The 144,179-nt window shown below is 42.0% G+C and overlaps 3 protein-coding genes across 4 annotated transcripts; 2 read left to right on the forward strand and 1 right to left on the reverse strand.

The window, feature by feature from the left end:
- Positions 1-2,339: 2,339 nt before the first annotated feature.
- LOC119786081 (plexin-B1-like) lies at positions 2,340-77,952 on the reverse strand. Of its 2 annotated transcripts, none has more exons than XM_038289168.1 (4): positions 77,699-77,952; positions 42,589-42,656; positions 4,223-4,310; positions 2,340-3,604 (listed from the first exon to the last, which is right to left on the reverse strand). In XM_038289168.1, the coding sequence occupies exon 4, from the start codon at positions 3,592-3,594 to the stop codon at positions 2,359-2,361; it is 1,236 nt and encodes a 411-aa protein (XP_038145096.1). In that variant the 5' UTR covers positions 3,595-3,604; positions 4,223-4,310; positions 42,589-42,656; positions 77,699-77,952; the 3' UTR covers positions 2,340-2,358. The 2 variants fall into 2 exon arrangements, with proteins under 2 accessions (XP_038145096.1, XP_038145097.1); XM_038289169.1 differs by lacking the exon at positions 77,699-77,952 and adding an exon at positions 58,378-58,475.
- Positions 77,953-94,650: 16,698 nt separating this feature from the next.
- Positions 94,651-101,209, forward strand: LOC119786084 (gastrula zinc finger protein XlCGF8.2DB-like). Its single transcript, XM_038289173.1, has 2 exons — positions 94,651-94,947; positions 99,802-101,209. Exons 1-2 carry the CDS (start codon positions 94,884-94,886, stop codon positions 100,749-100,751), a joined length of 1,014 nt encoding a protein of 337 aa, XP_038145101.1. The 5' UTR covers positions 94,651-94,883; the 3' UTR covers positions 100,752-101,209.
- A 27,824-nt stretch (positions 101,210-129,033) lies between these two features.
- LOC119786086 (ubiquitin-conjugating enzyme E2 variant 1-like) lies at positions 129,034-136,827 on the forward strand. The gene is made up of 4 exons (XM_038289175.1): positions 129,034-129,139; positions 133,067-133,215; positions 134,942-135,067; positions 136,645-136,827. The coding sequence occupies exons 1-4, from the start codon at positions 129,121-129,123 to the stop codon at positions 136,789-136,791; spliced, it is 441 nt and encodes a 146-aa protein (XP_038145103.1). The 5' UTR covers positions 129,034-129,120; the 3' UTR covers positions 136,792-136,827.
- Positions 136,828-144,179: the final 7,352 nt, after the last annotated feature.

The following is a 144,179-nucleotide window of genomic DNA, read 5'->3' on the forward strand; positions in this document are numbered from 1 at the left end:
TCCAGTATTAATGTGCCGTTTAAAGCCAGGCTTGATCTGCTGTTTAAATCCAGTATTAATGTGCCGTTTAAAGCCAGGCTTGATCTGCTGTTTAAATCCAGTATTAATGTGCCGTTTAAAGCCAGGCTTGATGCGCCGTTTAAAGCCAGGCTTGATGCACTGTTTAAATCCAGTATTAATGTGCCGTTTAAAGCCAGGCTTGATCTGCTGTTTAAATCCAGTATTAATGTGCCGTTTAAAGCCAGGCTTGATGCACTGTTTAAATCCAGTATTAATGTGCCGTTTAAAGCCAGGCTTGATGCGCCTTTTAAAGCCAGGCTTAAGGCAGCATTTGAACCTAGGCTCAGAAAAAATAAAAAAACATGTTAAAACAACATAAAGCATTAGATATAGAACGGTTTCTGGTTATTAGCAGATTTAAATTTAATTCAGATATCAGGTAAACGGATCGGTTCTGCTGAGAGTCTGCTTCCCTCAGCACCGTCTCACAGGCAGCTGTCAGGCAGTCAGAGCAAAGACAGCAGGGAGGAGACCTGCTCTGTTTTCCCTTAGCTAATGGAATACACATGCAGGATATAACTGGAAATATAATGGAAATAGTTTTTATTACGCTCCCTTTTTTTCCTCTAAAACTGTTAATGGAAATAATGACCCGATTACCACATGGCTTCAAGCATCCGGTGCCTGTGATTGGTCAAATTAGATGTTTGCAGGATGGAATAAAAAAAAATTATAAAACATTCTTCTTTCATAAAACAAAAAAAATGATAAAATCATCTACAACAATGAGACAGTTAGTGATTATAGTGTTGTTTCAGGTACCCCCACCCCCACCCCATGGTAAAGAGAAATAAAAACACTTGGTATGCCATCCCAGGATGACGCCATCCGTATCCTTCATGTCAAAACAAAACAAACACATTTTTAATGGAAGTTTGAAAAAATGAAATCCATCAAACTTTGAAAAGCTTCTGAATCAAACAGAGCTTTGAGAGTAACTTTGATGTTTTAATCAGATTTTATTTTTAGATTTATCTAATTAAAAATGCATTTTTAAATTTAATTTTTAAACTTATTTTTTCCAGATTGGGTTTTCTGAAGTTTATTATTTTCTATTTGTGTTTGCAGATCACTCTCTTCCCCTCTGGGGGGCAGGCTTTCCACTGAAAATCAGATCATTCTATTGGTCAACAGCCGCAAAGGAATGCAATTAGTAACACTCAGGTCAGGACCTTCAAGCCTTCACTGCTGACCTAAAATCAACCAGAAACACTAACCTACATTCATGATTTATTAATTTATTCCAAAATCCGTTCTCTTCATTTCGTGGCGTTTCTCTTTGCTGCGCTGCTTCCATTACATTTATCTGGTCTCTATATTTTCTGTCCAATCAGATTTCAGCCTTAGTGTGTTGCCATGTCAACCAAATCCTCCCAGGGTCTTCTGAATCAGCATCGCTGCTGATGTTACCTTAACAACATTATTAGGAATATTTTCTTCAACCAGTCAGATTTCAGATTCGGCCAGCTAGTGGGCCCGCCCCTACGTCTGCATTTTCTGTCCTCTGATTGGTCAGTTAGAGCGAATTGTTTACAGCCAAGTTAAGCTAACGACAATCTACATTTTAGATTCCCTAAAATCTGCATTTAGTGTTTCTGACCTCAATGGCTGATGCTAAATGGAGATACTAAGACTTCCTGCACAAAGACAGAAGGATCAATGTTGTTTATAAATAATCAGCATGTCTACTAGTTTGAAATATTTTATTTTCATCCTTTATGCGCGTTTTATCTGGTGATTAGATGCATATCTAATCTGATGATGTAAACATGGTGGAGCATTGGTTGTAGAGTAGAGAATTTCTGTCGTCTTAACGGGGCTATTTGCTAATTGGTCTCTGTATTCATCCTCACACTGAGCTTCCTCTGTTGTATCTGCGCCACACTATTGCTGGTTTATTTTATTAAAATGCAAAAGCGTCAATATTAACCCCTTGACGTCAAGGGTTTAAGCAGTAGATAAAGTTGAGGGGTGCCCACTAAAGGCCTAGGGGCCAAATGCACCGCTTGCCACTGGTAAAACCCAAACTGAAAAAGAGACGCCTGGAAAAATAAAATCTGTAAAAAAGAATTGAAAACAAAGAGTAAAAAAAAAAACTCTGAGAAAACAGCAGTTACTTCCAAAACCTCTCTTCTTTTCAAAGTTTAGTTTCTGGATTTTTTTTTTAAATTTCCATTTACAAAGCATGTTCTTTGTAATAACTGTAATAACTAAATAACTGTAATAACTGAACAAAATTCCCTCCTTACTTTACAAGAAGTCCACTGAATTAAGATTTAAGCAAAATGTCAAACTACGTCAGGCCAGTTGTGGGTTAAACTCAGCAGAGTTAACCATGAAACCAGAAACAACATGGCGGAGCGTTGGACTCACCTCTGGAAGGTTGGCACAGTTGGACTTGACTTCATATTCGATGTAGGCTGCCTCTGATCCTGCCTCTCTGCCCATCTGCGTGTAGCACAGGTCTCTGGTGGAGTTAATCCTGCGGTCTACATCTTGGAGGTTAAATATGCACAGAGCAGAGTCCTCGCTTGGCCGAGGTGAAGAGGTCAAATGAGTGGAAAAGACTCCAAGAAGGATCTCTGAGGCTTCGCTCCTAGCGCCGCTCTTGGAGAAGCCGAGCTTCACAGCCTGGAGGAGGTTGTAGTTCTTTCCTGCCCTAGAGCGACACGTCAGCGGCACTTCCACATATGAATAATAGGCCTGATCGTCCAAACATACACGTGACACATATGTGCGGTACTCCCTAGACTGCGATTTCAGGTCCCGCCTGTAGAAGAAGAAGTAGACGTGGTGGCGGTGGGCAAACGAAGCCACGAAGTGATGGTCGTACTCCGAGAGACGGCCAGCAACGGCCAATTTGGCGGTCTCCTCGTAAGAAAAGATGGGCTCCTGGGCCAGGTTCCTGGTGGAGATGGGTGGATGGCTGCTGGTGTAACCCCGTCCCACAAACAGCAGCGGTTGTCTGTCCGGGTGGGGGCGGACCACGAGACCAACGGTGCTGACATTGGGGTGGTTAGCTGCAACATACTGAGTATCCACTGGCCTCTCTGTGGAAAAAAGCACCTGGTTGATTGATGTCAGATTCCTTTTCTGACAGATTCCTTGGTTGACGCTCCCACAGGTGATGAGTTCTCTGGAGAAGGGGTCAACCAGCAGCAGTTTGTTGTGGTTGCTGGTCTCCCTGGCTTGAGGGCAGTTGCTCTCTGTCACAGGAGGTAAACACTCTGGGCTGTCTGTGACCGGGCCCGTGTCGTCCTGGACCCGGAGCTGCAGTAAGGGGTTCAGCTGGAACAGCCGATCCCGGGCCCCGATGTAGACCCATCCAACCTGGGGGTCAGGATGCAGGGCCAGGTGCTCAAACGCCGTGTTGTTCCCCATGAAAGTCGGATAAAGGTCCGAGTGGGAAGAGTCTGATCCTCCTGCAACACCTCTGAACGCCGGAAAGAGTGGCCAGCCAACGGTGACAAGCACCAGGCACCGCAGGGTTTGGACCGTCCATGCTGACAGACAACACACCGTCCCAGGAGGCATGGCGGCAGAGCTGAGGACAAGAAACCATTTCAGACATCAAGAAACATCCAGAATAACAGAACTTTCAAGGGTTCTGCCTTCATTTCCTGTTCAGGGGCCTTTGGGGATATTGGCAGGAAGCAAAGCTCAGGCATTAATGCAGACCAAACATCTGCTCTCTACCATATAACCAACACAAAGAGATGCATCAGAAGGGAACCGACATGATCTGATGGAGATCCTGAAGCTCCATAAACGGAGATCAAAGTGACTCGATCAGGACAGATCTAACTACATGTATTCTGATACAATCATTGCACCATCGCTGTAGATACGCTATATGAGCTAAACTACAGCTACTAAATTCTTCATTTAATTGTTAATCTAAGAGCAGTATGTAAAGACGGGAACACTGAACCCACAGGCCTATGGCTAGATCTTAAGGATTTAACTGAAACCTGGTTAGCAGAAGGTACCCCAAAGATATCCAACAACATCATCAACTGAGCTCGTCCATGGAGCTGGTTGACAGTTGCCTTTTGTATCTATGCTTCTTTTTCTATGTCTGCTTCTGTCTCCTTGAACCCCAGTCGGCCTCAGCCGATGGCCGCTCACACTGTTTCTTTCGTTTTCTAAATAAGAATCTTACCATTTGCTTCTAGTGGTGCCTTCCAGAGGTATGTGACCTCCTGACCTCCTAGCTGCTCCGGTCAGAAATGCATCCTTCTGGACGTCACCTGCGGCACAGTGAAAAGAAAACCGTAATAAGAGCAGGTGTGATTTACTCCCTAAACTAGAGATATGCGACCGTGTGTGGGTGTGTGGGGGTGCTGATCACTGGTAGAATTTTTCCACCTGTTCTGACAGGATTTTAGAGATGGAGGAGCAGCTCTGACCAAAAACACAATTTCCCATAATTCCTCTTCAGGTTTATCAGCACTCCAGTGACACACATCTTCCTTCCATGGGGAAACGATCCAGAGTTTCAGGTCTGTTTATGCCCCAAAACACAAAGCTGATACTTCCATACCAACAGCACACTGGGTGCACTGGGAGTACTGGCATCGCTTACACGCCCAGGCAGCTGTCCTCTAATGCAGCCACTTTTGAGTCTGCTGGTTTTATGGACTGGAAAGGATCAAACAAATACTACGACGATAACTGGGGGCCTCATCGGTTCACTCTATGATCCAGTCCCCTAAAGCCGGGCATACACTCTACGATTTTTTGTAGTAGTTCTTTCTTTCAAACTGACAGACCGTAGTAGCCTCGTAGCTCAGCCATGTCTTTATCCAAATATGTCATCGACTTTTCTTTTTAGGGCTTTCAGCACAAAATTGCCCAAATATCCAAGGCAGCGCGTTTCACTCTAGTGAGCTTTATATTCCTCTTCTACTAGGTTGGTTTCTGGATAGACGAGTCCGAGTAGCGCCATCTCACTGCGGAGCTGAGTCCCACCTGGTTTTTAGACGTACAGTTTGAGCTGTAGCTGCGAGCAACAATTGAAAAAAAAATTGTACAATGTTTGCCCGGCTTCAGCGCCAAGACACCAACCATTCCCTCATCTCCGACCAGAGGGGGCGCTGTGGTAAAACGGAGTAACTCAGCACACAGCCATTAACGACTGAACTGAACTCTTCTCTCAGGCCATGCAGAGAATCTAAATCCAATTAAAAAACTGCTTCTTGATCCAGAAGAGAGTAAAAAACAATCAGACCGTTAAACATCCCATACAGAAGAATCCCATTTGTTGATCATTGCACTGAAAAAAAGGCAGTGAAACCAAGATGGCTGACGCACAGGGAAAAATACCAAACACCTTGGATATTTTGGTCGCTACGAGGAGCAGAGAAAAAAACATTCCAACAGAATACCATATTACAACGGGAAAACTGCATTACAAGTATATCCGTAGCTATATCTATACTTTGTGGGTATATTGATTTTTTTTTTTACTGTATAAGATGCATTAAGTACTCTGGAGTGGACAGATACATTTTTCTTGACAGAATAAAGATTAGGACCAGGCAACAGATTTTTCTTTCTAAATATGAGAATATTATGAGAATAAAATTCGTAAAGTTGTATTTTATGTCAACTCTTCCAAGCAGCTCCGTCTTCCCTAAAATGAGGAATGTGGAGCATCATGTGAAGTTATTGTATCAGAACGACTCTGAGCTGGAAGCTTTCTTTCTGAAATGGTTTGCTTTATGATGACTTCTTTCTCGTCATTTTTTCAACTTTATTCTCGTATAAAAAAAAAAATAAATATAGCCTGGCTCTGACACACTGTCGTACCTAAGGATGTATAAAAACAGTAAAAAAAAATCTTGACTGAGTTAATCATAAATTAACACGTGAAAGGGTTAATATACTTCTGTAGTTTTTATTGATTAATTCCACTGTCTTAAAAATCTAGATCTATGCGAGCTTTGTGATGTCGTTTATCTACCGTCACAAACCCAGAGTCTGATTTGATTCTGATAAAAACATCTACAGTGGAGATTGGCCGATGCTGTTTTTAAAGCCGATCCAGTACAGATTATTCCGACATCCTGATCCCCGATATGTGATGCCAGGTTTTATTTTAAGCCTTTATTGTAGGGATGCACGATATTGGGATTTTGGCCGATATCCGATATGCCGATATTTTAAAACTCATGTAGCCGATAACCGATATCGATACCGATGTTAAAGCTGGACAAAAATAAGTAGTCATTGAAAATAGCAGTTTTGTTATCCATTTCTGACACTTTGAAAAATAATAAACTCAAATATATTTTCATACGCTGATATCAAATCGATTTTTAAAAACGCGGTATCGATCTATTTTACTTTCAAAATCTGGTGAAATTTCATCGTTCTGTTACAAACTCTCGTGATATTTTGCAAATTCTTGTGAGATTTTGTTAGTAAATTAGATCGATACCGCGTCAATATATCAACATATAAAAATATGGCAACATTTGGTGAATTTTCAGGGGATTTCGTAGCATAACGATGACATATAGCAATATTTCATTAGTAAAAGAGATTGATATGGTGTTTTTAAATGGCAATATATCAGCATATGAAGATATTGGGATATTTTAATGGATCAATATTTTTTCCTTCGTCTTTAGAAGTTTTTAAGTCTGTAAAAAAGAAGTTTTTGAGGAAGAAGAAGAAGTAGTATTTTAAATATTTTTTTTTTAGACTTTAGAAACTAAGAAGCTGATCAAATATCGGGTTAAATATCGTTGGGGTGGCCGATGTTCGATATTCAGTTTTAAGGCCGATACCGATAGGGGGCCGATTATATCGTGCATCCCTACTTTATTGCTTTAGATTAATGTAACAAATGTCACATTAATCTCAGCTAAAATGAAAAGAAATGTTTAAAAGCCTTCAGCTGATCCAAAATGCTGCAGCCAGAGTTCTGATGAAAATGAAAAAGAGAGATCATATCTCTCCTATCCTGGCTTCTCTTCATTGGCTTCCTGTTAAATCCAGAATAGAATTTAAAATCCTCCTTCTCACATATAAAGCCTTAAATGGCCAAGCTCCATCTGATATCAGAGATCTGATTGTTCCTTATGTTCCTAACAGAGCACTTCGCTCTCAATCTGCAGGTTTACTAGTGGTTCCTAGAATTTCTAAAAGTAGAATGGGAGGCAGATCTTTTAGTTCTCAGGCTCCTCTCCTGTGGAACCAACTACCAGTTTTAGGCCCCGTCCACACGAAGTCAAACCCTGGCCTAAACGCACTAATTTTTCACCAAACCAGCCTCTCATCCACACGAAGCCGGCGTTTCGGGGGTCTGTAAACAATCTTTTTTTTATTAAGCCTTCAGAGTGGGAAGATTTTGAAACGCCGTTTTCGCGTTTCCATCTTTAAGCTCTGACCGCATTTTTTTTTTTTTTACACGCATGCGTCATAGCGTCGCCTCTAAACACGCATGCGCGACACAGTATCACAACAACAATGGCGCCGTACTGTGTTGAATGGTTGCTGCTCATGCTACTCACCCTGCTGTCGGGCTTACAACAGAATCTTCTTCTTCTGGAATATCTCCAGGAAGAACAGAGCAATATCGACCACATAGTTCAGCACCTGAATTTGACTGAACCACCAAAATGGACCCGCAGGGCAACCATGTATAAATATTAGTGCGCATGCCCAACATTTCGTCGCCTATTTTTGCTTTGGCACCACAGCGCCACTTACAGGCCTGGCATACATTTTGCAGCTTTTTCATGCATTCGTGTGGACGATCACATTTATTTTACGTCTCCGTCTTTACGACAAACGTTCTGGAAAATATTAGCGTTTCGTGTTCGTTTTGACTTCGTGTGGACGGGGCCTTAGTCCGTGAGGCAGACACCCTGTCTACTTTTAACGCTAGGCTTAAAACTTTCCTTTTTGATAAAGCTTCTAGTTAGAGTGGCTCAGGTTATCCTGAGCTATCTCTATAGTTCTGCTGCTATAGGCTTAGACTGCTGGAGGACATAGGGACCCCTTTTTCATCATTCTGCTTCATTCTATCTCTATTCTCCCACTCTGCAGAATCTGTTAGTTCAATCTCTAACGTTCTGCTCTCTCTGCTTTTTCTCATAGTAGCTTCATCTGGTCTGTTCCTGTTTGACTGTGACTCCATCCTGGAGAGAAATATCATCTTCAATTTGACTGGATGACCTGTTTGAACTGTAAAGTACCTTTAGATGACGTGTGTTGTGAATTGGCGCTATATAAATACACTGAATTAAATTATCAAATCAAAGCAAACATTAACCATGGAGAGCAAACAAAGGGTGCGGCGCTGCACCTTATGCGACCTCAGGGCACGGCTGCTGAATGCTTCAATAAGCAGTGAACACCTGCAGAATAAAGATGCTAATAGCTTCCAGCCGATGTTTCGCTCCAGTTTATACAGAAGATTCTCAATAATATGGAAAAATGGCTGCATCACTGCTTCTCATCATCATCGTAATATTTGTAAAATACATTTATATGTATTTTACAAAGTAAAGGACAACTTCACCTCCAACACATCTGCAGTTTTCTCTGATTTGCGTTTTTTCCTGATACCTGCTTTATATATACTTTATAGACTTATAGTTTGCTGTGAATCTAGAAAAACGCCCAGCTGTTCCGCTTTGAAATGAAACTGTTATAGTTGTTGCAAAATGGTGGATTTTTTTAAGGCTTCTGCTTAAAACAGCTAAACAATCAGTCCCTCCACTGTTTGTTAGAAAAGCACATTACTGGATGGTTGTCTGATGCAGAGCAGATTAAAGTCCCACTGACGGCGCTTCAGGGGTCATCCCTGTCCTGACCTGGGGCCCTGTGCCTCCATGATTCTGCTGCCAGTCGTTACTTTGGGAAACACCATTTCCTCAGCCTTTCAGCATTCCTTCACTGCCAACATGGATCTCTAACAAGTTCGGGCAGATCTGCTGGAAGCCTGCAGGATGAGGAGTTGGACAAAAGCTGGGAAAGGCAAAAAAGTCTGAAAAGAGAGAGCGAGCATTCATGGCAGCAGTGGAGAGCTCCGTCTTTCACGCTCAGAGCTTCTTTCTCTGCTGCACAGGGCATTAGAAAGCCTGCTTTGTTAGGGCAAATCTTCTGGATGTGGGAATGAGGGTAACAGCTTGGCTCAAGGCCAACCCCCCCACCCCCCACTCCCAAAAAACTGAAATGTGTACGGGCCTCCATGCAATCTCTGCCTGCTGATAGGAGCCATTTTAAAATGATGCAGAAACGTGCTGTGGGGGGAACAAGCACAGAGAATCCTGCCTGGATCATCATTTACTATTAATCAGATTAATCAATTATTGAAAATAATAATCAACTAATTTATTAGTTGATTAATTGTTAACTGGAGTTTAGAGACTCTAAAACCTGCCTTTAGCTGAAAAGTTTTAGTTTAAACCTGGTTTAATTTCATAAAAAAATCTTCTTTAAGTAACCTTTGGCTGTTTAATTATTAATCCATTAATCAAATAAATAATAGACAGTTTAGCAAAATAATCTTTAGTTGCAGACCTAACTTGCTTTGATCAAACCTAAAGTAGTAGCTAGAGATGCACGATATTGGGATTTTGGCCGATATCTGATATGCCGATATTTTAAACCTCATGTAGCCGATAACCGATATCGATACCGATGTTAAAGCTGGACAAAAATAAGTAGTCATTGAAAATAGCAGTTTTGTTATCCATTTCTGACACTTTGAAAAATAATAAACTCAAATATATTTTCATATGCTGATATCAAATAGATTTTTAAAAACGTGGTATCGATCTATTTTACTTTCAAAATCTGGTGAAATTTCATCGTTCTGTTACAAACTCTCGTGATAATTTGCAAATTCTTGTGAGATTTTGTTAGTAAAATAGATCGATACCGCGTCAATATATCAACATATAAAAATATGGCAACATTTGGTGAATTTTCTGGGGATTTCGTAGCATAACGATGACATATAGCAATATTTCATTAGTAAAAGAGATTGATATGGTGTTTTTAAATGGCAATATATCAGCATATGAAGATATTGGGATATTTTAATGGATCAATATTTTTTCCCTCGTCTTTAGAAGTTTTTAAGTCTGTAAAAAAGAAGTTTTTGAGGAAGAAGTAGTAGTATTTTTTTTTTTTTTTTTAGACTTTAGAAACTCAGAAGCTGATCAAATATCGGGTTAAATATCGGTGGGGTGGCCGATGTCCGATATTCAGTTTTAAGGCCGATACCGATAGGGGGCCCATTATATCGTGCATCCCTAGTAGTAGCCATTCAAAATTCCCCCACTTACCTTGATGGGGCCTTGGCTGGCCCCCTAAGATCCCTTATTCAACATCAATCTTTGTACTAAAACACTCTGTCATGATTTGCGGACATTAAAGGGAAACACAGTTTTTTTTGTTTGTTTTTTTTTACATTGGCCCTTGATTTTACGTAATTCCATCATGTTCTACTCACCCATATGGGTTTTGTGTCACCCGGGGAGCAATGTGGGGTTAAGGGTCTTGCTCAGGGACCCAGAGTGGCAGTCCGTGGGAGTGGGGGATCGAACTCACAACCTCAGGATTATATATTGGATTTACAGTGGGGCAAAAAAGTATTTAGTCAGCCACCAATAGTGCAAGTTCTCCCACTTAAAAAGATGAGAGAGGCCGGTAATTTTCATCATAGATATACCTCAACTATGAGAGACAAAATGAGAAAAAAAAATCCAGAAAATCACATTGCCTGATTTTTAAAGAATTTATTTGCAAAATATGGTGGAAAATAAGTATTTGGTCAGTTACAAAAGTTCATCTCAATACTTTGTTATATACCCTTTGTTGGCAATGACAGAGATCAAACGTTTTCTGTAAGTCTTCACAAGGTTTTCACACACTGTTGCTGGTATTTTGGCCCATTCCTCCATGCAGATCTCCTCTAGAGCAGTGATGTTCTGGGGCTGTCGCTGGGCAACACGGACTTTCAACTCCCTCCAAAGATTTTCTACGGGGTTGAGATCTGGAGACTGGCTAGGCCACTCCAGGACCTTGAAATGCTTCTGACGAAGCCACTCCTTCGTTACTCGGGCGGTGTGTTTGGGATCATTGTCATGCTGAAAGACCCAGCCACGTTTCATCTTCAATGCCCTTGCTGATGGAAGGAGGTTTTCACTCAAAATTTGATGATACATGGCCCCATTCATTCTTTCCTTCACACGGATCAGTCATCCTGGTCCCTTAGCAGAAAAACAGCCCCAAAGCATGATGTTTCCACCCCCATGCTTCACTGTAGGTGTGGTGTTCTTTGGATGCAACTCAGCATTCTCTCTCCTCCAAACACGATGAGTGGAGTTTTTACCAAAAAGTTGTATTTTGGTTTCATCTGACCATATGATATTCTCCCAGTCATGGTCTGGATCATCCAAATGCTCTCTAGCAAACTTGAGACGGGCCTTGACATGTACAGTCCCTGGCGGCGTAGTGTGTTACTGATGGTAGCCTTTGTTACTTTGGTCCCAGCTCTCTGCAGGTCATTCACTAGGTCCCCCCGTGTGGTTCTGGGATTTTTACTCACCGTTCTTGTGATCATTTTGACCCCACGGGGGGAGATCTTGCGTGGAGCCCCAGATCGAGGAAGATTATCAGTGGTCTTGTATGTTTTCCATTTTCTAATAATTGATCCCACAGTTGATTTCTTCACACCAAGCTGTTTACCTATTGCAGATTCAGACTTCCCAGCCTGGTGCAGGTCTATCATTTTGTTTCGGGTGTCCTTTGACAGCTCTCTAGTTTTGGCCATGGTGGAGTTTAGAGTGTGACTGTTTGAGGTTGTGGACAGGTGTCTTTTATACTGATAACGGGTTCAAACAGGTGCCATTAATGAAGGTAACGAGTGGAGGACAGAGGAGCCTCTTACAGAAGAAGTTACAGGTCTGTGAGAGCCAGGAATCTAGCTTGTTTGTTATTGACCAAATACTTATTTTCCACCATATTTTGCAAATAAATTCTTTAAAAATCAGACAATGAGATTTTCTGGATTTTTTTTCCTCATTTTGTCTCTCATAGTTGAGGTATATCTATGATGAAAATTACCGGCCTCTCTCATCTTTTTAAGTGGGAGAACTTGCACTATTGGTGGCTGACTAAAGACTTTTTTGCCCCACTGTATATCCAGGTAACTTCATCATTTATTCTTTATGGTACGCCAGCATTCATAACATGTAGGAGAATCACTGTCCCCCAGACAACTGCGGTTATATTTTATATATATATATCTTTTAAAACAAAGCTGAGTGTGTATGACGTCATCCGCGCCGGACTGTAGTAGTGACAGGCAGCCCGGGCCACAGGCGGCTACGCTCTACCTCTTCTATTCATTCTTGCTAATCTGAATCGTTCATTTGGAGAGCGAGATCATCTGTGGTAGCAGCACTAGACATCTTCCAGGCATGTGAGGAAAACTAGCAGCAGTCCAGCGGACAGGATGAAGGAACGGTAGCGGCGCGCGTGGATGACATCATACACACTCGGCTCCAAATGACACTAAACTCATATGGGTGAGTAGAACATGATGTAATAATGTAAAATCAAGGGGCCAGTGTAAAAAAACGGCGTTCCCCTTTAAGATGTAAAGAGAAGCGCCATCTCCTGGTCAGATCCTGTAATTCAGTGAAAGTTAAAAAAGCACGCCCAGGAGAAGGCCAGAGGCTGGAAGTTGGAGGGGATTTTCCTGCCATTCGGCCATTTTGAATGGCTGCTACTCTACCGTCTGTCCGTTATGGGATGATGGACTAAATGAATTAATATCCATCTAACCGTTTCTCCACCCACTAGCATCTCCTCTTTATTTCACATTGAGATCTTATTCTCCTCAGACTTCAGACTTTCATTTCTGGAAGGGTTGAGAGTTTCTCCCAGATTACGTTTTTTTTCCAGGATTATTCCGTGTTGTTTTCTGGATGGAAGGAACTCAGTCCTGGTTTCTGTAAACGCTTCAGCCTTACCTAACTTTTATTGAATATATACAAAACGAACTTTCATTTTGTACAGCTGTCATGTCATTTCCATTCCTTAAAGTGCAGCAGTAATCAAATGTTAACAGTGTGGGAGAAAAAAAGATGTTCCAAAAAAACGCATTGATATGTTCAGTTTGATGCAGAGTCTGTGACATGATCAAGTGTTTTCTCAGCAGTCTGATGGCGGTGGGGGAGAAGCTGTTGCAGAACCTGCAGGTCTCTGCTGTTCTCACTGAGGACTGCAGAGACGATCTAAAGCTCCTCATTAACCTCTGTTCTGTTTCAAGCAGCTGCTGATTATTTTAATGACTGGACTAAAACTGTTACATGGGAAACCTCCATTGCCCTGCTAGAGGTCAGGGGTCAGATGATGGCGTTTCACATTCCTGCACTCGTCATACAGCGGCACTTTCCTCTGCGACATGAAACGTGTCGCAGCCTCAGAACGCTGGAAGCGGCGCTCTGTTAGCGCCATCGTGCTTCTTCCTTCATCAGATCAGTTCACGCCTGAATCTTTCAGAGGCCTGAAGCACGAAGTTATCCAGATATCTTCAGGTTTAACCCTGACTCTCCGGTAACCACCAAGCTGGATTTGTTTTCAGCGAGGTTGGTCACAATGGTAACGTACTCTGAACAGCTAAGCTGCTTCGGGGCAGCTTTCATAGAGCTTTTCCTAGAAAACGCTCCAGCCAGCAGCCAATCAGCGGCTAGGAAATGATGACGTCTTTGAATTGAAGATTAGATTTAATTCAGAGAAAACATCGGAATAAAAGAACTGAAACACCAAAATGCTGTTAGAACACTTTTCTTCCTTTTTCACAAACAAACTTCTAAGTATCCTGAATTTGTTTTCTCTTGTATAATGTCCTTAATATTTCAATCATTCCTTGATATAACAAACTAAATAAAAAAGTACATCTGAATAAAAATTTTAGAGCAAATTCTGAAAAGATCCTTTATATCATGAGGAAAATTACTTCTATAAGAGCCGCGCGACCAGCAGGCATTCCACCCTCCCTGCATCCCAGGTTGCATGTATGGTCATGGGAAATTAGTGGGAAATTAGGCAACCAGTCAGTGATGAGCTGATGAAGGAATTGGACTTCCTGCGGAGGATGAGGAGAGCCCACCTGCCCCCCCATCCTCCCCACCTTCTCCAGAAGCTCCATAGAGAGCGTTCTGAGCAGCTGTCTCACTGTGTGGTGTGGAGGCTGCAGCGCCTCAGACTGGAAGAAGGTGAGAACAGCAGAGAGGATCATGGGGGCTCCTCTTCCCTCCATTAAAGACATTTCATCCCAGCGCTGCGTGTCCCGAGCCTGTGACATCATCAATGACCCCTCACCCCCCCACCATGGACTGTTCTCCCTGCTGCCCTCTGGGAAGAGGCTTCCCAGCATTCAATGCAGGACCAGCAGGTTCTGCTACAGCTTCTCCCCCACCGCCATCACACTGATGAACTGTTGAGAAAACTCTAAATGATGTCACAGACTCTGCATCACGCCAAACCAAAACTCTACATATTTGCACCATTTATATTAATGCTCTGAACTTCCATATCAATGCATTTTTCTCCCACACTGTTTACATTCGATCACTTTAAGTTGAGTTAGAAAGTTGATAACCAGCTCGATGGTACCGCTGATCCTGATTACGGTTATTGTGGACTGGTTAAACTGGATAGACTGGGAGGAACCCAGTAGGTTGAGCTGGCTTCATGCCTCTGATGTCTGCCGTTAGTCCAGGTAAACTTCTGATTCAAAATAAGAACGATTTGATAAGAAGATGAAACCTTTGGGTCCAGCTCTCCTAAGGTGCTTTAGTAATCACCATGTGGAAGCTTATAGATCTGAAACCGGATCAGAGGAAATGAGATCTTCCAGCTGTAAACAGCCTCTAGCGAAGCTGATGGACGGAGCGGTAAAAAAACAGACACATTCAACACGGTCCACTTCCTCCACTCATTCTGCTCACTTCCGCTTTCCTTTCAGCCAAAGAACGAAGGAGAACCACATCAGAGAGCGAGACAGAGAACGTCTGAAGAACCCAGACTGTGCAGAAGGAGCAGCAGAGAACAGGAGGAGCCAGGAAAGCAGCAGGCCTCATTGGTCAGCCTGCTCTGATGGAATGTGACTACAGAGAGGAGCAGCCATTAATTATAACCGCTGCCTAAACTCAACACCCACGCCTCCTCAGAAGGGGGGGGGGGACGATTCTAATTAGCAACATTACTGGAAGGTAAACAATCTTTCAGAGGGTCCTAGAGCTTATTGTAGGGGAGACAGAAACACAGCGAGGGGACAAAGTAAACACAGACATTTCTAATCAGTCATTACCTTTCCATCAACAAACAGACTCCATGCTTCAGTAGCCGTTACAGCGCAGGGTGTACAATTACAGCAACACCAGCAATCAGCCTCCTGCTCAGGCTGATTGCTGCTGCTGCTGCAGATGGACCAGAACCAGGTTCCTGCTGCAGGGAGAAAAATCCAAAAGAAAATCCACATGTTCATTCATTAGCAGGCTGACAGCTTGGGGACAACACAGTTTTTTTTTCTGGAAACCTGACCTTCTTAGTTTGCAGCCAAACAAACTTTAAAAGTTGCAACCCGCCGTCGTCCTGGTGAAACCATTTTATGCTGAGGTGGGGGGAGTTCTAATAGCCCCATATTTAAAGAAAACATATTACATATAGTATATAGTATAGTATAGATTAGGGATGCACGATATTGGGATTTTGGCCGATATCCGATATGCCGATATTTTAAAACTCATGTAGCCGATAACCGATATCGATACCGATGTTAAAGCTGGACAAAAATAAGTAGTCATTGAAAATAGCAGTTTTGTTATCCATTTCTGACACTTTGAAAAATAATAAACTCAAATATATTTTCATACGCTGATATCAAATCGATTTTTAAAAACGCGGTATCGATCTATTTTACTTTCAAAATCTGGTGAAATTTCCTCGTTCTGTTACAAACTCGTGATATTTTGCAAATTCTTGTGAGATTTTGTTAGTAAAATAGATCGATACCGCGTCAATACATCAACATATAAAAATATGGCAACATTTGGTGAATTTTCGGGGGATTTCGTAGCATAACGATGACATATAGCAATATTTCATTAGTAAAAGAGATTGATATGGTGTTTTTAAATGGCAATATATCAGCATATGAAGATATTGGGATATTTTAATGTATTCCGTAAAAATTCAAAAAATATCCACTATGACCTGGATGACTGAGAACCTTCATCAGCATTTTAATGTATCAATATTTTTTCCCTCGTCTTTAGAAGTTTTTAAGTCTGTAAAAAAGAAGTTTTTGAGGAAGAAGTAGTATTTTTTATATTTTTTTAGACTTTAGAAACTCAGAAGCTGATCAAATATCGGGTTCAATATCGGTGGGGTGGCAGATGTCCGATATTCAGTTTTAAGGCCGATACCGATAGGGGGCCGATTATATCGTGCATCCCTAGTATAATTATATTTATATGGATAGTTACTCTAATCTCAAATATTATTATAACTATTTTCTAAAAAAATGATTTCTACCCCCCCCCTCTGTCCGGGGCCTGGGACCATGACCCGTTTGTCCCAACCACTCGGGACCAACCACCACCTCACACTGGAACAGACAAAGGCCGTTTCTCAATTCACGAGAACGCGAGTACGTACTCGCGTTCTCGTCAAGTCCGTTCTTGGCGAGAACGCAGGAAGATCGGACTTGACGAGAACGCGAGCACGCAAGCACGTATGTGTATTGGAGCAGAAGCGTACTCGTGACGTCATCACAGGCAACGTTGTTTAGCATTTCTTTAACAGTCAAAACTATTTATTCCCTACACAAAACATTTTGAAAACAATATTTTTAATTTCTAAAGCTTAAAAAACATTAAAAAAATTACCGAACCGCAAAAAAAACGCCATCAGAACGAGCGGTAGTTCACACATAACTAGACCGAGAGAAGTGCACTACAGACGGGGTAACATTAGCCCTGGCTGCGGTTACCCTCGGAGGTCTGCTTGTCACTCTGGTCCGCTCAATGTCGGACTTTTTTTTTTAAATTTCGCACTAACTCTGTAAACAGACCACACAGGGAGGCTTCAATGTATAATATCGCCTCAAACGATTTCAAAACGTACTTTTGAAGAACAACAGCAGCAGAAAAGGGAATGTTTAACTTACCACTGTGAGCGCTGTCTGGAATCAAGCTGCGGCCGCGGGGCATTCTGGGGAAGCGGTCAGTCTGAAGAACGCACAAGTCTGCTCTGATGCATGCTCGATAAAGAGGGCGGGGCGAGAACACCATCCGGGGATTTGATGCGTTCTCGATCTGGCGTTCTCGAGAATTGGAACGGTACTCGGACTGAGGCTGATGACGTGTCACGAGTACACGAGCACACGAGAACGCTCAAGAACGCATATTGAGAAACGCCCAAAGACTGATGTTTTCCTTCTGGTTAATGATTAATAACTCTGTTTGAATTATAAACAAAGTAATTGACGTTTACTGACTGAAGACATCTTGGATTTTAAACAGCCCATTCAAGACGTCCAGGTTAGCGGTTAATAACACTGGAAATAACAATTTTACTAAAATTAATTACCGTTGATTTAAATGACATAATATTTAACTACAACTTCCAGTTCTACTTAATATATTCATTATGTGCAGGTAGAATATCAACATAATTTTGGAGATAATTATGCTAAAGGAAACTCTTAATTTCAGATGTGTTTTCAGTTTATATTGCACAACCCCTTTAGTCATTTTCCCCTCCAGGGTTTCAGTTTTTCATGACTTTAAAAGCTTGCTTGTCCAGAGGTCACTGTTGAATTGACTGTAATCTGTTCTTTCTAAAGTTCGTACTCCTACCATCATGCAAGGACCTGCACCCAGCACTGGATCTGGCTCTTCTTATTGGTTTGGCAGGAAAGCAAATTTAAGCGTATGACTGAGAAATTTGGTTTCTTGTTAAGAAGACTACTAGCTCCACTGGGCTTTGAAAGGGCATGAAGATCATCGGTGGTCTGACATGGAGCAGTTTGGGGCCTCTGAGCGGGTAGGAAGTTCCCACGGTTGTTAAACTTTACGGTCCTGGTGTGACAGGCCGAGGCAGAGCAAACCGCCGGTTTATCTCTGGCTCTAACCTCAAGGACCAACGGAGAGCTTCCTCCTCATTAAGCACCTCCACCATGTGTCTTCTTCTTTGGTTAGCAGCTGTATGGTTCAGACCAGAACGGTTGTTAGCTTTGCTGTTATTGCTAGGAGCGACGGAGGACAGAGGGGCCACCTCACGCCGACATCTTTCTCTGAAAGGAAACTGAAATCTTTAACATTCTCTATGCTTCACAGTTAGAATTAAAATAGCTGAATACAGGAAGCTAGAAGTGGAAAAAGGAACACATAAGTCAAGCTTTTGAAGTCGGTGGCTCTGCTGATCCCCAGTAGGTGGGTCACTACTTATCCTGGGGCTAATTGGCTAAACACAACCTCCAACACTGCTTTGCCGTGTCCCACCGGCTCTGGTTCTGCCCAGATCTTAGAATAGCTCTGGCCACAGCTGCATGCTGCCAGCCTCGTCCGACTTAATGCCTTTCCAGACTGTCGTCCATCTTCTGCTCGTAGATCAAAAACAGAGGTGGGGGGGTTACCTGGCTATTGCTCTCAGGGGCAGTTCAGCCGTTTTCTGGAGGAAACTTAAAGCTACTCGATTCAAAACGGTTCAATTTAGAGGGTGTGAATTTATTCTTGGGATAAAAAAAACAAAACAAAACAAAGTCAAAACTCAGATACAGCAGAATGATTTCTAATTAAACTACCACGAACTTTACGGAGATGGGCTCCATGAAAGCACAGTGATTGGATGGACGAGGGAGAAGCAGTGGGAGCGTGTGTGAGTGTGTGTGCGCTCATACACACTAATGCTGATGCATATTTAGCCTTTCATGAGGCAATGTCCTCACAGGCAAATTACAGCCTGTGTTTCAACATGCTCATTACGGCCAGGAGAACTATGCACACATTATCAGAATAAAGTTGAGAAAGAGGAAGCCCTCTCCATCTGTGCAGCACGCCGCAGGATTACCTTACATCGGAAAAGTTCAAAACCGAAAAAGGCCTTTTAAGGTTGATCCCAGAAAGAGTTTAACTGGCACATGGGGACTGTGGGAAGGAAGAAAAATAAAAAAGGGGGGATATCCAAGAAAAGCCTGGGAATCGCGGAAAGTTGCCTGGTTCATGCTGGATGATGATGTCATTGTAGCTCTGATGGCCGTCCGTGTTCCTGTTTCATCAGCATGGTGGAGCAGGATAACTCAGGCCCCGTCCACACGAAGTCAAACCCTGGCCTAAACGCACAAATTTTTCACCAAACCAGCCTCTCATCCACACGAAGCCGACGTTTCGGGGTCTGTAAACGATCTTTTTTTATCAGGCCTTCAGAGTGGGAAGATTTTGAAACGCCGTTTTCGCGTTTCCATCTTTAAGCGCATTTTTTTTCTTACACGCATGCGTCATAGCGTCGCCTCTAAACACGCATGCGCGACACAGTATCACAACAACAATGGCGCCGTACTGTGTTGAATGGTTGCTGCTCATGCTACTCACCCTGCTGTCGGGCTTACAACAGAATCTTCTTCTTCTGGAATATCTCCAGGAAGAACAGAGCAATATGGACCACATAGTTCAGCACCTGAATTTGACTGAACCACCAAAATGGACCCGCAGGGCAACCATGTATAAATATTACTGCGCATGCCCAACATTTCGTCGCCTATTTTTGCTTTGGCACCACAGCACCACTTACAGGCCTGGCATACATTTTGCAGCGTTTTCATGCATTCGTGTGGACGATCACATTTATTTTACGTCTCCGTCTTTACGACAAACGTTCTGGAAAATATTAGCGTTTCGTGTTCGTTTTGACTTTGTGTGGACGGGGCCTAAAGATGAGAGACCGCTCCTGCTATAAACACCTGATCATTTATCCCAGAAGTATCGCCTAATCACTATGAGCAGAGAGGACAGGTGCTCTCAGAGGAAGCAGCCGTTTCTCCGTCCCCTGCTGCTGTGAGCCGGTACTCTGCCCTCAGATTCGGCTAAGAAATTCAACAGGAAAAAAGCTGCAGGGAGGATAAACTGCTGGAAAGACATTTAATGCGTCTCATTTCTTTGTGGAGCTCAGATACATCAGACACAACAATACGTTTGGTACCAGAAAGGTTATAAATGCATTGTTTTCTGTCATGAAGAAAGGACATATACCAACATTGGCCTCGTCTGGGTTTAGCTAAACCTCTTAGTTTTTATTGCACATTCCTGGCCTGATCCTGGATCCTTGTTTCCTAGAACAAAGCGGACCTCTGCTCTCCAGCCTGGACCCACAGAGAATGGTTTGATCCAATATGGACCAGAAAGACCTTTACCACAGCTCTACAAAAGTCATTAACCGACAACCTCTCCAGAACCGGCCGGTCTGCATCTGGACAGAAACACACGGAAAAAAGCCTCTGAGTGTGGGACTTTATACAAGCCTCCAATTAAAAAAACAAACTGGTGATCTCCAGTGGAGGGTTTAACACGGCGCCATCGCCACAAACTGGTTTTTATCAGTTATTAATCGAGGTGTTTTAAACGAGTCTGAAAACGTGTTCAATGTTTTTATGGAATGCACAAGACTAAAGACCATTTTTAGCCTTTTAATTAGTGTTTATAGTCTTTTTGGCCATTTTTTTACAAGTTCTCTATTTACAGGAGGACTTTGACCTGACTTTTAAATGTTCTGATCAGTGAAGCAAAGATGGCGGCTTATCGTCCCGCAGAGACAGACTGCAGGAAGGAGCTCACCTTGATGCCGTGGCTCTGTGGAGGTTAAAGCCACAATAAGGCTGGAGTTTCACTTCCAGAGACACACAGAACATGGAGGATTTTATTCAGCTGGGAAGTTTTAACAACATTTTATGCTCTGCGTCAGATGATGGAGAAGCTCTTCATTTAATGATTTTTAGCCGACGCATGTTTTACATAAATGTTTATGTCTTTAGCAGACGTTTTTATGCAAAGCGACTTACAAAGCAGGCATTAGCATGAAGGGTTTCACCTAAGGACGCGGACTGGCAGCTCATTCCGCCCCGGCAGGGATTCGAACCCAGGGCCTCCTGCGTGCAAAGACTTACAAATTCAGCTAGCCAACCGCTATATAATCAAATATTTGATTATATTCTTTGAATTTGTAAATAAATTGTTGTAAAACATCAAAAGTCACATTACAGTAGAGCAGCAGTTTCTATTTTTCTCTGCTTCCTTCTATCTCTATTCTCCCACTCTGCAGAATCTGTTAGTTCAATCCAGACATGGGCAATGTGCAGTCAATAAGTCATCTCCATGTCATGTATTTAATCTACCCAGCCAATTAACCAGGTGAGTTCAATCTGCACAGGTTAATTCACGGTGAAGATTGGACTCACCTGCTTCAGTGGCTGGGTAGAACAAATACATGACATGGAGATGACTTGTTGACTCCACATTGCCCATGTCTGGTTCAATCTCTAACGTTCTGCTCTCTCTGCTTTTTCTCATAGTAGCTTCATCTGGTCTGTTCCTGTTTGGCTGTGACTCCATCCTGGAGAGAAATATCAGCTGTGCTGCTGCCATCAACACCTTTGTTTCTAGATGTTGGAGCTTGGCCTGTTTTCCAGTGTAGTCCTGTTTCTCTGACTGTGACTAACTGGATGTGCTCTCTTCATCCTCTGACATGGGAGCTGGCTCGGAGCTCGTCTGCCTGGCTGTGTGTTTCCTGGACGGGGCCGCCTTTTACAGCTGCATTTTGTATCTATGCTTCTTTTTCTATGTCTGCTTCTGTCTCTTTGAACCCCAGTGGGCCTCAGCAGATGGCCGCTCACACCGAGCCTGGTTCTGCTGGAGGTTTCTTCCTGTTCAAAGGGAGTTTTTCCTCTCCACTGTCGCTACAAGCATGCTTAGTGTGAGGGATTGCTGAAGAGTCAATGAGTCGATGCAATCAGCTGGTTTTCCTTAGATAGAAAACTTTGAATCAATCTGACTGGATGATCTGGTTGATCTGGTTCTATAAAGTGTTGTGAATTGGAGCTATAGAAATAAACTGAAATGAATTGAAAACAAACGGCATTGGTCACAGTGAGCCAGATGGGACGCCACCAGGGTTAAGAAATGTTAATTTTTGAATGAGGTTATCTTTACTGGTTTAACATCACTCTATTTAAGAAAAAAGTTTGGATCCTATGGGGGGGGGGGGGGGGGGGGGGGGGGGGGGGTTCTTTTAAGGCCGTCAGGAACTTAAAGCCAAGCTTTCTATGCTTCACCTGCAAATATCCAGAGCTGTAATCCTCTTTTCTTCTGAGAAACATCAGCTGTGGCGACTCCAGCATAACACCAAGGCTGCTTTCTGCCCTTCACTTCTTGAAGAGGTGAATTTGAACAACAGGGATAGCATGCTCTCATGAGGGACACACACACACACACCGATGTAGAAACAAATAAAGGCTCCTTTCTGCGTCTGCCTGGGCAATAAGGGCAGCGAAGGGTAAATGTTAGCATGACTGCTGTGTTGTCTGCTCCTCTCTGAAGGCTGAGTGTAAAACACACCGGTGCACAAAGCCTCTCTTTGTGGTCCCCCTGGATATATGCTGCTTTTCCACAGCGTTGCCTTCATAAAACATCAGGGGTGTGTTGCTTATGGAAACAGGCTCATTTTTTTTTTTCTTATGCAGAGGAGAAATAAGCTGGAAAGTAGAAAACATCTCAGCTGGAGTTCATTTAATCAGGCAGCAAAGATAAATAAAATACAGTAAAAAAAAAAAAAAAACTAATGAGGTTCAAGAAAGAATACTGAATCTAACAAATAATTCGTTACATGAAACAGCAACTGGATCAAAATAATAGAAACATATTAGCTGGTAGCATAACGAGCAGAACGAAGCAGGACAGGGAGCATCCTCTTCATCAGATTGTCTTCAGTCAGAGGCTCAACCAGAGCAGCTGCAGGACAGGCAGCTACAGAGGACGATGGGGAGCCGTTTGTAAAGTTAGGTAGACAAAAATTAGGAGCAATATTTAAGGTTATTTAGTGAATTTTAAGAGAAAAATACGGAGGTCATTCATCCATTTTCTGACACACTTATCCCAAGCAGGGTGGCGAGGGGTGCTGCAGTCTATCTCCAGCTGTTCACCTAACTGTCATGTTTTTGGACTGTGGGAGGAAGCCGGAGTACCCGGAGAGAACCCATGCATGCTCAGGGAGAACATGCAGACTCCATGCAGAAAGACGCCGGGCCTGGAAATATTTAGGAAGTTAAACCGTAAATATTGCTCCTAATTTTTGACTGCTTAACTTTACAAACGGCTCCCAAAGAGGATCAACGGCGACAGCTGGTTAAAAACAACCAACCAGTTACAGCAGCATTACATTTCTCTTTGGGATTAACAAAGAATTCCTGAATTTTGGCTCCAGCTAAAGCTGCTGATCAGCATCTGGGAATTGCTCTTTTATTTGTGTTTTACAGCTTTAAAGGAATAGTACACCCAAAACATGATTAGCCTTCATTTTCTACTCACCCCCATGCTGAACAACACTCTGGAGTACTTTTTTGATATCTCAAATGCATCTGGAGATCTGGGAGGCTTCTTGCTGTCTGCTGACATTCAAATAATGGAGGTCTATGGCGCCCGAGGCAGAAAGGTCCATAAAAGTCCACAAAAAACGTGTCAATATTCCTCCATACTGCTCGTCCAATGTATTCCAAGTGTCCTGAGTGGGTAGCGTCCAGAATTTACTCGAAACGAAGTCATTTAGAATGTTTTTAGAGCATAAACAGTAGTGTATAGGATTTCCTGAAAGCACGTTCACGAGCCTACGGAAACCGCGGCAGACCAAACCAGATGAAAGTGCGCATTCAGCGTCTGCTCTGCCGATAATGCAAGCGTAGAAGAAGAAATGTGCTGTTTACCTGTGCAAAGAAAGAAACAACAAAAGAAAAATGTCTGAGGACTTCAGTGTTGAGGAAGAGCATGAGTTCTTTGCCGAGCTGAATGCGCACTTTCATCTGGTTTGGTCTGCCGCGGTTTCCGTAGACTCGTGAACGCGCTTTCAGGAAATCCTATACACTACTGTTTATGCTCTAAAAACATTCTAAATGACTTTGTTTCGAGTAAATTATGGACGCTACCCACTCAGGACGCTTGGAATACATTGGACGAGCAGTATGGAGGAATATTGACACGTTTTTTGTGGACTTTTATGGACCTTTCTGCCTCGGGCGCCATAGACCTCCATTATTTGAATGTCAGCAGACAGCAAGAAGCCTCCCAGATCTCCAGATGCATTTGAGATATCAAAAAAGTACTCCAGAGTGTTGTTCAGCATGGGGGTGAGTAGAAAATGAAGGCTAATCATGTTTTGGGTGTACTATTCCTTTAATGCTCTGTTTGTTAGTAACATCAGGTCTTTTTTAAATCCATGTGGCTGCAGGTACGATGCAGCACATCAGCCTTTCCTGAACTCCACCTTTCTGCAGCCACTAAAATGATGTTAAAAACAGCAGCATGCTGAGAACCAGACCCCCCCCCCATCAGAGCTTACATCATGCTGCCTTCTCCGTGTTCTCACTAACTTCTGTTTAAGGTCTGGATGTTTTCCAGCATCGCTGCTCTGGACCTGAAGACTCTGAATCTGTGCTGAGGTCTGGCAGACAAACACCCAGCGACGTCATGCAGATATTTGGCTTCTTAAACACCTCAGCGCTTCCACTTCAGAGCCATGAGGGATATTTCTGATTCTAATGGAAATACTTCTAATGCATCCGTTTATGTAAAGGGTTAAGGAAGGATAATATCTTCATACATAAACTTTCAGCACCATGGAGGCGTTAAAAAGAGGAGTTTCTTCTCTCAGGAAATCCCAGGAAGGGAAGTTCTACGGTTTGGTTTTTATGCCAAAATGATTCACATGATCCAGTGTAACAAAGAGGGAGAAATTACCTTCTCTCATTTTCATACAGCAAAGAACAGCCAAGATGCCCGAAGCTGTGAAAAACCACCAACAGAAAACCTGCGGCGCCACTGCAGGTTATTCATGGTCGTTTTCTCAGAACAAAGCCAGAGGAGTTTTGGATTGGTTTGTTTCACACCGTGTGTGATTCTCATCATTCTGACCATTTTTCAAGGCAAACATTCACACCGAGGCGCTAAACGACGGAAGCATTAGTGTGGTTAACAGCAGGCTTCCTGCTCCGCCTGCTGACACCAGCCCGTCTGATCCTGCATCGTCACGGAGCTGCCTGGATTTACCGGCTGTTTGGTTTCACATAAAAGAATGTCTCCAAAACACAAAGCTGGTCTTGAACTGTGATCTCTGTGTGCTGAACATGTGGAAAAAGACTGATGACACCACAGCAACTTCTACCAGACAAGTAAAACCATAAAAAATACCAAAACACACACTTCTGTCTAACTGGATCTGAAAGCAGGGAATAGAAACACATTTTAGCAGAGATCCAATAATATCATTGATTTAGTGGCCCTAGTTTCCCAATGGGAAAAAAAATCCTCCTCCATTTCTGCGTAAATGTAATAAAGTCAGATTCAGGAAGAGTAAAATGGATTAGAGATGCACGATATTGGGATTTTGGCCGATATCCGATATGTCGATATTTTAAAACTCATGTAGCCGATAACCGATATCGATACTGATGTTAAAGCTGGACAAAAATAAGTAGTCATTGAAAATAGCAGTTTTGTTATCCATTTCTGACACTTTGAAAAATAATATACTCAAATATATTTTCATATGCTGATATCAAATAGATTTTTAAAAACGCGGTATCGATCTATTTTACTTTCAAAATCTGGTGAAATTTCCTCGTTCTGTTACAAACTCTCGTGATATTTTGCAAATTCTTGTGAGATTTTGTTAGTAAAATAGATCGATACCGCGTCAATATATCAACATATAAAAATATGGCAACATTTGGTGAATTTTCGGGGGATTTCGTAGCATAACGATGACATATAGCAATATTTCATTAGTAAAAGAGATTGATATGGTGTTTTTAAATGGCAATATATCAGCATATGAAGATATTGGGATATTTTAATGGATCAATATTTTTTCCCTCGTCTTTAGAAGTTTTTAAGTCTGTAAAAAAGAGGTTTTTGAAGAAGAAGAACAAGTAGTATTTTTTTATTTTTTATTTTTTAGACTTTAGAAACTCAGAAGCTGATCAAATATCGGGTTAAATATCGGTGGGGTGGCCGATGTCCGATATTCAGTTTTAAGGCCGATACCGATAGGGGGCCCATTATATCGTGCATCCCTATAATGGATGTAATGTCGTAACTTTTGTTTCTTTTAAACCAAGGGCTTAGGTTTGATTCCAACTTTGGTATGCTCACTACTGTCATTGCTCTGATGTCCTTTTTGCAAAAATCTGAATGTTTAACGCTTGATGTGAGCATCAGGGCGCATTTCGTTGAAAGAGTAAAGCAGCATTTCGTGCTACATTTATACTAATGTTTCTAAGCACTACACACACTAGATGCTGTTTATCAATGTTTGAAGCTTCAGCGGCTCTGATCGATGGGGAATTAGGACTTTTTTCCACTTCCAAAAGTTTTGCATTTGAAAATTACTGACTAAAGGTCTGGTTATCCTCCTCAAAAGTGCGTCGCAGTGAGCTTGTCGCTGATATTTTTGATTTATGCCCAATATAGAAGCATGGTCTGCGCTATGTTATTTCAAGCCACAACGCAAGAGGAACAACAGGAACTAGCTGTGGGTCTAGATACGGCTGAGGCGGTGAAGAGGTGGGGGCAAGTTTGTGCGACAACGGAGGGACATGAGGGCAAAAGAGCGGGGATGCAGGTGGAAAAAGGGTCCCAGCATTCACACGGACCATACACTTCTACCTGGTCCATCTTCATGACTCGTTTTCCCTAATGGCGGTCAGACAAACAGAACAAGCCGGTAAGGAACCAAACAGGAAATACGCATAGAGTAAAGCGGATGTAGAATTGACCAATTAAAGGGCCTCCTGTCTGCAGTCACCTACATTGGAAGAGGTGCAACAGACTGTCTGCGTAGGGGGCGGGGCCTATCTGCATTAACTGCGACACACAAGCAGACGACCTGTTTTCTGAGCAGAAACCAGCCTTAAAGGAATAGTACACCCAAAACATGATTAGCCTTCATTTTCTACTCACCCCCATGCTGAACAACACTCTGGAGTACTTTTTTGATATCTCAAATGCATCTGGAGATCTGGGAGGCTTCTTGCTGTCCTAAAATCGCGCGCATGCGAGTTCACGCGTCTACGGAAACCGCGTCAGACCAAACCAGATGAAAGTGCGCATTCAGCGTCTGCTCTGCCGATAATGCAAGCGTAGAAGAAGAAATGTGCTGTTTACCTGTGCAAAGAAAGAAACAACAAAAGAAAAATGTCTGAGGACTTCAGTGTTGAGGAAGAACATGAGTTCTTTGCCGAGCTGAATGCGCACTTTCATCTGGTTTGGTCTGCCGCGGTTTCCGTAGACTCGTGAACGCGCTTTTAGGAAATCCTATACACTACTGTTTATGCTCTAAAAACATTCTAAATGACTTCGTTTCGAGTAAATTCTGGACGCTACCCACTCAGGACACTTGGAATACATTGGACGAGCAGTATGGAGGAATATTGACACGTTTTTTGTGGACTTTTATGGACCTTTCTGCCTCGGGCGCCATAGACCTCCATTATTTGAATGTCAGCAGACAGCAAGAAGCCTCCCAGATCTCCAGATGCATTTGAGATATCAAAAAAGTACTCCAGGGTGTTGTTCAGCATGGGGGTGAGTAGAAAATGAAGGCTGATCATGTTTTGGGTGTACTATTCCTTTAAGACAGAAGGTAAATACCTGCCAGTTTAACCAAATATAGTCTAAATATGTCTGTTATATGTTGATTTATCATGTATTTTCTTTTAAAGATATAGAATTGTGCAGAGGTAGACTGAGGTAAAACCCACTCTTATCTTTTAAATCCTCTCTTTGTTTCATGGAACTAAGCAAAACAATACATTCAAGAGACGGTTAATAGATGTATTGTATTTACATGAGCAGGGGAACTAGAAGAGGAACTGACACTGAGCATTTAAAATATTAACTTCAATACTCTGTGTGGCCCATTTCATGCATTTTATGTAGGACTGAAACAATTAATCATATTAATCTTGATTAATTGATTATTGAATAATGCGATTAATTGTTAACTGGAGCATAGAGACTGTGAAACATGCCTTTAGTTGACAGAGCGACCTGTTTAGAGCAGGAAATATATAGAAAAATATAAACATTTTGCAAACCTTTGTTCCCAGTAGGAAGGATGTTTTATAGTGGTCTGTGTTGCACCGGATCTGGAGAAACCTCTGACTGAAAACTCAGAAGTTCAACAGTTTTCTGAAGAAACTGTTCAGGTTTATAGCTGTTTGTTGCATAATGAAGAATTTGGTAAAATAGTCTACAGAGCTCTGCAAAAACCATCTAGAAATAAGTCAACATTTCTTAAATCACGTTTATTTACCCTTAATTTGAGCAGGTAAATAAGAGGATTTGCCAATATTTAAAAAAAAAGATAATTAGATAATACAGTATGCACTTGGAAGAGACTGTTTTGTTGTACAGGCAATGTGTTTCACCTCAATTCAAGAATAAATTAACTTATTTAAAGAAAAAAAAATAGATTCATGGTTTGTTCCTGTTTCAGATGATGTGTCTATTGTTTCTGCCCATCTTTGGCGATGAGCTCAATTCCTTCGGATTCTCCTTAGCATCTCCTGGATCTTTGCCTCTCTCTATAAATTCTTAATTCCGCTTAGGACTATTTTTGTGGGACTGGAATTTCTCACCACCCTTGCTGGGAATTTTAGTTTGTTCTCATGTTGGTTTGTCCATATTTCTCTGCAAATCGCCTGATGCCGTTTGGGAGAGTCTTGATGTATCCTGAGCTACACTATATTGCCAAAAGTATTTGCTCACCTGCCTTGACTCACATATGAGCTTAAGTGACATCCCGTTCCTAATCCATAGGGTTCAATATGACGTCGGTCCACCCTTTGCAGCTAGAACAGCTTCAACTCTTCTGGGAAGGCTGTCCACAAGGTTTAGGAGTGTGTTTATGGGAATTTTTGACCATTCTTCCAGAAGCGCATTTGTGAGGTCGCACACTGATGTTGGACGAGAAGGCCTGGCTCTCAGTCTCCGCTCTAATTCATCCCAAAGGTGTTCTATCGGGTTGAGGTCAGGACTCTGTGCAGGCCAGTCAAGTTCATCCACACCAGACTCTGTCATCCATGTCTTTATGGACCTTGCTTTGTGCACTGGTGCACAGTCATGTTGGAAGAGGAAGGGGCCAGCTCCAAACTGTTCCCACAAAGTTGGGAGCATGGAATTGTCCAAAATGTCTTGGTATGCTGAAGCATTCAGAGTTCCTTTCACTGGAACTAAGGGGCCAAGCCCAGCTCCTGAAAAACAACCTCACACCATAATCCCCCCTCCACCAAACTTTACACTTGGCACAATGCAGTCAGACAAGTACCGTTCTCCTGGCAACCGCCAAACCCAGACCCGTCCATCAGATTGCCAGATGGAGAAGCGCGATTCGTCACTCCAGAGAACGCGTCTCCACTGCTCTAGAGTCCAGTGGCGGCGTGCTTTACACCACCGCATCCGACGCTTTGCATTGCACTTGGTGATGTATGGCTTGGATGCAGCTGCTCGACCATGGAAACCCATTCCATGAAGCTCTCTGCGCACTGTTCTTGAGCTACATGAAGTTTGGAGGTCTGTAGTGATTGACTCTGCAGAAAGTTGGCGACCTCTTCGCACTATGCGCGTCAGCATCCGCTGACCCCGCTCCGTCAGTTTACGTGGCCTACCACTTCGTGGCTGAGTTGCTGTCGTTCCCAAACACTTCCATTTTCTTATAATACAGCTGACAGTTGACTGTGGAATATTTAGGAGCGAGGAAATTTCACGACTGGATTTGTTGCACAGGTGGCATCCTATCACAGTTCCACGCTGGAATTCACTGAGCTCCTGAGAGCGACCCATTCTTTCACAAATGTTTGTAAAAACAGTCTGCATGCCTAGGTGCTTGAATTTATACACCTGTGGCCATGGAAGTGATTGGAACACCTGATTCCAATAATTTGGATGGGTGAGCAAATACTTTTGGCAATATAGTGTATCTCTATAGTTCTGCTGCTATAGGCCTAGACTGCTGGAGGACATAGGGACCCCTTTTTAATCATTCTGCTTCATTCTATCTCTATTCTCCCACTCTGCAGAATCTGTTAGTTCAATCTCTAACGTTCTGCTCTCTCTGCTTTTTCTCATAGTAGCTTCATCTGGTCTGTTTCTGTTTGGCTGTGACTCCATCCTGGAGAGAAATATCAGCTGTGCTGCTGCCATCAACACCTTCACTGGAAAAACAATCTAGAAATAAGTAAGAACTTTCTTAAATTAAGTGTATTTACCCTTTATTTGAGTAGGTAAATGAGATAGTTTGCCAATGGAATTAGTATTTCTACTCTTAACATAAGATAATTGGATAATATAGACTTAAAATAAGACAAAGCAATTGTCTTTTCTTATTTTAAGTGTAAATTGTCTTGTTTCATTGGCAAAATGTCTCTTTTATCTCCTTAATCCAAGAATAAATGCACATATTTTAAGAAAAAATGACTTATCTAGATTTAGATTTTTTTTCCAGTGTTTGTTTCTAGATGTTGGAGCTTGGCCTGTTTTCCAGTGTAGTCCTGTTTCTCTCACTGTGACTAACTGGATGTGCTCTCTTCATCCTCTGACATGGGAGCTTGCTCGGAGCTCGTCTGCCTGGCTGTGTGTTTCCTGGACGGGGCCGCCTGTGGAGCTGGTTGACGGTTGCCTTTTGTATCTATGCTTCTTTTTCTATGTCTGCTTCTGTCTCCTTGAACCCCAGTGGGCCTCAGCAGATGGCCGCTCACACTGACCCTGGTTCTGCTGGAGGTTTCTTCCTGTTCAAAGGGAGTTTTTCCTCTCCACTGTCGCTACAAGCATGCTTAGTGTGAGGGATTGCTGAAGAGTCAATGAGTCGATGCAATCAGCTGGTTTTCCTTAGATAGAAAACTTTGAATCAATCTGACTGGATGATCTGATGAACTGGAAAGTGCCTTGAGATGACTTGCTTTAGAAATAAACTGAATTGAATGTGTTCCCCTTTTTTTCATGGTACCATTTCCTGTAAATAGGTTTCCTAGTCCGCAGGTAAAAAAAACAAAACATTCAGTTCCCAGCTGCCAAGCGGAGTCCTCCTCGATCTGCAGGGTTTGTTGTTGAGACGCTGCCAATAAAACATGAAGTGGATTTTTTTCTGGATGCGTCGTATCTGTGAGGGATTCCCACAGGGATCAATCTTATGGTGTGAAATGGAGAAGGTTCATGTTTGACACATAATGAGGAGCTCAAACCGGTCAGAGCTTAGACTTCCAGTCATTTTGGAGGAATTAAATGACATCATCTGTTTGAGAGTAAAACTCCTCCAGTGGCAGGAAACACCAGGCTGCAGTGGATGCTGACGCTGCTTTCAACTGCAAGCCCAGACTTTTCAGATTTAAAGGAAGATCAAGTACACGAGGGATCAGTGGAAACTCCAAGTTCTTGGTGGTTACAGTTAGAAATGAATCATATCATTAACAATATCCCACTTCTATGGAGAGTGAGCGTAGGTGTCTGTGATGTTTGGGTACTGCTCTGCCTTTGGCTGCAACCTGAGCTTCCTGACATTTCTAACATGTTTTTTTTTTTGTTTACCCAAGCAAATGAATGTTTAGACGTCGGGCGTTTAAGCACAGGTGCAACAACTACAAAGGTGACTGTTTGTCCCATTGCCTGCAGCAACATGTTAACCGTCAGCAAGCTCAGGCCCTGCTCCTGCTCAGGTCTCACGTATCCAGGGAAAGCACCAGAGACCCCGTCAACAGCAACAGGAAGAGATTCAACCCTCAACTTCAACAGGTTGATAAACTGGAGAAGCCAAGGTCAAGTTTTCCTTTTATAGTACAATTAAACCCAAGTTGTGTATTCTTTTAACTAATGCATAACTGCAGAACAGAAACAAATACTTATTACAGATTAATTTAGCCATATGAAAAAAAGTTTGTTTTTATTCAGGCTGAAATGCCTACTTTAAAACAAACAGTAGACAGTTTAGCTGTTGACCAACCCGTTCCATTTACATTTAAAGTAAACAACTTTAAGTAATGATGTCATTTTATAACGGCTCTTCCTTAGAAACAGTCTGTGTGTCAAAATGCAGCAGAATTCCTAGAAAGAGTTCTGAAAGGAATGCAATCAGTCCATCTCTATGTGATAAACATCTAAGCTTCAGTATTCATCCAAACCTTTCTGTACTTTTAACAGAAAACACCAAATAGATCAAACTAGAAGGCTTTGTATAGAAAGATAGGATGTCTGTGTGACAAATGTCTGTGTTAAAAACTGAACCTTTAAAGATCATTCAAATATTTAGAAAACCGATTCCAGATCAAAGCATAAGAATCAACATCTGTAAAATGAAAGCCCTATGTGGTATTGAAGTATTGTGCGGAGGCTCTTCAAACAGCTCATCATTGTCTAATGACCAGGCTTCAGTAACGTTGAATGGTTTTTGAAAAGACGAGCAGATAACAGGGAGGGAGGCACGCCGCTTGCTTTTCTTCTGGAAACCATTTCTGCTTTTTTCTCTACTAAGAAGTCAGGACACAGGTGTCTTTTAGCTTTCAAAGCATCCCCAAGCACATTTAGCAGATTACAACACAGTTAACTGATCAAAACTGGATTAGCTTAGAGTATTTTTATAATGTGATTCTCAGGGATTTGGATCCAGCACCACCTGCATGCTGAAACACAGCTACCGGCAGAGATGAATGGGCCACATTTTCATCACATTATAGCCATTAGATCATAGTAGCCTGAAGCAATGAAGAAATCTAAGCAGTAACTGTGCAAACTGCTAATAAATGTGTAGCCTGATCGATGTAAAGCATGGTGATGATATATTCATTCATCTACATTTAGAATCATCTGCAACATAAAAGGGAAAAAGTTAACGAATGAGGAGCTAAACTGAGACAAATTGAATCATTCCTGTAATGTAGAGCCTGTCCAGTTTGCACCAATCAGAGCAAACAGCAACGCGGAGCATCGACCACAGCAGCAAACAAACGGCGACACAGAGCATCTGCTAAAGCAGCTAACAAACGGCGACGCATAGCATCGACCACAGGAAAAAACAAGTGGCGACAGGGAGCATCAACCGCAGCAGCCAACAAACAGCGACACAGAGCATCGACCACAACAACAAACAAGCAGCGACGTGGAGCATCAACAACAGAAGCTAACAAACGGTGATGCAGAGCATCAACCACAGCAACAGACAAGCAGTGACTTGGAGCATCAACCACAGCAGCTAATAAATGGCGACATGGAGGATCGACCTCAGCAGATAACAAACAGTGAAGCGAAGCATAAACAACAGCAGCTAACAAACGGCGACGCAGAGCATCAACCACAGCAACAGACAAATGGCGACGCGGAGCATCAACCACAGCAGCTAACAAACGGCGAAGTATAGAATCGACCACAGCAGCTAAGAAATGGCGACGCACAGCATCGACCACAGAGGTTAACAAACAGCGAAGCGGACCATAAACAACAGCAGCTAACAAACAGCGACGCATTGAATCGACCACAACAGCTATGAAATGGCGACGCACAGCATCGACCACAGCGGTTACCAAACAGCGAAGTGGAGCATCAACAACAGCAGCTAACAAACGGCGACATGGAGCATCTACCACAGCAGCTAACAAACAGCAAAGCGGAGCATCAACAAAAGCAGCTAACAAACAGCGAAGCGGAGCATCAACAAAAGCAGCTAACAAACGGCGACATGGAGCATCTACCACAGCAGCTAACAAACAGCAAAGCGGAGCATCAACAACAGCAGCTAACAAACAGCGACACATAGAATCAACCACAGCAACAAACAACCGGCGACGCAGAGCCTCAACTACAGCAGCAAACAAATGGCAACACATAGCATTGACCACAGCAACAAACAAGTGGCCATGTGGAACATCAACTACAGCAGCTAACAAACGGCGATGCAGAGCCTCGACCACAGCAGCTAACAAAAGGTTACACAGAGCATCGAGCAACAAACAAGCAGCAACGCGGAGCATCTATCACAGCAGCTAACAAACGGCGACGGCGAGTATTGAACACAGCAACAAACATGCAGCGACGTGGAGCATCGACCACAACAGCTAACAAACAGCGACGTCGAGTATTGAACACAGCAACAAACATGCAGCGACGTGGAGCATCGAACACAACAGCTAACAAACGACGACATGGAGCATCAACCACAGCAGCTAACAAACGGCAATGCAGAGCATCGAGCAACAAACAAGCGGCAATGCGGAGCATCTATCACAGCAGCTAACAAACGGCGACGGCGAGTATTGACCACAGCAACAAACAAGCAGCGACGTGGAGCATCGACCACAGCAGCTAACAAACGGCGACGGCGAGTATTGACCACAGCAACAAACATGCAGCGACGTGGAGCATCAACCACAGCAGCTAACAAACGGCGATGCAGAGCATCGAGCAACAAACAAGCGGCAACACGGAGCATCTATCACAGCAGCTAACAAACGGCGACGGCGAGTATTGAACACAGCAACAAACATGCAGCGACGTGGAGCATCGACCACAACAGCTAACAAACAGCGACGTCGAGTATTGAACACAGCAACAAACATGCAGCGACGTGGAGCATCGAACACAACAGCTAACAAACGACGACATGGAGCATCAACCACAGCAGCTAACAAACGGCAATGCAGAGCATCGAGCAACAAACAAGCGGCAACGCGGAGCATCTATCACAGCAGCTAACAAACGGCGACGGCGAGTATTGACCACAGCAACAAACAAGCAGCGACGTGGAGCATCGACCACAGCAGCTAACAAACGGCGACGGCGAGTATTGACCACAGCAACAAACATGCAGCGACGTGGAGCATCAACCACAGCAGCTAACAAACGATGACATGGAGCATCAACCACAGCAGCTAACAAACGGCGATGCAGAGCATCGAGCAACAAACAAGCGGCAACACGGAGCATCTATCACAGCAGCTAAAAAACAGTGACATGGAGCATCAACCACAGCAGCTAACGGCGATGCAGAGCATCGAGCAACAAACAAGCGGCAAGCGGAGCATCTATCACAGCAGCTAACAAACGGCGACGCCGAGTATTGAACACAGCAACAAATAAGCAGCGACGTGGAGCATCGACCACAGCAGCTAACAAACGACGACATGGAGCATCAACCACAGCAGCTAACAAACGGCGATGCAGAGCATCGAGCAACAAACAAGCGGCAACGAGGAGCATCGACCACAGCAGCTAACAAACGGCGACGCACAGCATCGACCACAGCAGCTAACAAACGGCGATGCAGAGCATCGAGCAACAAACAAGCGGCAACGCGGAGCATCGACCACAGCAGCTAACAAACGGCGACGCACAGCATTCGACCACAGCAGCTAACAAACGGCGACGCACAGCATCGACCACAGCAGCTAACAAACGGCGACGCACAGCATCGACCACAGCAAAAAAACAAGCAGAGACGATTTGGTCTCCAAGGTGGGACGCTTGAACAGCAGAGACAATGCTAACCAAAGCATGCTTTAAGCGATAAATGGTCTGCACCTATCCAGAGCGCTTGCCACCCATTTACACATAGTTGCCATGCCTGACCTGGGGCTCGCTGACAGACCACCAATGGCAGGCCCAGGCAAGGCCAACACAACGAGAATGGACCCAGCTAGGGCTGAAACTAGAAACTGGCTGCTGCCAGGACAAACCCCCACCTCTGGATCCATTGAGGCTAAATTAAGGCTGGAGAGGTGATTGAGAGCCACATGGATCCAAACATCAACGAACCGATGGAGACGGAATGCTGGGAAGTAACTGGTAAGTTTATTAGCCATATTTCGCAGGAACAAATTCAGAAAATCACCATACACCCAAAACACTTACAGAACAAGCATAAAGAAGCTCAGAGTCGGCAATGCGAAGCTGCTGGGGGAAAAGCGTGTCTGATTTAATGTTCCTGAATGGTTTTACTGATGGAAGGGAAACAAACACTGCTGTATATGAAACATTAAATAATTGACTCCTGGGAGCCACTGTTTATTTCAAGGATACCTTCAGATTAAGGAAACGTTTGAGTGTGTAGCTCCAGCCAAAGAGCCTAGCCACACCCTGACCCTTCCACAGACTATCAACAAACATCACTGTTTGCTCCTGTCTGCAGAACATCTGCCTCCTCTTCTCAGCTGCTGACCACATCACACAAAGCATCACTAGCACTGCTATTCATCCTAATTTCTTTCTTAACCTGAAATATTCAGTACAGGCTGGGTCTGTACATTTGTCTGATTATTAATTAACATTTTTGATATCTAAGAAGATCTACATCCTGCACAGCTTGGCGTTCATTTTCTGTGCTTTGCTCTCTTTGCTTTTTTTGTATTTTTACTCTCCCACCTTTATTTGGTCATTTTCATAGAAGTGGGACTGCTAAACAGATTTTTTTTTCTTTTTCTCAACTTGCAGCTGATTGCCAGGGGTGCAGATAAGGCAAACAGGTAGGATATCTCAAGGACAGGAACTGTGGACATTCCAGTCCTCCATCATCCTGGCAAATGTTTGCTCCCTGGCTAACGAAATTGATGAAGTGCTGCTTCTTCACTTCAGAAAGTCCGACTCATGTAGATCTGCCTCCCTTTGGTTCACTGAAACTTGGTTTAATGAACACACACAGGAATGAGATCCACATCGTCTGTGGATGGGGTCAACAAGGCCTTGGCCTCCGTCTGCTTCCATAGTTTCCCATGCCGCTGGTGGGTCCACTGGGGAACGGCGACATCACACGCCTGCACGTCTTTGACCCCCTCACTCAGAGCCTTTTTGTCTTGGGAGAACCTACCAGGGGCATTAAGCCCCCTGCCTCTGGGTTCATTTGGGCATGTGGTGGATATCTGAGCAAAAAAGGCAAGGCTGTCGATTTAAAGGAATAGTACACCCAAAACATGATTAGCCTTCATTTTCTACTCACCCCCATGCTGAACAACACCCTGGAGTACTTTTTTGATATCTCAAATGCATCTGGAGATCTGGGAGGCTTCTTGCTGTCTGCTGACATTCAAATAATGGAGGTCCATGGCGCCCGAGGCAGAAAGGTCCATAAAAGTCCACAAAAAACGTGTCAATATTCCTCCATACTGCTCGTCCAATGTATTCCAAGTGTCCTGAGTGGGTAGCGTCCATAATTTACTCGAAACGAAGTCATTTAGAATGTTTTCACTGCAAAAAATATAAATCTCAATAAGTTATTTTTTCTTAAAATAAGTGTGTTTTTCCTTGATTTGAGGAGATAAGTAAGACACTTTGCCAATGGAACAAGACAATTTCCTTTTAAAATAAGAAAAAACTATTTTATCGTCTTATTTCAAGTAAATATTATCTAACTATCTTATTTTAAGAGTGAAAACACTCATTCCATTGGCAAATCATCTTATTTACCTGCTCAAATTAAGGCTAAATATACTTAATTTAAGCCATTTTTTACTTATTTCTGGATTGTTTTTGCAGTGTAGAGCATAAACAGTAGTGTATGGGACTTCCTAAAAGCGCGCGCCTGCGCGTTCATGACGCTACGGAAGCCGGCAGACCAAACCAGATGAAAGTGCGCATTCAGCGTCTGCTCTGCCGATAATGCAAGCGTAGAAGAAGAAATGTGCTGTTTACCTGTGCAAAGAAAGAAACAACGAAAGAAAAATGTCTGAGGACTTCAGTGTTGAGGAAGAGCATGAGTTCTTTGCCGAGCTGAATGCGCACTTTCATCTGGTTTGGTCTGCCGCGGTTTCCGTAGACTCGTGAACGCGCTTTTAGGAAATCCTATACACTACTGTTTATGCTCTAAAAACATTCTAAATGACTTCGTTTCGAGTAAATTCTGGACGCTACCCACTCAGGACACTTGGAATACATTGGACGAGCAGTATGGAGGAATATTGACACGTTTTTTGTGGACTTTTATGGACCTTTCTGCCTCGGGCGCCATAGACCTCCATTATTTGAATGTCAGCAGACAGCAAGAAGCCTCCCAGATCTCCAGATGCATTTGAGATATCAAAAAAGTACTCCAGAGTGGTGTTCAGCATGGGGGGAGTAGAAAATGAAGGCTAATCATGTTTTGGGTGTACTATTCCTTTAAGCTGGGCGTACACTGTATGATTTTTTTGCCCTTTTCCGGACGATTCTCCAGTCGTGCAGGAATTGGGCCGTCTTTCAGCCTGATCATGCATCGTGTAGCTGTACAGGGGGACCACCTCCCCATCAGGAATCGTAAAGTTGGGAGAAAATCAAGCATATTTGAAATTCAGTTAGGCGTCTTTAGGTCACATCAGAGCGTCGGGCTGCAGTGTGAGAACAAGCATTGTGAGCTGTGAACTTTTAAACCCAGCGGTTTCGTCGTATAGTTTGAGCTGTAGCTAAGTACAACGATGGAAAAAAATTGCCAGTGTATGCCCAGCTTTACCAGTTGGAGAAGGCTCCTTCTGTCCTCCTCTGCCTGCATCTTTTCAACCCGCCCACCACTTGCACATTCATTTTTATTGTTTGTTTGGAATCTTAGATAAGCCATTTAACACTTTTTTAAAATGAGAATGTTGGAGAACCAACTCCCCTCTTCCCATCACCACACAGCTCTGCATCCTCGGTTGGGGAAAGTAGACGTGTCCTAACAATGGTGGGTTTATTGGTGGTGGGATGCATGCATGTTGGAGCTGGATCACCAAGACTTGTATCATTAAAGTGGTTCTAAAAGCTCCATCCATTGACTCTGTACTGTGAAGTTCATGTCCCCAACAACAAAAAGAAATGCAGCCTGGCCTTTGCTAGAGCATTTGATTTGTAGCAAGATGACAGCGGAGAGGTAATTACTTAAAGCCACATATCATTTTGTCACCATGAGAACACAATGATGGGTCTCCCAGACGTCTGACGACCCACTTTCATCAGAGCGCGGCAGAGTGAAGGTCAGGTAGAGACAGAAGTATTGGACTCCACTCAGCGTGAGCGGCAAGGCCACATTAAATAGAGCCGTCTCTCCAACACGTAATCCCAGAAACACACCATCATTTCGCTGCTGGCTGTTTCAGAGGGAGTCACGTCTAGTTCAGGCGCTGGTCATCATGTCAGACCCAGGAATACGGAGAAGCGATATGATTGGATTACTGTGTTCTGCTTGCAGGAAGCGTAGCAGCCGTCTAGATCAAGTCACCTTGTCTCAGCGTGCATCCAGAGATAAGGACGGCCGCTCCCGGCTGTTCAGGGATCTCATTTGGTTAATGTTCTGATGTAATGTTAGACACAAGAGAAAGGTAAAAAAAAACAAAACACTCTGAATGTCAAAGGTCACCTCTAAAACTCAGAGCGATTTCAAACAATGATTGAACCAGACTGACGTGAAGCAGTGTCTTCCTGTCCTCCTGCTCCGCCCGCTCCACCACCAACTAATCAGGTTTAGATTTCCATCTCCGGGCTCCGTCTATTTATCTTCTGCTTTAGTCATGTAACATCAGATTTTAATTTTCTTATACCACCAGAATATCTCTACTAAAGGAATCATGTTGTTAGCAGGTTAATGGTATTATAGTAGCATTGGGGGGAGGCTACTATTCCAGTCTTGATTATTTTAGGAGGTCATGAATTAAAGTAATAAACATTCTCACTTTAAACAAGCGTCCCACATCGATCTGAAGATAAATCCTCAAAGTTTCTGCTTGCAGAAGACTCTTATACATGACAAAATGTACGCCCTGTTTTTGGGACGTTTTCCTTTGCTCACATGTTCAAAAATTCACAAGCTGCAGCAGCTGGAGTTGGAAACATTGAACTTTAGCTGCTGGATGCACCTCATCAACTAATGAGAGAAGCTGATCTGGGAGCTGGCAGGGAGTCAGACGCAGCACTGCTGATGCAGAGCGCTATGATCACTCCTCTGAAACAGTTTATTAACGCCTAAATTAACTTCAAATGTAGAAACCTGCCGGCAGAATATGTTGGCTTTTATTATCCTGCTGCCTGCAGTTTGTAGCACAGACCTGAAAAACGCTAACATCTACTTCCAGCCGCCACCAACAGGAGGGGAAAACCCCCCAGAGGCGAGCGGGCCTGAGGCAGCTGCTGCTGGGGATTCCCAGTGACAGCGCAGCGCCGGTATGTGGGGGTCTGAGCGGAGAAATAATCTTTGAAGGCAGGATGGTAATCTGGATGAACTGACTGCGCATAATCCCAACTAAAATCCTGGCCAGGAGCAATACTGTGCATAAGACCCACCCATCATTTTAAAGCTCTCCTCATTGGCTGCCACTTAATGTCAACCATTTCTGGAAAAGTCGCTACGTTAACGTGTAAGGATGGGGAAAAGAGCAGACCGTCTTCGCTAAATGAGCCATGCTAGGAGTGACCTACCGAATGACGTTGTCACTACCTGACCGTCTGGGAAGCACGATTCGTCCTGCGCATGCGCAAACAGATATACATATGGGTGTTATTATGGTACTAAAATTACGAAAGAATGCTATTACACATCTTTATAAAACGTTTTCCGACTTTTGAGACAATGTTGATGCTTTTTAAATTTTTAAATTAAAAATTTTTAAAAAATTGGATATCTGGATGTGCAAATTAGCTGATGGCGCTTCCGGGACGGATCGGGCCCCCTGACGGATCGTGCCTCTGGGACGGATCGTGTCTCTGGGACGGATCGTGTCTCTGGGACGGATCGTGTCTCCGGGACGGATCGTGTCTCTGGGACGGATCGTGTCTCCGGGACGGATCGTGTCTCTGGGACGGATCGTGTCTCCGGGACAGATCGGGTAGTGACAGACGTGTTTGACTGGGACACTACGTTTGAAGCGATAGCGACCTAACAAGGAGCAAAACCACCAGAACCAACATGGTGAACAGACATTTTGGTGGATTTTAGATTTCCACTAGAAATTGATTTATAGCTTTACAAGGTTTCACGATTAACCCTCACAAAAACAATTTGATACATTTCAAAAACGTACAAAAGAAAATTTTAATAAAAAAAAAAAAAGCTGGTAGTGACAGATAATTATGTATAAAGGATCACAGAGAACAGGACGGGCGGTTAGGGTTAGAGAAGAATGGCTCCACTCTGAGGACCATATAAAGACAGAATATCTTAATTATCTGGCCTAAAGAAAGACTTATGAGACAGAAACACCTCAACCAGCAGCAGCAGCAGCAAGTGCCCTGCTCCCCTTCCCGCTGCGCACCCTTCACACCCGCGACTCAGAGCTCCAACAGCCTGGGAATAAACTGTCCTGACTGCACTTTCACAACATCATCAACATTCTTCACTTTGTGGGAGCTCAGAGAGGATAGGAGGCTAGCAGAGTGGTGGATTAGGAGAGAGAGGGAGGGAGAAGACGGAAAGAAGAAGCATGGAGGGGGGGGGGGATCAAGTGTGAGTTTATGTAACCAAGGTCAGCCAAAGGAAAAACACCCAAAAACAGCGAGACCGCAAGGCAGGAGGACTGGTGCTAGGAGGGCGAGTCCGAAAACAATCAGCGACACGTCACAGTGGAGGGGGGGGGGACTGGTAGCACGGCCTAAGCTTCTGGTTTGGCACCAGAGGAGCATTATGGGATGGCTGCAGCCTCTTTAAATAGCTGTAAACTGGTGGGGTGGGGGACCTGAAAACCAAAACTCTTTCTGACTACAGATGAAGTTCATTCTAACGGGATGGCGTCTCTTCCTGCTAAATGTTCAACTTTAAACTCAGAATCTAAGGATTTTAGCAGCAACCTCAATTATTAACACAATAGCGGGGCTGGCCTCTGATTGGCCGAGGTAATAAGGGAACATTTCGCAGGATTTGTAATTTAAAAATGTTTAAGTCTGCCCTCGATTATCCTGAATATAGATCCATTAAAATCCAAACGATCACCTCTGCTGTCTGATTTATTCTGTCGTTAGTTAAATAGTTTGTAACATTTAAGGAAATTAAAAGACGAGTTTAAAATATGCTGGGGGTTTACTCCAGTATCTAATCATTTTTGTCATTTGAGCGTTGAAGAAACAGAATAAAGTATAAAGTTATGACAGATCTTATTGAAAAGAATCAATATAAAAGGCCTTTATTTTTCACTCATTCACGTTATTATGTTTCATGTATAGAAATAAAAAATCAAATAGTTTCCATATTCAGTTTTCTGTTTTGTCCCACAGGAGCTGTGAACCCCACAGATGAATGAATGAATGAATGCAGGTTTCCTACCAGAAGCTCACTGCCTTTCTCCTCCCAGTCCAGATGGATCCATGGCTCCCATTAGCATCTGTCAAAACCTGCAAGAAGGCACAGAGTTGGATTAGAAAATGAGAAGGCAGCAGCTACAAGACCCGTCTCCAGAGGCCCGTCCGACACACCATGCAGCACTAACAGCACATCAGCTCAGACTCGTGAAGCCAAACTTTTTCATACATGTGAAATAAGAAATGAAACGAGTTTGAACTTTCTGTGATGAAAGTAAAATTCATTGCAATGGAGCAGAAGCTTCTGGTAGAGGACTGAACAGACCAAGACCTCCTTCAGTCTAGGTCTCCCTCCTGCTGGGAGACGGACTAAGCACAGCTTATCTGGGCTGGATGTGATTGAGTTTGTTTGTTTATCCGGAGGTTATCCTACCAATCAGATTAGGATACTAAGAAAGAGCTACAGTTTCCATGAAGCACCAATTTTAGAAATTGTTTCACACAGTTTTGCTGCCAGAGGGGAAACAGTCGACCAAAGACATCAGAGAGACGCCGTCGACCAAAGACCTCCGAGAGACGCAGTCAACCGAAGACCTCAGAGAGACGCAGTCGACCAAAGACCTCAGGGAGACGCAGTGAACCAAAGACCTCAGAGAGAAACAGTCAACCAAAGACCTCAGAGAGACGCAGTCAACCAAAGACCTCAGAGAGAAACAGTCGACCAAAGACCTCAGAGAGACACAGTCGACCAAAGACCTCAGAGAGACGCAGTCGACCAAAGACCTCAGAGAGACGCAGTCAACCGAAGACTTCAGAGAGACTCAGTCAACCGAAGACCTCAGAGAGACTCAGTCAACCAAAGACCTCAGAGAGACGCAACTCAACCATAGACCTCAGACAGACGCAGTCAACCAAAGACCTCAGAGACACGCAGTCAACCAAAGACCTCAGAGAGAAACAGTCAACCGAAGACCTCAGAGACTCAGTCAACCGAAGACCTCAGAGAGACTCAGTCAACCAAAGACCTCAGAGAGACACAGTCAACCAAAGACCTCAGAGAGACGCAGTCGACCAAAGACCTCAGAGAGACGCAGTCGACCAAAGACCTCAGAGAGACGCAGTCGACCAAAGACCTCAGAGAGAAGCAGTCGACCAAAGACCTCAGAGAGACGCAGTCGACCAAAGACCTCAGAGAGACGCAGTTGACCAAAGACCTCAGAGAAACGCAGTCGACCAAACACCTCAGAGAGATGCAGTTGACCAAAGACCTCAGAGAGAAACAGTCAACCGAAGACCTCAGAGAGAAACAGTCAACCAAAGACCTCAGAGAGACACAGACAACCAAAGACCTCAACACACAGCTAGTCAACTTTATAAAAACCTCCAGATGAGGAACTCCATCTGAAGTTAAGTTATTTTCTCTGTGATATCTCTGTATCTGAGTAACTCAAACTGACTACTTTAAAACATAGCACCTTCTGCTGCACTTTTCTACTGAGCACTTGTCAGTTTCACACGGTTTTATTTCTGATAGCAAGGAGTAGCTAGCCTAGGCTAGCGCTAGCTTAGCATTGCTATTGCTTCTCTCTCTCCCTCCCTTGACTCTTTTCCAACTCTTCCTTCTTCCTCTCCTCTCTCCTGCTCTCTGTGTCAGATGTTCAGTTATTCCTCTGCCTCCTTTAGTGATAATGGGATGTGTAATAAGTGTAGTATTTTTGTAGCTTTGGAGGCGAGGGTGTCAGAGTTAGAATCCAGGCTTCAGGCTGTTAAACATCCAGGAGTTAAAGTAGGCCCCCCATGTAGCTGTCCTCCAAAAGTGCCTGAGCAGCCAGGCGATTGGGTAACTGTACGCAGAAAGCGTAGTCGTGGATTTCTGCCCACTGGTCACCACCAACCCGTTCACGTTTCTAACCGGTTTTCCCCACTCAGTGACACACCCACTGAGAAGCCCACTCTGGTGATTGGCAGCTCCATAGTCAGAAACGTTGCATCAGAGACAACAGGGACCATAGTCAAATGTTCACCGGGGGCCAGAACGGGCGACATCAAATCCTACCTGAAACTACTGGCTAGGATAAGGTTAAATACAGTAAGATTGTTATTCACGCTGGTGGTAATGACACCCGGTTACGCCGATCGGAGGTCACTAAAATTAGTGTGGCTTCGGTGTGTAAGTTTGCCAAAAAAATGTCGGACTCCGTAATTTTCTCTGGTCCCCTCCCTGATCTGACCAGTGATGACATGTTTAGCCACATGTCGTCATTCAACCGCTGGTTGTCTAGGTGGCGTCCTGAAAACAACATGGGCTACATTAATAATTGGCAATCCTTTTGGGGAAAGCCTGGTCTGATTCGGAGAGACGGCATCCATCCCACTTTGGATGGTGCAGCTCTTCTTTCTAGGAATCTGGCCACATTTATTAGTCCTCCAAAACCCTGACCCCCCAGGGAGCAGACCAGGAAGCAGAGTTGTAGTTTAACACACATCTCTGCAGCTTCTCTACTGTTACCTACTCTTTACTCCATCCAGACAGTGTCTTGTCCACGACCAAAATCTAATAAATTAGCAAAGATTCCCAAAGGAGTAAATCATGATAATCTAATTAAAATCAAAATAACTTCAATTGGGGAAAAAGTTAAAACAATTAAATGCGGTCTGTTTAACATAAGATCTCTTTCCTCTAAAAGTCTGCTAGTTAATGACTTGATTTGTGATAATCACATTGACTTGTTTTGCCTTACAGAAACCTGGCTGCAGCAAGAGGATTATGTGAGCATAAATGAGGCAACTCCTTCAAGCTATTTAAATTTTCACATCCCCAGAAGTTCTGGGCGAGGAGGAGGAGTAGCAACAATCTTCCAGTCTGACTTACTGATTACTCCCAAAACAGTTAATACCTACAACTCTTTTGAACATTTAACCCTTAATTTCCCTGATCCAAATTTCAAGGCAAGAAAACCTCTTCTTTTTGTAACTCTGTATCGTCCACCAGGTCCTTACTCTGAATTTTTAGATGAGTTTTCAGAGTTCCTTTCTGACTTGGTATTAAATACTGACAGGGTCATCATAGTGGGAGATTTTAACATCCATGCTGACATTGAAGGCGATAGCTTAAGAGCAGCCTTTAATGCTATCTTAGACACTATTGGCTTTGTTCAAAATGTGAATAGTCCCACGCATTCTCATCTTCATACTTTGGATCTTGTGCTGACATACGGCATAGAATGTGAAGAAATAACAGTATTTCCTCACAACCCTGTCCTCTCTGACCACTTTCTAATAACCTTCAGGATTACTTTAACAGAGTTCTCCTCCCCCAAAAGAAGGTTCAATTTTAGTAGATCTTTATCAGATAGTGCAGTTATAAATTTTAAAGAATCTGCTTCACTTTCTCTCTCCTCTGTGTCACTGAGCAGTGCTGCAGAGTGCAAAAGCATAGCTTATTCCCCTTCACAGGTTGATGATTTTGTTGAGGGGGTTGCTAGTTCTCTGTGTACTGCCTTAGACAACGCAGCTCCTTTGAAAATGAAAACCGTTAAAAATAGAAAGCTTGCTCCTTGGTTTAATGCAGAGCTGCGTACTTTGAAGCAAAATGCTAGGAAACTGGAGAGAAAATATCGCTCCACAGGCCTGCGAGAGTCCTTCCTAGTCTGGAAAAATGGTTTACTGCTGTATAAGAGGACCCTTTGTAAAGCAAGAGCAGCATACTTCTCCTCATTAATAGAGGAGAATAAGAATAATCCTAGATTTCTTTTTAATACAGTTGCCAAACTCACCCAGAGCCATAGCTCTGTTGAACCGTCCATTCCACCTGCTCTTAGCAGCAATGATTTTATGGGATTCTTTATAAATAAGATTGATCTTATTAAAAATAAGATCATAAGCACTCCTCTATCCGCGATTGTACCTGAGGTAGTCATGGAATCTGAACCGGGTTTAGACTGCTTTGATCCAGTTGAACTTTCTGAATTAGCAAAATTATTGTCTTCATCTAAGACTTCAACTTGTATGTTAGATCCAGTTCCAACCAGGTTATTTAAGGAGGTATTCCCTTTGATCTCCTCCTCCATTTTAGATGTAATTAATCTATCTCTGTTACAGGGATATGTACCTAAAGCTTTTAAGGTTGCTGTAATTAAACCTCTGCTTAAGAAACCGTCTCTTGACCCAGATTACTTGGTTAATTATAGACCTATATCCAATCTTCCTTTCTTATCCAAAATTCTTGAGAAAGTAGTTGCCAAACAAGTTTGCGATCACTTCCACCATAATGAACTTTTTGAAGAGTTTCAGTCTGGCTTTAGAGCTCATCATAGCACTGAAACAGCTCTGGTGAAAGTCACTAATGATATTCTCATGGCCTCAGATAATGGACTTGTATCTGTGCTCGTCCTGTTGGATCTCAGTGCTGCATTTGATCCAGTTGATCAGAATATTCTTTTAGAAAGACTTGAATATTTTGTTGGAATTAAAGGAACAGCACTAGACTGGTTTAAATCTTATCTATCTGATCGAATTCAGTTTGTTCATGTTAATGACAAATCTTCCACATGCTCACAGGTTACCTGTGGAGTACCACAGGGATCAGTGCTAGGACCAATTCTCTTTACTTTATACATGCTCCCAATTAATTTCCACTGTTATGCTGATGATACCCAGCTATATCTGTCTATAAATCCAGATGAAGCTAACCCATTACATAGATTACAGGCATGTCTGAAGACATAAAAACCTGGATGACTCTTAACTTTCTGCTTCTGAATGCAGACAAAACAGAAGTTATAGTCTTTGGACCAGAGTCTCTGAAAAAGAAGCTGATTAGTCAGTCACTTCATTTGGATGGGATTAAACTGATTTCAGATAATAAAGTAAAAAATCTTGGTGTTATTTTTGATCAGGACCTGTCATTTAAATCCCAGATCAAAGAGGTTTTTAGAATATCCTTCTTTCATCTGAGGAATATTGCAAAAATGAGAAATCTCCTGTCCAGGGGTGATGCTGAGAAACTAGTCCATGCATTTGTTACTTCAAGGCTGGACTATTGTAATTCTTTACTATCAGGAAGTCCACAAACTGTAGTTAAAAGCCTTCAGCTGATCCAAAATGCTGCAGCCAGAGTTCTGATGAAAATGAAAAAGAGAGATCATATCTCGCCTATCCTGGCTTCTCTTCATTGGCTTCCTGTTAAATCCAGAATAGAATTTAAAATCCTCCTTCTCACATATAAAGCCTTAAATGGCCAAGCTCCATCTTATATCAGAGATCTGATTGTTCCTTATGTTCCTAACAGAGCACTTCGCTCTCAATCTGCAGGTTTACTAGTGGTTCCTAGAACTTCTAAAAGTAGAATGGGAGGCAGATCTTTTAGTTCTCAGGCTCCTCTCCTGTGGAACCAACTACCAGTTTTAGTCCGTGAGGCAGACACCCTGTCTACTTTTAAGGCTAGGCTTAAAACTTTCCTTTTTGATAAAGCTTCTAGTTAGAGTGGCTCAGGTTGTCCTGAGCTATCTCTATAGTTCTGCTGCTATAGGCTTAGACTGCTGGAGGACATAGGGACCCCTTTTTCATCATTCTGCTTCATTCTCTCTCTATTCTCCCACTCTGCAGAATCTGTTAGTTCAATCTCTAACCTTCTGCTCTCTCTGCTTTTCCTCAGAGTAGCTTTGCCTCGTCTGTTCCTGTTTGGCTGTGACTCCATCCTGGAAAGAAACATCAGCTGTGCTGCTGCCATCAACACCCTTGTTTATAGATGTTGGAGATCGGCCTGTTTTCCAGTGTGGTCCTGTTTCTCTGACCGTGACTGAGTGGATGTGCTCTCTTCGTCCTCTGGAATGGGAGCTGGCTCGGAGCTCGTCTGCCTGGCTGTGTGTTTCCTGGACGGGGCCGCCTTTTACAGCTGCTTTTTGTGTCTCTGCTTCTTTTTCTATGTCTGCTTCTGTCTCCTTGAACCCCAGTGGGCCTCAGCAGATGGCCGCTCACACTGAGCCTGGTTCTGCTGGAGGTTTCTTCCTGTTAAAAGGGAGTTTTTCCTCTCCACAGTCGCTACAAGCATGCTTGGTGTGAGGGATTGTATTTGAGTCAATGAGTCAATGCAATCAACTGGTTTTCCTTAGACAGAAAACTTTGTATCAATTTGACTGTATGATCTGGTTGAACTGTAAAGTGCCTTGAGATGACATGTGTGTAAATAAACTGCATTGAATTGAATTGGATCGGCTTCCATCACCAGGCATGTTGGGATTCTTTTAGACATGAGCAGTTTCCTCTGGCCATTTAAACTCTTGGCTGTTATTGTCTTTATCCGTTGCTTTGGACTCATAGCTCCTTCATGTGGGAAACCAAAGGCAAGATTTGTGACTTTGCTCTAATTCACAGATTTTTCACACGTTCAAACATCGGTTTTAAAAAACGAAACAAAGATGTTGCTACTTAAGCCATCAGTATGGTGGGTCAGGTCAGCTTATATAGCGGCTAAATTACACACTGTGAGGCTTTAGTTCAACAGGAGCGAACCTGATGCGACGCACCGAAAGCAGCATTCTCTGAGGATGGAGATGACTGGATTCAGGACATTCCAGGCTCTGTGGCCTCTCTGACCATTAAACCAGCTGCCAACTTTAGTCAGGCCTCTCTTTGTTAAGAAATGTAGAGTGACTCAACTTGTGACACGGTCTGTTCCCCCCAGCTTTTCCAAAAGAAACGAGTCTGTCTGGAGAGACACCCATCCGGACGCGGCGTGGCCACACCGAGCCTCGGCTCATTCCCAGCAAGTTATTAAAAAACAGAAACACAAACGTCTCAAACGTTTCACTGAACAAAAGGAAACCAGAAGGCAGGAACTTCACAACACGGATCACAACAACGCCACAACCTCTCTGTTTACTCTTTTTGAAACCCACACTGACAGCGTTTCCCATGAGGCATCACTGCTCTGTAATTAAACTACAGACATTCAGGTCCTTCACTCTTTAGTCACATAAAATACAAAAATGTTGGAAAGAGATTGAAAATATTGTGCTTCATCTTCAACCTGATTCACTTTAGATTCATCAATCCTTAAAAGAATATGGTTATATAACTGCTGCTGAACTAAACTTTATATTTTTACCTTCCTGTATTCTATTATTGACCAAGCAAGGAAGTTATTAGGCATAAAACCTTCAACAACTTAAAGGAATTCATTTTAAATTTAAAAACATTGCAAAAAGAGATCAATAAAATCCAACAGACAGTTGCTCAGGGGCAGAACATCAGTTTTGTAAAGATTGTTTGTTGATCATTCAGAAATTCTACGGATAAAGAAACTGATTAAAAACTGTAGAAATGATGTGAATATAAAAGCTTAAAGCGATGACAACGGGGGATTTTAAAGGTAGAGAAGATCACCTACCAAACTCAGGCCGATCAATCGGTGCAGCCTTAACGGTCTACAGCAACCAAATAAAGAAAATCATCAACCACTAAAGGTCCGGAGAACTAAATTTAACTCTCAATTAAAATTAGTTGTTTATGCATCCATATTATACATTGAATTTTTAAATTAAAAAAATATAAAAACAAAACAATATAAAATTTATTGTATTTGAACTAGAGAACAACAATCGTTCAGTTGGGTATATAAACAATTTCCTGATTCCCATATTTTCTCAAACACCTGAACTGAGCGTTTGTTATTTTCTTTCTTTTTTCTGTCTTAATGTTGGCAGTGGGCTTTAGGCTGCCCTGCAAGGCTTTAAACCTGGGTTTAAATGGAGACTAAGCCATTCTCAAGCACATATCAAGGAGCTCATTTTGAGCCTGGATCCAGATTTATTGTTGATTCTGTTCATGGTGGAGAATCCTGCTTCACAGCAGCAGGTTGAGCCAAACATCCTCTAAATGTGCAGGGTCATCTTTGAGCACGCCATTTCACTTTTCTTTCACCAGTTCACCGCAGTTCTTCCAGCAGTCCACACTTTCTCTGCTCTCTTTTTCTCATGGTCTTCTCCTTCTTTCCCATCGCCCGGCTTGCCACAGGTTTGCCTGCTGTGTCTAGAAGTAGCAGCAGCAGCAACCCAGACTGACAGCTCATTGGCTCATTTGGATCACGTGCAGCCTGGAGCCGGACGCTCCCCAGGGCTTTATCGTATTAACAGGAGAAGAGGAGCAAGGGAAATTAGACTACATGCTGTAATTTATAAATGTTTTAAATCCGGTTGAGTCCGGATTAGCTAGAAAGGGGGGTCCGGATCTTGACCCTGGTCTGCTAATTGATGACCTCTACTCTACGCTCATATTCTTACTGGATTCCTTCTAACTGGTTACCTGCAGGTTATCAGTCACACTGTGTCCCCAGGGAGCATTTCTGTAAGACATGCTGCTACACCACAAGGTGTCCTGGGTCACATCACAAAAGTCCATTTAGCAGAATCCTCTCTAGGGCCAGACATCCACTGTACGATTTTTCCAACTGGTGTATTATAAGTTAGCTACATCTCACATTGTACGATTACACCGCAGGGTTTAAAAGTTCGCAGCTCCCAATGTACGTTCTTCCACTTTACAGCCCCACGATCTGATGCGATCTACCTGCTCACACTGTACATCCAAAAACACGTTGATCCATGGCCACGGGAATCCAGGGTGCCGGGAGTGCTTCAGCACCCCCTAGAGGCGAGAGGGAGATTTTAAAAAAGAATTATTAAAACTTAAAAATTATTGTATAAATAACAAAATTTTGTTTTGTAAATTTAAATAACATTTCCATTCCTTAAAGTGCAGCAAAGGAACAATATTTTGCACAATTTATAAGTAAAAAAAATGTATATATATTTTGGGAAATTAGTTTTTTTTTCATTTTACTATTACATGAATTTGGATTTTAATTTAATAATTTTGAGGCCAACACAAGTTTATAGATGTTACGTTGTCATGGCAACGTAAAGCAAGCTAGAATGTGGTGACTCGCTCATGATAGCAGAGTAGTAAATTTACTGAAATATGGCATGGAAGCTGCTTTCGGATTGGTCCCCTCATGAGAGACTTTATCTCCCTGACCTCAATGTGCACCTGAACATTTGGACACCTGCAACCATGGCAACCTGCCTGTAGTAGCTAAGAGTAAGAGCATGGCGCCGCCGTGCACTTTCAGTGACTCTGCATTTAACCCATCCCCTTGCGGAGCAGAGTGGGGTTCAGGATCTTGCTCAGGGACCCAGAGTGGCAGTCTGTGGGAGTGGAGCTTGAACTTAAAAGCCTCGGGTTTTCAAGCACAATGCGCTGGACCTCCACTCCCCAGAGTTGCCATTAGGCATCTTGACCCAGATGACTTGATCAATTATAGACCTATATCCAATCTTCCTTTCTTATCTAAAATTCTTGAGAAAGTAGTTGCCAAACAAGTGTGCGATCACTTCCACCATAATGAACTTTTTCAAGAGTTCTGTCTCCTTGAACCCCACTGAGCCTGGTTCTGCTGGAGGTTTCTTCCTGTTCAAAGGGAGTTTTTCCTCTCCACTGTCGCTACAAGCATGTTTAGTGTGAGGGATTGCTGAAGAGTCAATGAGTCGATGCAATCAGCTGGTTTTCCTTAGATAGAAAACTTTGAATCAATCTGACTGGATGATCTGGTGAACTGGAAAGTGACCTGAGATGACATGATGTGAATTGGAGCTATAGAAATAAACTGAATAGAATACAAATTGAGTAGATCAGATAGACAAAGCCCTCGGCTCTGATGGACCCCCGCTGGTGACCCCTCAGTCTGGCCGGGTGGGCGGTCCCCGTCCTTCAGCCTCATTTACAGACGGCAGGAAGCAGATATTTGTGACTGTGTGGCCTGCTGCCATAAAAAGGAAATCTGTTTCAGATCATCATCATCATCCGGTTCAAACTAATGGATAAACAACAATCACTGCCTTCCTTCTCTAGAGAAAATGATCTTTAAGATCCTCAGTTATGAAGTTATTAATATGAAGCTACTGATTTGATGTTAAAGAAATCAAAGAGCTATAAAGTGGCTTTTAAACATATTTTGCTCTACAAAATATATTTGGCATTCTTCAGAGAGGATGCAAACAGGAGAAAGACTTTATCCACCTTAAATGCCATTGGTTGGATGAAGGCTTAATGAACACGTGAATCAGTGCTAAATAGTTCTGATGAACAAAGTCAGAACCGTGTCCACATCTATCAGACGTTAGATTAATACATAACGCAGTCTGACCGACTCCAGGAACTAAAAGGCTGAAGATAAACATAAGAAACCGGAAACAAACGGCTGATCTGTCACCCTGTGCAGGTTAGCATGGGTGCAAACTGGAAATCAGGCCATAACCTTCTGATTATCCACCACTATGTTGGGCACTGGGTCACAGGGTCACTGCAGTGATCAATATACACCACAGTGAGCATGTGTTGCCAATAAAGCTTCGGCGGGGGGGTGGATGGCTGGCTGCACTGCTGATATCTGTCCTGGTCTTAGTACCCTCAGCAGATATTTAGAGGTTGGCTCATTTGTCATAAAGTGTTTAACTTCTACTTCTATTGAACTTCTTTTCGTTGTCACAGTGAAGCTGAAATAATAAAAATAAATAAGCTGATTTAACACATCGGCGCCGGAGCAACATGTGAGCGGGCATTCAAATCAAAAGAAGAAGGACCTGCTGAACACAAAGGATGCTGGGTATTCTGATGGTTTGAGAAGTGCAGTCATTAACCAAGCGCCGGGAAAGGACACGGCACACGGAGAGTCCACTGATGGCGGATCAACGGCTCGCCAATCCCAACGCTCTGCTGCTTCAGACAGACTCTTCTGTTTGGTACCAGCTGCTTTCTAAAGGTTAATATGAGACAAACTGTTATTTTACTTTAGATACGCAGCCACAATTTAGCAGATTTCTAGTTAAAGAAAAACAGGAAATGCTTTAAATTGACGGTAAACGATGAATTAAACTAAACTCCTTATCAAATCACTACTCTCTATAGTTGAAAGCATGCATTGCAGATAAATGAACAGGTCTAAGATTATGGAGAAGTTTAGCTGCTAACAACTAGCTACACACAAGGGCAGATTTAGGAAATTTGGGGCCCTAGGCAAAGACGGGCAGGGGCCCCTCTGAATGAGAAGACATCAAACAGCCCCATTCTCCAGATAGAGAAATGTTAATAGAATAGACATCCATTATCTGTTCTAGGTTGTGTCCCTCTCTTCTTGTTTTCCTCTCTATGGCCCCGTCCACACGAAGTCAAACCCTGGCCTAAACGCACAAATTTTTCACCAAACCAGCCTCTCATCCACACGAAGCCGGCGTCTCGGGGGTCTGTAAACGATCTTTTTTTTATTCAGCCTTCAGAGTGGAAAGATTTCGAAACGCCGTTTTCGCGTTTCCATCTTTACGCTCTAACCGCATATTTTTTTTTACACGCATGCGTCATAGCGTCGCCTCTACACACGCATGCGCGAGACAGGATCACAACAACAATGGCGCCGTTGCTGCTAATGCTACTCACCCTGCTGTCGGGCTTACAACAGAATCTTCTTCTGGAATATCTCCAGGAAGAACAGAGCAATATCGACCACATAGTTCAGCACCTGAATTTGACTGAACCACCAAAATGGACCCGCAGGGCAACCATGTATAAATATTAGTGCGCATGCCCAACATTTCGTCGCCTATTTTTGCTTTGGCACCACAGCGCCACTTACAGGCCTGGCATACATTTTGCAGCGTTTTCATGCATTCGTGTGGACGATCACATTTATTTTACGTCTCCGTCTTTAAGACAAACGTTCTGGAAAATATTAGCGTTTCGTGTTCGTTTTGACTTCGTGTGGACGTTTTGTACTCGGCTGACTTTTCATGCTGTCTCTAAAGGAATGAAAGATTTTTTCCAAGCACTAAGCTCACTTAGCTGATTGCTCCTTCCTGTGTTTCCAAAAAGGCCAAAGTAAATAACCCAGTCCTTCTTTTCACTGTAGACAAGCCATGATCTGCTTATCTGTTCTCCATTTTTCATTTGGATGAAATAATAGCTGCATGAATCATGACAGCAGACAAGATAGAGGAGAGCAGGAGGCGGGGTTACCAATCTACTCGCTCTGGAGAGCAGAGTTCGCTGCTTTTAGATGTTGTCTCCAAAGTCTCCAGTAGCAGAAAAAAGTCTCTAGATTTGGCGCTAGGAGCTTTTTAGAAATCAAAGTGCTAGAGGGGTCTGAAAAGTGGCTAAATATAGCGACTAAAGCGCTAAGTTGGCAACACTGCTCTTTGCATGGTTTGTTTTCAAATGGTTTGCTGCTGTCTGTTTGGACCTTTCTGAACATGTGCAGCAAATGGACTGATCCAATATGGTGGACACTGAAGGGGGGGGCTGAGACACACCTAATATTATCAGCGTTCTGATGGCATTTTAGCTAAAGGATTTTTATCAAAGACATAATTAATGTGAACAAATAAGGAATATTTGCATTAACCATACATGTAAACTGAGTTTTATTGGGACCCCAGGAACTTGTAGTATTGCCTAATGGTAAACCCCCCCCAGCTGCAGGCCAGATTCTGTACCTTGTACTCTGCTGCTTCCAGCCTGTGTAGAAAAGCTGTTCTAGAAAGCACAGTTCAGGCTGCAGCTCTGCTAAAAGACTCCAGCTGAGTTTAGGGTTTAATCTGCTGCTGAAAGCCGGTTTGAATGGATCCTGTAGTTGGGTTTGCATGTTTCCTAAAACTCAATGAGCCGTAGCATCCTCACTACTGCCTGCAGGTATAGCTGGTGTGTTTTGGCAGCTTTTGCTTTCAGCAGAGCAGGAAGACAATGGTAAAGGAAAAGAAACTGTAGCATTCCTGCTGTCAGAGATAAAGTTGGATACGTCCTCAGCTCCACGTCTAAAACACCACTGACCTAGAACAGCCTCCATAAGGCTGTGAAAAGCTCAAAGGACTTTAGTTTAAAACGGTTAACATGAGGAACTATTTCTTGGGTTCCACCTGGTTTAGTTAAAGCAGGAATTTGACCTGCTGCCGGAAACCAAAGAACATGAAGCTTCTGTCAAAGTTACCTGGAATCAGAGAAAACCTGAAAAGGTCAATGAGAACCAGAGCATCATTATGGATGCATGATCAGCCAGTAACACATTAACGGCCTGTTTCATAGCTGGCAGCTAGCGTGTGATGAGCACTGCACTGAATCATTTGAAATGTTTGCGGTCTTCCATTAAACAGGAAGTTAGAAATGTCTGCAGAATGGGAACGATCCACGACGTGCTGCATCGTCTGCTCAATTTGTTTCTGCAATCCACGTCACAGAAAAATCCAACGATGATGAAGAGCGGCTCTTCAAGAACAAAGACGCAGCAATCAGTTTCTTCAATATTTAAACTTTTAACTGCTAATACCGAAACTGATCCGATTCCAGAGCCGTTTCCAAAAAAGTGACAGAACAAACCACGAGACCAATAATCCAAGTTTGAAGACCTTCCTCAGCTCTGCACAGTGGAAGACGTTCGTCTGTTTCAATTTGCATGTTTTCTAAGCAAAAACAAGAACTCAACGCTATTTCTGACATTTTGAACTGAAAAAGCTTCCTGGATGGGAAGAGAAACGTCTTTAAACTTGGAAACAAAGTCCAGTGGATTGTTTTTAACTTTTTTGGAATGAATCTGACCTGGATGACTGAGAATCTCAAAACAGCACCAGAGCTCTTCTGACTTTGTTAGCGTCAGCATTAATGAGGATTAATTTTTTTTTTTTGTATGTTATAGACGCCTGTTTTATTACATATTTCTCTGGCCATGTATATTCCAGCATCCAGCTGCCATGCACGTGGGCATTGTCAGTTTCACTATAGCTCTGGTGAATTTCAATGGTGAAGTCCTCTGGAAATCTTCAATAATTGTTGTTGATTGCAGATGTGTCTAGTACGGAGGTCTTCAACAGGGGGTCCGTGACCCCTAGGGGGTCCTCGGAGGTACTGCATGGGGGTCACGAATGTTTTGGTTGATTAGACTTCTTTTTTTCCATTAAATGAAATGTCTTTAAATCCACATTAACATGAATTCATCACACTGTAGTAAACAGATAAATGGAGGCTGAAGATGTCTTTCAGATATCAATGCCAGTGGCGGTTCTAGACCAAATGTACGAGGGGGCCAGGAGGGGGCCAGCGTGTTTTCATGGGGGGCACAGAAAAGCAAAAAATAAAAAACAGGGCAAGGGATTCAAATATATTAAGAGAGCTGCATGAAATGAAATTTCTATTCAATTAGGTTTAATTATTGAAATTCTAGTTCTTGTTAGATCAATAGACATTCATAAATTTGAAATTGTACATATTTTTAACTTAATTGGAGTTAAAATTACGTTTTTTTTTTCTTAAAATCTGAATTAGAACTCAAGAAAAATGGATGAATTCTGCCGTAAAAATTAGAGGAATTTGTTTTGAAAAAAAAATAAAATTTAGCAGATGAAAACTGGGACGCTATCGCAACACCACTGAAGCTATAACTTTATTGTTTTTAAATTATTAGTAAAACAAAACTTGTATAGAAAAAAAAATAGATCCCAAGGGCCTATCAGTAATCATGTCTGTTCCAGCAAATATCATCATTAGATTTTCTTTGAATACTATGTCTTCAATACAGGGGCCAGGACATGATCTACAGGGGCCCTGGCCCTCGTCGGCCCCTGTCTAGAACCGCCTATGATCAATGCTCACATTCAGTGACACACAGGAGCTCTTTCAAGCTGGGCACCGTTTCATTCACAACACCTGTCCCATCAACCTGGAATCAGAAATACTTTAATAATCCCAGGGAGGGATTACTTTAGTTACATTACTCCATCTGTAATAGAGTGACTATAGGACCAGTTTGATAGAACACTATTTCATACAATATTAGGGGGTCCCCGCTCCATCTCGCCATCGATTTGGGGGGGTCCTTGGCCTGGAAAACGTTGAAGACCCCATGTCTAGTAGTTCCCATTGATTTAGCTTGTAAAGCGGGGAGAATGGCGCTAGGCTTACCGCACCGTGACGTCACTGCTGGAAGATGGCAGGAGGGAGGGGCTACTATAGTAACCCCTCCTATTTTTATTTTTTTTAAACTGATTAATGTTAAATTCACCACAAACGTATTAGTTTTAGGTATAAATAAGGTTCCAGTGATTATTCCTTGCTGACCGGACTTTTCCTGTAATGACCTTTGAAGTCCCTGATGAACAGAGACGTGCTTCATCAGCCATGCTTTGAGATCATCTGAGGCGCATAATCTACCAGTTTATCGATGCAGGTGTTCCCAGCAACCAAAAGGCTGCCCAGTATCACCAATATGACCAGTGTGGAGCCCACCATCTGCTCTGAACTTCAAACATGGGCTTTTCCCCCTCCATAGAAACTCTCCTCTTTCTCTCGTAAAGAGAACCCCCCCCACCGCCTCTAAAAGAGATTCAGTGGTGGGGGGGGGCTGCTGTTTGGAGAAAAAGGGCGTTTCTACGGAAACAGAGTTCACTCTTCTCATGGTTTCCACTGGACAACATTTCAAAGTGCTGCTTGTTGTCCTGCTCCTGTGACCTGCGGGGAAAAGCCTCCCTTGTCGCTCCGCAGTGAACGGCGCCTCTCAGCAGCCATCGCCGGCCAGTCGGCCGCAGCTAAAGCAGATTTATCTGAGATATTCTGATCAAGGATTAATGTGGATCCTGTCAGCAGGATGTATCACTGTAATTACAGGAACGTAAATCCAGTAGAAAAACCAAACAGGTTCCAGTTTCACAAAGTTTCTGTGAACAAAGCAGCATGGAAACAAAAGGCAGAGAACATTACCTCTGCAGCCGCACCCACTCACCTGAGGAGACTGAAGGAAGCAGCAGCCGTTTCTCACTGGCAGACCGGGAGGCAGACCTCCCCCAACCTCACATCCCCCTCCCTCCTTCAATAGCTGCTCCTTCCAGCCTCCTCAGCAACAAAAGACACAAAGGAGAAGGGCTACTTTCCCTCGTTACCTCCCCACACCCACTGCTTCACAAAGCTGACCGTGCACACAGCATTGCCTCCAGAAGGAACATTCCAGAACTGAGCCAAAATCAGCTGACCTGGATCACCTCGGACCTCTGAGGAGTTTGCAGAGCTGCATGCAGGTGCATGAAGGCATCTCGACAAGCTGGATTCACTCTGCATCCTTTAGGCGGATAAAAAGTGGTGGACACTTTTAATGAGGTTCCTTTTATGGACGGTTTAAACAGATGATTCTAAATTATCTGTAAACGCTTTATAAATCATTCAAAAGGTGAAGCTGAGCAGTTCGCAGCCAGATAGTGAGCTTAATCACTGCTTATATTCACCACGTCAAGTCACCACCTTACAACGGATTCATATAAAAACACTGAATGCATAATAATCTCTTAGGAATGATTTATAAAGTGTTTATAGATTCTTTAATATCACATCTTTAAAGCTTCTATAAAGGGAACCTTATTGTCTAATGGGACCTCAAAGTAAAACTATAAAAACTTAAAACAAATAAAGTTTTATGTTTATTTAAAGTTTGGTGTCTAAAATACTTCCTGGTTTGTTCAGATCAGAAGATTTTTAGCTGCCAGTCGAAAAACAGGAGCTTAGTCGATTTGTGTGTTGCATGGCTGGCCTGCAGCAGGTGATGACTGATGTCGTTCCCACAATGCATTGCTGCTTAGACAAAAACTACGGCCATGACTATCAGAAAAATTAAATGTCTCCACTCTTAAGACGTTTTTTCTTAGCTCTGCAAATGGAGCATTCCAGACATGAGCAAAGATAACATCCGCCTTTTATCTAATCTTAATCTGAGGTCTTATTAGTCTCCATTAAAACGATTAGAAGCTGCTTTAAAACAGAAGAGAGGATTAGTGCTCAGCTTGGAGGATTTTGTCTTTGAGAAGGGATCAAAACAGCAACAGCAGGATGTGTATTTGTGGAAGGAAGATTTTTACCTCTTCATCTCCTCTAAAGAGCATTTACTAACTAACAAATATGCACAGGCCGGTGTTCTGTCAGATGAGCATACCCATAGTCAATACCCGTTTATCCCTGTAGTTCAATTCTATTCAGTTTATTTCTATAGCTCCAATTCAACAACACATGTCATCGAAAGGCACTTTCCAGTTCATCAGATCTTCCACTTAGATTGATTCAAAGTTTTCTATCTAAGGAAAACCAGCTGATTGCATCGACTCATTGACTCTTCAGCAATCCCTCACACTAAGCATGCTTGTAGCGACAGTGGAGAGGAAAAACTCTCTATGAACAGGAAGAACCAGGCTTTAGTTTATCCCTATAATTTTATATGAAACTAAAGGGATAAACTACACTAGAAACTAGACTTTCTAGATTTTAACTACCTCAACAGGTGTGTATCCCTTTTGTCGTGTCCCCATCAGACAGAGGTTCCCATCAGACAGAGGTTTCCATCAGACAGAGGTTCCAATCAGACAGAGGTTCCCATCAGACAGATGTTCCCATCAGACAGAGGTTCCCATCAGACAGATGTTCCCATCAGACAGAGGTTTCCATCAGACAGAGGTTCCAATCAGACAGAGGTTCCCATCAGACAGATGTTCCCATCAGACAGAGGTTCCCATCAGACAGAGGTTCCCATCAGACAGAGGTTTCCATCAGACAGAGGTTCCAATCAGACAGAGGTTCCCATCAGACAGATGTTCCCATCAGACAGAGGTTCCCATCAGACAGAGGTTCCCATCAGACAGAGGTCCCCATCAGACAGAGGTTCCAATCAGACAGAGGTTCCCATCAGACACAGGTTCCCATCAGACAGAGGTTCCCATCAGACAGAGGTTCCCATCAGACAGAGGTTCCCATCAGACAGATGTTCCCATCAGACAGAGGTTCCCATCAGACAGATGTTCCCATCAGACAGAGGTTCCCATCAGACAGATGTTCCCATCAGACAGAGGTTCCCATCAGACAGAGGTTCCAATCAGACAGAGGTTCCCATCAGACAGAGGTTCCCATCAGACAGAGGTTCCAATCAGACAGAGGTTCCCATCAGACAGAGGTTCCCATCAGACAGAGGTTCCCATCAGACAGATGTTCCCATCAGACAGAGGTTCCCATCAGACAGAGGTTCCCATCAGACAGAGGTTCCCATCAGACAGAGGTCCCCATCAGACAGAGGTCCCCATCAGACAGATGTTCCCATCAGACAGATGTTCCCATCAGACAGATGTTCACATCAGACAGAGGTTCCCATCAGACAGATGTTCCCATCAGACAGAGGTTCCCATCAGACAGAGGTTCCCATCAGACAGATGTTCCCATCAGACAGATGTTCCCATCAGACAGAGGTTCCCATCAGACAGAGGTTCCCATCAGACAGAGGTTCCCATCAGACAGAGGTTCCCATCAGACAGAGGTTCCCATCAGACACAGGTTCCCATCAGACAGAGGTTCCCATCAGACAGAGGTTCCCATCAGACAGAGGTTCCCATCAGACAGATGTTCCCATCAGACAGAGGTTCCCATCAGACAGAGGTTCCCATCAGACAGATGTTCCCATCAGACAGAGGTTCCCATCAGACAGAGGTTCCCATCAGACAGAGGTCCCCATCAGACAGAGGTTCCCATCAGACAGAGGTTCCAATCAGACAGAGGTTCCCATCAGACAGAGGTTCCCATCAGACAGAGGTTCCCCATCAGACAGAGGTTCCCATCAGACAGAGGTTCCCATCAGACAGAGGTTCCCAATCAGACAGAGGTTCCCATCAGACAGATGTTCCCATCAGACAGAGGTTCCCATCAGACAGAGGTTCCCATCAGACAGAGGTTCCCATCAGACAGATGTTCCCATCAGACAGAGGTTCCCATCAGACAGATGTTCCCATCAGACAGATGTTCCCATCAGACAGAGGTTCCCATCAGACAGAGGTTCCCATCAGACAGAGGTTCCCATCAGACAGATGTTCCCATCAGACAGAGGTTCCCATCAGACAGAGGTTCCCATCAGACAGAGGTTCCCATCAGACAGAGGTTCCCATCAGACAGAGGTTCCCATCAGACAGAGGTTCCCATCAGACAGAGGTTCCCATCAGACAGAGGTTCCCATCAGACAGAGGTTCCCATCAGACAGAGGTTCCCATCAGACAGAGGTTCCCATCAGACAGATGTTCCCATCAGACAGAGGTTCCCATCAGACAGAGGTTCCCATCAGACAGAGGTTCCCATCAGACAGAGGTTCCCATCAGACAGATGTTCCCATCAGACAGAGGTTCCCATCAGACAGAGGTTCCCATCAGACAGATGTTCCCATCAGACAGAGGTTCCCATCAGACAGAGGTTCCCATCAGACAGAGGTTCCCATCAGACAGAGGTTCCCATCAGACAGAGGTTCCCATCAGACAGAGGTTCCCATCAGACAGAGGTTCCCATCAGACAGAGGTTCCCATCAGACAGATGTTCCCATCAGACAGAGGTTCCCATCAGACAGATGTTCCCATCAGACAGAGGTTCCCATCAGACAGAGGTTCCCATCAGACAGATGTTCCCATCAGACAGAGGTTCCCATCAGACAGAGGTTCCCATCAGACAGAGGTTCCCATCAGACAGAGGTTCCCATCAGACAGAGGTTCCCATCAGACAGAGGTTCCCATCAGACAGAGGTTCCCATCAGACAGAGGTTCCCATCAGACAGAGGTTCCCATCAGACAGAGGTTCCCATCAGACAGATGTTCCCATCAGACAGAGGTTCCCATCAGACAGAGGTTCCCATCAGACAGATGTTCCCATCAGACAGAGGTTCCCATCAGACAGATGTTCCCATCAGACAGAGGTTCCCATCAGACAGAGGTTCCCATCAGACAGAGGTTCCAATCAGACAGAGGTTCCCATCAGACAGAGGTTCCCATCAGACAGAGGTCCCCATCAGACAGAGGTTCCCATCAGACAGAGGTTCCCATCAGACAGAGGTTCCCATCAGACAGAGGTTCCCATCAGACAGATGTTCCCATCAGACAGAGGTTCCCATCAGACAGAGGTTCCAATCAGACAGAGGTTCCCATCAGACAGATGTTCCCATCAGACAGAGGTTCCCATCAGACAGATGTTCCCATCAGACAGATGTTCCCATCAGACAGAGGTTCCAATCAGACAGAGGTTCCCATCAGACAGAGGTTCCCATCAGACAGAGGTTCCCATCAGACAGATGTTCCCATCAGACAGAGGTTCCCATCAGACAGAGGTTCCCATCAGACAGAGGTTCCAATCAGACAGAGGTTCCCATCAGACAGATGTTCCCATCAGACAGAGGTTCCAATCAGACAGAGGTTCCCATCAGACAGATGTTCCCATCAGACAGAGGTTCCCATCAGACAGATGTTCCCATCAGACAGATGTTCCCATCAGACAGAGGTTCCAATCAGACAGAGGTTCCCATCAGACAGATGTTCCCATCAGACAGAGGTTCCCATCAGACAGATGTTCCCATCAGACAGAGGTTCCCATCAGACAGAGGTTCCCATCAGACAGAGGATCCCATCAGACAGAGGATCCCATCAGACAGAGGTTCCCATCAGACAGATGTTCCCATCAGACAGAGGTTCCCATCAGACAGAGGATCCCATCAGACAGAGAATCCCATCAGACAGAGGTTCCCATCAGACAGATGTTCCCATCAGACAGAGGTTCCCATCAGACAGATGTTCCCATCAGACAGAGGTTCCCATCAGACAGAGGATCCCATCAGACAGAGGTTCCCATCAGACAGATGTTCCCATCAGACAGAGGTTCCCATCAGACAGAGGTTCCCATCAGACAGATGTTCCCATCAGACAGAGGTTCCCATCAGACAGAGGTTCCCATCAGACAGAGGTTCCCATCAGACAGAGGATCCCATCAGACAGAGGATCCCATCAGACAGAGGTTCCCATCAGACAGAGGTCCTATCAAATAGTGCATCTCTTCAGATCGTAGCAGAGGAGATAAATCCCTCAGAGAACCAGGAGTTAAATGTTGCTGGAATTTATAAGTGAGCAGTGAGGTTTCTTCCTACAGCAGGAAACTAGGAGCAGGGCTCTTCTCCAGCTGCTAGCAGCGTTCTAGCTTCTAATGCAAAGTTAGTTAACATTCAACTCTGAAACTGTTTAAAGGAATAGTACACCCAAAACATGATTAGCCTTCATTTTCTACTCACCCCCATGCTGAACAACACTCTGGAGTACTTTTTTGATATCTCAAATGCATCTGGAGATCTGGGAGGCTTCTTGCTGTCTGCTGACATTCAAATAATGGAGGTCTATGGCACCCGAGGCAGAAAGGTCCATAAAAGTCCACAAAAAACGTGTCAATATTCCTCCATACTGCTCGTCCAATGTATTCCAAGTGTCCTGAGTGGGTAGCGTCCAGAATTTACTCGAAACGAAGTCATTTAGAATGTTTTTAGAGCATAAACAGTAGTGTATAGGATTTCCTGAAAGCGCGTTCACGACGCTACAGAAACCGCGGCAGACCAAACCAGATGAAAGTGCGCATTCAGCGTCTGCTCTGCCAATAATGCAAGCGTAGAAGAAGAAATGTGCTGTTTACCTGTGCAAAGAAAAAAACAACGAAAGAAAAATGTCTGAGGACTTCAGTGTTGAGGAAGAGCATGAGTTCTTTGCCGAGCTGAATGCGCTGGTTTGGTCTGCCGGCTTCCGTAGCGTCGTGAGCGCGCATGTGCGCGCTTTCAGGAAATCCTATATTGACACGTTTTTTGTGGACTTTTATGGACCTTTCTGCCTCGGGCGCCATAGACCTCCATTATTTGAATGTCAGCAGACAGCAAGAAGCCTCCCAGATCTCCAGATGCATTTGAGATATCAAAAAAGTACTCCAGAGTGTTGTTCAGCATGGGGGTGAGTAGAAAATGAAGGCTAATCATGTTTTGGGTGTACTATTCCTTTAACAGCTCATCTATCTGTGGATCTACCAACATTGTAGGGTCTGATTACACTCTGCAGACCACCATATATTTGTGTCTATTTATAGAGTAAATACAGCAGACCTTCACAATAAGAGCGCTGAACTTTATATAACTTAAAGCTCATTTAAACAGCTTCATCATCTGAATAAAGGTCTGATTGTTCAGTTTATAAATGACTTAATTTATTACAGAAACATTCTGGGTGTGTTGGTCAGAGGGTGACCAAACCATTTATAATATTAAAGCTACTAACGACGACCGCAGCAATGCTAACGATGATGCTGGAGTTTAAACCCTGACGGTCCCACTGCTCTGGTTTGATAAAGGTTTGTTGGTGGGAGAGAAGAGGACAAGGAAATTATGTACGAGCATCTACGTCTATGTAGGTTCCTTTCTTTTCTTTTTAATAGGATACTGCTGCTGATGGGGTAAAGGTCTTTTGAGCATCGCGGTTTTAGTTGTTTGGTTTGTTAGGCTCCATCTTGTTAATAACGTTTCTTTAACCCCTTACGCCCTGAGGGTCTTTGAAGAAACTTCCTCCTGAATTTACGTATTTGAATTAAAGCAAGTTCAGCACCCAAACTATAAATTGGAAATACAATTGTTTGTATTTTCAGGTGGAACCACTATTTTAAATGTCTGATTTATAGGTGATTAAACAAAGAAAAAATGACAAACATTTAGCATCGCCAATTTTTTCCAAAATAAACAAAAAACACCATGAAAGCCCATTTGAAACTCTAGATTAACCTCAGATTTTATAGATCGACATCTTGACTATAAGTCAGGCTAATTTGGAATAAAGAGATTTTTCCACAAAGGTGTTAAGCATAAGGCAAAGCCTTTGCTCCTTAGATTTAGCCGTTGTTTCATTGAAATGTACCAATAATATCACCAAACTGAATAGAAAATAAGAATAACAGAGCAGCTATTGTAACGCATGCGGGTTACATCACCCTAATTGGATGCACAATGACCTCCGACCCTTCCTTGGAAAGGTCAGCCTCTAGTTTGCAATGATGTGAGCCATTAGGGGGCGGGGCTAAAAATGAATACCTGCTGTTGCATTAGTCCTGCAGAGTCACACGAAAGGTGGAATTTTAAATCTCGTTTTATTTGTTTACACAGCTATAAAACAAAACGTATTTATGAAAAACAGTTTTGAAACCCGTTTTAGAAATCTTAAAGCCCTATTTGATCGGCGCGTGGATAAAACACCATGTGACTGTGCTTTGGCCATTTCTACGAATAGATAAACATCTGTTGGTGTCAGCAGATATTTATCTTAAGGGGTTCATTTGGCAAAGCCAACGTTTGCACAGCCTGTGGATCTGAAGGACTTCAGCACAATGCTTCAGTTAGAGGGCTTCATTTGTCTGCATCATCATCATCATCATCATCATCACCACCACTTTAGTCTGGCTTAGGTGATGCAAACAGCTGATTGTACCGTATTTGGAAAACCCCAGAAGCAGAAGGTTTGTTACCCAATCCTTTACATTATGTTGAGCAGGTGATGAATCTACACCTGCGCCATGTTGGAAGAGTAAACCATGAATCACGTCAACAAGTCCGACCCAGGGTACAAAATTACAGATTTATAAAACCATCTTTAACATATTATTGCTGTTTCTTTTCTCATTTTCCAGCTAAATAGTAACAAGTTTGAACGTTTGGTCATTTGTTCGCCACAATTCTGGATGATAACTTCCTTAGACTTAACTTTCTTAGTTTTATAACAGTGGTAACAGTGTTTAATTTAACTATGCATCATCTTGAAAAACTATTTATTTTGGTATGTGGTGAACAACAAGTTGGGGCAGCACCGAGTCCAACCACAAAGAAATTAATGGTCTCGATGAAATTATTAGCAGGTCATGGTGGCGAGGGGGAGAATCATGGGAACCATCAGGACATTCTGGCTTATTTACCGTCTGGAGCTTGTTGGATAGATACAGTCCTCTGACAACAACAGTGACCTATCAGGGCTGGGTCTTCTGCTGGAGGGTCTCGGCAGCCGTCCCTCGGACCTCCCTCCAATCAGCAGATGTGTTCAATTAGCTGATTAGGTTGCAACACCACCCGTTTCCCCAAATATTTACATTTTTCCACACAATTGTGCTTTTCAGAGACACCAAAAGGATTTCTGTTTTGAGTTATAATCCCAGATAAAGATGAAACAGAGGGATGAAGTAATCACTATATAATGAATTGAAGTATCAGCACATTTTAGATCAGGGGTGGGCAATTCCAGCTCCTGGGGGCCGGCATCCTGCAACTTTTAGATCCATCCTTGGGCCAACACACCTCAATCAAATGGCTGAAGTATCTCCTCAGGTAGCACACTCTTCCTCCAGTTCCTCTCAATCATCTAATTACTTGATTCAGGTGTGTTGAAGCAAAGGCATGTATAAAAGTATCAGGATAGCGGCCCTCAGGAACCTGAACTGCCCACCGCTGCTTTAGATCTAATGACAGAGCTCACAGCAGTAAAGTAAAAATGAAACCTAAAACCTTTGACAATATGAAGGTTATTCTCTGTCCTTCATAAACCTGAATCTAAAAGACAAACAGCCCTTTGAATCCAGCAGTCGGTAAACCAGACAGACCTAATCTAGAAAAACCCTCTGAAACGATCATTCAGTCCCACTCAGGCTCACAATAAGCCTGCAAGTCAATGATACTGGTCTCCTTTTGAAGTTCTGGGGGGGCAGAGTCCGCTCAGGTGAACCCACTTCAGCGCCTTCCACAAACACACCTGCTGCTGCTGTGAGCGGACACCATCGCCGCGGAGGCGTGGGGGCATAAAGCAGACTCTTATGGGTTAATAATTCACGCTGGCACACAGCACTTGATCTTCATGGAGGATTTAACTCTTCAATCTCCTGCACATTCCAGAGCAGCAGCGCCTGCATCCGGGCCCCTGGGAATCCACCCGGGAGCTTCACCAGTGCCCCAATTTTCAAAGAAAATCCTCGACTGTCCTCAGATTTGGATCATTACAGAAATCTGATCACGAACGTGGAGTTTTATTCCGACTTGCATCGGGTCTGGAATTCCTATCTCATTATGCAACAGGCTGGGAGAGCGTTAGGAATCTAAAAGCTCCTCTACTAGCAACTTGAATAGGGTTTCCATTAACTGGCATATGGCCCATTTTAGTAAGGATCACAGGCAGATGTCCTAGAGATTAATGGCAGTCTAATAGGTCGGTGTTCCAGTCTCAGCAAAAGGTCAGAGGAGAGGATTTCATCTGATGATATACGTCACATTTCATGGTAGAAAAAGACAGAAACAGGAAACGGTGATATTGCTTTAATCCTTGGAAATGGCACCATTTGAAGAGGAATGGTAAGGAGTTAACAGATGTTTATACATCCTAATCCCACACACATATAGAACTGCTCTCACAGCGGGGAAACTAAAGCCTACCCTGGATGGCCTTGCATTCATTTTGGGAATAACACTGAGCTCTGTAGGCCGTACGGATGATGCAGTCTGCAAAGACTTTCCATCCACCTTTGGTATTTAGCTGGAGCAGTTAGAGGTTAGTGCGAGAGAGGCAGCACACTGTAAAAACAATCTAGAAATATGTAGAAAATGACTAAGTGTATTTTCCCTCATTTGAGCCGGTAAATAAGAATATAATTAGATAATATGCAACTGAAATAAGACAAGTCAATTATTTTTCTCTAATTCTAAATGGAAATTGTCTCGTTTGGCAAAGCGTCTCACTTGCCTCCTCGATTAAAGAAAAAATGCACTTATTTTAAGAAAAAAATGACTTGTTTAGATTTACATTTTTTGCAGTGTGAGCAGCGTGGAAAGGGCCCCAGTCCATCATGGAAGGGGCCCCCAATGTATGTGTATAGACAGGAAGACAAAGTGTGATAACCCGTTAGACCTACGTAAAAATATCACACTTCAATAATGTTCATTAGAATGGAGAAACCAACCGGCAGTATTTAAAAAGTCTAACACATAAAAGGAACTCCATCACTATCTGCTGTTTTTAATTCAAGTTAGCGCACATGAGTTAGCGCGCATGAGTTAGCGCCCATGAGTTAGCGCGCATGAGTTAGCGCGCATGAGTTAGCGCCCATGAGTTAGCGCCCATGAGTTAGCGCCCATGAGTTAGCGCCCATGAGTTAGCGCGCATGAGTTAGCGCCCATGAGTTAGCGCACATGAGTTAGCGCCCATGAGTTAGCGTACATGAGTTAACGCGCATGAGTTAGCGCCCATGAGTTAGCGCGCATGAGTTAGCGCCCATGAGTTAGCGCGCATGAGTTAGCGCCCATGAGTTAGCGCCCATGAGTTAGCGCGCATGAGTTAGCGCCCATGAGTTAGCGCACATGAGTTAGCGCCCATGAGTTAGCGCACATGAGTTAGCGCCCATGAGTTAGCGTACATGAGTTAGCGCGCATGAGTTAGCGCCCATGAGTTAGCGCGCATGAGTTAGCGCCCATGAGTTAGCGCGCATGAGTTAGCGCCCATGAGTTAGCGCGCATGAGTTAGCGCGCATGAGTTAGCGCCCATGAGTTAGCGCCCATGAGTTAGCGCGCATGAGTTAGCGCGCATGAGTTAGCGCGCATGAGTTAGCGCACAGACTGTCTGTATAAGGCCAGGCTACACTGTGGGATATAATCAATCATCATCCGCAGCTACGGCTCAAACTGTACGACTAAGCCAAACGGTTTAAAAGTTCAGAGCTTATGATGTTTGTTAAGCTGTACGGACCGATGCTCTGATGCGATCTACCTGCTCACACTACAGGTCGGACTCCGCACCAAAAGATGGCGCCGAACAGAATCGTCAACCTGGAAGAAGAGGAACTGCCTAGTTTCCACATGCGCAGAGTTTAAGGTTCTGGTAAATCGGCTTGTAGCTCTGCTTCAACAGCAGGATTTGTTCATGAACACCTAATGACGGCTGACTGAATTTCAAACATGTCTGATTTTCTGCCGGCCTTACGATTCCGGACCAGGAGGTGGTTGTCGCCCGTCGGATCGCCCGTCGTTACCGCCTGTATACTACACGATGTATGACGCACCATGAGGCTGAAACGCTCGCATGAGATGCAAATCGACCCACTAAGGGCATAAACGTACAGTGTATGCCCAGGCTTAAGCTTGGTTTTACTTGACGCGTCCGTGACGTCTGCAAGACCAAATGAGGCCATTTTGTGCTTCCACGCCATCCACACAGGAAAATTTGCAACTACGTGGACGGATCCACATGAAAAACATGGCGAGCGAGCAGCAGCTCCTGCTGGCGAGGCTTCGGTAATGTAAGCATCTAGAGAGATCCCGTGATTTAGCTAATAAATACATGCAGTACCCCCTAGTGGCAAGAGGGAGAATTAAAAAATAAATCTATCAAAAAAATTTGGCAAAATGTATAAATTTCTTAGGAATATTTTTGGAAATGGTTTTGACTTTTATATTATACTATTACGTGTATTTGGATTTGTTATCGAATTATTTTGAGGCCTAATCAACACACGTTCATGGATGATATTGTTGTCATGGCAACATCAAAGCTAGTGATAACGGCAGCAGACTAGTAGATGCACAAAGTCGGATGACAGAAATGAGGAGGAAATACGGCACAGAAACGCATTTCGGATTCGTCCGCTCATGAGACACTTCATCTCCACCACCTCAGAGCGCAGCGGACATATGGACACCTGTAACCATGGCAACCCGTAGGAGCATGGTGCCGCCGTGCACTTTCATATCTATATCTGCAGTTAGGCTCATAGATCACTATGAAGTCACTTCCACAGCTCCCCCCCGTCCTGGTGGAAAATGACTTCCACCAGGACTGAATAGATATCACTGCTATCAACAGATTTTTTTAAAACTCCAGGAAAGAAAGGAGTGTCGCTCTCGGAGGGTATGAAGACGCTTTGATAAATTTTTAAACAGCTGTGTTTTCTGTAAGCAGCTTGTAGTGTGTGCTGACTGATGCATTCGGATCAATCAGACATGGAGGTACCAGGAGCCGTTCTCTCACACCGTCAAATGATGTGCGTCCTTGCTGGTGTTGAAGAGATCTGGTGAGAATAGTTTGCATAGAGCGCTTTGTTTGTGGAACACAGCAGACCGATGACAGCCTCTTTGGTGTCCCTGCAGCTGCTCCCGTGGAGAACCCATCATCCTGAACCATGAGGACAAACTGGGACCTGGGGCCAGTTGTGGATGACGACCCCTTAAACCACTTTCCTTGCACCAAACACACTGGAGCATATGTGCTGCTTGGGGTCAAAGGTGTTACGGTTTAGTTAAAGTAAAGTGAGTCGGTCCCTGAACCCTACTGGTGTAGAGGGAACCAATTCTTCATCTCTGAACCGTTAGCGTGGAAAAAGATGGGTCTGCAGAAGCTGAGACAGAAACCACCACAACAGGAAGTCAGAGAGGCTTATAGCTTCCTTTGCCGAAGAAAGATGAAATATTGATTGTTCCTTAAGGGCTCTTTAAAAAGCAAAAGTCGCTGATATTCAGAATCCAAACTTCTGAAAGTTCTTTAAATCTGAAATGATTCCATCCTGTTCAATAAATGATCTGTGTTTTTAATTCAGAGTAATTTTCATGTGAATGTGCTTTACTGGAGGCATCCATGTTTGTCAAAGAACACTACTGCCACCTACTGGTTAGTGACGTCACGGTGCGGTATCGGCTGTTGATCAAGTCCTAGTGCTGTATCTGGTGTTTGTCACAACGCGCTATTATCCAAGTCATCTTGAAAACATTCTTCTTCCAAATGTTGGCTACATATTACGGGTTTTTTCTCTGGCCAGAAGTTCGATGGCAAATCCTCCCTCTTCAAGTTGGCGATTCAACGACCAACCCGTCCGTGGAGGATCAGGAATCAGAAAGGTGGAATAACTCTTTTTTTCCACTTTTACCCGATGTATTCCAGCATCCAGCTGCCATGCACGTGGGCATTGTCAGTTTCACTATAGCTCTGGTGAATTTCAATGGTGAAGTCCTCTGGAAATCTTCAATAATTGTTGTTGATTGCAGATGTGTCTAGTAGTTCCCATTGATTTAGCTTGGAAAGCGGGGAGAATGGCGCTAGGCTTACCGCACCGTGACGTCACTGCTGGAAGATGGCAGGAGGGAGGGGCTACTATATTTGGGCAAAGATGGCCGCTCCCAGACTCAGTGATCACAATGAAAATTATATATATTTTTTTTTACTGATTAACGCTAAATTAATTAAATCACCGCTATCGTATTAGTTTTAGGTATAAATAATGAACCATTGATTATTCCTTGCTAACCGGACTTTTCCTTTAAAGGAGAGGGAGCAGAGGTTTGATGGAGAGGTTTACCAAACTGCAGCAAACTAAAGCCAAACTTCACATCATAATGAAGTAGTTTCCTTAGTTTTTTTTATTGTTTTGTCATGTTGAGGCTGCTCAGTACTTTAAATGACTCCACGCTGGATATTCTACTAGTCTTTTTCCTACTTCCCTCACAGCTTTAAAGTCTTATCCAGGTTATCCAGGATTGGATAACCTGTGCTGTTCCTGGATGGAAAAGGAAGGGATTTCAAAGTCCAGATGAAACCTTTTAAACAATCGTCCCCTGAATTAATCCGTACACTACTTGGCTTTTCATTCCCAAAATAAACACAGAAAGGTCATACACTGAGGTTCTGTCATTAAAAAACTTCACGCCACATTATCCAACAGGACGATCTCCACCTTGATAGAGAAAATCATTAACTTCATCTCCAGGTAAACTGCTTACCAACTGAACTAACCTGTCCTTCCTTCCTTCCTCAGCTATAAACGCAGCTCAGCAGTGATAGCCTCAAACACCAGAGCCTGTAATAAACCAGAGCTGTGAAGCAACATCGCCACTGAACCAAACCGAAACCAAAGTCTGTGAGAAGAACTTTATGATGGCTGAGTCACAATATCCTAGCTTCTCAGATTATTTATGGTTTGCACAAATGAATCCACTTCAGAAAATAAAGCATTCAAACTTATTTATTTTACGTTCCTCACTTAAAAAGGACCGAGTCACACCTGTTCCTGAAACTATATGTTAGCTTTAGGTTCTTAGATCTCATCAGTCCAGTAAATAATTTCTAAAAGGAAAGTCCTGGACATTCAGGCATAGATCTGAACCATCTCTGCGTTCTGTTTTAATTTCTAAATCATTAAACCAATCCCACTGTCACACATAGACCAGACCAAGTAGAAACCTGAATGAAATGCTGTAAAGATGAGACATCAGGGCTGGAGGGGAGTGGTCCTTACATTCGGCATTAAGGCAACCAGAACGCGTCAACGCCTTCCAGCAGGAAGTGGTTATAGTCGGCGTACAGTCATGATCCAGGGTTCCTGCAAATCCTTTAAAATCCTGGTTTTAAAGAAACAGTTCCAGGCTTCACACCTGCATCTCCAACACACATCATCATTCAATGATTATTTCACAAATTGATTAATCTGGACATTATTTTTTGGATTAATTGATTAATAATCGGATAGTGAAGGGTTCCTTAAGGAACAATTTTTACAAAATGAAACCAGGTGAAACTAAAACTTTACTACTTGACGAGTTCTGGATAGAGCAGATTGAAAGATGAAATGCTTTTTATCTAAACTTTTTATACATTTCCTTACAATTAGGGATGCACGATATTGGGATTTTGGCCGATATCCGATATTTTAAAACTCATGTAGCCGATAACCGATATCGATACCGATGTTAAAGCTGGACAAAAATAAGTAGTCATTGAAAATAGCTGTTTTGTTATCCATTTCTGACACTTTGAAAAATAATAAACTCAAATATATTTTCATATGCTGATATCAAATAGATTTTTAAAAACGCGGTATCGATCTATTTTACTTTCAAAATCTGGTGAAATTTCATCGTTCTGTTACAAACTCTCGTGATATTTTGCAAATTCTTGCGAGATTTTGTTAGTAAAATAGATAGATGCCACGTCAATATATCAACATATAAAAATATGGCAACATTTGGTGGATTTTCGGGGGATTTCGTAGCATAACGATGACATATAGCAATATTTCATTAGTAAAAGAGATTGATATGGTGTTTTTAAATGGCAATATATCAGCATATGAAGATATTGGGATATTTTAATGGATCAATATTTTTTCCCTCGTCTTTAGAAGTTTTTAAGTCTGTAAAAAAGAAGTTTTTGAGGAAGAAGAAGAAGTAGTATTTTTTATTTTTTTTTTAGACTTTAGAAACTCAGAAGCTGATCAAATATCGGGTTAAATATCGGTGGGGGGGCCGATGTCCGATATTCAGTTTTAAGGCCGATACCGATAGGGGGCCCATTATATCGTGCATCCCTACTTACAATCTTGCTAAAAGTGGGTCACTCTGTCAGCTTGTTTTAGAGACTCCATTAAACGATTAATCAATTACTAAATTAGTTAACGATTATTTCAATAATTAATTAATGGGATTAATGAAGCTAGTAGGAGGGACAGCTGTTGGACGATGGGGAGAGAAGTTACACAATCGACTTTAAAATAAAAAATAATCAAAGTCATTATTAATATTTCATCTTTAGAACATTTGCGTTGAACCGATACCAGACTTGCTCAGTATCCAAACATCAGGAGGAAACGGTGTTAGTAACGCCATGAAACAGCAGCAGACCTACTGATAGAAAACTCACTGCTGTATCCTTCATCTCACTATTCAGTCATCAACAATCCCACATTTCCCCGCTACTCAACTTTATCCAAAAATTAAAACAAAACATATTAGGATGTTTTTTTTTAGCTTAAAATAAAGATTCCAGGCTGGAATTCATCACCCTCATTTTAGACTAAGATCTATATACAGGTGCTGGTCATAAAATTAGAATATCATGAAAAGTAGATTGATTTCAGTAATTCCATTTAAAAAGTGAAACTTGTATATTATATTCATACATTACATACAAACTCATATATTTCAGATGTTTATTTTGTTTAATTTTGATGATTACAAATGACAACAAATGAAAATCTCAAATTCATCATATCAGAAAATTAGAATATTGTGAAAAGGTTCAAAATTGATGGCCCCTGGTGCCACACTCTAATCAGCTAATTAACTCAAACCCCCTGCAAAAGCCTTTAAATGGTCTTTCAGTCTAGTTCTATAGGCTACACAATCATGGGGAAGACTGCTGACTTGACAGTTGTCCAAAAGACGACCATCGACACCTTGCACAAGGAGGGCAAGACACAAAAGGTCATCGCTAAAGAGGCTGGCTGTTCACAGAGCTCAGTGTCCAAGCACATTAATAGAGAGGCGAAGGGAAGGAAAAGATGTGGTCGAAAAAAGTGTACAAGCAAGAGAGATAACCGCACCCTGGAGAGGATTGTGAAACAAAACCCATTCAAAAATGTGGGGGAGATTCACAAAGAGTGGACTGCAGCTGGAGTGAGTGCTTCAAGAACCACCACACACAGACGTATGAAAGACATGGGTTTCTGCTGTCGCATTCCTTTTGTCAAGCCACTCTTGAACCACAGACAGCGTCAGAAGCGTCTTGCCTGGGCTAAAGAGAAACAGGACTGGACTGCTGGTGAGTGGTCCAAAGTCATGTTCTCTGATGAAAGTAAATTTTGCATTTCCTTTGGAAATCAAGGTCCCAGAGTCTGGAGGAAAAGAAGAGAGGCACTTCATCCACGTTGCTTGAAGTCCAGTGTAAAGTTTCCACAGTCAGTGATGGTTTGGGGTGCCATGTCATCTGCTGGTGTTGGTCCATTGTGTTTTCTGAGGTCCAGGGTCAACGCAGCCACATACCAGGAAGTTTTAGAGCACTTCATGCTTCCTGCAGCTGACCAACTTTTTGGAGATGCAGATTTCATTTTCCAACAGGACTTGGCACCTGCACACAGTGCCAAAGCTACCAGTACCTGGTTGAAGGACCATGGTATCCCTGTTCTTAATTGGCCAGCAAACTCTCCTGACCTTAACCCCATAGAAAATCTATGGGGTATTGTGAAGAAGAAGATGCAATACACCAGACCCAACAATTCAGAAGAGCTAAAAGCCACTATTAGAGCAACCTGGGCTATCATAACACCTGAGCAGTGCCACAGACTGATCGACTCCATGCCACGCCGCATTGCTGCAGTAATACAGGCCAAAGGAGGCCCAACTAAATACTGAGTGCTGTACATGCTCATACTTTTCATGTTCATACTTTTCAGTTGGCCAACATTTCTATAAATCCTTTGTTTTTATTGGTCTTCAGTAATATTCTAATTTTCTGATATGATGAATTTGAGATTTTCATTTGTTGTCATTTGTAATCATCAAAATTAAACAAAATAAACATCTGAAATATATGAGTTTGTATGTAATGTATGAATATAATATACAAGTTTCACTTTTTAAATGGAATTACTGAAATCAATCTACTTTTCATGATATTCTAATTTTATGACCAGCACCTGTATATAAAAAAATTCACCTAAGATTGTAATCAGAAGGAATTTATTAATTTCCATTTCTCTTTTTTATTAATTTACTACTGACATACCTGCTCTGATAGTTCTTGTTATTCAGCTAGATGATCAGGAAATGAAATTATTCTGCCCAAAACAAGAACAGACTTTAATTATTTCTTATTTTAAAGAGAATAAAAACACCATAATAATCCAGATTAAAAACTATTCTAGATTACAGAGGTCCATGAAGCATCTGCTCACAAATGAAACCAGTGGGAGTTTACCTGGTTGATTTAATGAGAATTAAACTTGTTCTTTTCACAAAAACTTCAGTAATAAAAAAATAAATAAAAATAGACTGAACGTCAACAGGAATAAAATGAAAGAGAGGATGATGATGATGATGATGATGATGAGCTCTGAATTAGTTGGCTGGATGCAGGGGCGGATTTAGGAAATTTGTGGCCCTAAGCAAAGACAGGCAGGGCCCCTCTGAATGGAGAAGACATCAAACAAAACCGTTCTCCAGATAGATAAATGTTAATAGATTAGACATCCATTATCTGTTCTAGGTTGTGTCCCTCTCTTCTTGTCCCTTTTCTTCTTGTTTTCCTCTCCATGTTTTGTACTCAGCTGACTTTTCATGCTGTCTCTAAAGGAATGAAAGATTTTTTCCAAGCACTAAGCTCACTTAGCTGATTGCTCCTTCCTGTGTTTCCAAAAAGGCCAAAGTAAATAACCCAGTCCTTCTTTTCACTGTAGACAAGCCATGATCTGCTTATCTGTTCTCCATTTTTCATTTGGATGAAATAATAGCTGCATGAATCATGACAGCAGACAAGATAGAGGAGAGCAGGAGGCGGGGTTACCAATCTACTCGCTCTGGAGAGCAGAGTTCGCTGCTTTTAGATGTTGTCTCCAAAGTCTCCAGTAGCAGAAAAAAGTCTCTAGATTTGGCGCTAGGAGCTTTTTAGAAATCAAAGTGCTAGAGGGGTCTGAAAAGTGGCTAAATATAGCGACTAAAGCGCTAAGTTGGCAACGCTGCTCTTTGCATGGTTTGTTTTCAAATGGTTTGCTGCTGTCTGTTTGGACCTTTCTGAACATGTGCAGCAAATGGACTGATCCAATATGGTGGACACTGAAGGGGGGGGGGCTGAGACACACTTAATATTATCAGCCTTCTGATGGCATTTTAGCCAAAAGGATTTTTATCAAAAACATAGTTAATGTGCATAAATTACTTTTATGGGGCCCCCAGGATCTTGGGGCCCCAGTATTGCCCCCACCCCCCCGGCTGGATGGATGACCAAGTGTTAATGCTGGTTTATTATCTTTATCTCTTTAAGATGTGGACTGCTTTAGATTTGTTAGAGCAGCAGATTCCCTATCTGGGAAAAAGGAGATTCAGATCAGAACAGAAACCTGCAGATAGAAACAAACTAGATCTGCTATGAAAACATCTGAACATTTTATTCTGGGATAAACCCGACAAACATGCTAAAACCAACAAAATGAAAGTAAGAAAATAATGTTTTAAAAATGTCTAGAGAACTCAGGAGGGTTTGATTTTAGACAGAAGCAGGGTGCGCAAAAACCATGCAGCTCTCTATAGCGACCCCTGCTGCAGAGCAGCGGCACTGCAGCCAATGAGCGCGCAGAAGTACAGAGTGAAGGTAGAAATGCATCATGCACAGGTAACCAGCCAGAGGCTGAACAAACAGCCCGTAAAACTTTGTTTTTCCATCCAGCAGCTGGAAGCAGGCAGACCTACTCACCTTCCACTGATAATCCCTGTTTGGTCCCAGCTCAGGCCAAGTCCCAGTCCTCCCAGTAGCTCCTCTAAAGTCCCAGTCCTCCCAGTAGCTCCTCTAAAGCATCCAGTCCGTGTGCCGGGGCGCGCAGACCTGATCCCGGACCGGGAGCACAGATCCGGAGGTTGAGCTTCAGCAGGTTCCTCCGCCCGCAGCTCCAGCCGCTCAATGGTGTCTGGGACCGGGAGGCGCTCCGATTCCACCGGCGTCCAAAAGGGGTGGGCAGAGGGGGACGGGACGGTGGTGCCTTCACTGCGCGTGGGATTCCCAAACACCAAAACCAGTTTGCCTCATGGGACTGGATGAGATTCACACATTTATGGAAAATATGGAGAAAACAACCAAAACATATTGAAACACTTTAAACAGAAAGACTACCCAGTTAACAGGGGAGCAATTCATTACAATAACAGTTTAGGATATTTCAAAAAAGTTAAAAAAAACAACACTAGCACTCCCCGGCAAAATAATATACTACTATCAGGTCAATTTTAGGGTTGCAGGGACAAAACCTTAACCCGATGTTTAAGATCTAAACAGGGGATGGAAAACTTTATTCTTTTCCCCCATTACCTTTTAAAACCGTGCTGCAGGCACCAAGGAGATGCTTCTAACAGAGGCGTAAACTTGACTTTCTGCTTCTTCTCAGTGGTGTATTTTATGTTTCTACTTTTACCTTCACTATGAGTTATTTTCATGTTTTGATTTTTTAATCATTCAATTCATCGCTTTTAGTTTGGTCGTTGTCTGCTGCATTCTGATGAAGATTCTCAGTCATTCAGGTCATTTTCATTCCAAAAAAGTAAAAAAACAACAACAATCCTCTGGACTTTGTTTCAGAGTTTGAAGACGTTTCTCTTCCCATCCAGGAAGATTTTTCATTTCAAAATTTCAGAAATAGGGTTTAGTTCCAGGTTTTATACAGCAGCCCAACAAAGCCTGGTTTTAGTTTAGAAAACATGCAAATATTGATGGTTAAATACTGGTCCTCAAAAGAATGTCCTTTGTCCATAAGGTGTAGACGTACCGCAGAGTCTTGTCCTGAGGAGGGCGCTCTCCTGTGTTGGACCATGCGTCTGTGGAGAGGTTGTTTGGTTTCTCCAATATAAAGATCAGAGCATTCCTCCCTGCATTGAACTGCAAACACTCTGCTCAGATTTAGTCTGAGCTTTGGTCTTTAGGATATTTAATTAATCTCATCTAATATCGATTGGAAGACGTTAAATAGCATTAAACATTATTGTGTCGTTTTATGGAAGAAACTTACCCTTAGTTGCTGCTTACATCGAGAGTTTCACTTTTTTATCTGTTTAGCTTCCGCAAAGTTTTATATATGCATTAAACTGGTTTGCAAACAGCAGAGGTGTCAAAGTCTTAATGTTTATTCCTCCAGTATAAATCCTGCTGTTTACAAACACTTTTGTAGAAGTTAGAGGATCAAATTCAGCTTTTTACTCCAGTAAAGTGTAAAAGTACCATGTTTTAAAAACTACTAAAAGTTTTAAAACTACTTAAAGTAAAAGTAATGAAGGAAAAATGTTAGGGAAAGAAGCTTTAAAACTTATACTGGTAGTACGGAAGACAATTAGGGCCACTGAGCAAAAATAAAAAATGGTTAACGGATTTTTTTTATTATGTTTTGGTTTAATATGGGGGGAAAAAGTCAAAATTAGGACTTTAATCTCAGAATTCTGGTTATTTGTCCCATATTTAACTGAAATGAAATAAAAAAATCTGTTAACTTTTCCAATTTTTTTCAGTGGCCTTAATCGTCTTCCGTAGGTTACTGCACTACCCTGTTAAAGGAACATTTTTCTACAATTCTGAATGATAGCTTCCCCAGACTTAATCTTCTTTGTTTTATAACTAATGGTAAGTGTCACATTTAACTTTGCATCATATTGAAACTATTTATTTTGGTTTGTGGTGAGCAACAAGTTGGGGCAGCACCGAGTCCAACCACAAAGAAATTAATTGTCTGGATAACACTAATATTTTTATGGTTTTTAATAATTTTTAAACACCAACAGGCCAAAATAGAAATGAGCTTAAATGAAACCAAACTAAGGAGTCTATTTTTAAAATGTAAGGAGTAGAAGGAAAAAGTTGTCTAAAAAATATTTACTGTAGTAAATTATAGACAGCATTAGTACTGAAGGAAACAAAGTATTTGTACTTTGTTAGTTGACGCCTCTGGCCAACATCAGCTGTAAAAAAATAAATAAATAAATCGTGTCATAATCTTCTTACTGAGGAAACACAAAAACATTATTTCCATGAAATCGTAAATGCAGCAACAGATGGTAGAGAGCTGACTGCTGCATGGCTGTCCCCTACTGGCCATAGTGGAAAATAACATGCATTCATGCAACAGCTTCACCTCTGAGGGGCCGGAGGGACTAAACAGATATGGGCAAAACTTTTCATTGAAGGAAAAAAAAAAAAAGCTTCTTGCTGATGATGTTTGGCTAAAAGCAGAACATGATGAACCAGCAGCACAGAAATAAAAAACAAGCTTACGGCCGAGATGAATTAAGAGACGTTTCCAAGCAGAACATCACTTATTTCAGCCTAAAATAAACATGCTGTGCTGATGCCTGATTCACACCAAGCTTTTCTTGTTTGCTTTTGCTCTGAATTTCAAACAGAAGCTTAGAACTGAGGTATTTCTGGGAAAAGAGGCAAAACGGCTTCTGTTCATTGCAGGGGTCATTTGGTCATTAGTTAGGAAATAAAAATACAGTGTGAATGAGAGAGCCTGTCTGTGTGGGGGCAATGCACGGCATTCACATCCCTGTGAAAAACACTGAGCCATTCATGGTTAGACGCTCTCAGAGAGGAGCGGGCCCTGCTGGGACTGATGGGGGATGGAGGCTCAGGGGGCCGGCTGGGAGCATGGGGGAGGTGTAGGCAGAGATGGGCCTTTTCCCTCAACTTTATTGTCACAGGGTCACAAACGGCGGCAGGCTGCCTGCTTTTTGCAACCAAATAACGACCTTTTACAGCCAGCATGAGGAGCACGCTCTAAAATACACTTCAGCTTTTGCTTTGTTAACATGAACAACCAACTGTCTGGGATCTTCAATCGACACCAAGACAATGTAAATCCCTTTATTGTTCCGCAATGTGGAAACTCACTCTGCATTTAACACATCCCCATGTGGAGCAGTGGGCTGCCATTGGGCGGCATCCGGGGAGCAGTCTGGGGTTAAGGGTCTGGTTCAGGGACCCAGAGTGGAGGCTGTGGGGATCATAGCGGGTACCAGCAACCTTCTCAGGGCACAAGCACACTGCTCTAACCACTAGGCCATCATAAGGTCCAGAATCTGTTCAGTTACTTTGATCTTGGACCTTGGCTATGCCTGCCTCAAGAGCCATGTTGTTTTATTGTTGACGTTTGTCAAAAACGCTGCAAGATTTGGGGTATTGTGTCTTTGTTTTCATTGTAGCTTCCCAGAGATTGAGGTTATAGTGTTGCAAGTGGTACCAAATGAAAGCTAATTTAATTATCTTACATATGGTGCCAAACACGTTTACACCTGTGTAAATTTAACAAATTGTAATTAGTTTTGCTCCGATACTGATACCACTATCAGGTGGGGCTCCGATCCAGCACTAAAATGGTGGTATCGGTATTGGCGAGTCCTAACAAATACAGCAACGATACCATTTTGGGAGTCAAAAGGTTATTAAACTATTGTCACTGTTACATCCCCTGGCAGAGTCTAGGGGGTGTAAGGGACCAACATAAATTTAGACAGTGAATGAAGGAGTGAATAGGGCATTTTAAAAGTCTCTCAGAGAGAGCCCAGGCCAAAATAACAAACAAAACAACCCTAACAAAAAGAAAAGTGGACCTTACTCAATATGAAACCAAAATATACTAAACTACAATATAACCTACCTAACCAACACATAAACAGGAGAAAACTGGGGTTAAACAAAAAGGCAGATCTCCCCTACAAAAAACATCCAAGCAGGTTTACATGGTAGCAATCTTAGCAGCCCATTAGATTAGATTAGATTAGATTAGATTCTACAATGAACACAGAGGTGTGTGGCAGACATATTGCCCAGAGGCCCTGAAGCACTGCTTCACATGCCTTAAATAGTCCTCAGATGATTTTGATTGGCTGAGACTCAGGAAGCAGCAGCCACTCTTAAAGGCGGAGCCTAAAACACAGCATGATGTTAATTGGATGCAAGAAAAAAGAACAACATCCATCATGGGGATGTAACAACCCCACCCATAAGAACAATTGCACACAATCACACCCTTGAGAGTGTGTCTGCTACCACAATGTCACATCCTTTTTTGTGCTTGATATCAATGTTAGAATTTTAAGTGATATAACAGTCACCCATTCCAGGTAGGCAATAAAACTACTGGATTCACTTTGTATTAGTCATTTTTCCTGCTCCACAAAGGCAGGCAGCAGCTTGACAAAGCCACAATGGCAATTATTTTACATCCAAGTAGTCTGCAGTTCTTCATATATACACACACACATCAATTACAAACAGAAGGTATCAGTGTGGTATTGGTATCGGCCAATACTGCACAGTCAGGTATCGGGTATTGGGGCCAAAAAATGGCATCGGCACAGCACAAACATACATATTTTTTATCCAAAAAAAGATGAAAATTTGGATCTAGCATACAAACTAATCAAGCTAGGTGTATATATATATATATATATATATATATATATATATATATATATATATATATATATATATATATATATATATATATATATATATATATATATATATATATATACACTACCGTTCAAAAGTTTAGGGTTGGGGAAAAGTTGGGAGGAAAATAGTAAACAAAGGCAGGAATCCAAAATTCCAACAAATAATGAAAAGCAAACCAAAACTATGGAGACATCTGGGGAAACCAAACACGAGGAGCCAGGGAGAGATGAGGTAGGTAGACAACAGCATGGGAGGACAGCAAAGACAAAGAACCAACAAAGAGTGAGAGCAGAGGGAGAGTATAGGTAGCTGACTGAGACAAAGGCAGGGCTAACAAGCAGATGAGCAGCAGGTGTGAGAGGAGACAACGAAGGAGCCAAGGGGCAAGGAACACACACACAAGAGGGCAACAGAAAAACATGACAACTAACATAAATTTAGAAATTACAACAAAACAGTAATTTTGTTGGCAGGCTGGCGGCGACGCCGTCTCTGACAAAGGAGGGCCTCCGAAGGAGGCCGGCGGCAACGCCATCTCTCACTTAGCAGCTGCCTTGAGGGACGCCACCTCTGACGCAGCAGCTGCCTTGGGGGACGCCATCTCTGACGCAGCAGCTGCCTTGGGGGGAGCCACCTCTGACGCAGCAGCTGCCTTGGGGGGAGTCACCTCTGAAGCAGTAGCTGCCTTGAGGGACGCCACCTCTGACGCAGCAGCTGCCTTGGGGGACGCCGTCTCTGACGCAGCAGCTGCCTTGGGGGGAGCCACCTCTGACGCAGCAGCTGCCTTGGGGGGAGTCACCTCTGACGCAGCAGCTGCCTTGGGGGACGCCGTCTCTGACGCAGCAGCTGCCTTGGGGGGAGCCGACTGCAGCACAGGAACAACCTCAGAGGAGGCTTGGAGCGCCCACTGAGGGCTCTTGGAGGGTTGAAGCGACCGCTGAGGGCTTCCGGAGGCTTGGAGCACCCGCTGAGGGCTTACTCGATGGTGCAATTGTGACCGGAGAGCATGAGCGCCCAGCGTTGCATGCGAGCTGCAGCCAAGGAATGGGGTGCTTTTCTCTGGACTGAGGATGGTTGTAAGTGGGTGATGGTCAGTGAGCAGTGTGAATGTATTGCCGTAGAGGTATTGATAGAACTTTTGTACTCCAAAGACTATCGCTAACGCCTCCCTCTCGATCTGTGCGTAGTTTTGTTTCGCTTTGCTGAGTGTTTTGGAGGCAAAGGCGATTGGTTTTTCTTTGGCATCCAGCCTGATGTGAGACAGAACAACTCCGACTCCATAGGGTGAAGCATCGCAAGCAAGGTCTGTTGACACCAGGAGTGCTTTGGCTTTCTAGAACGCAGATGCAGAGTGAGCCTAGCTTTCACTCCCTTCATGGTGCCTAACTGATCTGAGAAAACAGCAGAGTATCTCTAACACATTCTCAAAGCTGTCTGTCTGTGTGTATACAATAGCATGTACAGTCTTTAAGTCTCTCCAATAGGGGGTTTTCAGTGACGTCACTGGCCAGCTCCCGGTCCGCCATCTTGGGTGGCATATTATCCTATATCATATATATCATGTCGCGAATGGATAAGTACGCCAGCACGCTAGAGCCACCAGATCATGGAACATATCTAAAGAAATGTTCCGTGATCGACCATATGGACCCCTATGCCCTCCACGGTGCCTTGTTTAGCACTAATCCAGATGATTAGCCAAATGTAGAGCACAGCGACATAGTTCATTACCTGGTGTTCAGTGAAAACCCTCTGCACACTCTGGAGGAAATGAGAGCGTACAAGGGTCTAGAGGCTCACAACCAGTTCACATCTGGTTGCGTACAAGATGTCGAAGTAATGTACATGAAGGAAATCGCCATCATACATGGACAGTTGAGTTTTAATAAGATGGTAAAAATGTAAACAATCCGACGCAGGGCTCGCTATGCTAGGTTTCTAACGGCCAGCGGCCGGCGGTGCGCGAACGCGCTTGCCTGCAGGGCCGATCGATGCCGCTCGCGGCTTTAATTATTTAAGCAGAACAATGATCAGTGCAAAATTAAGTTGTATTTACCAGAGATGAAGTGTAGACTGCAAATTCTGTCGGGGTAGGATGGCTCCCACAGTCCATTGGGATTTGTCTGCCTGGGTCCTTTTTCACTGAAAATATCCATTTCTTTCTTCGTCCTTCGGTAAACGAAAGAAACGTACATCCAACGATTTGGAATGCCTCTGTGTGGCATAAATTAAAAGCACGCTCTAATTCACCCGTTTTGCCACGGTGTTATGCCACAACACATGTTAAAACGTCTGAAGGCATGAAATATGAATAAGAGTTTTTGAACTTTAATTTATCTAATGCTGATTATTCATTGAATGATTTGACTTTAATTATTTAAAATACTTTCACAGCAAAAATTATATGCGATTAATTTAGATTAATTAATTACAGAGTATGTAATTAATTAGATTAATTTTTTTAATCGATTGACAGCCCTAGTTTATGCATGTTACAGTGACACTTTAAACCAATTTGTTCAACAGCAAGGGGGGCCTTACACTTACAGAATTGCATTATGCATGATAAATAATCAGACTATTAAATCACAAGTAATCAGAAAGAGAAAAATTATGACAATTTGTTAATGTAATTGTTAAATAACAGTTCATTTAAAAAAAAATGCAATATTAAAACTGTTCTTATTTTAATTTCAGGTCCTTCACTCGCAAAGTGTCCGTGCTACAGCAACACATCCGTGGATTCTTGCCAAGCGGGATGGCCTCGTACTAACTGGGCATTGCGACTGCAAGGCAGGAATGGGCAGCACCTCCACCCATGTCGCTGCCATGCTGTTTCAGCTAGAGGCAGCTACCAAGATACGTGCATCAAAGACAGTGACTGAATCAAAGGCGTACTGGCTTCTCCCAGGGGGTGTGAAGGATGTTCCTAGCGCGCCAGTATCCGACATAGACTTTAGCTCTGCCAAGAGCAAACGTCAGAAACTTAATGATAGTATAGCAGCGCTCTCGCTTCCGTCGCCAAGAGTTAGTTCCACACCTGCTTGTGTGCGACCTGCTCAGCATGTGGCTGTTAAAACCAGCGAAAAGCAGGAGGCGTTCCTGACAGCCGTCAGCAAGCTGAGGCCTAAAGCAGCTGTACTGGCTGCCTGTGATGACTTTGCTGCTGCCTTCCGCCCTAAAGCGACAACTAGCAAGTACCCCGCACCTTTAGTTGATCTGAAGGATGTAAAATACCAGGCTATGAGTAGGGCTGATCTGGAGGAAGTCTGTGCTGAGATCAGTATAAGCGTCACTCCGGAGCAAGCTAAACATATTGAAGAGGCTACTAGAGCTCAGGCGGATTCAAAGTTATGGCATGTCTTCCGTGCTGGACGAGTGACTGCTTCATCTATGAAGGCTGCATGCCATACATCATTAGAGAAGCCCTCACCAAGTCTGGTGAGGGCCCTGTGCCATCCGGACAATAACAAACTGTGTGTTCCTGCAACAGAGCATGGAAAGGCACATGAAGAAGAGGCCAAGCTGGCTTATTTCAACATGCATAAGTTGCAACACACCACTGCTGTGTTGTCTGCCAGTGGACTGGTGATAAACTCCACCCACCCTGAACTCGGTGCATCGCCTGACGCTCTGGTGTCATGCGAGTGTTTTGGACGAGGGGTGGTAGAGGTTAAGTGCCCCTACACTGTGAATCGCCCGGAAGAACACCCCTGCCTAGAGACAACCCCTGATGGTCTGCGGCTGAACATATCACATCAGTACTATTATCAAGTACAGACACAAATCCATCTGTGTGAGGTGGCCTACTGCGACTTTGTTGTCTGGACACGTGAGGCCATGCTTGTCCTCAGGGTTCTTCCGGACAGCACTTTCTGGGAGAATGTTTGCTGTAAGAGCAAGAAATTCTTCAAGAAAGTCCTGCTTCTAGAGCTGTGTGGCAATTACTTTACCAAGAGGGACAAGCTGTGTTTTTCCCCCATCAAACAGAATAGAAATGTTGATCAGTTCTGTCTGTGTTGTGGGGGACAAGCACAGTCTAACATGGTGCCATGCAGAAATGTCATGTGTGAGGGACAATGGTTCCACATGGAATGTGTGAAGTTGAAGCGTATGCCCAAAGGTAAATGGGTGTGTCCTAAGTGCCGTATTGTACCATAAGTATATCTGTAAGCAAGGTGTTCTCAGCTGTAGGCTTGGAGGTGGTTTGGTACCAGGCCACCATCAAGCCTACAGCTGAGCTCACTCACTTCATGGTATTTAATTTTCAATTCTTACCGATATGAAAGGTTACTATTCATAAGATTGTATATATGACACACTAAGTAACCTGATGTGAGATATACTGTCACGTTCACTGATGTTATGTACCTTATGTCATTTATGTTGTTAATAAATTATATTAACCTAAAAATAGTCTAGTTATTGTATCTGCAATGTTTGTTATTATTATTATTATTATTGTTAAGATTCTGTCCCCCTAAAGAGGGGCCTTTTTGGGGGCTTTATCATATTCAAAAACTCACCAAACTTGGCAGGTGCATCAAGACTGTTTAAAAATTTTGTATTTTAAGGTCGTCACAAGGCGTAGCTGTAGAGCTCAACAAGACGCTCAGCATTCACATTTAACGTCATGGTGAGATTATCACAGTAAGTCAGCCATTTTAGGTTGAAGGTCTGATTTTCAGCTGAAATTTGATGAAAATAGCAATGGAATGTGATGAACTCCCAGACTTTTTAAGTGATCAGCTTTAAACTCGGTTAGTCTGATCATAAGGCATGCACAATCTAAAGTTATCGACACAGTGAGTTTTTGAAAATGCTGAAGGGGGGTTAGCAGGGGTCAAAGTTCACCTACTTGCCAACTTATACATAATATGGATACCAAACAGTCAATATAATGATCATATGGTTTGGTTTGTGGTCTCTTGCTGCCACCTGCAGGACACATTCACCCACAGAAGTGACCTGTAATTTTAACAAACCCCCAGTATTGATGTAAAAAACACATTTGGCACAGTTTGGTGACATTTTTGGATAAATGTGCCAAAATGGCCCCTCAGCCTAAGAAATGTCTCACTAATACCATTCTAAAATAAATATGATTCATCTGATTGAGTCCAAATTTGGTATATTTTTACACAACATTTAGATTTAAAAGTCTGTACTACTTTTTTGTGCTATAAATAATATTTTGGTAGTGTTTTGCAATGTTTATTTCAAAGAAAATTTTTGTGAGGTTCAAAAAATGCAAAATATTTTGTATTTTGTCCCCAATATTTCAGGCAGGGTCAAAGCTACAATGGTGCTGACACCAGAAAACCATTCTATGACATCTTACCTTTACAGACGTACCAAAAGTTTCTTCTTAAATCTAATAGCTGTGAGGCTATAAGTGAATTACTTTTGTGTGTTTTTGTCAGGCAGAAATTTATTTATACCCCCTGAGGGTGTAAGAGGTCTGATATAAAAACTGCAAACATTTTTTATATATTAACACAAAATTGCACATTTTAGTTTAAATGACATGCTTTGTATATGAACTATGAAAATGAAGAAAATTGAGTATGGAGTCTTAAATATATTTAATTACATTTACAATGAAAAATACAAAGTGTGACATGGATACTACAATCCCTGCATTTCTAATCAAATGACACAATTCCATCCGAAAGATTGAATAAAGAACATGCTACTTTTGCAATTTTGTCTAATAATGTCAAGTTATTCTGATCTCTAACTTGCACATAGTCTAGAGGTACAGGCCCACCCACCATATTGTATCTCTGCCTAATGCCCCCTATTACCCGCTCTACATGTATGCGTAAATGAGATATTTTTCGAGTTTCTATGACATCACACATAGACAGTTGTTTCTTTCCTTTCATGAAGGCAGGAATCTTTACTTCGGCCTGTAATAAGCCGACCAAATCTTTTATGTCAAAGCCTCGGTCAGCCAGGATGATGTCTCCTGGTAAAATGTGACTTAAGAACCCAGATTTTTCTGCAATGGCTTTGTCACTGGTACGCCCACCCCATGCTTCCGAAATAAAACTGACTGAACCCATTGGACATATGGCAATTAAAAATTTCACAGTGTTATGATGCTTGTAGTTTGACAAAGTCTGTGCTTGAGCAATTAAACCTGTTGGTCTATCAGTAAATACTTCAAAACAATCTATAATTGCACTCACACGCACACCGTACTGTTTCCAAAACTCCATTGGAGTGCTTTCGAACAATGCCTCCCTGGACGGCCATTTCACAAGAAATCCAATATTATGGTACATGACATTGATAACATGACTGAAGGTGCCAGACACAGTAGGGCAGGACACATTAAAACGGTAAGCAATATCATGTACAGATAAGTTTAAACGAAGTCTCATTAGAGTAAGAACCATTTGCTGGAATTTGTTGAGACAGCTATTGGGTCCATAGGTTAACTCATCTGAAATATAATTGAACAATAACATCAGAAGAGTAAATGATGGCAAGCCAGTGTAAAACCTAACTTTGCCATCATCATTTTCAAAATTCCTCTGACAAACAGTAGATTCTTCAACCTTAATCCGCAATTCCATATTTTCCCGTGTCAGTCTATTCAGTTCTGACTGCATGCCATCGATGATCGACATGGATATATCCGTTTGGCAGGCCACAGTGTTCGGTTCTGCTGTCAGAGTGTCATCTGTATCGGGTAGTGGCTCCACACCTGATATTTCTAAGTCCTCGTTAGGCTTGAATGACTTGCTGAGAGAGATAAGGCTCTCAGCAGCATCATATAGCTTCCTTTTATGAGCCCTCTGCTGCACACGCTCTTTCCGGGATGCTGTCAGGTCTGAAGCTGGTTTCATCTTAGAATGGCCTAGGAGAAGGCTAGGACCCCAGTCCGGGTTATCACAGTCGAAGGGTGCTGCAGGTTTACCTGGAAAACAAAAAGCATTGTTGCTTAGCAAAGAAAATGCCATAAAGTTACAAAATAGCAATAGAAATAGATTATCACATCAAGTTCTTTTTTTGCAAGCTCTAACATTGTGTTCACATATTTTACATTATTATCATCAATTTCTTTTTTAATAAGTACATTTTATCATAAGCATACAACATACCACCTGTATAGCTATCAGTCACAATAGTAATAATGCCTGAGTACAAAGTTTATCATTCTAATTAGTCAATAACACTGATTGACACACTGACCTCAGAATATAGGTCAAGTAGCAGTGTAGGCTGCAGCCAGGCTTAACTAAACCCCAAATAGATATATTGTTTAATTATAGGGCTTGGGATCCACGTTGCATTGTAGGACGTGGCTGCCATGTAGATTGCAACGCAACATTAAAATACCTCTGACCTAACGTTGTTGAACGAAGAGACGTAGAAGTAGAGTTGAGAAAGAATAGATAGAAAAAAGATGTTAAAATCCCAAAAAGGATCTGAAATTTACCGGGACACATTAAATAGAAAAGCCAGGGACCGGTATGTTGACAAAATCAGTATTATTAATAATTTGGATCCATATGAAGTTCCAAACAATGACTTGTTGCCACTGTTTTGCATATCAGATGTCTTCGGCTACCTTGTTTGTGGTGTGAGCGCCTATACTTCAGAACAGTTCCAAAGCTACAAGTCCTTGGAGTCTCATGTGCAGTTTACGAATGGATGGGTTCAGGAGCTGCAGCTCATAAAGCCAGCAAACAGTGCTAACCGTTAGTGCTAACAACCACTCAGGCATGTAATGTACTTTTAACTAGCTGCTGTGTGTTTCAAAGGTTTGGTTAGTAACGTTAACTGCCAAACCTCCCTAAACCCTCCGGGTTTCTCACATATTTGAGCCTTTTCCCGCTGGTTGAAATCAAGTTAAGGTGAAATTAATCAAATTAAAACACGGCTGAGAGAGGGAGTCCAGTACGCGGTAGTCATAGGCAGTTGTCTGAGTAGCGGCGGCAGAGGCAGTCAACATTGCGGCCACGGAAAGTAATACGTCATGACGCCCAAGCCCTATTATTAATATATTCTTACATGTTTTAAATGCTTGACATTTAATTACCTGTGACAAAGTGAGCACTGCAGACTCTGGCATATTCCAGCTTCACACCGTCCAAATCGGACCTGGATATCCGTGTCAGCCATAGGTGACGGCGTTGTTCAGATAGCTGTTTTGTTTTTTCACATTGATTCACGATTATTGCTGGTATGTGATAGAAAGAGCGTTGATCTCCACCTCCACGGGCCGTGCAACCAACAATTAAACATGTTTTCACCATTTTCACTGTCAATACTGCCTAAGGCGTCATACAATGCAGGGTCAACGGAGCGAAACGACTGCCACCCAATATGGCGGACGCGCTGAGTAGTCACGTGAGCGTGACGTCACCTGAAAACGCCCTATTCAGTTGAATGGCTCTCAACCACTCTCTGCCAAACAATGGTGGAGCATCCACCTTCACCACATACAATGGCAAGACAGCCCGTTGCTTGTTCAGTGCTTGTACTTTAATGACCAGGGGCGGATTTAGGAAATTTGGGGCCCTAGGCAAAGACAGGCATGGGGCCCTCTGAATTGAGAAGACAACATATAGAACAGACCCATTATACAGATACAGAAATTTTAATAGAATAGAAATTTGAGGATGTCATGTATCTTCAAGTTTGTCTATGTCACTTTAACTCGGAGGAAAGAATCTCTCTCTCTCATATATATATATGTGTGTGTGTGTGTGTGTATATATAAATAAATAAAAGGTGCATGTCACAGGAAAGACTAGTGTTGTTACAAATATGACAATTGCTTAAACTACAGAACAGTAAATTATAATCTATAATTAATGTGACCCCTAACATCCCCAGCTGTACACAATAACACACATTAAAGCAATGTAAATACAAAGCTGTAAAGCAGAGTGAGATGTTGGTAATAACTTCTTTATGTTTTTTGAATGTATAACTTAAATTATTAAGGACTAAAACACCTAAAACTTATGGGTGATTTTACAACATTTAAAAGCCTGAGATTTTCCTGAAATTCAACATAAAAAACACCTAAATAATAGATTTTTCATCGTTTGTAGCAAATCCAAATGAAATTAGAAACTTACTTTAAAATGACCCATCTTCAATAAGGTAAATAAATACTTATCAATATAGGGGGAATGTCCCCTTCGACAGCTTAATAATCACTAGTTGTTCAACTCCACACCATGGATCCTCCTCAACAGGCGCCAGCGTTACCGTTGAGTTTCAATGTTCGCGGGTTACTGCTGCTCGCCGCTGCCGCAGTGAAGAAGCCGAACCCCCAAATCCCACATACTCCGTCAGCGCTCCGCTCCGCTGCGCTCCAGACCGCCTGCGCAAAGCAAAGCCTACAGCCGCCGCTGTGGCTCCCGTCCGCTCCGCTCTGAGTTCCTTGGAGATCGTAGAGGGCATGCGCGAGATGAACCAGCGTTTTCGCGGATCATTAAAAATAATTACAATTCATAATTTCTTTTTTTAAATCAAGGCCTTAATTGGCACTAAAATTAATTAAATATGTTTATTGCGCATTTATGATTCTTTAACCCTCCTATCGTCCTCAAATATAGTAACAAATTTGGTCTTTGGGGTCAATTTGACCCCAAGGATATTTACCTCCAGAAAATGATTTACAGAATATTGTTGACCAAGTTTTTGTGACAGGCACTTTGTTTATTTGTTGAATACATAAATAACCCCTTGAAAATCAGTGAGTTGACCTTCCCTCTAGCGCCACCATCAGGCCAAACCTTTAAATGAAAATGAGTTTAAATTTACAGGTTTTGAGCACATTCATGACTCTCACCAAATGAACCATATTGATTAATGTTGGTGACTCCCCCTTTCCTCTCATAAACATATTTATTTACTTATTTTTATCTATTTTGTTGTAATATATTTGTTGCTAGTTACTGTAGGATCTTACTCACCCCTCCTCTCTTGTTATCCGGGCTTGGGACCGGCAATGGCAGAGTTATAGAGTTTTTTTTGTTTGTTTTTGTTTTTTTATGATTTTTTTGGTTGTTTTTTCTGTTTTTTTTTTTCATTTGTGTGACAGAAAATGGATAATGAGAACATGTCACGTAGTAGTTAGAACATGGAACAGTTTTTAGAGAGAAACAACATGAAAATCCACCCATTTTGAACAGTGTGATAATGTCAGTAGCTAAAACGTGGAACAGTTCATGCCACAGTAGCCAAGCGTTTAGTCTGCACTACTGTACACAGGATGTGCAGAGTGTGTGTGCATGCGCCTTGCAGACATACTTTTCGCATTTTGAACAGGTCATGCTGGTCTTGCAGTCGTTTCGGACGGGACAGACCTGACACCTGCCACGTTTCTTGCCTGCAGTTTGTGCCACTGGAGGAGTTGGGGTGTTTTTTTCTCCCTCTGTATGTCCCTCACAATAGCTGCAGCAACTGGTGATGCTCTTGGAAGGCTCTGTCTTCTCTCAATTTGAGGCCTGACCAGTGCATTGCCAAGCTCCTCCAGGAAAAGACTCCTTCGGCTGAGTTTTCCCCTATTCCAGTCTTTGTTTATCTCACACCAAATCACGAACGCATTATATGCACTCACATCAATGATGTGGAAGAAGATGACAAGGGGGCAACGGGCAGTCATGCGTCGACAGCTGTATGTGGCTGGGAAAAAGGCGGGAAAAATCAGTTCTACTTTGGCAGGTGTGAGTTCAGAAGGTCACACAGATCCCCAGATGTCTCAGTTCAAATGTATCAACTCTGCACCTGCAGGTGTGGTCATGTTAGGTCACTGACAAGTTTTAGCAGCTAAAACAGCTTGAGGTCAAATTGACCCCAGAGGACAACCAATGCGTGTAATATGTGTTCAGCACGTTCAAAAAATAACATCACAAAAATGTTATGCTTTACCAGTTGTCCCCATCAAATTAGGAAAAGTCATGAAATATGAAGCAAAAAAAAAAAAAGTTAACTACTATTTTTTGAATGATAAACATTGAATGGGGTCAAATTGACCCCAAGGACGACAGGAGGGTAAAAATGTTTATAAAAACTATTTCGTCAGATATATTATATCGTGATTAATTTGCGTGAAACTGATCATAAAGCCGTATGTTCGGAAAGGAAGCTCGAGGTGGAGAAAAAGCTATAGAATATATAAATATGTGTGTGTGTGTTTACATACATACAGGAGTCATGGAACTGTGCTTACAGCTCCTGCATATTTCAGGTACACTAATAACTTGTGTACATGGTTCTTGTTGATGGCATTAAAATAGCATTAAATTAGAGTCACTCATTCCTGTATGAACCCTGTGAGCGCTTAATTTAATATGACATATTAAAAAAATCCCCATCAGCTTTCAGCATGTGTTCAGTTTCTGCCCAATATATATATATATATATATATATATATATATATATATATATATATATATATATATATATATATATATATATATATATATATATATATTTGTAGATTTTTGTAACGGGGATAACTAGGATAATTCAAAGCTTTTTTTGAATAAACGTTGTTTGTTCTCTACTTCCAAACTCAGCATCTCTTCATACATTCCTGTAATAAGAAGTTTCTTTTGAATGGTTTTGATTAAACTTTTAGTCCCTCGGTATAAAATAAATATTTTGATGGAGATGAGAAATCTGCTTCCTGGTTGGTGAATAACCAATAGTTTGCATCGTATCATTTAAATAAACGGTGTTAGTTTTTTTGGAATGTATAAAAATTAAGCTATAATTTCTAGTTACCGATCTGTTGCTACTATATTTTAATATAGTATAATCTGGGGGGAAGTCAGTCATTTTCGGTAACTTTGAAAGCAGCTTCATACTTTTAATTTTTTTCCTCTTTTCAGCACCGCTAGGGTAACTTCTTTTCATCTTTCTTTCCTTTCTTTTCTCTTCTCCCCCGCTCTGCTCATATCGTCCATTCGCGCCGTTTTTTTTTCAATTAGTTTGCTGCCTGTGTTTGGACCTTTCTGCCCATGCAGCAAATGGACTGAACCAATGCAGTGGACACTGTAGGGGGGGCCCCGAGACACACTTAATATTATAAGCATTCCAATGGCATTTTAGCGAAAGGATTTTTTATCAAAAACATAATTAATGTGCACAAATAAGTAATAGCTCTATTAACCATACATGTGAAAGGAGTTTTAGGGGGCCCCCCAGGAACTCGGGGGCCCTAGGCAACTGCCCAGTTTTGCCTAATGGTAAATCCGCCCCTGGCTGAGAGACGTTAACCTGACAACAGCCAGGTTGTCAGTTAGAGAGACGTTGCTTTGGAAGAAGAAACATGAGTTCTTGATCCGGAGAAGCTGAATTTCAAACTTTACCGAAGGCTGCTTCCGATCATCATCATCTAGCTTCAAGGAGAGTTTATCAGCGAGCAGTAGAAACACTGACGGAGGTTAAAGGAAGACCCAAAGTGGAGATGGACGATCAGCACAGACTGCTGGATTTCACCAGGATCCCCCAGATCATCTTACACCGGATAGGTAGGAAACACCGGCTCTGTTCGAAAACCTAGGACGTGTCCTCCAAGGACGCGGTCTACCTAGACTGGATCCTTGACTGGGTCCTTGAAAATAAGGAGACCGGAAGAGTTTAGGCTGTGAATTCGACCAGGTCTACCCTTCGGTGGGTTTTACCGCCGTATGCTCTGTTGCTTAGCAACCGTGAACGTTGACACACAAAGCAGGAAAAGAATGAATACAGAAGTTTTCAAAACTGTTTATTTATTTCTTTTTTATTGTGAAGTGAACAAAGACTCACAAGAATCCAGAGTTGAATAAAGGTTCCAACCACCGGGAGCAGGAACAGATAAAATCAAATGTAATGATAGAAACCTTAGTCAGTTAAATAACCTGCTGCTGTCATTCTGCACATCTCTGATGTTGCTGCTATTTTCTAATTACTGTAAAAATGTCCATAGCTGCATATTGGTTATTTATTCCCCAGTTTTATATTGTTAAAACACTTTACAGAATTATTTTTTTTATATTTTAACTCTTCCCTATTATGTTATTCTTATACATTTTTCTAAGGTCCACATTTGTGTGACCATTTTCAATAATCTTTCTGCTGCTGTAAATCTAAACAATGTATTTATAAAAAAATATATCTGCAAAATCTCTAATATTCAACAACAAAAAATACGTAGTTAAGCATATTGTGCAAAACAGCAATAAAAAGATAAAAATCCTATCAGATTTATAGTCCCCACCCTGCAGATATATTAGAATCTGTCCTTAAATTACAGCCAAACCCATTTACACAGTAACAGATAAAAACCTTTAGATAAATCAAACTTTACCGCCACATATCTGACTCAATAACCATTAAAACATCTATTTTTCATTAATCTCAGACGGAACTATTAAATGACTTGTATTATATTAAACTGAACTTCCAATTTTCACCACTGGTCGGCGCCAAGTAACCTTTCCTCTGATCATGGCTTGCTTGGTCTCGCAATGAATCCTGGGATATCCAAGAATACCGAGGATACATCAGACCCGTCCTTCAAATCGGGCAAAAAGAAGGACGCATTTTAAGGCCGCATAACGAGGACTCTTGGAATCCGACCAGACCTCGGTGCCCCGCTATGACGTAATCGGCCTTCGAATCCAGTCATTTACGGATGCGTCCTAGGTTTTCCAACAGAGCCACCTTTCCAATCAGTCTCCGCCAGTCACGTGACATTTGTTGCTAAGACGCCATTTTAGGTGGAAAAGGCGTAGGGTAAACAACCGCCGCATAGCTAATCGAAGGACTAAAGGCCCGTTTACATAGCAGCCTGTCCAAGATAAGTCATTACAGTTAACATAAGCCTGAAAACAAGTATTGAGTTTGGTGAGAATAGATTGTACAGTACTAATGTTTCATGTGAAACATTTTATATTAATAATACATCGTACAATGTGATGTCAATTAATAGGAGATAGAAGAATGATAACACTACTTCTAGAGGGGCCTTATCACAGGAAAGGTATTAAGGTAAGACACAGGTGCTGAGTATAGATGTGTGAGATTGACTGTCAGAGAGGCAGCTTTGCAGCATTTGCACAAGAAGAAACTATAGAAAGAAAAAGTTTCCCATCAGAGATCTATGGACTGAGCTGCACTAAAGTGAGCAGAACTACACAGTAGAAATAAATGGGTCAAGGCACCCGAACAAGGTACTGGACATCTATGTAATGTTTACTCTGAACACACATTTACCCCATTTGTTCCTCAGTAACTTGACATACAGCAGTTAAGGCAACATGAAAGGGACATTTCATGCATGTAAATATGCTGTAGATAGAGCTGTATATGGAGGACCAACTCTGCCATATTTAAAAATAAATACAGAAATAAATAAATGCTCAATAAATAAATAAGCATACAATTAATTGCCACCAAAAATACAATCAACAAATAAATACAATTATAAATTATATTATAATGGCAGGCAGAACTGTTAAAAGGGCAGGCAGAAAGAAATAGCGGCGAAGAAATAACTAGGGTAAAAAAAATACAAAGGAAGAATAAAACAGACAAAAATATTATAACATGCACTTAAATAAATACTTAAAAATATAAGTAATAAAAAAATGAAGTTGAAGATAATAAATGACAAAAAAATAAATAAGGTAAATATTAAAAAGGCAGAGAAATAAAGAAGCCAATTAAAAGAGTTATATACTAGTGCTGTCAATCGATTAAATTTTTTTAATCGCGATTAATCGCATCAATGCCTGAGTTAACTCGCTATTAATCGCATTTTAATCGCAAATTTTTTTTCTGATTGAAAATCATTTAAATACTCTCGATGACATACAAAAAATACATACAGGCTAGGTTTGTGCCAATGTTCTTTTTTTAAAATGAAAACAGGTCACAGATACTGATTTATGCCATAGAAACATATGGCAAGAAGATGGGGAGGCATGTAGCAAAAAATAACAAATATGTAGCCAAAAAAAAGGCCCTGAAAACAGGCTGATGTAAAAGACAGTCTTTACAGTTAATACAGTCTTTTGAACAAAGACAAGCATTTTACCCTACTGCTATAAAATGTAGTACAGTTAACATTAGATGTTAATTAACCAAGATAATAATGAACAATTTTCAATCAATACATCAAAATCAATAGACCGACATCCCTAGATGGAGGTAGTCTATGCTCTAGAAAGTTACTTTTCAGACTCTTAACAAAAATGAGAACACACACACACCCACCCACACACACACACCCACCCACACACACACACACACACGATACCGACCTGTGGCGTACACAGACAGCAAGAGTGCCGTAGCAGATTCCATTTCACCTCAGTAATCTGTTTTCTCAGCGTATTTCAGGTTGCTACTAGTTACCAGACACTCAACTTGTTTGTTGGTGGTGGGGCTTAAAGAAAAGGCACTAGCGTCACCCAGTGTATGAGCGTCTTTTTCCCTTGAGGAGCTCCGCTCTTGAAGCCTATGAGAAATGCATACACTGGGGGAAAATAGCCCCGCCTTCCCGCAGGCTGCAGCGGGATGTACTTGGAAAATTGTACCATAAAACCACATAGCGTTAATCTCACGTTAAAAAAATTATCGCCGTTAAAATGGCCTCGCGTTAACGCGATAATAACGCGATAATTTTGACAGCACTATTATATACCTTTATGACTAGCTGTATAATTTAATTTCTACTTACATTTATTTGTTGTTTGTATTTTTGGTGGCAATGAATTGTATGCTTATTTATTTATTAAGCATTTATTTATTTCTGTATTTATTTTTAAATATGGCAGAGTTGGTCCTCCATACTGCTGTATCAACAAATCAACAAAAAGGCGGGTTCTGTTTGTTACATCAAAATCTCCACAAATCTGAAAAGAAGCAACATAAAAAATACATTTTGCTTGTGAGTAGGTTCATACGGGTCATTTCTGGATAATTTCATACTATATATACAAAAAAAGAAACAACAACACTGCTTCATATTAAGCAGGATTTACACCAGTTTCACATTTTTAACTTTTAACACTTTTGGTTTTATTAAAGGAAATATCAGATTTTCTCAGGTGCCAAAACAAAATGTAACAGCTCTGTAAAGGCTCACCAGAGAGCAGAACATAAAGTTAACATGACTATAACAGCTGAATGCTGCGATTTCCATGTTGCTCAGCAAAACGCTTCACAACTTTATCTAGATCCAATGCCTTTGTGCGTTTTGATTTGAGTACAACCAAACTTGATAGTCTCTTTTCTGTCATAGTTGACCGCAAATATGTCTTTATGAGGCTGAGACGTCAGGCCTAACTAACATCATAGATAGAGAAATAACGTTCTGCAACCTGATTTTTATCATCTGTAAATCAGCATTACAGCTATGCTAGCAACATTGTGCTTTCATTATGATTTCATTTCTCGATAGTTAATCAGTTTCTACCTGTTTCATCCTGTGTCTCCTCTCCCCATCACCCCTGGCTCCCTCGCTTTGCCTCATTCGGTTTTCAAAACAATCAGTCTCAGTCGCTCTCGCGTCATCTCGTGCTGCATTCACTGCAGTCCGACATTAGAAATTAGCGGTCGGTAATTCTCAAATGATTCATAATTTATAAGCCTCGCCACCCCTACCGCCAACTGGGGTGGCAGCTGGGGTGGCAAGGCTGTCATTTAGGGTGGCATTTGCCACCCTATGCCACCCCAGTAGATCCGCCTATGATCAGTGGTCTTGTATGTTTTCCATTTTCTAATAATTGATCCCACAGTTGATTTCTTCACACCAAGCTGTTTACCTATTGCAGATTCAGACTTCCAATAATAATCCGTCAATAATAATAATAATAATAATCATTGAACTTTATTGATCTTCCATTGGAGAAATTTACCTCTGCATTTAACCCATCCCCTTGGGGAGCAGTGGGCTGCCATCGTGGGACACCCAGGGAGCAGTGTGGGGTTAAGGGTCTTTGCTCAGAGACCCAGAGTGGCAGTCTGTGGGAGTGGGACTCAAACTCAGAACCTCAGGATTCCAACATCTATGCCCTGACCCCTAGGCCGCCACTCCCCTTCAGCAAATTTGAACATTTTAGTTTCCCGGGGGAAAAACAGGCCGTACAATTTTACCTTTTTTAGTAAAGGGCGTACAATGTATGGCTGTATATATGGCTAGCTAAAAGCCCTTTCCTGAAGACAGAGCAGCATTGACTGTTCAGTTATAACATGTAATGTCAGTGCTGCAGTGCATGCTGGGGGATGTATTTCTGTTTTGGTTATATGGAGTTTGATCATCACATGGATGTTTAAGGTGAAGTATCCTTTTTTTAACCTACGAATAGAAAGTCTTTCTCCTGTGTTTGTTTTTCCAGACCGCCTCCAGCATTATGATGGAAAAGAAGAGGTTTTCTCTGAGCAGTGGTCCTCTGAACAGGAAAGGAGATCCAGGTTGGATCAAGCGGAACCAGAACCTCTGCAGATAGGAGAACAGCAAAAGCCAGAACATCACGGGACAAGAGAGGAAACCATTGAGCTCCTCATTAGTGAGCACGAAGAGCAGGTTGTTTTGGAACAGAAGACTTTAAATACTGGAAAGAAACCTTTAACATGTTTGACATGTGGAAAAGTGTTTCTAAAAAAAGGCAATTTAATGGTTCACATTAGAACTCACACAGGCGTGAAGCCTTTCGAATGTCTGTCATGTGGAAAAGAATTCACTCAGAAATCTAATCTTGAAACCCACATGAGAATTCACACAGGTGAGAAGCCTTTCGAATGTCTGTCCTGTGGAAAAGAATTGACTGAGAAATCTAGTCTTGAAACCCACATGAGACTTCACATAGGCGTGGAGCCTTTCGAATGTCTGTCATGTGGAAAAGAATTCACTCAGAAATCTAATCTTGAAACCCACATGAGAATTCACACAGGTGAGAAGCCTTTCGAATGTCTGTCCTGTGGAAAAGAATTGACTGAGAAATCTAGTCTTGAAACCCACATGAGACTTCACATAGGCGTGAAGCCTTTCGAATGTCTGTCATGTGGAAAAGAATTCACTCAGAAATCTAATCTTGAAGCCCACATGATAATTCACACAGGTGAGAAGCCTTTCGAATGTCTGTCCTGTGGAAGAGAATTCACTGTGAAATCTAGTCTTGATAGACACATGAGAATTCACACATGTGAGAAGCCGTTCTCCTGTACAAATTTTGGAAAAAGTTTTACTCAAAAAGGTAATTTGATCAGACACATGAAAATTCATACAGTTGAGAAGATGAATGAATGGCTGTCCTGTGGGAAAAGCTTCAATGAAAAAAAATCTTAATATGCACATTAGAAATTCACACAAGTGAGAAGCCGTTTTCCTGTATGATTTGTAGAAACATTGTTCATGCATATTTTTCACTTGTGGTAAATATCCATTGTTGTGTGAAAAAAGTTTTCAACTGTTTGGTCCAGTTAAATAAAGGAGATCGATGGATTTACTCAGTCGGCACTTTATTTACTTTGCAAAGTAAAGGAGAAAAAGACATTCACATTCACAGCATGATGGTCTGCCAAGTTCTAACCTTAGACAAGTTGTTCCCTTGCTTTTAAGGCAGACTCAAAACAATAACAGACACTTTGGTTAAACAGTTACCTTGGAAAAGTATGTGGTTTTGTTATGAGAAAAAGGTATGTCTTGTCTATAACCATCTCCCACTCAGACATTTTGTGGCCTTGCAAGTGAGACAAACTAGCTGAGAAAAAACATTTTTAGAGAATACATAGCATACTTCAATAAATAAAGAAGGAAAGAACAATAACATTTTCCCACCACACCATCTACAAACTCCCTCACCTCAGTACATGACAAAGGCATTTTTCTTGCTAAAAATAAACCTGTCAATAACCTTGGTACTCTATTAATTAACTGAGAACTAGAACAGATAAGGTACAATGTTGTAAAACTGGTAAATATTTAAACTATGGAACACCAAAAAACTGTTTAGAGGCTGGAGTCTGTACTTTGCTGTTAAACTGAAGTCCTAAGACAGTGAATATTGTTGGTTTGAAGAGTTAAACATTAGTTTAAAGTTGTTGCGGTTATTTGGTTAAAAGTTTATGTTCTTACTGATCAGTTTTTACCTGCTTAAGGTTGGAAAAAAAGCTTTTAGCTTATTATTGTATTACAGAAGTTTCACACTCAAATGTGTAATGTATCTACTTTTTAAGGATTTCTAGTATCATTTTGCTTTGAACTATTTCTTATTATTTTGTTCTTGATAGTATAGTATTGATAGTTGTAGATGTTTTGTTTACCTGCTTTGATTGAAAAAAACTATCATCTATTTTAATAACAAGTTTTTTATGCATTTTCTGATGTGGATGTTTTCCATTAACGTAATCAACTCTAGATTGATGAGCTAAGCAAAAATATTCTAATAAATAAATATGGTAAAAAAGTGATTAATTATATGGTTTTATTAAAAAGAATTGTTTCTGATGATTTAAGACAACAAAAAGCTCTTCATATAAATTTTTTAGTTATTCATTGTTGTGCAATTTTGCTTGTTAAACTGTAAATGTATTAACTGTAACCACAAGTTATGATTGATTAGTCATTTAATAAAGGGAAAGAAATAAAGTGAGTGTTGGTCAAATGATTATAACTAACAATTTGTTCAGTTACCAGGTGTTATTAACATGTCAAGCTAAGCTTTGTGGCTGGACTCTTGGACCAGGGGTCCGTTTAAAGATGCATGTTTACTGAAGACTGAATAGTTTTCTTAACCTGAAATCAGGTTTTCCGCTTCAGAGTGTTTCCTCAACCTGTTTCAGTCACCGTAGTAACATTCTCTCCAACGACACAAAACATTGTCGTAGTTTTGGGCATAAAAAATTATCTAGGTCAGCTTTATCAATCTTAAATCTGTCATTATAGATATAATTTTTGGTATTCTAGAAATATGTTTTTTGAAATCTCATACTGTGAAATCAAGCTGCAGTATGGGATAAGATCATTTGCTTCAAATTAATGTTCAAAGAATTAATTTCTTTCCTACTGTATTCGGGAAAGCTTATGATGGATTTATTTTGCATGACATCAGGATTGTTAAAGATTGCCGTGCGGTTGCATGGTATTGCTGAGGATTCAGTCATTCTGAGAAACTCCCACCAAGCTGTCAAAGATGAGCTAATGCTGATGATGTTCAAACTTCTATGCCTTTCTATGTTTAAACTAATAAATTGAAGATCTGCAACATTAATAATGGATGATAGACTTTCTACATCTAACCAGGACTCGTCTTGTGAGCTTTCTTTTAGCCGTTTACATCTGGATTGTAGCCTGTTTGCTAGGAAGTAATGATAGAAGTTGGGCAGATCTAATCCTATTTTTTTCTTTGGTCTTCCGTAGCGTTTTTAAGTTGATATGTGGGGGTTTATCTTTCCAGAGAAATTTGGTAATGGAAGAATCTAAATATTTAAACCATTCTGGGGATGGTTTGTTTGGAATAATTGAAAATAGCTAATTTATTTTTTGTTAAAACAATCATTTTTATTGAAGCAACCCTACCAAGTAGTGATCTGGTTAAGGACTTCCACTTTTTTTAATAGTGGGATGTGGTTTTTATTTTTTTATGACATCCACATGTTTATGTAGAGATGTTGATGCCTAAATATTTAATATTTTCTGACTGCAGTTGTACATTGGAGGCCTTTTGGAAACTACAATAAATACGTAGGACTGTGTATTTAGATCAATTTATAATTGGAGATTCTTTAGAAAATGTGATCACACAGAGAGCGAGGTGTGGAGAACGAGTAATACATCATCTGCATGAAGACTGACTTCCTCACGGCTCTTTTCCTGGGAGCAAGTTTTTTACTACTTTTAACTCAAACTGGGTAAAACCATATAAAAAGGACTATAAAAACAGGAGTAAGAAATAACAGAGTTTATTCCAGATCAGGCCGTTACAGGACAGAGAAAATGCTTGGAGCTTGCACAGCTGTGGGCTCAAAAATCACGTCCGTGAGTGTCCGGCAAAGATTGAGCCCCGAACAAGGTCATCTCCTGCTTCTTATAGCTCATGAGTCTATGTGTTGCATCAGGTGGATGTTTAGCTGTCCGTATCAGAAACTGACACGCCATCCATGTCTTGAACTTCATGCAGCTTGCTTCTATGCTTCAGGGTTACAGATAGTTCTCCTATGAGTCCGGCTCCAAGATGTGCCCATATCCTGTGTATTGTTAAAGACATGAAGGCTGCCCTGATTAGATGACCTCCGTACACACAGTGACATCCACAATGTGAAGGAAGGCCTTCTACTCTGTCTATCTGGCTAACAGAATAACAACGCACATGATGTATAAAAGAATAAACCTAACATAAAATTAAAGTATTTTGAAATATATTGATATATATTTTTAAAATTTGCAAGATAAATATTTAGTCATTAATGTTGAGTAAAGCTGTCTGATTTCTTTGTTGGATTGGTCACGTATTTCTGCCCTTGGAGGCAAAAATCTTTGCACATTGATACTGAGTTATTATTCAAATTCAGGGGCTGCGTCCTCCAAAGGTCAGATTCGTAGGCCGATTATGTCGGCGCGATGCCGAGCTCTGGTCGGATTTCATAACTCCTCGTTATGCAGCCTACAAATCGAACCTTTTTTCCCCTTTTTTAAGGACGGATCCACTGTATCCTCTGTAGCCTTGGGTATCCCATGATTCATTGCGAGTCCAGCGAGCAAATGGCTTATCATGGCGCCGAACAGTGGTGAATATTGGAAGTTCCGTTTAATAGAATCCAAGTGTGTAAAAAGTTCCGTCTGAGATGAATGAAAATAGTTGTTTAAATTATTATTGAGTCAGATATGTGGCGGTAATGTTTGGTTTATCTAAAGGTTTTTATCTGTTACTGTGTAAATATGTTTGGCTGATATTTAAGCTCAGATTCTAATATCTCTGCAGGGTGGAGACACTAGCTGCGTCTCAATTCGCAGGCTGCGTACTTCCAAGGACGCAGCCTACCTAGCCTCCGGAGGACCCAGCCTCGGTAGGCTGCTCCGGAGGATCCTCAGCCGTTGGTAAATGGGACGGTCTAGCCTTTGGAGCACTTCCTGGTTACGTCACGACGTCATCACGTCTACACAAAGCCCAGGAAAAACCGCGCCATTAATCAGACGATTGATTGATCTAGCGAAATGGAAACTGCAATTTTTATTTTATTTTATTTTATTTGCTTGATGTTGGAGGAGGAGAGTCGGATTCGGCGGCAGCAAAACCGGCGACAGATTTATTTGAGGCTGGCAGAGCGCAGTGGAGAGGTAACATTTACCTTTATTATTTTCCCCCACTAGGGTCTGCTAACGATCAGAATATACCAGTTATTTATCAAACACTTGTCAGCAGATTGACGAATATCATTTAATATCAAATTTTAAATATATATTTATAAGACTTGGTATAAGCTTGTTTGTAACTTTAGTAATTTGAATTGAATAGTTAAATGTTTACAATCCCTGTAAATAACTGACTTAAATCACCACTTTCACTATCACTAATGTTGTGTGGAGAAGGCAAACTGTATTATTGAGAAATAAATCCTTATTTGTCTAAATTGTTATCCACTTACTGCCTGATTTTATTTGCAATTATATAACAGAAAAATAATACAGGTAAAATAAATATAAAAACGAAAAAAAAAAAGGTTAAATAGTGGATCTAGATGAAGTAAAATAAGTAAAGGCCAGAATTGTTTGGTCCCAAATTGGCAACACCAGGCGTTAAGGGGTTAACATTCACTAGAATTGTATCAGCTAAAATGAAATTGCTGTCATCTAATCCTGTTCTCAACCTTCATCTCTCTCTCCAGACCAGGCCGATGTACTGCCGCATCAATCTGAATGTTCCCGTTCTCCAGATATTTTTTAACAATGACGACACCAGACCAGACTTACGGCTGAGCAGAGAGTCTCTGGCGGTGCTGCTGGACCTTCTCTGCCAGGAAAGAAGACACGGATGGGGGCCACAATAGAGACCTTGGTCTTCCTCTTCTGGCTAGTGAGTGGGGCATCCTACAGAGTGGTGGCTAGGGTGTTCGGGATGCCTCGCTCCACAGTTCACCGCATCGTCCACCGGGTTACTGAGGAGGTGGTGGCCATCCGCCACCGAGTCATCTGCCTCCCGAAAACTGCAGAAGACCTGGCAGCAGTAATCCAGGGGTTTGAAGGGCTGGCCGGACACAGAGCTTTTCTGAAAGCTGCTGGAGCGATCGACGGCTGCCTTGTGAGGATCAAGCCTCCAAGCGGTCCTGATGGTCACTGCTATCAGAACAGGAAACTGTTCTCCTCCATCATTCTACAGGCAGTTTGTGACCATCAGGGCCGCTTCATCGACACGTACGTGGGCTGGCCGGGGTCGGTGCATGACTCCAGAGTGCTCCGGAACAGCCCATTGTACAGGCAGGCCATCTACCCTCCTCCGGGCCACTTCATCTTGGCAGATGGTGGGTACCCGTGTCTCCAACACCCACTCATCACTCCCTTCAAGCGGGCGGTACAAGGTGTGGGAGCCCTACGCTTTAACAGCCATCATTCCAGGGCACGCTCCATCATAGAGCGTGCCTTTGGGATGATGAAGACAAGGATCAGGGCCATCTTCCTCCAAGCGCTGGAGGTGCACCACACCTTTGTGCCTCCGGTATGTTACTAAATGAGAGAATTATTGCTTATAGATAAATGATAAAAAGCTTTAAATTAATTTCTTCAAATATACTATAAAATGTTTTTGTCTTTTTTTTTCTACAGGTCATAACGGCATGTGCTGTCCTGCACAACATCTGCCTGGGAGCCAGTGACATCACGGCCCCAGAGGATGAAGAGCAGGACGACATGCCAGAGGATGAGGAGGGGAGAACGTGTTGGAGGCAGTCAGTGGTGCTCCAAGGAGGGACCAGCTGTCTGCCGAGGTGTCTGCCCTGGAGGAGGGTCTGCCCTGGAGGAGGGTCTACCCTGGAGGAGGGTCTACCCGACCACTGTTAAATTTAGATGGCAAGTAGAATCACATTTTAGCTGTTCTCATTTCAGGGTTATTAAAACAGTTGTAGTTGTAGTCATTTTCTGCGTCTTCTTAAACATTTTTAGTAACATGGCAGCCGTCGATTGGATCAGCCCTTCAAACCCTGATGGACGATGTGGTGAACAGTGGAGAGAGGCATTCCCGACCCCCCAGATGATGTCCCACTCGCAGTCAGAAGACTCCAAGGTCATCTGTGTGGCATCCCATCCAGTCCAGCAGCACCACCGGGGACTCCTGCTCAGTCGAAATTGTATATATATGTTCTTTTATATCTTCTGTAAATAGTAGTTAAAATTGACTGTAAATAGTTTAAAATATTTTTAATAGTTTGTTTATAATTGCATCTCAAAAAATAAATTGATGTCACTGAGAAGTTGTTCTACGTTTACTTAAATTGTCAAGAAGTGATGAAACAGATGATGTAAAAAGGTTAAAAGACTTTAAGAACACACCGACAACAATAACTTTGATAAATGATTTAATAATTTAATTTAATAACAGCAACAGATAACTTGAACTTGTAAAAACAGCAACAACCAAAAAAAAAGAACACACCAACAAAAATTTACTTCTGTCCACCAGTGGCGGCTGGTGAAAAATATTTTTGTTGGGGCTGATATAGCCTAGTGTATGTCTCCAACTAATCTGGAATAAGAATTCAAATAAACAATTGCACAATACATACAATTTAACAGTAATGATTTAATTTACTATATAATAACAGTAACAGTGATGATTTGGGTCACTGTGACGGGGTTCTTTGGCCTCCAAGAATCCAGTCTCAGTCGGGTTACCGGTGTTGGTGATTTATTGAGCTCAAAAACTCAAAACAGGGTGCAAAAGAAACTAAACATGTACAAGATCCTCTGGGCCTCAGCCTCCCTCCAGTTACCAGCAATGTAACAAAGAAACAGAAAACAGAAATGGCCGCTTTTCTTCCCACAGCCCTCATTAAATAGTTCAAGCCCCTCACCTCAGGCTCTCTTATTTTTGATTTCTTCTCATTAATCAGTTTTGTCCATATATTACCTCCACAAACAATTGATGTACAAAAACAAATTTTTACAACTTAATTCTTTTACACAGATTCATTGACTTATTCAATTACACCAAACTGGGTTTGAACCCAGCAAAGACGCAGCCAGACTGAAGATGACAAGTCCCCATAGCATAAACACGTACACACACACACACACACACACACACACACACGGCTAACCCCACTGAAATATTAAGTGTGCCCCCTCAATACGCCAGCAGGTAACAAGGAACAGCTTGTGTGTTTTAAGTTAATGGAGCTACTGATCTCAGCGCGAGTGTATTGGTCCTCACAAACACAGTATAACAGGAATGTGTGTGTGGCGCGCAAAGTTAGAGAGGTTGTTTTAAGCGACGAGGTGGATTCGTCACAGTCACAATAACCATGACATGAAATTTTCCTACCCTTCAACAGGGATGTTCTTCTCGTTCGTTACATTCGCCATCGTCCCTTTAATTGTCTGCACCTGCGCTTGGGTGCAGAAGCCTGTTAAAGCGCAGTATTTTCAGCGCCCCAAGACCATAAAGTTCCGAGACGCTGATTGGCCATTAAATTCACCTAGCAATAGTACATGATTGACAGATTCTCTGCAAATGTGGGTCTGTCTGATCAGCGCCCCCAGAACAGAGACGGTAGGAGTCTGTCTGTGGAAATCCAGAAATTAATGACAGTAGATAGGGAAATGTAGTTTATATTATTTGTTTTGCTTATAGGTACACACTCTAGAGAGTAAAACTGACATTTATGAGTTAATTTCTAAAAATATATTTTACGTTTCTCTCTTCTTATCAGGGAGGGCGGTGCCCCAGCGCCCCCTATGGGCCGGCCGCCACTGCTGTCCACCATCCTCTCTGATAAAGTAAACAGTCTGTCTATCCTTTCCCAGCTCTCTCTTTCTCTTCTCTCCCTCTGCCATCTCATATCCTCCCTGATCAAATCAAGCAACTCGTCACTCCTTCTTCTTCTCTTCATCCTTTCCCTCCTCTCTCCTGGCCTCTCATCCTCACTCTCTTCCTCGTCATCGCCCTGATGCTGCCCAGCCTCTGCAGCACCTGGCACTGGTGTGTCCTCAGGGATGGAGGCAATTAAGACAGGTGGGGCAACAGAGGGCCTCTGTCCTAATACCTCATCCATGAGGACAAACCAGGGACAGGGCAGGGGGTCAGTGGGAAGCCTACTGCTGCCACCTGGCCCTGGTTTGTCCTGGTTTGGATCTTTGCATTCCTATAGTAGAGGAAAACAATTTTTGTCAACAGATGCAATTTTCTGTAGTGTTTCTTTAAAGCTAGAAAAAATGAGTGTTTCATGATTTGGATAGATTAATGAAATTTTACAGAAAAAGAGTACAGAAAAAAGAGACGACTTTTGAATAATAACTTTGAGATGACTTTTTTCAAGCTAATTCAAAGTGTAAATGAACCTGAATATAATATATGTAAAATATCATTTCCCTACACATTTACACACACATCTATCTATCAATCTATGGGTATATATATATATATATATATATATATATATATATATATATATATATATATATATATATATATATATATATCTATCTATATATATATATATATATATATATATATATATGTGTGTGTGTGTGTGTGTGTGTGTGTATTTCATTACATTATCCAAACCTGAACATACTTTGTATTTTTTTTTTAGGTTGTCCCACTTTTTTTTGGCCTGTTGTGGCTCGACTTTTCCCTCCAGGCCCATTTTCTGCAGGATTGTTCTAAACAAGAGAAATGAGAAGAGATAAACACACTAGGATCACTTCTATCACAAATATAAGATTGATAAAAAGTGGCATCTGGGCATCATATCATGTGATCAAAAGATTATATTTGTACGTTGGTGTTTGAACAGGACTTCTTTTAACCTGTGTGACTTTTACATAGAAATACAACATGTATATGGAATTATGCCTCAACTCTTACCTCCAACCAACTGCTGCAGTATTTTTGGCGCCGGTAAAAAGGTGGTCATTTTGCCCACGGAGTTTGATCAACTCCTCTGTCTGCTCCCTGGAACAAAATGACATGTAAAGCATATTTCTGTTAAGTCAACAGGCAAAATTACTGTTCTGTATAATTACGCCGGTATTGTTCTTCAAGTGAATTATACTTTAAACCTTATTTTACTGTACTGTAAATTAACTATACATTATTGAGTATTAAAACAAAATGTTTACAGTATTAACAGCCCAGTACAGCTGGACTAATGTTATTTCTTCAGCTGCATTAAAGGCACACTATGCAACATTTTTCAGTTAATTAATGTGTTCCATAACGTTTTGGATGATTAAATGATTCATTTCAGGTTGAACAAAGGTATTCTCGGCCGCCCTGGTGGTCTGTGGGGGAAATACCGCACTTGCAATTGCAGGAGCACCGACCCGCGCCCAAAGGCTCAGAAGTCTTGCGAGAGTCAGTCTTGCTTTACGGCAAGAACTGCTACACGCCCCCAGTTAAAAGCATTCTCGTTGCTAGCACAGTGGCGATCTTTGTGCAGTTATGCTACGTTCACATCGGACGCAGCAAAATCGCGTCTGCTGCTTCATTTTTGCTGCTTGTACCAGTTAGTTCTGACGCGCGGCTGAAGCAGCTTTGCTGCTCTGGCTGCGCGGTGCAAAAGTGTGTCTGACGCGCTTTGGGCGGAGCTTCACTATCCTTTCTCTGCCTTGCAGCTATATTTGCTGTGATCAGTGGGAATAAAGTAGTTTTAATATGTGTTTAAGTGAGAAAATACACCTGAAAACGTAACCAGTGCAGTCAGTTCATTCAGATTATTATCCTGCCTTCAATATTTTTTCTGTCGGAGCCGCTCAGACCCCCACATACCAGCGGTGCGCCGACAGTAGGGATCCCTTCATCAGCAGCCTCTGGCCTGGTCGCCTCCTCGCGGTTCACCACGGCAGCTGGTAGGTGTTTTTCATCTAAATAATCCAAACTGCATATTCTGCCGGCAGATTTCTGCATTTTAAGTTAATTTAGGCGTCAATAAACTGTTTAAGAGGAGTGATCATCAGCGCTGTGTCTCTCTCCCTGCGTCAGATGCTTAAACGCGTCCGATGCGCTGCTTCAGCTGCTCAGACGTGCTGCGCCTGCTGCTCAAAACGCGCCGCGGGACCTTTTGCTGCGCCTTGACGTTACGTTGCATGTAAACTCGCTGCTTCTGTCGCGCCAGCTGCGGTGTGAACGCAGCATTAGTCATTCGTTGCGTTCGCCTGTCTGCTAAGCTCAAAAATACCGCGCCTGGCTTGACGGAGAAACCAGGAGAACAGCTGTGCATATTTACAACAGTGCACTTTTACTTTCGCCCTCTGGGGGGAGCCTCCCTGGAAAATCAACACCGGTTGCATAGTGTACCTTTAAGCTTTGACAGTTCTAATCCTGTGTAATAAACTGTATGAGAATAAATAATTCCGATTAGTGAGGGCTGTCAGCAAAGTTACAAGATGTAGGTTAATAATTGTGACATTTGTATGAAGGCTTTCAATTGTTGTTGAACGTCTCGTATCAACAGGTTAGCTTTAAGCTTTAGCTTTAGCTGGTCTACACATCCCGGTGGCTCCGTTACCGTCATGTATTTTAATACATGTTCAGTAAAATAAAACAAAAATAATACTCACATTTAAAAGTGTACTCCATCTTACTACTGCTGGCGCTGCTACTGCTTTCCATTTTTTCCGCCTTTTTTCTTTTCTCTCTTCTTCTTCTTCTTCTTTTTCTTAAACAAAAAAAAAAAAAAAGAAGCGCGCCAAGCACCTCGGGAAATCTAGTGGGAGGCGAGGCCTAAGGACGGTAGCGATGCATCCTCAGAATTCGGGGAAAAGGAGGACGCATTTTAAGGCTGCATTTTAAGCGTCCTCAGAATTTTTGCCAAATGGGACGGCCTCCGCGCAGCGTTGTGACGTCACCGGCCTCAAAATGCGTCCTACCAAGTACGCAGCCTGCGAATTGTGACTCAGCCTATAAATCTGATATCTGAGACCACGGTACTGCTGCTGAAGCTCAGAACACCCAGAACAGCAGTGAGAAGTGATGGAGAGTTATTGTCACTGGATGATTGAAATAATAAATACAAACGCGCGTTCTCCCGAGATTTCGCCGCTTTTTACGCCGTCTTTTACCAACAAGCGCCGCCTTTTACGCGCGTCATGATAGTACCGCAAGACGCGCATTTTTACTCGTTACTGAAACACGCTAACGCCGTTAGTAACGCCATTACTTTCAATGCCGTTACTCCCATCACTGATTGTGACAAATTTCCATCCAACGCTGACCAGTAGTTTACAAGTCTGACCATTTTTAAGGTGGTGTCAGGCTTATATTAAATATAAAAATTGGTATTTTGTAAGTTTTAATACTTGTTTTAAGCATAAAATATAGTGATTGTGGAACAATACTTTAATATTTCTTTCACTTAAACCGCAAACACAATTTTACATAAATATCAACTTTAGCTGACTGTATTGGTGATAGATCAACAGAAAGTAGCTTGGAATTGTTAAGTCAAAGGATTAATGTGCCACAAAATCATATTTATACCCTGAAATGTGTACAATGCAGGATTATTTTTTTAAGCAGAACTTTCCACATTTGTGACAAATGGTACTTTTAATGTGAATTATATTTATTGGCACACCTCATTACCATTGCCTGTAATCATTGTATTTTTTTTTGTTGTCAGTCAATTTGTTTAAAATATTAAATAAATTCTGTTTCTTTTTTTTAATCATGCATCTCAATTCTACAAAAACATAAAAAAATCTTAAAAATAAACTTTCATTTATGGTTTTCATGTCTCATGCCTTTCGGCCCTTTATAGAGTGGTCACTAGTACTGTAACTAACACCTGGTTGGCCCCATACACAACTGTGGACCAGGACATCTCTCAGGAGATGTAATGGTGCGAAAAATTCCTCTTAAACCCAACTGACATTACGTTGACTGACTGGACCGTATTTAAACCCCAACACATGCTAAATTATAATTTTTTTTTTAAGTGGAAGCAAGCTTTTTTTTTTTTTTACGAGGATGCAAACTGGTGTGCCCAGAGGAAAGCCACAATATCAAAATAAAGCATGCAATTAATTTGTTTTGATGTACCTACTAATAACTGCTCATGTAAGTTTGTCATCTGTCAATTTAATTTCAGTCCAACATGGTGCCAATTGTTTTTAGTTTCTGGCCCTTTCTGAAATATGTCATCTAAGCAGCTTAGCCTGTTCCATTGATAGCTGACTTGGCCCTCACATTGGACAAATCAAAACTATTATATTTAGTGTTCAACCACTGATGATGCTAGTGAAATTTCTAAGTCATCCAGGTCGTAGTCATTCCAAAAAAGTTATGAAACAATCCACTGGACTTAGTTTCCAAGTTTGAAGATGTTTCACTTCCCATCCAGGAAACTTATTAAATTCATTTTTTAATTTAAAAAGCTTCCTGGATGGGAATCACTAATGATCATTTGGTGGCTGGGGTACCAGGGCAAAAACATTTGGAGAAAAAGTTCCTAATTCTGTAAAAAAAAAAATGTTTTGTTTGTTTTTACCTCAACAGGTTAGGTCGAAGTGGGCGTGCACACGTCATTTTTCGCTCTGGAAATGTGTGGGAGGGCAGTCGCGTGTGTCACTAGTTCGCACAAATTCTTGCGTGAAGACGCTGATGAGGTTTGCGTTAGGGCAGCTCGTATTAAATTTCTATGGGAAAACTTTCTATTTGGTGATCAGCTGCAAAGTAAAATGTATCCCAAAATTGTCCTTATCAGTCTCTTATTTATCTTGGCCTATCTTATTAAAACGACCCTCATTAAAATGCGTAGTTTACAATACTTTACGTTAGAAACTGTTTAATGTTAAAAAAAGGTATGATTTTTACCTTATCAGATTATCATGACATGTTGTATTGTGACAAATTTCCATCCAAAGCTGACCAGTAGATTACAAGTCTGACCATTTTTAAGGTGGTGTCAGGCTTATATTAAAATTGTTAGTTTGTAAGTTTTAAAACTTGTTTTGAGCATAAAATATAATGATTGCGGAACAATACTTTAATATTTCTTTCACTTAAACCGCAAACACAATTTTACATAAATATCAACTTTAGCTGACTGTATTGGTGATAGATCAACAGAAAGTAGCATGGAATTTTTAAGTCAAAGGATTAATGTGCCACAAAATAATATTTATACACTGAAATGTGTACAATGCAGGATTTTTTTTTTTTTTAAGAAGAACTTTCCACATTTGTGACAAATGGTACTTTTAATGTGAATTATATTTATTGGCACACCTCATTACCATTGCCTGTAATCATTGTATTTTTTTTTGTTGTCAGTCAATTTGTTTAAAATATTAAATAAATTCTTTTTTTTTTAATCATGCATCTCAATTCTACAAAAACATAAAAAATCTTAAAAATAAACTTTCATTTATGGTTTTCATGTCTCATGCCTTTCGGCCCTTTATAGAGTGGTTACTAGTACTGTAACTAACACCTGGTTGGCCCCATACACAATTGTGGACCAGGACATCTCTCAGGAGATGTAATGGTGCGAAAAATTCCTCTTAAACCCAACTGACATTACGTTGACTGACTGGACCGTATTTAAACCCCAACACATGCTAAATTATAATTTTTTTTTTAAGTGGAAGCAAGCTTTTTTTTTTTTTTACGAGGATGCAAACTGGTGTGCCCAGAGGAAACCCACAATATCAAAACAAAGCATGCAATTAATTTGATTTGATGTACCTACTAATAACTGTTCATGTAAGTTTGTCATCTGTCAATTTAATTTCAGTCCAACATGGTGCCAATTGTTTTTAATTTATGGCCATTTCTGAAATATGTCATCTAAGCAGCTTAGCCTGTTCCATTGATAGCTGACTTGGCCCTCACAGTGGACAAATCAAAACTATTATATTTGGTGTTCAACCACTGATGATGCTAGTGAAATTTCTAAGTCATCCGGGTCGTAGTCATTCCAAAAAAGTTATGAAACAATCCACTGGACTTAGTTTCCAAGTTTGAAGATGTTTCGCTTCCCATCCAGGAAACTTATTAAATTCATTTTTTAATTTAAAAAGCTTCCTGGATGGGAACCACTGATGATCATTTGGTGGCCGGGGTACCAAGGCAAAACCATTTGGAGAAAAAGTTCCTAACTCTGTTAAAAAAATTTTTTTTTGTTTTAACCTCAACAGGTTAGGTCGAAGTGGGCGTGCACACGTCATTTTTCGCTCTGGAAATGTGTGGGAGGGCAGTCGCGTGTGTCACTAGTTCGCACAAATTCTTGCGTGAAGACGCTGATGAGGTTTGCGTTAGGGCAGCTCGTATTAAATTTCTATGGGAAAACTTTCTATTTGGTGATCAGCTGCAAAGTAAAATGTATCCCAAAATTGTCCTTATCAGTCTCTTATTTATCTTGGCCTATCTTATTAAAACGACCCTCATTAAAATGCGTAGTTTACAATACTTTACGTTAGAAACTGTTTAATGTTAAAAAAAGGTATGATTTTTACCTTATCAGATTATCATGACATGTTGTATTGTGACAAATTTCCATCCAAAGCTGACCAGTAGATTACAAGTCTGACCATTTTTAAGGTGGTGTCAGGCTTATATTAAAATTGTTAGTTTGTAAGTTTTAAAACTTGTTTTGAGCATAAAATATAATGATTGCGGAACAATACTTTAATATTTCTTTCACTTAAACCGCAAACACAATTTTACATAAATATCAACTTTAGCTGACTGTATTGGTGATAGATCAACAGAAAGTAGCATGGAATTTTTAAGTCAAAGGATTAATGTGCCACAAAATAATATTTATACACTGAAATGTGTACAATGCAGGATTTTTTTTTTTTTTAAGAAGAACTTTCCACATTTGTGACAAATGGTACTTTTAATGTGAATTATATTTATTGGCACACCTCATTACCATTGCCTGTAATCATTGTATTTTTTTTTGTTGTCAGTCAATTTGTTTAAAATATTAAATAAATTCTTTTTTTTTTAATCATGCATCTCAATTCTACAAAAACATAAAAAATCTTAAAAATAAACTTTCATTTATGGTTTTCATGTCTCATGCCTTTCGGCCCTTTATAGAGTGGTTACTAGTACTGTAACTAACACCTGGTTGGCCCCATACACAATTGTGGACCAGGACATCTCTCAGCAGATGTAATGGTGCGAAAAATTCCTCTTAAACCCAACTGACATTACGTTGACTGACTGGACCGTATTTAAACCCCAACACATGCTAGATTTTATTTTATTTTTTAAGTGGAAGCAAGCTTTTTTTTTTTTTTTACGAGGATGCAAACTGGTGTGCCCAGAGGAAAGCCACAATATCAAAATAAAGCATTCAATTAATTTGTTTTGATGTACCTACTAATAACTGCTCATGTAAGTTTGTCATCTGTCAATTTAATTTCAGTCCAACATGGTGCCAATTGTTTTTAGTTTGTGGCCATTTCTGTGGCACCAGGGGCCATCAATTTTGAACCTTTTCACAATATTCTAATTTTCTGATATGATGAATTTGAGATTTTCATTTGTTGTCATTTGTAATCATCAAAATTAAACAAAATAAACATCTGAAATATATGAGTTTGTATGTAATGTATGAATATAATATACAAGTTTCACTTTTTAAATGGAATTACTGAAATCAATCTACTTTTTCATGATATTCTAATTTTATGACCAGCACCTGTATACCCTGAAATGTGTACAATGCAGGATTATTTTTTTAAGCAGAACTTTCCACATTTGTGACAAATGGTACTTTTAATGTGAATTATATTTATTGGCACACCTCATTACCATTGCCTGTAATCATTGTATTTTTTTTGTTGTCAGTCAATTTGTTTAAAATATTAAATAAATTCTGTTTCTTTTTTTAATCATACATCTCAATTCTACAAAAACATAAAAAATCTTAAAAATAAACTTTCATTTATGGTTTTCATGTCTCATGCCTTTCGGCCCTTTATAGAGTGGTTACTAGTACTGTAACTAACACCTGGTTGGCCCCATACACAATTGTGGACCAGGACATCTCTCAGCAGATGTAATGGTGCGAAAAATTCCTCTTAAACCCAACTGACATTACGTTGACTGACTGGACCGTATTTAAACCCCAACACATGCTAGATTTTTTTTTTAAGTGGAAGCAAGCTTTTTTTTTTTTTTACAAGGATGCAAACTGGTGTGCCCAGAGGAAAGCCACAATATCAAAATAAAGCATGCAATTAATTTGTTTTGATGTACCTACTAATAACTGCTCATGTAAGTTTGTCATGTCAATTTAATTTCAGTCCAACATGGTGCCAATTGTTTTCAGTTTATGATGACCATTTCTGAAATTTGTCATCTAAGCAGCTCAGCCTGTTGCATTGATAGCTGACTTGGCCTTCTCAGTGGACAAATCAAAACTATTATATTAGGTGTTCAATTTTTTTTTTTTGTTTTAACCTCAACAAGATATGAAGAATCATCCCATCTCGCTGTTTTGTGCCCATCATGGTTATTAGAGAAGGGTAAAGGGAGCTCAGTGGGTGAATTTCTGCATTTCAGACAATCACAATCAACAAGGTGTCTTTCATGTAGGTTAGTTTCAGGTGGCTCGTTGGTAATCCTCTTAGATGAGTTAAGAGAAGATTTTTCTAAATTTGTGGTCTTTTTGGGATCGGGTAATGATAATTCAGAAGAGCTGAAACCTATGTTCCCCACCGCTTGGAATTTGTAGTTTCTCATCATATCAGTAGCTCTTTGGACACAAGGACAATTGATGTCATTGACAGAAAAATGGCTCATGCTGATAAAAGGGTGGCTAAGTGCGTCACTTGAAGTAATCTTTTTTTTTGGGCTAAGAGTTAGCATTTATTTAACAAGATCAATGAAAAACTTTAAATCTGTCCGCTCAATGTCGTCCTTTACTGGTAGGGATGTTAGAACATCCTCCAGGGATTTGGTTTATTGTCCAAATGTTTGATTTTAAATGGATTTATTTTGGGGACCCAGATTACCTCACCCTTTTCAATATAGCTAGAATAGTAAATGAATGTATCAAGCCCATCATTTAGATACAGAGGGCTCTGGTTCACACAGCAGAGAAGTAATTTTACTCCATACTTCAGACTTAAATTGTCCTCTGAAGATGCATCTTTTAAGGTAGAGATAGACAAAAGTGACGCCTAACAGCCACATATCAACGGTTAGCTTCAAAGGCATGTTCAAAATCTCCTCTGGAGGTCTATAAGACAGTGGACAACAAAATAATCTATTAGCATTTTCTGGTGTTGAAAGAAAACTGAAATCGATTAACTTTACTTTCAGGGATTCATTGTTTACCAACATTATGTTGTCAGGCTTGATATCTCTATGCACCATCCCCACCTTGTGTAGAAAATCAAGATACCAATACCTGTCCACCAATAACTCGAATCTTACACAAATCCAGATGGCCACCTGTGGATTTCTCCATGATTGCTTTCAAAATATCGACAGCAAATTAATTTTAAAAGAGGAACAGAGAAACGCGATCAAGGCTCATCTTCTTATTCTAGGCGTGCAACTGCACGCTTTGATTTTTTTTGACAACAACTATGCGTCGCTTAACATACGTCACGCACTCCGTTGCTCTTATTGGTTGTAGGTCTATCCAATTGAGTGCAGAGGCATTTTTTTTCCTGGTTCGTTCAAAACACGCCCCATAATCACAGCTCAATGGGGAAGCATCAGACTCATTCTGACTAGAATTGAGTAGGACTAAGTCAGGCTAAAAATGACATAAGTGAAAACTGGCCTGCATAAAATAATGGAAAAAAAGACAGATTTTAAGACAGGACTTTTTTCTTTTAATAGAAATGTTCTAACTTTTGCAACAATAGTCTGATAAAGAGTACATTTATATACATGTTTAAGCCAGAATGATATGACATTCAAAACAATGGCTAACTTCCAGCCATGACGTCCTGCATGAGCATTGGGGCTTGATTCGTTCATGTGTCAGGGTACGCGCACGGGGTGTGGGACAAGCAGACTACTGCACCTTTAAAATGATCAGTTTTCTTAATCTGCAAATGATTTTATATAGAACTAGGAATCAGTTACTTAAAACGAAAAAGGCCTGTGTAAAATTCGCCTCAATATTTGTGGATGGGACTTCACTCTGTGTAAACCTTATGGAACTGCTTGTTGGTTTAATGATAAATGATAAATAAGTGCTACGTTTATTAAAGAAGTTCTGACTCCATATATGTAACTCTTTACATTGACAGTGAAAATTGGATGTATTACTGCTGATTTATCCCATTGTTTAAATCTTGTGATCATTGATCTTTCAACATTTATCGCCCCATTTCCCTATTAACTTGTTTTTCAAAACCTTTAGACAAAGTAATTTACCAAAGAATGATTAAACATTCAAATGAATATGATATTATTTAACTTTATTAAAAAGGTTTTTGAAAAAATTTTATGAATCGAAATATATGCAGGTCTATGCAGCAGGTTTGTTTTTCACACAGTGCACAATATTTTATTTAAGTAAATTATATAACTATGGTTTTAATGGAGATTTATATAGTGAATAATGTGAAGTGAATAATGTGATCTTTTGTTGTTAATTAATTGCCATGTAAAATAAAAAAAAACATGAGCGGTTTAGTGATAGGTCATACCAGCAACCAGGTTGTCTAATGAAGGGAAATTAGCTCTTGATGTATATTGAATTTTGATTCAATTGAATATTGAAATTGGAAGTGTATTACACTATACAAAAAAACAAAGCAAAAAAAAAAAAAAACATATAGAGGCCTCGAGTATTATACTAATACAAATTGTAAAAGCAGTAAGAACGCCTGTTTAAAACATTAAGAATGGCTTACCATTTTCTGTCTCACTGCTAGAGCTCGTTTGCACTTTTTCTGCTTCTCCCTCTCTATCTCCTGCTGAAGTTTATGCTCACGTATTCTGGAATGATAAGTCCAATAAGACAACCTATACCAGGTAGCTAACTCTATTACCTTTATTCCTTTTTTAAGCTTCTCCAGTTCAAGTTGCTTTATCAAACAGCTTTGGTGTTTGAAAATTTGGCGTTTTTTTTCTGGCAATGGTTCATATTAATACATTGATGACTTGGAAAGCTACTTTTTAGGCAGATCATCCTTTGCCCCTGTCAGAATTGGAAATTGTGCAAACTTAGGTTTTCCAGCATTTAACACCAAATTAGCATTGTGGAATAGTCTCCAGAGATATAAGTGTAAGAAATGTTTAGTCTTTCTTATTCACTTTTTTTTTTGTTGTATCTCATGAAATCTCTTAAAAAACTCTCAAGCCTTTCAAAAAAACATAGATTAAAGAATGAATGAGAATTCTTTAGGAAGATGTTATATGTTCACATGACTTATCAATGTTAGCCAAAGCTCTTGAAAACAAACCTGGCCTTATTGAGGACATCTCGCTGTAGCTGAAGTTCATTTTCAGGGATTTTTTCAATGGTCTTCATCAAAGCGAGGATAGGCTATAAGACTTCTGAGCTTTTCCCGAGTTGGTGTAGAGATTAGCTGTTTTTTGAAGAAGCAGGAGTAAATTTCTGTCACCCTCCTAGCCACAGTCGTAAAGCTGACATCCTGTAGAGAAGAACAGAATTATATGAGTTATTTTGGATCTAAAAATGTTTGACAATTGTAAACAAAGCTGTGAAAAATATGTACTCTGTTACACATTTCCATTTTTTTTTTGGCACACATATTGTTTCATTTGATCAAATATATGCCATTATTAGATGACGATGACCCAAGCAAATATATAAAAGCTTTTAAGCTAACATGCCTAAAAAAACAGATCCTGTGTGAAACAATAACTGACCATCACACTACCATTTCCATGTTTTAGTTTTACCATGATGTTCACAACGATTGCAGGTTTTTTTTTTGAAGATCAGAACTCTAAAAAAATTGAACCTGTTGATTCTGATTTCAGCCAGTACTGATTTTGTTTTATTTGTTTATTTATTATGAATTTACATAAGTGCCATTCGTACATGACTGTGCCATCAGTGCACTGCCCATACTGTAATGATCTCTGCACTGATGCTGGGCTGATCCCTCCTTCCATACACCTGCTCAGCTCCGCCCGTCCCTCAATCAGCTTTCACCAGCTTCACCTGGTTCCATCACTATATAATCACCATAACACCAGACGTCAGGGCCAGATTATCTTGTGCTAACCCGGTAAGATTAATCCAGCGTCATCTAAATTACTTGTTTGCCCGTCTGTTAACTGCCCCGTTCTGTTTCTGATATTGAGCATAATTGATCCTGTTCTGACTCTGTCAGCCTGTCTGGATATCCTTTCTGTTCTGCTTCTGGACCTCTCGATCTGCCTTCCTTTGGATCATAAACCCAGGAAATCTCCTCATAAACTGTCTGCCTATCGGCCTGCAGCCTGCTGGCTCCTCTCAGACTCAAGCCCTGTTCACAAAGCACGCTGCTGAATAAACTATGCTCTAACGTCACTGACCTTTCTTGGTTGTATTTTGTTCCAGCCTCTGTTCTTCACACATACATGTGAGCAAATACATCTTGCAATTCATTTGTCCAAGATTTTAAAGATCCCATTTCCTTACAGAACAGACAAGATTCAAACAGATCATGTCAAACATGAACAAACAGAGCTATCTTATCTATTGTATTATTATATTATATTAATATTAAATCTGTTTTTCTTCCCCTTATATAAGATTTGCATATTTAATAAAAAAGTTACTCAAACTGTTCTTGATTCTTGATTTCTTAAGCAGCCACTGTCAAAATAGTTTTTTGATTATTGACAATGTCCGGTTTTAAAATACAAACTTGTTTTAACTACACACGACATAGCACTACTAAATGTAAAAGAACATTTTAAAGCACCGAGAGACCTCAGTGGAGGTAGATATTGATAGAGAAGGTCGGATGAACGCCAACCAGCCAGAATGAAGGACATGCCCCTAATTAAAATAGCTGCTTGTTTTACGTTGGATGTAACAAAAAGAAAAGTTACCCATTTTCCTCGTGGTTCCATGAATCATCAAATGTAATTTTTACCCAGTCTCTTCTGTATTATTGAATTATTAAAAGTAAACATTGATGGAGGCCAGTGAGGCCTGGTGGGCAATCGATCTTAACTTTGTTTTTTTTAACGATCTCCAGAAGGAGTCATTGAACCGATTTTGGGATACTTTTTGTTCATTGGTTGCTCCCAGAGATTAATCACTGACACATTTAGAAGTGTCAGTGTTTTCTTACAGTTTCTGACTCTGTAGGATGGGCAAGTCACACTCCAAAGGCAGCGTTCCATCTGGATCGGACTTTAAAGCTGTCCCAACACCTGCATTAGCATCCAATGTATTACTGCTTAAGGACATTTTGTGCTATGAACCTAAATTTCAATCCTATGATACTATGATTTGTGATTCTAGCTTAGATTTGTGAAAGGGCATTTATGAAAAATCATATTTAATATTTGTTCATAAAGGAAAAGTATGATTCTTTGGAATCAATTTAAACTTCATTCATTTTTTTTATTCAACTTAACAAAAACAAATGAAGTGCTTAATGTTAGCATTTAATGATGGTCTGCCAGTTATAACATATTCCTATTTTCTGGCACTATCCTTTCTGTTTTTTACTCTTTTCAGTGTGTCTCCAAACAAAACTTGTTTGGAGTTTGTATTCTATATAGGAAAATCTTTTTCAAATCAAAACATTTGACCTTTGAAAACCAGTTCAGGTATACCCCAAGAAAATGTTTTCTTTGTGAAATTTCTATCTTAAGCCTTTGTACTTATAAACAGGAGATTTTTTAATTTAAAGCTTTAAAAAAGTAATTCATTACTTCAGTGCAGTTTTAAGAATGTTATTTGTTGTTTTTTCTAACTTGACAATGCAAAATGAGAAAAAGCTGTTTGATATTTAACAGCAAGGCCAATCAATGTTCCTTCCTATAAACTAATGACAGGAGCAGTCACTGACCCACAGGGATGAAAAAAAGGGGAGCTCTGAATATTTTAGGCTGCCTAAACTAGTTTAAGGTCAATTACCCAACAAAAAAATGAATGAAGATCTACATTTAAACACCCCACCCCCAAAACAATCACTGAAGATAGACCAGATTTTTGATGCGGCTTTTGCTAATAAATGTACACACATATTTACACTCATCAGCCACTTTATTAGGTACCCCATGCTAGTAACGGGTTGGACCCCCTTTTGCCTTCAGAACTGCCTCAATTCATGGTGGCATAGATTCAACAAGGTGCTGGAAGCATTCCTCAGGGAGTTTGGTCCATATTGACATGATGGCATCACACAGTTGCCGCAGATTTGTCGGCTGCACATCCATGATGCGAATCTCCCGTTCCACCACATCCCAAAGATGCTCTATTGGATTGAGATCTGGTGACCGTGGAGGCCATTTGAGTACAGTGAACTCATTGTCATGTTCAAGAAACCAGTCTGAGATGATTCCAGCTTTATGACATGGCGCATTATCCTGCTGAAAGTAGCCATCAGAAGTTGGGTACATTGTGGTCATAAAGGGATGGACATGGTCAGCAACAATACTCAGGTAGGCTGTGGCGTTGCAACGATGCTCAATTGGTACCAAGGGGCCCAAAGAGTGCCAAGAAAATATTCCCCACACCATGACACCACCACCGCCAGCCTGAACCGTTGATACAAGGCAGGATGGATCCATGCTTTCATGCTGTAGACGCCAAATTCTGACCCTACCATCCGAAATCGAGACTCATCAGACCAGGCAACGTTTTTCCAATCTTCTTTTGTCCAATTTCCATGAGCTTGTGCAAATTGTAGCCTCAGTTTCCTGTTCTTAGCTGAAAGGAGTGGCCCCCGGTGTGGTCTTCTGCTGCTGTAGCCCATCTGCCTCAAAGTTCCACGTACTGTGCGTTCAGAGAAGCTCTTCTGCCCACCTTGGTTGTAACGGGTGGTTATTTGAGTCACTGTTGCCCTTCTATCAGCTCCAACCAGTCTGGCCATTCTCCTCTGACCTCTGGCATCAACAAGACATTTTCGCCCACAGAACTGCCGCTCACTGGATGTTTTTTCTTTTTCGGACCATTCTCTGTAAACCCTAGAGATGGTTGTGCGTGAAAATCCCAGTAGATCAGCAGTTTCTGAAATACTCAGACCAGCCCTTCTGGCACCAACAATCATGCCACGTTCAAAGTCACTCAAATCACCTTTCTTCCCCATACTGATGCTCGCTTTGAACTGCAGGAGATTGTCTTGACCATGTCTACATGCCTAAATGCACTGAGTTGCCGCCATGTGATTGGCTGCTTAGAAATTAAGTGTTAACGAGTAGTTGAACAGGTGTACCTAATAAAGTGGCCGGTGAGTGTATGATTTGATTATTTTTCATATGAACCTATTCATCAACATAATTTATCCATCAAATGGGTTAAGCAGTTGTTTTTTGATTGCATTGAAGATTCCTAGATACTTCAGAGAGAAACTCTTCCTTACAAAACATAAAAAAGTTCCCAAAAGAGCATAAATTCTTTATTAGTCCTCCTACATTGTTGTACATGATTAACTAATAAATGAGTTTTTGGTTAGTGCGCTAACTTTAAACTATCAAAGAAAACCATTTTTTTTTTTTTTGGGGGGGGGGGATCCATAAAATATTTGTAAGATTTGAAGGGATTAGATTAATTCTTAATTTAAAAAAGACCAATGATGTCTTACATTTGCTGTCTGCAATTTCTTCAGGTGTGGTGTTGGTTTCCATCTGAGGGTCTTTAGCTTTCAGGTATTCAGCTTCTTTCACTGCCTGCCATGTTGGTGCTAGCTTGAACAACTGATCGGCATAACCCATATGTCTTCTCAGTTCATCCTTACTCTCTTTGAATTCACTTCAAAGAAGAGACAGCGGCATTAGAGTCACATAGGAAAGCATGCACCTGCAGAATAAGCAGTGCTTGATAAAATCTAAAATAGATAAATAGTTTACTTGTTACTCATTGCACTTGTTTCTCTTAGCAACTTATCTAAAGCATCACTGCTCTCTTGTTTGGACTTGGCAGCATTTCCAATTCTGTTGATGAAAAACAGCAATCAGATTCACAGCAAATCTTAAAACATGATGTTAAGTTGGTCATCAGATATCAAAACAAATTTTTTGATACCTGCCTTCAAATACCTTTTTCCTTGTAGCTGAGTTGGCTTCTCTTTTATAAGCCAATCGTCATAGCTAATTTGCCTAGCAGACACTTTAATTTCCAGCAGAGTGATGTCATCCACAAGGTTGGTCGTTTTATTCTCTAACATTGCTACTACCGCCTGGAGACATAGGAATGACAGCGTAGATGCAATTGCATGTAAATCTGACAAAGCGGAAAAGGCAAAGATGTGCAGAATTGAGATAGATTTGGAAACAAACACTTTCAAACCAATTTTACAGTAATTTTCACTCCTTAAGTTTTTTCCACCTTTTATATAATAAATGCATTCAGAAAACATAAGAAAATTAAAACAGCTTAGTGTTGGGATCCTGAGGCTTGCCCACCAGAGGGCGCCAAGGATCCCTTCCTGAGGGGTTGTGTTACTGTTGGGATCTGGGGGTCTGTCTACCTTTCTCCACCAGAGGGCGTACTGGATCTCCTGAGGCTGGAGCTGACTTCACCAGCTGTTCTTCATCTGCTCATCAGGAGACCAGCATTTAAGTGGGCTGAGGACCACACTCCAGTGCCAGAGTGTTAGTCAGTCACGGTACAGCAAACCCTGAGCCAACCTGCCTGTCTTTTCTCCTGACTACAAAAACATGAACCTGATCCTTTTTGTCTTCTCTGCTTCTCAGGTTGAACCTGCCTGAAACCAGAAACCCCCCTGAAGAGTTTTCTCTGTTGGAAATCGGTCTGCCTGATTTCAGTAGAACCCTGGAGAACCCAACCTCAGCCCTCTGCCTGCCGTCTGCCTCTGGACCCCCCTGGTTCCCCTTTCTGCCACTCAGCACAAACCTCTGACCAGTGAATCCAGTCGTGACCAGCCCCTGGACCAGATTATCCACCTGACCTGTTTTTGTTATGCTCTCTTCCTTAAAACTTTGAACTTTTTCCCTGCCTGCTGGTTGTGTTCTGCATATGGTTTTGAATCCAAAACCCAACATGACACTTAGTCCAAGATTATAATTGATCAGACCAATGTAAAAAGATCAAGGTTTGGGACATATGCTTTGATGCATGTAAAAATATTGTGATTCTTTAATGTGTTAAATTGATGACTTCATGACCTTTACAAACAAACAGGAGTCACATTTGTTTTCTCTTTCTTGTGTGAAAATTAAAGCTGTTTTACAGCAGGGCCGAATGCAAAATGCATCCACACATGTCAAAGCCTACTAAGGTTATGGAGAAAATAATTTCATCAAGTTGCTGCTGCATGAAGGTCTTCTGAATAACTGCATAAAATAGCTTCTATAAGCCTGAGTAAATCTGAAGTTATATAATTATATAGCTAAACAAAGTATATATTCCTTTATGCATGATTCAATGGCATGGGTATAAAGGTTTCAGTGTCAATTAAAATCTCTTTTTGTAACTGCAGTTCTTTTTATGAAATACAATAAAGGCAATATTTATTTTTTTTTACTTAAAGGCACAAAACATGATTAGCCTTCATTTTCTACTCACCCCCATGCTGAAGAACACTCTGGAGTACTTTTTTGATATCTCAAATGCATCTGGAGATCTGGGAGGCTTCTTGCTGTCTGCTGACATTCAAATAATGGAGGTCTATGGCGCCCGAGGCAGAAAGGTCCATAAAAGTCCACAAAAAACGTGTCAATATTCCTCCATACTGCTCGTCCAATGTATTCCAAGCGTCCTGAGTGGGTAGCGTCCATAATTTACTCGAAACGAAGTCATTTAGAATGTTTTTAGAGCATAAACAGTAGTGTATAGGATTTCCTGAAAGCGCGTTCACGAGTCTACGGAAACCGCGGCAGACCAAACCAGATGAAAGTGCGCATTCAGCTCGGCAAAGAACTCATGCTCTTCCTCAACACTGAAGTCCTCAGACATTTTTCTTTCGTTGTTTCTTTCTTTGCACAGGTAAACAGCACATTTCTTCTTCTACGCTTGCATTATCGGCAGAGCAGACGCTGAATGCGCACTTTCATCTGGCTTGGTCTGCCGCGGTTTCCGTAGCGTCGTGAACGCGCAGGCGCGCGCTTTTAGGAAATCCTATACACTACTGTTTATGCTCTAAAAACATTCTAAATGACTTCGTTTCGAGTAAATTATGGACGCTACCCACTCAGGACACTTGGAATACATTGGACGAGCAGTACGGAGGAATATTGACACGTTTTTTGTGGACTTTTATGGACCTTTCTGCCTCGGGCGCCATAGACCTCCATTATTTGAATGTCAGCAGACAGCAAGAAGCCTCCCAGATCTCCAGATGCATTTGAGATATCAAAAAAGTACTCCAGAGTGTTCTTCAGCATGGGGGGGAGTAGAAAATGAAGGCTAATCATGTTTTGGGTGTACTATTCCTTTAAGCCTCTTTGAAAGTTACAGTCAGTTGAGGTTGCATTTTTGCATCATACTTCCACCGGAATACAAACTAATTAATTTTTCACATGCAATTCCAGCATTGTTTGTCCAATATTGGATTTATTTTCTGGTCTTTACATTCAAGAGTGTTAAAATTACCTTTAGCTTTTCTTTTCTCTCTCTGCAATAGTTCATTTGGACCTTCTGGGCACCTTTTAAAAAGAGGAGAGAGGTGAATTAGTGCCTTTGCTTAAAGAACAGCTTAATTTGCAGGTTAACTCTGTCTCCACTCATTGTGTGGCAATGTATCTTGGGAGAATACATTGGAACTGAGACCTGTCTTGTTACTCTTCTTCCCTCTCAGATAGTTCTCCATTTCTGGATCTCCTAGAAAGTGTGATGTTGTTGAAATGTTTCTTCGATACTTCCTATATAAAGTCGGCATACAGAGATCTGTTACTTTAAGAGAAACTTTCAAGAACATTTACAGAATTGTCTAGCAATCATTTAATGTCCCTAAAAACACTAAAAGTCTGGTCTAAAGGGAATCAACATAAGTGATGATAAAAGGCTTATGCAAAAAATATGAAAAAAAGAACAGAAAGCGAATGTGCCATTGAGTGGGTGAGTTATGCGTGATCTACACAGATCCCTATTTGAACAGGGACATGATATGTGCTCCTGGCAGCTATGAGGTGAGGGGATGGCATAAAATACAGAGGAAGAAGTTTATTATATATTAAAAAAACAATATTACTAAGAATAAGATTGAAATAACAATCATTTAAATGAAATATCCAATATAACTCTCTAAAAAGTGATTGACATTGATCTGCAGTTACTGTCAGATTTACAGAGAAATTAGGCTCTACACAGGTGTAGTTAACTCCTCCGACTCCGTTACAACCCCAAAAGACCTCAAATAAAGCCAACTAAGGTAGGAGCATAATAACTTAACACAAAATAACCATGGTTTGTTTGTTTTTCAAAGTAAGTAAGAAGTATTACCTACCTCCTTATATCGTGTCTTTATAGAAAGAAATACTGCTGATCTGCAAAGGTAGTGTGAGTTTTGGAAGGTAAACAAGAATCACTATAACTGCAGTTGAAATTCAAATTTTTCTACATGCATTTTATTTTTTGAAAACAATCACATACATATGAAATATTTCCATGGTCACTGAGAGTCGAGCGAGCGGAGAAACATCCGAGAGCTGCGTGAAGCTGACACCCCACCCACGTCAAAAAACTCTGCAAATAGACTGAATGGTTAGTGCAACGTTAGTGCAGATTTGTGCAGAAAAAAATATTGTTTGTGCTACTTTTGTTTAAGAGATATTAAAGATTATTTTTTAGGTCATCCAGAGGTCACCATCCCCCCATTAAACTCCAATTTGAACCAAAGTGGTCTCCTTTTTTAGTGCTTCGTTTGTGCAGTTAAAACGGTCATTTGTGCTATTTTTGTTTTTAAGATATAATAATTTTAATTTTTGGCTGATGATGTCACCATCCCCCCATCAAGCTCCGATTTGAACCAAAGTGGTCTCATTTTTTAGTACTTCGTTTGTGCTGATTTGTGCAGTTAAAACGGTCATTTGTGCTGCTTTACTTTTTAAGATAGCCAAAAATTAAAATGATTATATCTTAAAAACTAAAATAGCACAAATGACCGTTTTAACTGCACAAACGAAGCACTAAAAAAGGAGACCACTTTGGTTCAAATTGGAGTTTAATGGGGGGATGGTGACCTCTGGATGACCTAAAAAATAATCTTTAATATCTCTTCAACAAAAATAGCACAAACAATATTTTTTTCTGCACAAATCTGCAGTAACGTTGTTTTTTTGACGTGGGTGGGGTGTCAGCTTCACGCAGCTCCTGCTCTGCGGGACCCTTCCCTTCTGGCAGCTCACCTGCTATTGGTTCACTGGAGGCCTGCGTAATCGCGAACGAGCGTCAGACGTGCGCGTAACAGACAGCGCAGTGACAACATGGCGTCCTCTGCTGCAGGTAATCATTGTTTCTATCTTCTCGGACAGTTTTTCTAGCGTGTTGATAGATGATTTCCCCACAGGGATCATGTCGGAAGGCGTTCCGATCAGCTGTGATTCGGTTACCGGCTTTATTAGAGTCTAACTGCCGGTAAATGAGATGTTGATTCGGGCTGAATGAAGTCTGCCACCAAGGCTAGCTAGCTAGCAGGTCGGCTGGCCGCGCGACACAGCAGCTGATACTGCTAACTGTTCCGGTCAGGGTGGGCCTCCTGTGTTTCTGATTATTGATGATCTGCATCGCAATCCTTATTATTATATTATAACAGACCAGACCTATAGCATTCCCCAAGAAAACGGTTTAAAACTTTATCTTTCTGTTTTCAACTCTAATAATGTTTTCTATCTTCCTGCTCAAGACATTTCTCCCACTTTGACCATTTATAAATAATTATAAATAATATATAATGAAATCTTGAACCTCAGTGAGAGAAGCTGTTAATTAATAAAGATGTATTAAAGTAAGAGAAGTTTCGGCAATGCGTGTTTATAAATGCTGAGCCCTTGTTCCTCGGTATCAGCCTGGTCTGTTTGGTCGCTGCTTGATTTAATAAACAAATAGTGTGGAAGTTCCTCCATCCCGCCAGCAGGGGGAGCACCGAGTCATGAGCGGAGCTGTTCAGAGCAGGAAGAGCTTGGCTGTTTAACAACTGGTCCAACAAGGAAGAAGGTAATAATAGCCATGCAAACCAGTCAGATTATCTAGGATCTCTGGTTAGGAAAGAGTTTATAAAGAGAAAAGGCTGAATTCCCAGCAGACTGTGATCCTGCTGCTCCAACCAGGCTGTGCTTTCATGGTGAACCGTGGACTGAACTGGAAGCAACACTAGTTTAAAATATTTTTACTACAGTAAGCTTACCCAGTAGCAAAACTATTACTTGTGTAGGGGCCACTGAAGTACTTCTTAACTAATAGTAACTGATTTATTGTAAAAATATATATATATATATAATAGCACAAACGAGAGGACAAAGGACATTATTTTGAGGATCAGAATGTTCACATTTTAGACAAAGGAAATATGTGGTTTGAGAGGGGCGTGAAGGAAGCCTGTTATGTTAAAGGAAAAGTACACCCAAAACATGATTAGCCTTCATTTTCTACTCACCCCCATGCTGAACAACACTCTGGAGTACTTTTTTGATATCTCAAATGCATCTGGAGATCTGGGAGGCTTCTTGCTGTCTGCTGACATTCAAATAATGGAGGTCTATGGCGCCCGAGACAGAAAGGTCCATAAAAGTCCACAAAAAACATGTCAATATTCCTCCATACTGCTCTTCCAATGTATTCCAAGTGTCCTGAGTGGGTAGCGTCCATAATTTACTCGAAACGAAGTCATTTAGAATGTTTTTAGAGCATAAACAGTAGTGTATAGGATTTCCTAAAAGCGCGTTCACGAGTCTACGGAAACCGCGGCAGACCAAACCAGATGAAAGTGCGCATTCAGCGTCTGCTCTGCCGATAATGCAAGCGTAGAAGAAGAAATGTGCTGTCTACCTGTGCAAAGAAAGAAGCAACGAAAGAAAAATGTCTGAGGACTTCAGTGTTGAGGAAGAGTATGAGTTCTTTGCCGAGCTGAATGCGCACTTTCATCTGGTTTGGTCTGCTGCGGTTTCCGTAGACTCGTGAACGCGCTTTCAGGAAATCCTATACACTACTGTTTATGCTCTAAAAACATTCTAAATGACTTCGTTTCGAGTAAATTATGGACGCTACCCACTCAGGACACTTGGAATACATTGGACGAGCAGTATGGAGGAATATTGACACGTTTTTTGTGGACTTTTATGGACCTTTCTGCCTCGGGTGCCATAGACCTCCATTATTTGAATGTCAGCAGACAGCAAGAAGCCTCCCAGATCTCCAGATGCATTTGAGATATCAAAAAAGTACTCCAGAGTGTTGTTCAGCATGGGGGTGAGTAGAAAATGAAGGCTAATCATGTTTTGGGTGTACTATTCCTTTAAGAAAGAAAAAACAACCTTAAACAGAAGCTTTCAAAAACCTACAATGCAGCGATAGAGTTGATTCCTTCCCCCCATCATCACAACCCCAAACAGGGGAACAGAAGACCTCGCCTGTTCAGCCAGGCCAACAATTCCCTTTAACACCCCCCCTTTCAGAGACATAGACAGGTATGGGGCATTGCAGGCTAACAAAGAAGCCAAACCACCCCCATTCCAAAGGGGGGGGCCCGTTCATCCGTTTCTATTTGCATGTTTTCTAAACTAAAACCAGGCTTTGTTGGGCTCCTGTATAAAACCTGGAACTAAACGCTATTTCTGACATTTGGAATTGAAAAAGCTTCCTGGATGGAAGAGAGACGTCCTAAAACTCAAAAACAAGGCCCAGTGGATCGTTTTTTTGACTATGACCTGGATGACAGAGAATCCTCACAAGCATGATTTCACAAACCAGTAACGGTCTTGTGGAGGATTTTTTTTAAAAGACTCCACTTTAAGAAAAAAAATTGCACGCATGAGAATATTTCTCCCCGTGCACGCGCTGTTTAAAATGTGCGGTTGTAATGGCTCATACTGGCTTACTGCTCCACATACAGCGGGGGACTATATAGTGGACTTTACAGTGAACTCAGTTAACTGACCGTTCAGACAGATGATCACTACTTTTTGCTGCGTTGGTCACGTAATTCCTCCTATGACATCATATCCCATAATGCTTTGCGAGGAGAACTCTCCAAGCAGATATATCCCATCTGCCAGGAGAGGCAGGCAGGATATATCTGCCTCTGAGGCCTTTCTTTTCTTCTCATACACTTCGCAGACCCTTTTTCTCCTCCGACCCTCGGCCATTTTCAAAGAATCGCAGTGAGAATGTGTAACGGGACGAGCACGTAGGATGGCCTACAATAAAAGATCCTCCCCTATACCTTTAATGAAGACATACAAGAAAGTAAATATAACTACAAAGTAATAAATCAGGTCAATCTAAAACATAAAAAAAAACGATTTTTAAATAAAAAATATGAAATGTACGGAAGCTGAGAGCGGTCGTGTCCCTCCGATACTTTTTAAAGAGTTAATTTTTCTCAGTAACTAAAGATAACTAAAGCCGTTTTCTCATCATAACAAGATGGTTGGTGTGAGTTAAAACGGATTCCATCCTTCAATCCCACAACAGCAGGAGAGGTTTTAGAAGTCATTGCAGCCTGTTTGTGATCCTGGAAATAATCCTGTGTTTAACTTTTAGGTAACGAGACGACGTTGATGATTTATTTCCACTTCTGATTCATAATCAGTCAGATCTATGACTCCAGGTGTTACGCCTGGAACAGCTATAAGATGCATTAACCCCAAAATGAGTCCAGATTAAAGATTCATTAATAAAAAGATTTATTTCTACTGTATTCCATGCAATCCAATCATCCACCACCACCTGACAATGAGTATATAACTGTTAACTCTATTAACTGCTTTCTCATGTTATGTTGTCATCCCAACAAGACAAAAAATAAAGAAAAAAATAAAACGTTGAGTACGACTTCTCCGGGCTTCTGTGTAAATCCTTATTTATAGCATTTAATGTCAATTCAGTTCACCTGTAATACCGGCATCTGCCAGTTGAGAAATGGCAAATGCAGGTTCCCAAATGGCGTATTCCGCTTGCCTTCTGGGGTATGCTGGTTCCCGACTGGCCTATGCCCATCTGCTGACTGGCCTATGCCCATCTGCTGACTGGCCTATGCCTCTTTTTTAAAAAACTATTGTATGCAGTTTATTTTTATTTTTTTATGGCATATGCCACTTCTGGCTCTGGGTATTGCTGCCACTTGCGATCCTGTTGACGGTTGAGTGAGTTGTCAGTTTTCCTCCAGTGTGTTGCCGCTCCTTTAAATGACCTCTCCCTGTCTGTGTGTAAAAGGTGTTGTTGTTCCTCGCAGCTTTCGGCTGCTGGAGGAACTGGAAGAAGGGCAGAAAGGCGGCGGAGACGGCACGGTGAGCTGGGGCCTGGCAGACGACGAAGACATGAGGCTCGCTCACTGGAATGGCATGATCATCGGCCCCCCAAAGGTGAGCTCCACTCAGGACCTTAAAGAGGACGCTGTCCTCAGATGTCTGTCCACCAACAGATCCCTGTAGGACAGCGCTTCTAACCGCTCTGAGCTGTTTCTGGGTAATGCTGTCACATCTGAAGATGTTGGTTAGAAAAAGGCCTCTCAGCATGTTCCGCTCCTCAGGTTTCCAGCAGAGGAGTAGCAGGCTTGGATGCTGTTTGTCGTATGTGAAGATTTCCACTGCCCCTGACTGCACTGCAAACTTCTCCTCCCTCCTAATTTACGCTCAGCATTCAGCCCCTCCAAGCAAATTGAGCTGCATTTAGCGACTGTTTTTTTTTTTTTTTCTAAATGCAAATACTGTCATGGTTCAGTTTCCGGTTGGAGCAATCTTTATTAGCTCCGGGTGATTCATTTATTTATTTTTTTTTTTGTATGACCCAGTATCCTAGTAACCACTATATTAGAAATATGCTCTTACATTTACTTGTTTAAAAAGTACTGGTTTAGAATGGACTGGTGAAATCTTTCTATTTAAAAAAAAAATCCTGTCTTAAAATCTGTCTTGTTTTTTCTGTTATCTTCTGCAGGCCAGTTAGTTCTACGTCAGCCTGAACACCTAAATTCATCCAATCATATATCAACAATCATCTGTCAATCACATGTTTTCGGTCATAGCATCTTGATTCATGTGTCACAGCTAATATACGCAACGGTTGAAATCAGAATCCTTTCCTTTCCCATTGGGTTGCGTCCCAGTGTTCACGGGGATGGACGTCTGTGTCTTCGGCAGGCGTAGAGCTAACAGAACTGGCAGCGTTGCGAGGCAAGGGCTCAAACATGTACGGCTGGAAGCCTTCTACACCAAACCAAGCTTCTGCCGCCCTGGCGTCCTCTTCCACAACATCTTCGTCCCCGCTTTCCTCCTCTAAATAAAAAATGGATGACGGAGGAGACTCATCCACGACCTCCGACACTAAACTCTCCTCCTCTTGCATGTTTCCTCTGTCCATAGCGTTCCTTGACAGCGTCGTTTCTAAGTCACCAATTTAGTGCTACTTGGTCCCAATGGAATTTCCCATTGGGAACCTACTAGCACTAAGTTGCTAACTGGTTAGCAAGATGCTTCAGAGAAACCGGCCACAACCAAACGTGCTTGCGAACCTTCCGCCACTCGGGAGAATTCGCAAATGCAACGGTTGGAACGGCTGCTTCCCTACGACTTTAAGCTCCATACAGCCGTGTACAATGAAACGATGCTGCTTTAACTTGATGCACTGTGAAGACTCTGGACCCACACTGATGTTTTTACCCTGATGGACCAAATGTTTTCTGTGAGGCAACATTTAGCTTCATCCAAACGTTCAGAGCTCTTTGAACAGTACACCTTTAAAAGCAGAGGTTCTGTCATACTTCTGCAGATTATCAGTTTATTAAAAACTAATTCCAAAAAACTTTCAAAATCAATCCAATGGACTTTGTTTGAAGTCGTTTCTCTTCCATCCAGGAAGCTTTTTCAATCCAAAATGTCAAAAATAGCGTTGAGTTCCAGGTTTTATCCAGCAGCCCAACAAAGCTTTGTTTTAGTTTAGAAAACATGCGAATAGAAACGGATGAACGGGTCCCCCCCTCTGGAATGGGGGTCGTTTGGCTTCTTTGTTAGCCTTTCTTAGGCTGTAATGCAGAAGTTTGGTGCTGAAGAAGAGATTAATGCAGTGGTCTTTTCTCCGTTTCTGTTCCAGACGGTTTATGAAGGTAGGATATACAGCCTGAAGATAGACTGCGGTGCCAGGTACCCAGAGGTGCCGCCCGTCGTCCGCTTTGTGAACAGGATCAACATGAACGGTGTGAGCAGCTCCACTGGTGTGGTGAGTGTCCATGTGCCACAAAGTTTCAATCTATGAATGCACCCAGTTGTAGAAGGACACACCTTCCCTTGGTTCTATGTTCTCTTATATGAGGCCTTTATAGCCAACAATGGTTAACTCCAGCCCTGTATGAGCAGGCTTCAAACCTTCAGCCTCGGACGGGGACGGACGGTACAGCAGAGGCTGGTTCTGAAACCTCACACCTTCACAGGACTGCTTCAGAGGGGCAGACCATCCTCTGTGCAGCAAAGTTCTGTACATAAAAGAAATAATGAAGCAGGCAGCAGGAGAAAAACTGGACAATAAACTGAAGGTTTGGATAGAATCAAAGGCCACTCTGGTGTAGAGCTTTCCCAGTTTCTGTGGGTTTATTCCAGGTTATTGGAGCAGAAGAGCTAAAAGCTGCCTCTCCATGTTTGGTTCTGATGCACTTTTGGCTCTCACTACTTTAATATTTTGATAGAGATGAGAAATCTGCTTCTTGGTCTGTTGAAGTACCAACAGTTTGCATCCAATCATTTAATTAAACGCTCTCAGTTTTTCGGAATATAGACGAATTATAGCCTAGTAAAGTAGCCCCACCCGCCAGCGGCCAAAATCGTTGTTGCCTGCGAGTGGTCTAAGCCTCGATCAACGCCCCAGGCCCTAGAACTGGCTGGCCAATCACAACGCAGAGATGTGTTCTGAAGGTCTGGATGCATAGTGGGCGGCGTTTTGAGGGCGTGGCGACAAAGCTGCATGACGCTGGAGAAGCAAAACAAGGAAGATGGCAACAACTATGGAACAGATCTGGTTAGACTCAGCTTTGGAATCGGTTCTAGAAGGATTAGACTTTAGGTTTTCGTTGAAACGTGAGCAGGAAGAGGCTCTACGCTCATTCACTTTTAAGGTGGACGTATTCTCCGTTTTACCGACAGGCTGTTTGTTTCCACTCCCCCACCAGCTTCCTGTCGCGCTTGGGGCCAGACTAGATTACACATTTAATCTCACATTTAGCCTGGTTTATCAGGATAGAAGAATTATGCTCTAATTTGTAGTCACCGATCCAGCGTTACCATATTTTACTCTGACTAACCGGATCTTCTCGACATTTTTTTTTACTGTTTGGTTTGATTGCAATTGCGGATCTTGTTTGAGGTTGGTTTTTCTTTCCTAACATAGATGGCTTCCTTCACGCCCCTCTCAAACCACCTGTCTTCTTTGTCCATGGTATGACTGACCTGGAGGACTGAGAATCCTCACTGGCATACAGTGCTCTTTGATTAACATGACTGCGCCGGTACTCCGCAGGACGTACGTGGGCGGGGCGGGGCGGGGCGGGCCGGGGAAGGAGGATGTGGACTCTGGGCTTAGTTCTAGTGAGGACGCAGGCAGCAGGCAGACCTGTGGATCAGACTAAAGCTGAATGAAACAGGAAGTAATTTTTCAGCATCTGTCCTTTAATCCTGCAGATGTTCTTCAGGTGATAGAAAGATCACTTTGGTCTTTAGAAGTGTGAATATTTAAATCTGTTCTTAGATGAATTCAGTGTCACAGCAAAGCTGCTCTCCAAAGTGATGTCACTCTCCTCCCCTCAGGTGGACCTGAAGTCCGTGTCGTCGCTGGCGCGGTGGAAGAACTCCTACAGCATCAAGATGGTGCTGCAGGAGCTCAGGCAGCACATGATGATGAAAGAGAACAGCCGGCTGTCCCAGCCACCTGAAGGCCAGGTGTACAGCAACTGACAGTCCACCCCCCCCCCACCCCCACCCCCACCCGCCTCACCTGTCCAGCACCGTCAGCAGCCTCCTCTTCATTGGGGGGGGGGGGGGGGGGGGGGGGGGGGGGGTGGGGGGGGGGGGCCGTTCTGTGGCCGAGCAGCCGACCGGCTGGGATAATCTGCGTGATTTGGGATAATGTTTAAAGACGTTCTGCTCATCATACCCCCCCAAAAGACCACATGATTTAACCCTTCGTTTCGGTCGACTGCATTTTTCCTAAACTTCTGGGGACCTTTGTTGATCTACTGCATGTCCAGCTCAGAGAAACAAGCGGCAGCTTCATTCTGTGCCATATGGTTCATAGTGCTTCATGCTAAGTGGGGAACGGGAGGCGGCGGGGTTCCAGGTTTTCCTTTTCTTTTATTTTGGAGTTCTCTCCGCTGTCATTGGGTGAACGATCACCAGGGACCATCTGGGGCTTTGGGTGTTTATTTTGTAACGGGTCTAATCAGGGTGACGGTCACCTGCTGCATGGTTTTATTTGAATTAAACATTATTACTTTTGCACACAGTCGTCTGGTCTCTTTGCACCTCCTGTCATTCTGCTTTCTCTGATGATCTTTAAAGATCGTGGTTCATCTTAATAAACTGTCAAAGTTTATATCAGTTTCTCTATTAAACTCTGATTAGAGTGTAAAGCTGATAAAAATACTAAAATGCTTTTTCTCAGAAATGGAAGATGAAATCAAAGAGTCACTGCTGAAGAAGCTGCATGTTTGGAAAGTTGAGTGGAAGGTCAACGTTTACAGCCTTAAGTCCTTTTTTTGTTCAGCATAAATGTTTGATATTGAAGCATAAAAAAAGTTTCCCGACATCTTGGAGATGATTGAAACACAAAACAAAGCATCTGAGAAACCAAACCCAGGGTCAACTGTCAGGCTGAAAATCTGTAATAAATGAGTTTCACCTCTTTGCTTCACTTATGGTCTAAATATTACCGAGCAACACCATCGGACCTGAAGGTCTACCTAGACAGGCTTCTGTTTCTAATTACAGGAGAATAATGTGTTTCAGCGAGTTTTCTGAATTCATCTGGAGCTTTAAGATCAGAAAGCTAAAAATAAGTCTTTAAATTCAACAAAATCAGTGAAACCAGAGAAAAAAGAGTGAAAGCACAAACAATCAGCCTGTTAAAGACTAAAGATGGCCGCTTGGCACCCTGCTGTGACCGGCCCAGTGGGAATCAGCAGAATCTCATCTACAGAGAGAGACGAAATCCGCTGGTCCCCAAACCAGACCGACCCCCCGCTGATTAATGGAAAAGTCCAATCAGCAAGGAATAATCAATGGATCGTTATTTATACTTAAAACTAATATGTTTGTGTTGATTTAATGAATTTAGTGTTAATCAGTAAAAAAAAGAAATGTATGGAAATATTGAAATTCACCAGAGCTATAGTGAAACTGACAATGCCCACGTGCATGGCAGCTGGATGCTGGAATACATCGGGTAAAAGTGAAAAAAAAGAGTTATTCCACCTTTCTGATTCCTGATCCTCCACGGACGGGTTGGTCGTTGGATCGCCAACTTGAAGAGGGAGGATTTGAGAGAAATATCAGCTGTGCTGCTGCCATCAACACCTTTGTTTCTAGATGTTGGAGCTTGGCCTGTTTTCCAGTGTAGTCCTGTTTCTCTGACTGTGACTAACTGGATGTGCTCTCTTCATCCTCTGACATGGGAGCTGGCTCGGAGCTCGTCTGCCTGGCTGTGTGTTTCCTGGACGGGGCCGCCTGTGGAGCTGGTTGACAGTTGCCTTTTGTATCTATGCTCCTTTTTCTATGTCTGCTTCTGTCTCCTTGAACCCCAGTGGGCCTCAGCAGATGGCCGCTCACACTGAGCCTGGTTCTGCTGGAGGTTTCTTCCTGTTAAAAGGGAGTTTTTCCTCTCCACTGTCGCTACAAGCATGCTTAGTGTGAGGGATTGCTGAAGAGTCAATGAGTTGATGCAATCAGCTGGTTTTCCTTAGATTAAAAATTGAATCAATCTGACTGGATGATCTGGTTGAATTGTCTCTATAAAGTGAGCTGAGATGACATGATGTGAATTGCAGCTATAGAAATAAACTGAATTGAATGTTAATTGGATTTAGCTCATTTCCAGATTCTCCTGCAAACAGATCTGGGGTGAATAAAAGAGACTAAACTGACTGTCTCTTCAGACGGATGGAATGAAGTCAAAGAAAAAACTGAAAGCCTGAATATTCTGCAGAAATAGAGACACCTGGCAGGTGAGGCTGCTGACTTTACTGTGTGAACCCAGAGACTGCCTCCACCATGCTGGATAAATGATGACTTTAATGTTGCTGGGTCTGATTGACTGTTGGATGGTTTCATCCATGTACCACATCGGGAAGTTCATTAGAAGGTTTATTTTCTACCAAAATTGAATTAGTGTATTTCTCAGAGTACCGGTTTTAATAATTGCTTTTTAATCTGCTTAACCTTTTGTTTGTGACTCTGGATCCAACTGTGTTTATGGAGTTAAAATATTCCAGCAGCCTGTTTTTGCATTTGGTAGATTGACCACAGAGGGGCGCTGTTGATACATCACAAATTTCACAATGTGTTTAATGGATCCCAGTGTTTAGGTGATTGCTGAATCCATTCATGGATGTGAAATGTGGATAGATGATTGTTTCCACACCATGCAACAAAGCGCTTCACCAGCTCTCTGTCCTCAGCTTCTGCTCCATCTTTGATGCTCCCAATGACTGCAGACAGCTGAGGCTTCAGTCTAACAACCTGTGGTCTGTTTGTCAGGTAGTCTTTGATCCAGGTAAATGTTGATGCCTCCACCTGAGTCTTCATCTCCATCTGAGGCTGAATGGAGTTAAATATTCTGAGGAAATGAAAGATCACGATCCTCACAGTGCTGTCTGCCTTCTCTAAATGACAGTGGGTTTGTTGAAGCAGGTGGATGATGACATTAACAACTTTGTCTCCATGGCTATAAGCAGACTGCAGGGGGTCCTGATAGATGCTTGTTTGCTTGCTGAGGTGAACCAATAGAAGTCTCTCTAGGACCTTCATGATGTGGTTGTCAGGGCAACAGGTCTATAGTCACTGAGGACTGCTGGCTGAGTCTTCTTCGGTCCTGGAACAAGGCAGGAGGTCTATAGTCACTGAGGACTGCTGGCTGAACCTTCTTTGGTCCTGGAACAAGGCAGGAGGTCTATAGTCACTGAGGACTGCTGGCTGAACCTTCTTTGGTCATGGAACAAGGCAGGAGGTCTATAGTCCCTAAGGACTGCTGGCTGAGTGGTCTTTGGTCCTGGAACAAGGCAGGAGGTCTATAGTCACTGAGGACTGCTGGCTGAGTGGTCTTTGGTCCTGGAACAAGGCAGGAGGTCTATAGTCACTGAGGACTGCTGGCTGAGTCTTTAGTCCTGGAACAAGGCAGGAGGTCTATAGTCACTGCGGACTGCTGGCTGAACCTTCTTTGGTCCTGGAACAAGGCAGGAGGTCTATAGTCACTGAGAACTGCTGACTGAGTCTTCTTTGGTCATGGAACAAGGCAGGAGGTCTATAGTCACGAGGACTGCTGGCTGAGTGGTCTTTGGTCCTGGAACGAGGACTGCTGACTGAGTCTTCTTTGGTCCTGGAACAAGGCAGGAGGTCTGTAGTCACTGAGGACTGCTGGCTGAACCGTCTTTGGTCCTGGAACAAGGCAGGAGGTCTATAGTCACTGAGGACTGCTGGCTGAGTCTTTAGTCCTGGAACAAGGCAGGAGGTCTATAGTCACTGAGGACTGCTGACTGAGTCTTCTTTGGTCCTGGAACAAGGCAGGAGGTCTATAGTCACTGCGGACTGCTGGCTGAACCTTCTTTGGTCCTGGAACAAGGCAGGAGGTCTATAGTCACTGAGAACTGCTGACTGAGTCTTCTTTGGTCATGGAACAAGGCAGGAGGTCTATAGTCACCGAGGACTGCTGGCTGAGTGGTCTTTGGTCCTGGAACAAGGCAGGAGGTCTGTAGTCACTGAGGACTGCTGGCTGAACCGTCTTTGGTCCTGGAACAAGGCAGGAGGTCTATAGTCACTGAGGACTGCTGGCTGAGTGGTCTTTGGTCCTGGAACAAGGCAGGAGGTCTATAGTCACTGAGGACTGCTGGCTGAACCTTCTTTGGTCCTGGAACAAGGCAGGAGGTCTATACTCACTGAGAACTGCTGACTGAGTCTTCTTTGGTCATGGAACAAGGCAGGAGGTCTATAGTCCCTAAGGACTGCTGGCTGAGTGGTCTTTGGTCCTGGAACAAGGCAGGAGGTCTATAGTCACTGAGTACTGCTGGCTGAGTGGTCTTTGGTCCTGGAACAAGGCAGGAGGTCTATAGTCACTGAAGACTGCTGGCTGAACCGTCTTTGGTCCTGGAACAAGGCAGGAGGTCTATAGTCACTGAGGACTGCTGGCTGAAACTTCTTTGGTCCTGGAACAAGGCAGGAGGTCTATAGTCACTGAGGACTGCTGACTGAGTCTTCTTTGGTCCTGGAACAAGGCAGGAGGTCTATAGTTACTGAGGACTGCTGACTGAGTCTTCTTTGGTCCTGGAACAAGGCAGGAGATCTATAGTCACTGAGGACTGCTGACTGAGTGGTCTTTGGTCCTGGAACAAGGCAGGAGGTCTATAGTCACTGAGGACTGCTGACTGAGTCTTCTTTGGTCCTGGAACAAGGCAGGAGATCTATTGTCACTGAGGACTGCTGACTGAACCTTCTTTGGTCTTGGAACAAGGCAGGAGGTCTATAGTCACTGAGGACTGCTGGCTGAGTCTTCTTTGGTCCTGGAACAAGGCAGGAGGTCTATAGTCACTGAGGACTGCTGACTGAGTCTTCTTTGGTCCTGGAACAAGGCAGGAGGTCTATAGTCACTGAGGACTGCTGGCTGAACCTTCTTTGGTCCTGGAACAAGGCAGGAGGTCTATAGTTACTGAGGACTGCTGACTGAGTCTTCTTTGGTCCTGGAACAAGGCAGGAGATCTATAGTCACTGAGGACTGCTGACTGAGTGGTCTTTGGTCCTGGAACAAGGCAGGAGGTCTATAGTCACTGAGGACTGCTGACTGAGTCTTCTTTGGTCCTGGAACAAGGCAGGAGATCTATTGTCACTGAGGACTGCTGACTGAACCTTCTTTGGTCTTGGAACAAGGCAGTAGGTCTATAGTCACTGAGGACTGCTGGCTGAGTCTTCTTTGGTCCTGGAACAAGGCAGGAGGTCTATAGTCACTGAGGACTGCTGACTGAGTCTTCTTTGGTCCTGGAACAAGGCAGGAGGTCTATAGTCACCGAGGACTGCTGGCTCAACCTTCTTTGGTCCTGGAACAAGGCAGGAGGTCTATAGTCACTGAGGACTGCTGACTGAGTCTTCTTTGGTCCTGGAACAAGGCAGGAGGTCTATAGTCACCGAGGACTGCTGGCTGAACCTTCTTTGGTCCTGGAACAAGGCAGGAGGTCTATAGTCACTGAGGACTGCTGGCTGAGTGGTCTTTGGTCCTGGAACAAGGCAGGAGGTCTATAGTCACTGAGGACTGCTGGCTGAACCTTCTTTGGTCATGGAACAAGGCAGGAGGTCTGTAGTCACTGAGGACTGCTGGCTGAGTCTTTTTTGGTCCTGGAACAAGGCAGGAGGTCTATAGTCACTGAGGACTGCTGGCTGAACCTTCTTTGGTCCTGGAACAAGGCAGGAGGTCTATAGTCACTGAGGACTGCTGACTGAGTCTTCTTTGGTCCTGGAACAAGGCAGGAGATCTATAGTCACTGAGGACTGCTGACTGAGTCTTCTTTGGTCCTGGAACAAGGTAGGAGATCTATAGTCACTGAGGACTGCTGACTGAATCTTCTTTGGTCCTGGAACAAGGCAGGAGGTCTATAGTCACTGAGGACTGCTGGCTGAACATTCTTTGGTCATGGAACAAGGCAGGAGGTCTATAGTCACTGAGGACTGCTGGCTGAGTCTTCTTTGGTCGTGGAACAAGGCAGGAGATCTATAGTTACTGCGGACTGCTGGCTGAACCTTCTTTGGTCCTGGAACAAGGCAGGAGGTCTACAGTCACTGAGGACTGCTGACTGAGTCTTCTTTGGTCCTGGAACAAGGCAGGAGATCTATAGTCACTGAGGACTGCTGACTGAGTCTTCTTTGGTCCTGGAACAAGTTAGGAGATCTATAGTCACTGAGGACTGCTGACTGAGTCTTCTTTGGTCCTGGAACAAGGTAGGAGATCTATAGTCACTGAGGACTGCTGGCTGAATCTTCTTTGGTCCTGGAACAAGGCAGGAGGTCTATAGTCACTGAGGACTGCTGGCTGAACCTTCTTTGGTCCTGGAACAAGGCAGGAGGTCTATAGTCACTGAGGACTGCTGGCTGAACCTTCTTTGGTCCTGGAACAAGGCAGGAGGTCTATAGTCACTGAGGACTGCTGGCTGAACCTTCTTTGGTCCTGGAACAAGGCAGGAGATCTATTGTCACTGAGGACTGCTGACTGAACCTTCTTTGGTCTTGGAACAAGGCAGGAGGTCTATAGTCACTGAGGACTGCTGGCTGAGTCTTCTTTGGTCCTGGAACAAGGCAGGAGGTCTATAGTCACTGAGGACTGCTGACTGAGTCTTCTTTGGTCCTGGAACAAGGCAGGAGGTCTATAGTCACCGAGGACTGCTGGCTCAACCTTCTTTGGTCCTGGAACAAGGCAGGAGGTCTATAGTCACTGAGGACTGCTGACTGAGTCTTCTTTGGTCCTGGAACAAGGCAGGAGGTCTATAGTCACCGAGGACTGCTGGCTGAACCTTCTTTGGTCCTGGAACAAGGCAGGAGGTCTATAGTCACTGAGGACTGCTGGCTGAGTGGTCTTTGGTCCTGGAACAAGGCAGGAGGTCTATAGTCACTGAGGACTGCTGGCTGAACCTTCTTTGGTCATGGAACAAGGCAGGAGGTCTGTAGTCACTGAGGACTGCTGGCTGAGTCTTTTTTGGTCCTGGAACAAGGCAGGAGATCTATAGTCACTGCAGACTGCTGGCTGAACCTTCTTTGGTCCTGGAACAAGGCAGGAGATCTATAGTCACTGAGGACTGCTGACTGAGTCTTCTTTGGTCCTGGAACAAGGTAGGAGATCTATAGTCACTGAGGACTGCTGACTGAGTCTTCTTTGGTCCTGGAACAAGGTAGGAGATCTATAGTCACTGAGGACTGCTGGCTGAATCTTCTTTGGTCCTGGAACAAGGCAGGAGGTCTATAGTCACTGAGGACTGCTGGCTGAACCTTCTTTGGTCCTGGAACAAGGCAGGAGGTCTATAGTCACTGAGGACTGCTGGCTGAACCTTCTTTGGTCCTGGAACAAGGCAGGAGGTCTATAGTCACTGAGGACTGCT

Source organism: Cyprinodon tularosa, unplaced genomic scaffold, assembly GCF_016077235.1.
Source record: "Cyprinodon tularosa strain WSP-4 unplaced genomic scaffold, ASM1607723v1 ctg264, whole genome shotgun sequence".
NCBI classification, from domain to species: domain Eukaryota; kingdom Metazoa; phylum Chordata; class Actinopteri; order Cyprinodontiformes; family Cyprinodontidae; genus Cyprinodon; species Cyprinodon tularosa.

Excerpts from the sequence above, each read along its gene's own strand:
- LOC119786081 (XM_038289168.1), bottom strand. The coding sequence starts at position 3,594 with ATGCCTCCTGGGACGGTGTGTTGTCTGTCAGCATGGACGGTCCAAACC.
- LOC119786084 (XM_038289173.1), top strand. The coding sequence starts at position 94,884 with ATGGACGATCAGCACAGACTGCTGGATTTCACCAGGATCCCCCAGATC. Across the intron at positions 94,948-99,801 it reads GATCATCTTACACCGGATAG|ACCGCCTCCAGCATTATGAT; the intron begins GTAGGAAACACC and ends TTGTTTTTCCAG.
- LOC119786086 (XM_038289175.1), top strand. Across the intron at positions 133,216-134,941 it reads TGATCATCGGCCCCCCAAAG|ACGGTTTATGAAGGTAGGAT; the intron begins GTGAGCTCCACT and ends TTTCTGTTCCAG. Across the intron at positions 135,068-136,644 it reads TGAGCAGCTCCACTGGTGTG|GTGGACCTGAAGTCCGTGTC; the intron begins GTGAGTGTCCAT and ends TCCTCCCCTCAG.